General features: G+C 34.7%; 10 protein-coding genes and 1 pseudogene across 15 annotated transcripts in view; 5 read left to right on the top strand and 6 right to left on the bottom strand.

The window, feature by feature from the left end:
* The window catches only part of LOC103871930 (receptor-like protein 48), a 3,023-nt gene extending 5 nt beyond the window's left edge, over positions 1-3,018 (bottom strand). The window contains exons 1-2 of one of the 4 annotated variants that reach the window (XM_009150282.3): positions 2,377-3,018; positions 1-2,241 (exon numbers count right to left, since the gene is read on the bottom strand). The exon at positions 1-2,241 is cut by the window's left edge and continues 5 nt beyond it. In XM_009150282.3, the coding sequence (XP_009148530.2) occupies positions 176-2,241; positions 2,377-2,767 (2,457 nt within the window). In that variant the 5' untranslated portion in view covers positions 2,768-3,018 and the 3' untranslated portion in view covers positions 1-175. The other 3 variants (XM_009150296.3, XM_009150275.3, XM_009150270.3) reach the window with 3 other exon arrangements.
* Positions 3,019-13,025: 10,007 nt separating this feature from the next.
* Positions 13,026-23,591, bottom strand: LOC117126490 (annotated as a pseudogene).
* A 12,751-nt stretch (positions 23,592-36,342) lies between these two features.
* On the bottom strand, positions 36,343-39,198 carry LOC103871974 (receptor-like protein 48). Of its 3 annotated transcripts, none has more exons than XM_033274563.1 (2): positions 36,751-39,198; positions 36,343-36,663 (listed from the first exon to the last, which is right to left on the bottom strand). In XM_033274563.1, exons 1-2 carry the CDS (start codon positions 38,741-38,743, stop codon positions 36,401-36,403), a joined length of 2,256 nt encoding a protein of 751 aa, XP_033130454.1. In that variant the 5' UTR covers positions 38,744-39,198; the 3' UTR covers positions 36,343-36,400. The 3 variants fall into 3 exon arrangements, with proteins under 3 accessions (XP_033130454.1, XP_033130463.1, XP_033130451.1); XM_033274572.1 differs by having other exon boundaries at positions 36,343-38,217; positions 38,374-39,164; XM_033274560.1 differs by having other exon boundaries at positions 36,343-39,159.
* Positions 39,199-39,875: 677 nt separating this feature from the next.
* Positions 39,876-43,199, bottom strand: LOC103872004 (receptor-like protein 48). Its single transcript, XM_009150348.3, has one exon. The coding sequence runs from the start codon at positions 42,590-42,592 to the stop codon at positions 40,013-40,015; it is 2,580 nt and encodes an 859-aa protein (XP_009148596.2). The 5' UTR covers positions 42,593-43,199; the 3' UTR covers positions 39,876-40,012.
* Positions 43,200-46,545: 3,346 nt separating this feature from the next.
* On the top strand, positions 46,546-47,701 carry LOC103872201. The gene is made up of 2 exons (XM_033275448.1): positions 46,546-47,486; positions 47,548-47,701. The coding sequence occupies exons 1-2, from the start codon at positions 46,546-46,548 to the stop codon at positions 47,699-47,701; spliced, it is 1,095 nt and encodes a 364-aa protein (XP_033131339.1).
* A 15,540-nt stretch (positions 47,702-63,241) lies between these two features.
* Positions 63,242-74,016, top strand: LOC108871242 (CBL-interacting serine/threonine-protein kinase 4). Its single transcript, XM_018657500.2, has 2 exons — positions 63,242-68,001; positions 73,373-74,016. Exons 1-2 carry the CDS (start codon positions 67,234-67,236, stop codon positions 73,901-73,903), a joined length of 1,299 nt encoding a protein of 432 aa, XP_018513016.2. The 5' UTR covers positions 63,242-67,233; the 3' UTR covers positions 73,904-74,016.
* A 9,192-nt stretch (positions 74,017-83,208) lies between these two features.
* Positions 83,209-93,304, top strand: LOC108868771 (CBL-interacting serine/threonine-protein kinase 4). Its single transcript, XM_033272428.1, has one exon. The coding sequence runs from the start codon at positions 88,977-88,979 to the stop codon at positions 90,306-90,308; it is 1,332 nt and encodes a 443-aa protein (XP_033128319.1). The 5' UTR covers positions 83,209-88,976; the 3' UTR covers positions 90,309-93,304.
* A 9,106-nt stretch (positions 93,305-102,410) lies between these two features.
* On the bottom strand, positions 102,411-106,841 carry LOC103872033 (acylamino-acid-releasing enzyme). The gene is made up of 18 exons (XM_009150373.3): positions 106,591-106,841; positions 106,265-106,388; positions 105,874-106,180; positions 105,556-105,783; positions 105,274-105,465; positions 105,122-105,196; positions 104,838-104,976; positions 104,530-104,681; positions 104,366-104,448; positions 104,139-104,260; positions 103,993-104,071; positions 103,736-103,916; positions 103,597-103,657; positions 103,389-103,511; positions 103,116-103,307; positions 102,972-103,040; positions 102,806-102,882; positions 102,411-102,688 (listed from the first exon to the last, which is right to left on the bottom strand). Exons 2-18 carry the CDS (start codon positions 106,365-106,367, stop codon positions 102,622-102,624), a joined length of 2,250 nt encoding a protein of 749 aa, XP_009148621.1. The 5' UTR covers positions 106,368-106,388; positions 106,591-106,841; the 3' UTR covers positions 102,411-102,621.
* Positions 106,842-107,121: 280 nt separating this feature from the next.
* On the top strand, positions 107,122-115,007 carry LOC103872044 (purine permease 2). The gene has a single exon (XM_033277556.1). The coding sequence runs from the start codon at positions 113,104-113,106 to the stop codon at positions 114,232-114,234; it is 1,131 nt and encodes a 376-aa protein (XP_033133447.1). The 5' UTR covers positions 107,122-113,103; the 3' UTR covers positions 114,235-115,007.
* A 244-nt stretch (positions 115,008-115,251) lies between these two features.
* Positions 115,252-118,915, top strand: LOC103872052 (CRM-domain containing factor CFM3B, chloroplastic). Its single transcript, XM_009150394.3, has 9 exons — positions 115,252-116,217; positions 116,290-116,764; positions 116,847-116,977; positions 117,058-117,417; positions 117,522-117,678; positions 117,770-118,062; positions 118,148-118,207; positions 118,303-118,401; positions 118,479-118,915. The coding sequence occupies exons 1-9, from the start codon at positions 115,405-115,407 to the stop codon at positions 118,731-118,733; spliced, it is 2,643 nt and encodes an 880-aa protein (XP_009148642.1). The 5' UTR covers positions 115,252-115,404; the 3' UTR covers positions 118,734-118,915.
* Positions 118,879-122,267, bottom strand: LOC103872218. Its single transcript, XM_018654363.2, is given in 7 exon segments — positions 118,879-119,536; positions 119,608-119,689; positions 119,793-119,876; positions 119,972-120,148; positions 120,508-120,667; positions 120,854-120,943; positions 120,945-122,267. Coding segments are annotated over 7 exon segments (1,158 nt in total). The 5' UTR covers positions 121,085-122,267; the 3' UTR covers positions 118,879-119,111.
* Positions 122,268-125,888: the final 3,621 nt, after the last annotated feature.

The raw sequence follows: 125,888 nt of genomic DNA on the forward strand, positions 1-125,888 counted from the left end.
ACGAAAAAGAGGAAACTAAATCCACGAATAACACAGATTCTCAAAATAAGAATGGTAAAACAATACAAGGAAAGAGAAATCTTTACGACCTTACAATAGTAATCTGAAAACGACACGGAGCCGAGTATAACATAGTAGATATCATCATCACACAAGTCACAACTGATGCTTATATTTAAGCAATACATTTAGAGATCTTCTTGAACCAGTCTTGTCTATATGAAATCAGAATGTGGCTGATGACCAATCCACAGAATACACCAGGTACATAAGCTATTGCAGCCACAATCCCGCTCAATACTTGATAATTTTCTTCATCCTCTTGATCCTCCTTTCTTGTTTTTTCTTCCTCTTCTCCACTGCAGGTCTTTTGGAGAGGAGCACCGCATAGCCCGAGATTATGTACGAATGAAGAGCTATTCTGGCTTTGAATCTGAGTGCCTTGTGGTATTGGACCTTCGAGCATGTTGTAAGAGAAGTTCATCCATGCCAGAAACGCGAGTTTCTCGAGTTCCAGTGGGATTTTTCCCGATAATCTGTTTCGGGATAGATCTAGTGATTGGAGATTAGTCATGTTGGACAAAGATGGTGGAATATGGCCTACGAAAGCGTTGTTTGACATGTTGAGCACAATCAGTTCCTTGAGTAAACTGATGGATTTGGGGATGTCTCCTTCAAACCTGTTTTCTGAGACATCGATGGTTTTGTAGATATTAAAACTAATACCAAGCAATTCCATCTTTGAACCTTTGTTAGTCAGAACCACCGACTTACTATAGTTTGAGAAGCTAACTCCTATAAACCTTTGCTGTCTATTATCTGCAGCGTAAACACCCGATGACATTTCATTCCAACCAGCAAAGTAATCTGATGGCAAGGCTCCAGAGAAGAGATTTTTAGAAATGTCAAAGATTCGCAGCTTAGGGAAACTCATAGAACCCTCTGGAGGATATAGTGGCCCATGGAACTTGTTAGAACGAAGGACAAGAAACTGCAAACCAGGCAACACTCTCAACCAGAAAGGAAACATGTCATTGAACATGTTGTCTTCAACGTTTACAAACTGGAGGTAAGTGCAATTAATCAGAGACTTGGGAAGTTCTCCTGATAACTGGTTGTGACTAACATCAAGTGAAACCAAGCCAACACTGATAGATTCCTCTGGAAATTCACCAGAGAGGCTGTTATTCTGAAGATGCAAGACGGTAAGCTTAGTATTGAAATTCTCAAAACACCGAGGTATAGAACCGCTGAAGTTGTTGTTGGATAAAATAAGTTTACCAAGAGAATCCAGTTCGCATATTATCTTCGGAATCTCTCCTGAAAACTGATTATCAGAAGCTGAAAAATATATAATAGATTTTGGTAACAAAGGAAATGGATTCTTGAAAGTGTTTGAACTTATATCCAGCATATATATTTCATTTCTTTGAATAACATCCGCTGGTCCATCAAAACCACTAAATGAATTCCGAGAAAAGTCTACATACCCCAGCCCTGGGAGACTCCATAACCACTCTGGTACTTGCCCTTTGATTTGATTGTTAGAAATATCTAAGTAAAACAAACTGGTTTGTGTTTGTAGAAACTTTGGAAATTCAGAAATATTGCAGGACGCTAGAGCCAGTGATCCAATGGGCGAGGGAAGATTGAGAGTTGAACTGATATTCAAATTATTACCTGAAAGGTGAAGTACGCTAAGTGACATGAGATGTGAGAAGAGACTCAGGTCGACCATACTTCTTGTATTCAGATGGGACAGGTCAAGGAACGTAAGTGACTTGAGATGCAAGAAGATGCTGAAACCCACCACGCCTCTCCGTATATTCCAAAAAGATAGGTCCAAATACAAGAGTCCGGCTAGTTTTGAAATAAATCCCGGGATTGGCCCATTAAGACTGTTTCCTCCAAGGCTTAAAGTTTGAAGTTTAGATGGTGAAGAGATATTCCCAATCTCAAGAGGACCGCTGAAGCCATTCCTTTCCAGGTTAAGATGGATCAACGAAGGAATCATGAAAAGAGACGACGGAATAGATCCAGAAAATGAATTTGAACCAATATTAAAGTACTCCAGTTTGGAGAGGCTACTCATGTTAGATGGGAGCGTACCTTCAAGCTGGTTAAAATGAAGGTTGATTGTAGTGAGCTCGGTCAAATTGAGTAGCACATGAGGAAAGTTCCCACTGAGCTTGCTTGATGCAAGTATCAACTTTGTGAGTTGGTTTAGGTTGCCCATCAAATCTGGTAGTTCACCGGTGAAATCATTACCATCAAGATCAAGATGAGTGAGATAAGAAAGATTCCCAAGCGACGAAGGAAGCTTTCCAAATAAATTGCATTCAAGAAGTTTCAAAACCCTCAAATTTTTGAGATTACCAATAGAATCTGGTAGAATACCGGCGAGATTACTGGAGCTAAGATCAAGGCTCTGAAGATGTTGTAATCTAAACAGACTACTATTTGATCTTAAAGAGCCATTGAGAGAACTGCCCAAGAGATTTAACCCAGCAACATTGCCCGTATTAGGATCACAAGTGATACCATCCCAAGAACAGCAATCAGTGTTGTTCCTCCACCTCTGCGTCTTCTCACTAGCAGCCAGCCCACTGGGATGGAACTCGCTCTTGAACTCCCAAAGAGCATCCCTTTGGTCTGCATGACACATGTGCTTAGCAGGAAAAGAAGCGAAAATAAGTATTGGATGAGAAAGAGAAAATATTAAACACAAGATCCATACTATCATCTTCCTTTCACTACAAGAAGGCATCGTTTTGTTATTTGTGTTTTTTTTTCTGCTTTTGCTGTGAAACGAGAGAAAATCAAATATCGACTTAACAAGTCTCGTGAAGACTTAGAACAAGTCTTCTATGGAGAATTAATTGATGAATGGTCCAAAAAGTCTAATAAGATTAAAATTCAGTACGGATTTAAAAAGTATCTAAAACGACAAACACAGTTTTGTCTAAGCCGTGTGGTGTGGGTAAAGCGCTGAAACGCTTTGCAGCCACAAACATATTTTTCTGCCGTGTGTTGTTGTTCAATCAATTGCCCAAACGACGCTAACCACTACAAGGAAACAAGTCTTTGACAGTGTTAATAAACATTTTTGTAGGTTTTAGTTTCCTTCCTCTCCTAAACCTGTCTTTTACGTGTAGTGTGCAGTAGGATTTAGGAAAACTGTTTTTTAAAGAGGGCAATTTTTGCATGTTGATTATATTTACACCATAGATGACAAAAAAAAAAGAAGATTATATTTACACCATCAAAGTGCTTTTCATCAACTAATGTTTGTAGTTGAAGTTGTACCTACAGATGAGACGAAAACACAACCAGTTTAATATCAGAAATGTACATAAAGCTTCTTAACGCCTTTGATGGTTTTGCTAGAAGAGTGGACACAAATAAACGTCAATAGAATCAGAGATATTGCAAGACAACCAAAGCTCGGTTTTTTTAATTCAAACGAGTTAACTACTTTTTTGAAAGTTCACAGGAGATCAAAACTATGTGAACACTTGTGACTTTAATAACACGTATTTTGTGTATTAGAAATAGCTTAAACAATTTTATACAGACCTGTCTAATCCGAATAACTCAACATCACACATGATTTGAGATAGATCAATTCTTAATCTACCCAAGATACAAGAACTGAGCTGAATTCTCAAGTCACTCACCAATCTTTCAAGCAAACGCAGTGAAGATAAACCCCACACTCGTTTCTTTTTCAATAAAACCATACCCTAAACCTAACCAGAGGCTGAACATATATATATATTAGTTGATTTTTCTCGTGTTCATGCACGGATATAAATATTTTTAAAATTAAATCTTTTGTAAATTGTTAGTACTCTAATTCTAATTTTAATTATTAGTATTTTATATGTATAATTTATTTTAAATAATATTAAATTATTTTAATTAGACAGCTAATTTGGACATATAATATCCAGTCGATTTGGTTATTACTTGGGTCTATTGAATTGTATTTTCTTCTCTAAGTTTAGCCATAATATTTTTGTGCAGAAAAAACTGAATTTTGATTTTTTTTTCTTTTCATTAAACTTTTGATTTTGGGAAAAAAATTTAGATTGTTTAAGTTACTCATTTTGTGGGTTATATTAAGTTACACATATTTTTTCAAGTTGAAGCACACTTACTTTTGATTATTGTTAAACTAAATTTGATCTGTTTTATATATTGCATTAGTTAGTTCTTCATCTAAAAATGTAAATATATTTTGTAAATTCTTATGTATAATTAGATATTTGTAGATTTATAAAAATAGTAGAAAAAAATGAAATGATGATAAGTAGAAGTTTTATAAACGAACATTACTGGTAAAATTTTGAAAACACATGAAAAAATATCAACATTTTACTCTTTTTTTCTAAATTCGATGAAACTTTATAATTTAGATGTATAAAATATAATTAAAATATTGGTTATGTATTTTTATTATAGGTATACTATTTTGTATAAAATTATAAATTTAAAATTAAAATTAAAATATTAAGCATTGAACAAATTTTAATGGTATTTAAGTTTGATTAATGTTTGTATATTTTTGGTTATGTAGTTTGATAAACATATATAGAAATGTAAATCAATTTAAAAATTAAAACAAAATTATGGAAAATGAATAAATATCTCAATAATACAAATTATAAAATATTTTTAGTTCATCAAGGATATTTTAGTACATGCTATTTAAATTAATTTTAATAATATGCAAGAATAGACTGATACAATTTTTTTTTAATATTATGTTTGAAAGAGATGATTATTTTTAACATAAAAACTGTTTTTTTTTTCCTTTTTATGAAATAACATTATATATAAAATATGTTTCTTTCCTTTTTGTTAATATAATTTTTGTTTTTTATTATATCAATATATTCTTCTTATCAGAAATGTTATTTGGAAAAATATGAAAGAGGAAACAAAAAAAAAAAAATAATTGGCATAAATTATTAAATAGTATTTAAAAATGTCAATTAGATATAATATTTTAATTCATTAAAAGTGTCTCTTTAATTAACCATCATAAGAAATGTTATTTGGAAATATAATTTTCGTTAATTACTGAGGCATAAAACTATTTTTTCCTTGGAGATATAAAAACTGTTATAGTGGGAAAGATGATTTGCCTCTGCTTATCATCAACTTTATGAGCCATTTTCATGATTTGGTCATACACCAACTTCCCAAAATTGAACATTTTCTGCTGATGAAGCATCTAGAGGAATTTGAGATGCTCTTAATTCATCGCAGTGTAGCTGATCGTAGGGATCCAATTTGAGCAGACAAGCTTGTAGAGCACTTGATTCGTCAAGGTTAAGAACTTAGAGCTTATCTTCACCCAACTTTTAACGCGATCATCAGTGCGATATGCACACACTCGATCAATTTTCTCAAAGCTCCAATCAACATCGTCCTCGAAGTCAGAGATGCAATACATGGAGTTGATCAGACTCGTAAAGAGCTCCACTAAGGAGCTTAGGAAATACACATCGACCCCATCAGCTCTTTCCTTAGCATCCAAAAGATTCGCAATGAACTCTCTTATCACGGTTGGAGAGAATGATCAGCACTGATCAAAGTATAGATCAATTTAGCTGCACCTGTTACATCCTTAACATCTACAAGCTTCTCATCCGTAAGAGGGAAACAATGCGGAATGAGGAACTTCCGGAATTTCATGGACATGTACCTTTCTGTTAAACTATATAATCTAATCTCTCCTTGATACATTTACATAAGTTAGTTATTTATGTTATTACACAAAGAGTTGTAACTCTTCAAGTTGTGTCCTTTAGTATAAAGAGTTGTGTCTCTTATACTTGTATTGATTCGATCTCTATATAAAGATCAATCATCTGTTGTAAACATACAACCGAATCTCAATAATACAAAAGTATTTTCAGAAAAGTTTATAAGCCTGAAACGTCTATCTTATTCTTTCTCTCGAACTCGTGTGTAACACATTGTGATCGTTGTGTAACACAAGCGGTTGGTAAAAGATTAACATGGTATCAGAGCTTTACGTTTGAGAGGACAAAGGAAAAAGCACTAGTAAGAGAAACACTTGGCGTGGAGAAAAGGAGGCTAGAGGATTTTGTCATACGATTTCGGAATCATTCGAAACGATGAAGAATCAAGTAATCCCCATATTTGATGGAGAGAAGTACGACTTCTGGAGCATCAAGATGACAACCATTCTCAAGACCAGGAAGTTATGGTCTGTGGTTGAAGAAGGCGTAGCAGCCCCACCAGCACAGGTGGATGAAACCCCTGAAACAGCAAGGGCAAGATCGCTTAGAGAAGAAGCGATGATGAACGATACATTGGCTTTGCAAATCTTGCAAACTGCTGTATCGGATCATATATTCTCACGGATTGCAGCAGCATCAACATCCAAAGAGGCGTGGGATGCATTGAAGGAGGAGTATGAAGGCTCCCCTCAAGTTCGTTTGATTAAACTTCAAACATTGCGAAGGGAGTATGAGAATATGAAGATGTATGAGAATGAAGACATTAAGGTCTTCACAGATAAGATAGTTGAATTGGCAAATCAATTAACTTATCATGGTGAACAGAAGTCAGATGTTCAACTCATACAGAAGATACTCATCTCTCTCCCAGCCAAATTCGATAGCATAATCAGTGTGTTGGAGCAAACAAGCGATTTGACTTCAACAAAGATGACAGAGTTGATCGGGATCTTGAAGGCTCATGAAGCAAAGCTGGCTGCAAGAGAAGAAAGCACCAGTGAAGGAGCATTCGATGCTCGTGTTAAACACAAAAATTCTGGTGTTACACAAGACAACTCAAAGCGCCAAGGAGGCAAGAAGTGGTGCGGTTTCTGCAAGAGAAACAACCACAATGAGAGCGAGTGTTGGAGGAAACAGAAGAAGGAAGATCCAAAGAAGGATCACAGAAGTAACAAGGAGTGTTACAATTGTGGCAAGTTAGGCCACTTTGCAAATCAGTGCTACTCAAAGAAGAAAGAGAAGGCACATGTGAGTCTCGAAGAAGATTCAAATGAAGATCACATGTCGTTCAGTGCGAGCGAAGCAGCAACAACAGTGATGGAAGATGTCTGGTTAGTAGACAGTGGAGCAACTAATCATATGACAAAGGAGGAGAGTTATTTCTCAAAGCTTGATAGGAGTATCAAGGTTCCAATAAAGATTGGAAATGGAAGCACAGTCATGACAGCCGGTAAAGGAGACATTACCGTCATGACTAAAGGTGGCAAGAAGACCATCAGAAATGTGTTCTTGGTTCCGGGTTTGGCGAAAAATTTGTTGAGTGTTCCACAAATTGTTTCAAGCGGATACCGGGTGAGTTTCCAAGAGAAGAGATGCATCATAGATGATGCAAAAGGAAGGAGGATAATGGATATCCCAATGACTCACAAAAGCTATCGAATCAGGATGAGTTCGGCTCAGGTAGAAGAGGCCTTGAGCGCTAGTGAGCAAGGAAAGATGGAGACATGGCACAAGAGACTTGGTCATGTAGGCGACAAAAGGTTGCAACAAATGCAAGACAAAGACTTGGTAAAGGGATTACCAAAGTTTAAAGTCAAGAAGGAAGCATGTGAGGCGTGTAGACTTGGAAAGCAATCACGCAAAAGCTTCCCAAAGGAATCTCAAACTAAGACAAGAGAGAAGCTTGAGATTGTACATACGGATGTATGTGGGCCGATGCAGCACCAGTCTGTTGATGGAAGCCGATATTTTTTGCTATTCTTGGATGATCATACTCACATGTGTTGGGTATACTTCATGAAGCAAAAGTCAGAGACATTCTCACTGTTCAAGAAGTTCAAAGCAATGGTGGAGAAGCAGTCGGATTGTACCATCAAGACTAGGGGTGGGCGTTCGGGTACCCGTTCGGGTTCGGGTCGGGTATTTCGGATTTTCGGGTATTTCGGTATAGAGGTGTAGAACCCGTTCGGGTATTTCTGTACTTCGGGTCGGGTTTGGGTATTTTAAGTTCGGTTTCGGTTATTTCGGATCGGGTTCGGATATTTAGATTTTGAAGAAAAAAAAATGAAAATTTTCATTTCTCAAATTTCTTGTATTTAAATATATAACTTTTCACTTAACTATTTTTTATTTTTAATAGATTGCATGGTTAATATATTTGGACATAACATTTTCAAACTAAAAAGATATTAATTTGGTTATTGTTTTTAAATTTTGGATGTAACTTTTTGTTAATTGCTGAAATAAGAAGTTTGACATGCATTTTAAGCGAATAGCAAATCATCTTCTACGTAATTGTATGTATATCATATGAATTTAAAGTATGTGTAGTATCAATATCAATATTTTATATAAAATGAAAGATGTAAACTATAAATATAAGGTTAATTATCATATGTTCGGTTATTTTCGGATATCCATTCGGGTTCGGATATTACCCGTTCGGGTTCGGATATCCAATCTCTCCTAATTCAATACCCGTTCGGATATTTTGCTACTTCGGTTCGGATTTCAGTTCGGGTTTTTCGGATCGGGTTCGGGTGCCACTTCGGATTTCGGGTAAAATGCCCACCCCTAATCAAGACACTGAGATCAGATGGAGGTGGTGAGTTCACTTCACGAGAATTCAACCGGTTCTGTGAAGAAGAAGGAATCAATAAGCAAGTCACCTTGCCTTATTCACCACAACAAAATGGTGCAGCGGAGCGCATGAATAGGACCTTGGTGGAGATGGCTAGATCGATGTTGGCAGAGCAAGACTTACCGCTCAAGTTATGGGCAGAAGCGGTATACACTGCCTCATATCTTCAAAACCGTCTGCCATCAAAGGCAATAGAAGAAGATGTCACTCCTATAGAGAAGTGGTGTGGACACAAGCCAGATGTGTCACACATGAGAATGTTTGGTAGCATATGCTACATACATATCCCAAATCAAAAGAGGAGGAAGCTAGACGTCAAGGCAAAGCGTGGAGTCTTTGTTGGATATAGCAACCAATCCAAAGGCTATAGAGTTCTCATTTTGGAGAATGAGAAGATTGAAGTATCAAGAGATGTCGAGTTTGAAGAAGGAAAGAAGTGGGATTGGAAAAGGCAAGAAGAAGTGAGGAAGACATTGGAGTTGTCTATGGAAGACTCTCACTCGCCTGAGGATCAAACCGAAGGTGCATCCAGTCCTGAGGAACAAACCGAAGGTGCATCCAGTCCTGAGGAACAATTTGGAGGTACTTTCAGTCCTATTTCTTTTCAAAATGATGATCATGATACTAGTAATGGAGATGAAGAAACTTCTGAGGCACCAAGGAAGTTCAAGTCCATGGTTGATATCATGGAAAGGGCACCGAGAGTAGAGCTTGATGAAGCGGCTCAAGCTATAGAAGCTTGTCTTCATGCAAATGAAGAACCATACACTTATGATGAAGCGTGTGGTACCAAGGAATGGAGAGAAGCAATGAATGAGGAGATAGCCATGATTGAGAAGAACAAGACGTGGGAACTAGTGGACAAGCCAAAGAAGAAGAATGTGATAAGTGTGAAGTGGATCTACAAGATCAAGACCGATGCAAACGGCAATCACATCAAGCACAAGGCGCGGCTAGTTGCAAGAGGGTTCTCTCAAGAGTATGGTGTTGACTACCTTGAGACGTTTGCTCCTGTCTCAAGACATGATACAATACGAGCCATACTTGCCTATGCGGCTCAGATGAAGTGGCGATTGTATCAGATGGATGTGAAGTCAGCCTTTCTCAATGGCGACCTCAAGGAAGAAGTGTATGTCACACAACCGCCTGGGTATGTGACACACGGGAAGGAACACAAGGTGTTAAGGCTACACAAAGCTTTATATGGTTTAAAGCAAGCTCCAAGGGCATGGTATGGAAGGATAGATTCATACTTTCTTCAAAACGGTTTTGAGAGGAGTATGAATGATGCGGCCTTATACATCAAGAAGCAAGGAGGAGATGTGTTGATCGTGAGTCTATATGTGGATGATATAATCATCACAGGAAGCAACATTCAGAGCATCAACACATTCAAGGAGAACATGAAGAAAGAATTCGAGATGGTGGATCTTGGATTGTTGAACTACTTTCTTGGAATGGAAGTAATTCAAGACAATGGAGGCATATTTCTTTCACAAGAAAAATATGCAAACAAACTTGTAGACAAGTTTGGGATGCGAGACAGCAAGAGTGTAAGTAACCCACTTACACCACAAGGAAAAGGAGTTGAGGATGACAAGGAGTATGGAGATCCGACTAAGTATAGAAGCATCATTGGAGGGCTTTTGTACTTGTGTGCATCAAGACCTGATGTGATGTATGCAAGCGCCTATCTCTCAAGATACATGTCATCACCTCGCATGAAGCACTACCAAGAAGCCAAGAGGGTGTTAAGATATGTCAAAGGAACATCAAACTTTGGAGTGTACTTCACAAGCGTGAAAGAACCAAGACTTCTAGGCTACACGGACAGCGATTGGGGTGGTTCTAAGGAAGACAAGAAAAGCACTTCAGGTTATGTGTTTACTCTTGGATCAGCCATGTTTTGTTGGCAGTCAAGCAAGCAACAAACAGTGGCGCAATCAACGGCTGAGGCAGAGTACATAGCCGTGTGTGCAGCAGCAAATCAAGCAGTGTGGTTACAAAGACTATTTGAAGACTTTGGTCAGAAGTTTGAAGGAGGCATTCCGATCTTATGTGACAACAAATCAGCAATAGCAATTGGGAAGAATCCGGTGCAACACAGAAGGACGAAGCACATAGAGATCAAGTACCATTTCGTGAGGGAAGCTGAGCAAAAGGGAATCATTGAACTGAAGTATTGCAAAGGGGATGATCAACTCGCAGACATTCTCACAAAGGCATTTGGCGGTTCAAGATTTGAAGATCTAAGGAAGCAGCTTGGAGTCAAGTCGAGATATGATTAAGGAGGAGTGTTAAACTATATAATCTAATCTCTCCTTGATACATTTACATAAGTTAGTTATTTATGTTATTACACAAAGAGTTGTAACTCTTCAAGTTGTGTCCTTTAGTATAAAGAGTTGTGTCTCTTATACTTGTATTGATTCGATCTCTATATAAAGATCAATCATCTGTTGTAAACATACAACCGAATCTCAATAATACAAAAGTATTTTCAGAAAAGTTTATAAGCCTGAAACGTCTATCTTATTCTTTCTCTCGAACTCGTGTGTAACACATTGTGATCGTTGTGTAACACAAGCGGTTGGTAAAAGATTAACACTTTCAACAGCAGCTTTGATAGAGAACCGAGCGCTGAGAGGTTTGACTCTTGGTCGCAACATATCCGGATTCTCACGGAAGAGAGATTGGAAGGTTTGTCGACTTGTCTTGTACTGAGGGCCTTTCTCGAGGAACAGATTGGAATCCTCAGCTTAGTCATCTTCAGATGAAGCAAGAGACTCGACTTCTAGTTCTAGAGATTCCGGTAAAGGAGCAGCTTTTCTCCTTGCAGGGTCGATTGGGCTGATTCTCCGGTCTCCATGGTGGGACTTGACCATATGCTTCAGCAGAGAGTTTGCATGTTGCAATCGGAAGAGAATGAGAGACACATAGAAAGGAGGGGATGTGTAAGCGGGAAGAGTAACAAAGACAGTAGACATTAACATAAGGAAATCGGTCCAATTTGGATGGCCCAAACAATTAGGTTCATTAAACCCACTTCTAGTTGGAGTCCATTCTGCTAAAAACAAGTCGGCATTTCAGGTACCCCAATGTGAAATCACAAAACAATGTATTCGAAGAAAATCACCATTTATTTACAGCTAAAACTTTTAAATCTATACACCACTTTAGTTCTCTTAGAGAAAGTGTTTTGTAACGACCAACTGCGCACGGCTAATGGACCACCTAGGTCGCTACGTAGCGACCGAGCGTCCGTCCCACTCGGTCGCTCGACAGGTGGTGCATTAATTTTTTGGAGGTTTAAATCTTGTTTACTGACTGTGCAATAACCACATGATATTTTCCCGTACTTTGACCTCACTTACACTTAACTTTGCTCATTCTCGTTTTGTCATTTTCGTATTAATGTGATAAACCAAAAAACTTCGGTTCCCTAAAAAATTAAGTAATTAAAATTTTGATTGTGCGAGACTCCAACAAATAGATAAACTGAGAGAGATATAATCGACAGAGATGAAGCCATGTCATGAGGTTTATGTGGATATTTTGATAGATTGATTTACGATAATCAAGACCGGCCTTGAGATTTAAATAAATGTTTTTACAAATAAAGATTTATTAAAGATTTCTATTAAATAATTTTTTTTTAACACTGGATATATTAAGCTATTACAAACTCGGAGAAATATTACAGACGATTCTACCGCCGACAATTCTACATGCCTTATGAAGATACATGTCTGACTGCATCACCTGAGTCGCCCTATCAGATCCACCCTTGACAGTACTCCTTGTGCCATGCTGCAAATCTTTTGTAAGTTGTTTCTCCATTAATTCGCATAATTTTACTTTTTCCGGGAATTGAAGCCCAGACCTGCTGGTGTAGAAGCATTAATGAATCTTTGGTCAAACCACTGGATCAATGGGGCTTCCACAAATAAATGTTTTTATAACAAAAATTTCTTTTACAAATTTGGGGACTTATATTTATGTAGGTTCTTTCAAAAACTTTGGGGCCTGTGGCGAATGTTTCACTTAGCATAGCCAGGGTGTCGATGACTCAGTTTGTAAGATGGATCATCAGTTACATATGTAGGTGTGGAAAGTGAGGGTAGCTCAGTGATTGACGTTCTTGAACACAGAGTTGGGTCGCAACAAGAATGGAGATGCATAGCATTACAATTGGCGTGTTCTATTAGGTGTTCCTGCGACAAGATTTCAGACACAAAAAAATATAAAGGGAAAGAGGAAATTAACTACACCAAAACACACAGATTATCAGAATAAGAGTGGCAAAACAATACAAGAGATGATTAAAAAAAAAAAAAAAAAAACAATACAAGAGAAGAGAACTTTTCACGCCATTACAATGGTAATTTAAAACGACATAGAGATGATTATTATAATATAGTAGACATCTTTAGGAAACGGATGCTTATGTTAAGAAAAATAGTGAAAGATCCTTTTGAACCAGTCATGTCTGTATGAAGTCAGAATATGGCCGACAATGAATCCACAGAATACACCAGGTACATAGGCTATTGCAACTGCAATCCAGCTTAATACTTGTTCTTCTTCTTCATCTTCTTTATCTTGGTTTAATGTGCCTTGTTCTTCTCCACTGCAGATCTTATGAAGAGGAGCACCGCATAGCCCGGGATTCTGTAGGAATGAAGAACTATCCTGGGTTTGAATTTGAGTGCCTTGTGGTATTGGACCTTCGAGGTTGTTGTAAGAGAAGTTCATCCACGCCAGAAACGTTAGTTTCCGGAGCTCTGCTGGGATTTTGCCTGATAATCTGTTTCGGGATAGATCTATTGATTCAAGATTAGTCAAGTTCGACAAAGATGGTGGAATATGGCCTATGAAAGCGTTGTTTGACATGCTGAGCACAATCAGTCCCTTGAGTAAACTGATGGATTTGGGGATTTCTCCTTCGAATCTGTTCCCTGAGATATCGACAGTTTTGTAGATACTGAAACTAATACCAGCCAATATCATCTCTAAACCTTTGCTTGCTATATTAAAGCTTGAAAAGGTATTTCTCTTAAACATGTACTTATTATCTGCAATATATACATCCGATGACATTGCATTCCAACCAGAAAAGTAATCCAATGGCAAGGCTCCAGAGAAGAGATTTTTAGAAATGTCAAATATTCGCAGCCTGGGGAAACTCAAAAATACCCCTGGATAATGTATTGGCCCATGGAACTCATTAGAGCGAAGGATAAGAATTTGCAAACCAGGCAATAATCTCAACCAGAAAGGAAACGTGTCGTTGAACTTGTTGTCTTCAACGTTGAGAAACTCAAGATGAGTGCAATTAATCAGAGACTTGGGAAGCTCTCCTGATAACTGGTTGCGACCAACATCAAGTGAAATCAAGGCAACGCTGACAGATTCCTCCGGAAATTTACCAAAGAGGCTGTTATTCTGAAGATGCAAGACGGTAAGTGTTGTATTGAACTTCTCAAAACACCGAGGTATAGAACCGCTGAAGTTGTTGTTGGATAAAACAAGTGTTTCAAGAGAATCCAGTTGGCAAATTGTTGTCGGAATCTCACCCGAAAACTGATTATCTGAGGCTGAAAGAAACGTTATTGATTTTGGCAACAAAGGAAATGGATTCTTGAAAGCGTTCGAACTTATATCAAGCAAATATATTTCATTTCTTTGAAAAACATCCGCTGGTCCATCAAAACCAGTAAATGAATTCAGAGAAAAGTCTACATACGCTAATCCTGGGAGACTCCATAACCACGCTGGTACATTCCCTTTTATTTGATTCTGAGAAATATCTAAGTTGAACAAGCTGGTTTGCGTTCGTAGAAACTTGGGAAACTCAGAAATATTGCAGGATGCTACAGCCAATGATCCAATGGGTGAGACAAGATGGAGAGTTGAACTAAACTTCACAGTATTTCGTGAAAGACTTAGTATGCTAAGTGACTCGAAATGCGAGAAGAGACTCATGTCGACAATACTTCTTGTATTAAGAGTGGAGATGTCAAGGGACGCAAGTGACTTGAGATGCAAGAAGATGCTGAAATCGACATCCCCCCTCAAAGTGTCCCAAAAGGAGAGGTCGAAAGAGGAGAGCTCGACTAGTTTTGATATAAATCCCGGGATAGGCCCACTGAGCCTGTTTCCTCCAAGGATTAAAGTTTGAAGTTTTGATGGTGAAGAGATATTCCCAATCTCAAGGAGACTGTTGAAGTGATTCCTTTCCAAGTTAAGATAGGTCAACGAAGGGATCATGAAAAGAGACGACGGAACAGATCCAGAAAATGAATTTGAACCAACATTAAAGTACTCCAGTTTGGAGAAGGTACTCATGTTAGATGGGAGCGTACCTTCAAGCTGGTTGAAAACAAGGTTGATCGCAGTGAGCTCGGTTAAATTGAGTAGCGCTTGATGAAAGTTCCCGCTGAGCTTGCTCGATGCAATTAGCAACTTTGTTAGTTGTTTTAAGTTGCGGATCGAAACTGGTAGTTCACCGGTGAAACCATTACCATCAAGTTCAAGAACAGTGAGATCAGAAAGATTTCCGAGCGATGAAGGAAGCTTTCCAAATAAATTGCATCCAGAAAGTCCCAAAACCCTCAGATATTTGAGGTCGCCGATGGAATCTGGTAGAATGCCGGCAAGATTATTGGAGCCAAAGAGCATCCCTCTGGTCTAAACAGACCACTACTAGATCTTAAAGGGCCATTGAGAGAACTGCCCCAGAGATTTAACTCAGCAACATTGCCCGTCTTAGGATCACAAGTGATACCATCCCAAGAACAGCAATCACTGTTGTTTCTCCAGGTCTGTGTCTTCTCGTCAGCAGCCATCCCACTGAGAGGGAACTCACTCTTGAACTCCCAAAGAGCATCCCTCTGGTCTTGACGGCACAAGTGCTTAGGAGGTGAAGAACCGCAAACAAGTATTGAGTGAGAAAGAGAAAATATTAAACACAAGATCCATACTATTATCTTTCTCGCACAACAAGAATGCATCGTGTTTTTTTTTCTTCTTTGGTTTTCTTTTATCTTTTTTTCTTTGTTTTTTGTTTTTTTTTTTTGTTTTGGCGGTGAAAGTGGAGAAAAAGCTAGACTTATATAACAAGTCTCCTGTGAAGACTTTTTGTAGAATCAAGTCTCCTCTGAGGAATTAATTGATGAATGGTCCACCAAGCCTAAGTAAATGAAAGTTCAAGAGTGATTTGTCCTTGCATGGTATACAAAGCGACAAACACTGTATTGTCCACGCCGTATGGGTGGGGGTAACTCGCTGAAACGCTTTGCAGCCACAATTCACAAACATAATTTTCTTTATTCCCACCCTTAGCGGGTCAATGGTAGAGAGTGACAGTTAAATTGACGATGGCCTCTACAAGGAACAAGTCTTTGCCGTTGCTTAAAGAGAGGGAGCTTTATCATTGGACCTCTATTTATGAATTTTCTGAAAATTGAATTAAAAAAAAAGACCATTGTCCTCCCAGGAAATGTAGTCACAAAGATGGAGACACTAAGAGCACAAAAGATACAATAAGGGACTTCGAAGAATGATCTCTTTCAACGGTAATGCGTGTTGACAATTAAGTACCTCAAGGGTCTGAGTTCTTACACTAACTTCAACATCAATTAATTCCACATGTCCATTTCTCAACTTTATTAATATTATTTGACATATTCTTGGGTTCACCTGCTAGAGTGAACCTCTAAATTCAACAACCAATAGAATTGTGTTATTTGATATTCGATATCTTTCAAAAAAAAAAATATATTATTAAATTATATTATGTTTTTAAAATAAAAAAGATAAAAAACAAATAAATAAAAACTAGTAGTAGTTACAAAAAGAAGATTAAAAAAATATTTTTAACATCTTCAGCAAAACACTAGATCCTAAATCCCAAATCCTAATTCTTAAACCATAAATTTTTAACCATTGGGTAAACGTTAAACACTTGGATAAATCACAAACTCTAAATCAAAAACACTAAACACTAAAAGATTCAAGGGTTTAGGGTTTATGATTTAAAATCTAGGGTTTAGTGTTTTAGTGTTTAGTGTTTTTGATTTAGAGTTTAGAATTTATCCAAGAGTTTAGGATTTACCCAAATATTTAGGGTTTAGATTTATGGTTTAGGGTTTAGTGTTTTGTTGACGAGGTTAAAATATTTTTTTTAATTCTTTTTTTTTTGTAACTACTATTATTTTTTGTTTATTTTTATCTTTTTTTTTTGAAAACATAATATAACTCGACAATATTTTGTTTCCTTTTTTAAAAGATATCGAATATGAAATAACGATTAGGGGGTGAATCCAAAAATAACTCATATTATTATACTTCACGTCTTCCACTTAATCCACTTAATCGTTCATCTTACAGAGTATTCAACGTATCAAATCAAATCATAAAACAAAATAGAATATCGAAACATTTTATAAAATAAAAATAAAAGAAAACAAAATTAAATTCAGTAACTATAAAAATCCAACAAAACCGAACAAAACCGAAAAACCCGTGATGATCCAAAAACACCAAACCATTCCATATAACCAACTACTCGTCATCTCACCTGAAAAGAGGAAAAAATGAGGAGTGAATCAATATGAGTCAATGAGTAAAAATATAATATGCTAAATACGCAAACCACTAACTCAACTCAGTTACAGCACTTTGGCCATAGAAGTTCAACCCTAACACGAAGAAACATGACACTCAATATACTAGTAAATAAAATAAACAATGCGCTGATACCCCCTCGTCTCTCTATCCCCACATTCTCATTCCATACGTATATATAAAAAAAATTCTAAACTCACTCAGTTCAATCAACAAATGAATCTTCTAAAACCCTATATATGGTTTAAACAAAGAATATAATAACAAAACAGACAAAGACTCTAATCAGCTTCGATAAACAAATACAGAAAATGTTACGCAATGATATTAGGAGTTTTCAAGGCTCCTAATCAAATGTTGTAGTATAAAAGATTGTCGAACCAATCCTAGGTGATTCTAAAGCAAAGGGAATGCAAGTTCATGCTTAAGCTAAGTGCAATCCAGTTTTAAAGATGATATGAACTAAGAACTAATAAGTTAACGCAATAAAGTAATGATCTTTCTTTCTTAATATGAAGCAAGAGGACTCATGGGGCTAGGCATTTGATCTTGGGTGATGTAGATCCAATCTAAGGGTGGCAAGCTATCAATCAAACATTTTCCTTATGCCTAGACACTAAGCTAAACAAGCTCTATCTCTAGATGAATGTTCTTTTGGTAAAGAAACTCAAGCATCTAATCTCTTAGGTTGAATGTTACTAAAGCAAACATGGAGAACACGTCTAATAGCAATCTTAACTCCTTTAGCAACTAATCTCTTAGGTAAATCAAGCTAAAAGCATTGAATAGTTGGTTAAGGCATTTCATCATACACCTTGTGGGTAGGAAATGCCTAGAGATCTATTTTAGTATGATCAAGACTAAAATAGCATTGAGAACCCTCAACAAGCAAGGAAACAAGTGGATCTAGCACTAAACACCCTAGATCTTCTCTAATCACCCTTAATCACCCTAGCCCATGAATCCAAGATTAGTCTACTCACTAATAGACATGAATAACCCCAAAACCATGGATGATTCAAGGTTAAACATGATTAGAGAGCAAGATAATCAAGCAAAGATAAGAAATTATGATCAAGATTAGATCTTTTACCCAAAAGTGGCTTTTGATTAGATAGAAAACAAGATAACCCCTAAAATTAGGTCTAAAAAGTATTTATAGTGGTCTAAAAACGAGCTGGGTCGACCCAACAAACCTGTGTTGATCCAAGATAATTTGGGTAAAAAGTTGGTAAATACAGAAGTGCAGATTTTTCTAATTGTCGCAGCTGGTTTTCGACGTGTCATTTGGCCGCTGCAACAAGTACATATGGGGCAGGGGCGTGTGCATTTTCCCAGCGGTTTGGCTTGGCTTGGCCGCTGCATTTGGCCGCTGGGACAGTTGGGACCTCGTCTTGTGAACCAAAACTCCATCACCTAATAGAGACAAATGTAATGCAATGCAACCTAATTGAACTTTAAATGGACAAATTGAGAACTAAAAATGATTGCTAAAACTATGTAAATACACAAGATATCACGCAACTAAAATACTCGTCAAGAAATACTAAACTAAGTGCGAGACGGAATAACCTTCAGCCTTTAAAAATGGTTGAAAATAATTAAAAAAAAAAACAGAAGATGTCGTTAATAGCAAAATGATGATTAATGTTTAGATTGAAAGGCTCTCAAAATAAAGTTCTGAAAGCAAAATCATTTTTTTTCTAATGAACCAGTAACTATTGATGAGAAACCCTAAGACTCTGCGCGATAGTTCTCTCGGCCGTTAAAACACTTTTTTTTTTGTTTTCTCAGATCTAAGGCCCTCTCCGGTTTGGCTTTCTACATCAGTGCTGTGAGAGGGTCTCCTCATTCTCCTTGTCTTTTCAAATTTAAGTTGATTTTTTTTTGTGTTTGGTTTTTGTTTCTCCGCTGTTGTTTTGGTGCGATTTCTGGTGAAGGATTCTGCCTTGTATCAAGTGATGTTGGGATTCAGCGTTACTAAGTGTGCCCTCTGTTTTATAGGTGTTGATTTTTGGTAACTATGGTGGTGTGAGGCTTTGTTGTCTTGCGTGGTGTATGGTATCTCGTTTCCTCCCCCGAAGAAAATGAGTTCCTGGAATAGAGACTCAAATCTCAGGATTAAGTAGAGAATCTTGAATCGGTCTCCACCTATGTCCATCTCTTCAGATCTACGTTTCTGAAGCGATATTTTTATGGTTTGTACTTTACAATTCAAATTTGTTCAACAGTAACTTAACAAAAGCTAACTCGGAACAAAATTGATAAAGGCAATTGAAGAAGAAGACTTATCTACACTATGAAATTTCTTGTCTTGATTTTGTTAAAGATATTAGAAGTCTGTCTGCTACTGCTGGAACGGGAACATCTAATTTATCTTATTTTGAAACAAGACCGGTTTGGTATTGCTAATGTGTCATCATTGATGTTTGTCCTTGCTAGTTTCCGAAGCGGAAAGACCATTAGTTTCTCATTTTTTCTCTTGTCTTATTATTCTTTTATGATGTAATGGATTGCAAATCATTATCAATAAAATAAAGTGTTAAAAAAATCAAAAGTTTTTTAAAACTGAAAATTTCCTAAACTAGAATTATGAAGGCGATAGACTTAGTGAAAGATTCATCGGAAACTCACTGGAATCCGTATAACAGTGCCAGAAACTCACCGGAATATTTCTCGGAAACTTGCTGGAAAATTTTATTGGTGGCTTGTCGTCATTTAACAACAACAACAGACCTCATGCAAAGAGTTGTCTTATCCGATATAGAAAATAGAAGGGGTGAAGCTCTATTTAAAATATGGAAGGAGGAGGGGGGAGTTAGTTTTATAAGTTTACGATGTGAGACAAAATAAAAACGAGGTTTGAGATTAAATTTAAATAAAAATAATAGATATTTGGGTCACAGTCATTACAATCTACCTCATTTAATTAGAATTCTCCTCAAATCCAAGCAGAACACGAAAAAAACTTAAACAATATCTAAGGAAAGAATAACATGAAACTAGAGAGAACTATGGGTTAAGAAGAATAGAAAGCAAATAGGAACTTAGACACATAAAGCAACAAGAGTTTCCTGATCAGGGAAACAGATGCTTAATGACTCTGGGATGCTAGAGTTTCCTTTCACGGGGGACATGCTCTCTTGGGTAAGGAAGAAAGCAGGAGGAACAACTGTTCGATGTCGCTTAGACAGAGCAGTAGGAAATGTAGATTGGCATGAGAAGTTTCCCCACTCGACCGTGAAGTATATGAGGTTATGGGGCTTGCAGACATACTCATAAAGCCAATGAGGGGATAAAAAAAGTTCAATTTTGATAAAAGATGGCTGGAGAATGAGGAGCTAAGGCAAGTTATTCTTGAGGGATGAAAATCTCCTGATCTCCCTCCCAATGCGACTATTATGGAACATATTTCCAGCTGCAGAAAAGCCTTGAGCGAATGGAGGAAACAACATAATGTTAGTTCGGAAAAATTAGTGGATGAGCTTAAAGAAAAAGTGGAGGGTTTGTATGCAGATGATAATGCTACAACTGAGAAAATTGCAGCAGCATTGAAAGAACTCTTTGATGCTCTTAAAGTAGAAGAAATGTTCTGGAAACAGAAGAGTCGGGTGTTTTGGCTAAGAGAAGGTGACAAAAATACAAAAAAAAATTCATGCCTTAACAAAGCAAAGAAGAGCAAGGAATAAAATCACACTGCTCCTAGATGCAAATGGAAATATAGTTGAGGATGAAAAATGATTAGTAGCCATTGCCACTAGCTAATGTAGGCAGATCTTTGAATAATCAAATCCAGAGGACATTGAAGAGGCATTAGCTCAAGTTCCTACGACAATCACTAGAGCAATGAATGACAACCTTACAACTCCAGTCTCTGAATGGGAGGTCAAATTAGCGCCCTTTGCTATGCATCCAGAAAATGCTCCAGGACCAGATGGGATGACTGTGCTTTTCTATCAAAAATTTTGGGATATAGTAAAGGAGGATTTAACTATTATGGTTAATAAATTCTTTTTTGAGGGGACGGTGGCGAATAGACTGAATGATACAAATATATGTCTCATCCCAAACACAACAAATCCTAATGAAATGGCTCAGTTTAGACTCATTAGCTTGTGCAACGTCAGCTACAAGATAATCTCTAAGATCTTATGCCAGAGATTAAAGAAAGTGCTGTCAGGCTTGATATCGGAAACCCAGTTAGCTTTTGTTGATGGGAGACAGATTTCAGATAATATTATGATTGCTCAAAAAACGTTCCACGCTCTGAGAACCAAACCAAGTGGACGCAGTAAAAGGATGACCATCAAGACAGACATGAGCAAAGCATATGACATGATGGAATGGTCTTTTATTGAAGCAGTCATACGCAAGATGGGCTTCTCAGAAACATAGATCACCTGGATAATGCGATGCATTACGTCGGTGAAATTTAAGGTCCTCATGAATGGAGAGCCAAGAGGAAATATTGTTCCAGGTAGAGGTCTACGTCAAGGAGATTCTTTGTCTCCTTTCATTTTATTCTATGCACGGAAGCGCTCGCTAACCTTCTCAATCATGTAGAGAACCAAGAGAAGATAATAAAGATGCGCTTCACACGCACGTGTCCGTCGGTATCCCACAGAAAACAAGCATGGCTTTGGTAGTACATAGGTAGTCTCTGCATCCCACATTCTCCTCATAGGAATGTAATTCTAAATATTCATATATTCCTTTGCGTACTAAATTTCGTCTTTGTACCTCCGCAGTCTCCTACTATGCATCATTACTACAAACGTCTTTGTACACTCACAGTCTCCCCCAAGCAATGTTGATAGCACATATGTCTATGCACCCCGCAATCTCCACACAGCATGTGTCTGTGTAATACAAAGTACATTTCTTTTTCCCCCCAATCTCTTATATATATATATATATATATATATATATATACTTATCTCCGGTTTACATAATAAAAACAATAAAATACAGAAGACTCCAACTCGAATACTTGATAAATAAAGAAAGAACATATTTCGATACTAAACTACTCGTAATAGAAAAATACTAAACTAAGTGCGAGATTTTACAAAATAGTTCTCACTTTCACCACTAGTTAAAAATGATCAACGTAACAAAATATGTCGTCAGCTGCGATCTGCAATCTATTTTATTAAAACTGAAGCACAAAACATTGCTTACCTAATTTTAAGAGATTTTTTACTTCTTCTTCCTTCTTTTCTTAAACTAATTATAACCATTTCATTTATTTTCTTTTCCATATGTAAAATAAATTTTACCTACTTTAAGCGTTTTATTACACTTTTTACATTCATTTTTTCATTCTTCGTAACTACTTCATTAATTGTCTTTACCATAATAATTTGAGATCATCTATTTATTCTATTAAAACTGAAGTACAAAATATTACTTACCTAATTTAAGTGATTTTTTACATTTTCTTCACTCCTTTTAAACTAATTATAACCAAATCATTTATTGTCTTTTCCAAATAATTTGACAACATTTATCACAAAATTATAAAATAAAACTTACCTTTTAAATGTTTTATTACACTTTTTACATTATTTTTTTCATTCTTCATAACTAATTCATTAATTGTCTTTACCATAATAATTTGACATCATCTATTCTATTCGAACTAAAGTACAAAACATTTCTTACCTAATTTTAAGTGATTTCTTACATCTTTTTTAGTCCCTTTTAAAGTAGTTATAACCACTTCATTTATTGTATTTTTCAAATAATTCGACAAAATTTATTACAGAAGTTTTTTATTACACTTATTACATTCTTTTTTCCACTCTTCATAAATACTTCAATAATTGTATTTACCATAATAATTTGACATCATTTATTTTACGTGTTAAATATAATAATTTCACAGGTTTGAATGCAATTATTCCATTCGTAACAAAAATTCAAACCGGTTAACAATTTTTTTATTTGTTTACATAATCAGTTAGACATGAGTATGTAGGTATCCGTTTGGGTACGAATCAGTTCTTTCAGGTATCAGTATTTTGGATTTTAAAATTAGGCTATGTTTGAATATTATAAATTTATAGATGGAGTTTGAGTCGGATCCTCCTTGAAATGGAAAAGTTCGGTTATGATAAAATATCCAATAACCTATGTATTTAGAAATGACATTAAACAATTTATTAAAAAAAAAAAAGTAAAACACAATATACGCGCAGATGTACGTATCAACCTCTAGTTAAAATCTAATCTATTAAAAGAGGAGTACAAAATTAGATTATCCCTTAGTTTTCCACTATATTTACAATGGTATGCCACTGAAGTTATTAATTAACCTATCTTTTAGGATTTTTGTCTTTTCTCTTCAATTAATGTATTTTCAAAATCAAATTCTAACTAAAAAATCATGGCAACAATAATTAATAAACCTAACTCTTAATATTTTTTGTCTTTTCCTTTTTTTTTTATTATACATATGTGTGTTTGAAAATAGTTAATTCCATATATACATTTTGTAATTACATACATTATACGATAATTATTTTACTAATTTCACATATACATAATAAATAGTATACAACAATTTTATTATACATAATCATAAAATTTTGATCCATAAAACCAGTTTATACAATAATTTTATTATATATAATCATAAAATTTTGATCCATAAAAAATAAAAATATATTTGTGTGACTTTACATGTCATATTCTAAATAAATGGATGATATAACTAAGGGTTTACATGATAAAATAAAACTACTCAATATAAACTATAAAATTATTGTGTTTAGAAATGTCAAATTAAAAAATAAATTTTAAAATATATATTATCACTTATACAAATAAATATTCATTTATAAACAAAACTAACACCTGCGCGGGTGCGCGGGTCAAGCTCTAGTTGTATATTAAAAGTCTCTGGAAATAAAGTTTTCAAAAATTGAACTTTTCTGAAGATTTTTTAAAAAAAATTTAAAACTTTCCTAAAATAGTATCATGGAGACGTGTAATGTTATACTCGTCGGAAATTCGGAAAAACCCGCCCGGACACCCACTGGAAATTTGTTGAAAACATCGCTAGAAACTTTTCTAAAAACTCGTTGGAAAGATTCACCAAATTTTTGAATAATTCAAGGACAACTGGTCTCGGGCAAAACATTGATTTGTCTTGATGGTGAAAAGAAAAAACGGAGGTACGAAGTCTATGAGTTTCCAATGTGGAATAAAATAAAAGGAGGCTTTAACTTAAATACTACTCCAAATTAAAATCACATGTCTCTGGATAAAGGTCGTCACATAAATGTGAACAGTTGGTTTAGGAGAAATAACATTTCCTGCTGTCCACATTCACCGACTTCTAATTCGTAACATTCTGAGAAATGTGTGCATTGAATCACATTGACTAACATGCTTTTGATCTCATGCTTCAAAAGTTGAATCTACACGGCGATCTAATTTCTTTCACTTCTTTTGAGACCAGCAAATAAAACTACGAGAGAGAACAAAATAGAAATTGACCTCGAGAGTATAAGAAGATAAAAACGTAAGTTTCTGAACATCTCTTACGACACTTTGGAGACGGCTTGGGACCTTTGGTAAAATCGTTCTTAAATTCAAATCGGTTCGTTTATTAAATGAAAGTCGGTTAGAAATAGGAAGTTAATAAGAAAAAACAAAATTGACACATAACAAAAATATTCAGTGATACAAGGCAAAAGGAAAATTGTATTGTATAACACTAGGGCTGTTCAATATGGTAAAACCGAACCGTACCGAACCGAACCGAACCGAAATAGACAATATGGTTTGGTTTTGGTATATACCATATAAACCGAATGGATATAATTTTATAAAAACCGTAGGATTTGGATATGGTTTGGTATATAACCGATTAAACCGAATAAACCGAACAAAACCGATTAAAAGTAGAAACATATAAATATGTATCTATATTATAACAATACATGAAAATCTATTTGTAAAACACTTGAACTATAATTAAGAACCTTATATAATTTGTAAAACACTTGAACTATAATTAAATAACAATACATCGTAATTCAGACATCTTATTTTCTAAGTCTTTTTTTTTTTTTTTTATCTTTTTGCTTTATTTTAGTATTCACTAAATTAATATGAAGATGATAAATTTGATGGAAATTAATTAATGGAAAATTTTCACAACTTTTTTCTTATCTATAAACAAACAAAGTTTCGTGTTCAATCGAAAAAGCATGACTTTAATGAACACTAAATATGGAAGAGTGGAAAACGTTTTCTTTCATGTTTCTGTTTTGTTTCATATTTTTATTTTCAAAATTTCAGGCCTGATTTTAATTATACATTTGATGATTTTATTTGATGGTAAAAGAATTTTTACGTTTTTGTTCATTTATTTGAACATGTAATATATTTTTAATAAATGACGGTGTTGACAATATGACTCTAAAATTCATTTTATATGATCTCAAACTAAATAATTATGTTTTTTGGTATAAAACCGAATAAACCAAAAACCGACGGTATATAAACCGAACCGAACCGAAGTAAATATGGATTTAGAATGGTAGTTATATTTTACTAACCGAAATACCGAAAACCGAGAAAAACCGAACCGAAACCGAACCGATATCCGAATTGAACACCCCTATATAACACACAAAAATATTATAATTATTAGTTCGCTGAGCAATTACTCTAATCATCACCAATACACATTGTATTTTATATAATACTAAATTTTATATTCGCACTACACGCGAGTCAGTTTTAATAAGATTATTTTACACTCAAAGGCAATTTTAACTTATTTATAACACAATAAGGCAGTTTTATGCTACATACATACGTTTTTCTAATTTCATCACATCTTTTTCAAGTTAAAACTAAATTGTATTGTAATTAGTAGGACCCACTTTCATCTCTCTCTCTTATCTCCTTGATCCAATTTCATTTCTTTTTTATCTTTTTTTTCTCTGTAACTTTCGCATCTTCTTCATTTTAAAATCATTGATTTCCAATCTTTTTTTTTCAAAAGATTATCTTTACAAATTCCAAACTGAGCCACAAATTCAGTGCATAGTGACTGATTTACCGTCACAAATGACCATAGATATCATGATTGATCTAAGTTGACAAGTTTTCCACCGCAATTCACAGGTACGACGAGCTCCACTACCATCTCCTTTCTTCTACAAAGTTCTTCTCTTCTGCAGTATCTCAAGTCCGATGGGAAACCTCAACGTCGTGCCCTGAGCCTCTCTTCCATGGTGTCCCAAGAGGTCTTCGTGGTAATTTCAGCCTCTCTTTGTGCCTCCGGTGGACCGTAAAGGAAAGATGCCGCCGCATCCAAGATTGGATCGCCATTGTTGAACCTTGAAATTAAGTTTCCTTCATTTTCACATGTAGTCCTTGTAATTTTAAATATTTTCACTATTGTCTTAAAACTTTCAGATTTGCAAATAAATCTTCTTCAGTTAACCTAAAACTTGTGAATTTTCATTTTAGACCTTGCTGAATGAGATGAAGAAATAAATATACCAAAAACCTCTAAATACTTCTTTTTAGCAATACTTTTTTTGTGTACACTATAACAAATTTTTGTGTGGGTACACTCTAACAATTAGCGAACAACATCGAAGTTTGCTCGTATTGTACACATGTACAAGCTTTTTTATGTGTATAGTATAACAATTTTTTTGGTTTTTGATTATTGATATCTCACTATTTTTATGAGATTTAAAACCTATTTTAATTCATTTCAGTCATATAGATTGTATATAGGTGTATATATTGCATACCCACAATGATGAATGAACTAAAATCAAAATACACATGAGACATCTAAAAACATCCCAAAATAACTGAATGAATAAAAATCAAATGGTAAAATTTAGTTTAATTATTAGATATAAATAATACACAAAGCCATGTGTACACATTCTCATATACTCCATGGCTTTTGTCTGACTTAATCTATTTTTGTTATCTTTTTCACATTTTCATCAGGTGTTATATGTGTATGTGTACAATTTCACCATAATTCTTGATGAATTCGTTACTTATCACAAACAACTACTTTTCTTTTGATTCATTTTTGTTGTACACGTGTACTCGGCACATGGTGTACACATCCTAATTGTACACAAAACAATGATCTTTCTACATATAAGCATGTGTTCATATTGAATAAATCGATTTGACAAGGTTTACGAAAAACTATTTCACATTCTCAAGGATTTATGCAAAGAAAGCTAGGTTTGGAATGTTTGACTTAAATGACAAAAAATCATTGTAAAACCTTGTTTCCATTCTATATACGTCATCTTTAGTTTGACTTGATATATTATGTACACATGTACAAATCATATGGTGTAAACAACCAAACTGCTCACACACACCATTCTTTCTACATGGAAGCATGCTTTCATATTGAAAGAGATTGATGGATTTTTTTTTTATGTGTACATGTTGCCATCCAAAAATCTATGTACACGTGTAAATCTGTACACATACATATTTACATGTATGTAAATCAGAAAAAAATTGGGACAAAACCGAAATAAAAATCAAAATATTCGATTAGTCTAGATTGCACAATTAAAAGTCTCAGGGAAAATTTGTGAAAAAATTATACTTATTAAAAATTTGAGACAAATTAGAGAATAAGTAAAGAGTTGGAGGACCAAATGTGAAAATAACCAAAAAATGACCATTGTTGATGTGCCGAAGTTTTCTCTTCGATCGGAGGCAAAAGCGATAGATGATTCCGGTAGTCACAACTCTGGTTCCGAGCATGACACCTACGGCTAGGAGGAAACAACGCGGATTGCGGTAGATCTATGTCGCAATGGAGCTTGCGGTTTGAGGTCGCTGCCAACGAATCTCTCCAACTACTCCGTCACGTTTTCTTTCTCAATCTATGATGGAGTTCTCCGCCAACTTACAACAACACCATTTCCCTCACCGCCGATTTCGTCTCGTTAAGCTTATTACTGCGATACTAAAAAAAGGAAGATGATATTTAATATGTGGGTCCTACTAATTATATTTTAGTTATGTTCTAGTTAGAAAAAGAAGAACAAGTTAAGAAAAAGTGTGTTAGGAGTAGAAAGTGTCTTTTAGTGTTATAAAAACTCAAAAACTGTTCTAGAATGTAAATAACTCTTTTAATAATTGAAATTATTTTTTTAGTACTTTTCAAAAATAAATATAATTGCTTTATACAATTTTTCATGAGAATGACGAGGGAAGCTAAAATACATGTACTTCCTTTCTGTCACATCTCTATCATAACACAACCTTTTTATTTAAACAGATAAGTTCTCGCCCAACATTTTGTGTGGCTTATATTCATTATATCCTCTATTAAAGTAAGTGTATATACACTTAAGTCATTATCTTACACAAAGTTCATCTTTTCTTTTACCCAAAGTTCATCACTATACTATACTACATATAAAATAATATGGTCATCGTAGATACAGATGAGCTCACGTTAAAGGTGTATATAGTTCTAGTTGCTTGTGTTGTAGAAGAAGGTATAACATATGGAGGCTAGGTGTTGGGCCCGATGCAAGAAGCCACTATGATATAACCGGTGATAGGAGTAGCGAAACTTGTGGAGGCAACTATATATGAATGGCTATTTAATAAACTTTGTATTAAAGTAGCTGAGTAACTAAACAACATGATAAGTTGCAGTGTATAATAACCCAACAGAGTACCTCTCATATTGCATAAGTTTGCACGACCAGTAAGCACAAATAGGGTGGCTCTGTTTGACGGACGTCAACTCCAATTCAATAAAATACGCAGTAGACAATTTTTGAATGTAAAAGATGTGAAATTGAAGGATGTGCTATATTATAGGCTGACACAACGTGCAACGGAAAACTGCCAAATACTACTATACTATATAACATATAGTATAGTCCCATGCAGCAACAAACACCATACAGTACTATAATATACAATATATAGTATAGTATAGTCGAATGGAAACAAATGACCTATTTATTTGTCTATGTGATGTTCAAGAATTAACTATTATGTGGCTTATCAGTTGCGACAATGTCTTAGCTGCCGCTAAAAGAAACAAAGGCTACACCTAGTGAATTTACGGGGGTTCCAAGTGGCGAAATCTAATAAAGAAGAATTGTATACACTAACTGTTGTGTATGCCAGTTGACATTTATACTATATTAAAAATGTTATAGTTATAGAAGTTCTTTATTATTATGTCACAATACAAGCATACTTTTTTGTTGCATAAAATACATAGAAAACCTGAACATTTGTTACATTGTGCGACTAGACAAAGGAAAAGGTGGACAAACATGACTGAAAATATATGCACTCCCATTAGCTTTTCTGAACTGTGATTCCGCCAACTGCTACATCTGAGCATCAGAAATGGGCTGCTTTTATCACCTTTTCTGACTAGTAGGTTCAAACCCTATCTGCTACAAACGCTTGGGAAAGTTTAACTATAATTAGAAAGGAAAAACGTGAGGGCATAACAAATCTATTTCCAAAAAAAGACTATACTGTTTACGCTAATCCTTGGAACATAAAACACATATATATACATTTGTAAATACTATATTATACAATAACTAACGGCAAGACATGGTAAAAAATAACATTTATTTTAGAAGGAATACTATACAATGACATTACCACTCACCAGTATAGTACATCCAATAATTCTTTAAAATATGCAAAGTAATTTATGTTAAACTAAAAGTTTGCATATCGAATTAGGTTAACTAAACTATTTCTTAACATTGTCTAGTATACATCATCAAGTCTCAGAAAGCCACAAGCATAAGTTACAAACTATACTAATAACAGTTTCAACATAGTATAGACAAAACATGTACATCAACCTTCACAATCACACGTTGAAACGGAAAATATAGTGTATGTGCAAATACATAGGTACGACACTAATATTCTGTTCCATATAGTGTATGTGAAAATACATAAAGATATTATACCATTAAAGTGTCTTGTATAATACAGTCCTTTTAGTTACAGTATCACTACAAGAAAACACAAGTTTTACGAGGGCAGTTTTCCTCGTGACTTCGTCGTAAAAGCAGTGTTACGAGGAATTAGCGAGGAAACCCGTTTCGTCGTTATACGTTTGTCGTAACGCATATATCCTCGCTAATTCGTCGTAACATAGCGAGGAAATAATTTCGTCGTAAAAGCAAAGAAAAATATTTCGTCGTAAAGACCACGTAAAGCTTCCACGTAAAGACGTCGCTAAATTTCCTCGTAAATACCACGAAAGACGTTCCTCGTAAAACCCACGTAAATAACTCGAAAGTAAATACTCGTAAAGTAAACGTAAATACCTTGATAGCTTTCCTCGTAAAGACCACGTGAACTTTCCACGTCATTTCCTTGTAAACAATTCCTCGTAAAAACCTCGTTAAACTTCCACGTAAAGAAGTCGCAAAATTAGCTACGAATTTACTTCGTTTCGTTATTTTACAGAAATATAAAAAATTATAATTAAAAAATAATTTAAATAATTTAAATTATTAATAAAATTAAAATTCTAAAAAAATCAAAACCAAAATATTTTATATATAAATAAGTTTTGAATTCATAATACAAGAACCGAAATTAAAAAAACTAAGGGTCGTGAATCGCCCGATAGAATTCATCACTCCTCGCCGTTACATCCGCCTCGGTATGTGTGTCGGATGTTGACTCGCCTGGAATAGGATTTCGTTGTCGCATGGTCATCGGGGGAGGAGGAACCGATGGTCCTCTAGAAGAAGGAGACCCAAAGACTCTCTGAGTGTACTGAGTCTCGGGGACAGTCTCTTGTCCCGAAGAACCGGGAGCTGATGAAGACGACGGGTCTAAACGATTACCCGGCTCACCGAACATCTCTCTGTAATGGGCAGTAAGTCTACCTTTTCGAACCTGAGAAAAAAATTTAATTTTTTAAATTTTCGTCAACAGTATATTTTCCAACATTATCCACCTAATCAACACTAAATAACATAAGATCCGTAAACTTATCTAAATTCCCTATACTAACCACCTAATCTACCTAAACTAACCAAATTAGAGAGGAATTAGAGAGGCTTACCATTGCAACGAAACAGGGAGGAAGTGGAGAGGAAGTAGAGAGGAAAGAAAGAGTGAGCGCTCGGGGTGTATATATAAGATTACATTCCATCGCAAATTCCTCGTAATTTTGCGACGAATTACAGAGGCCCGTGTTTTTTTTTACGACGAAACAGCGAGAGATTACAAAGGCCCGCGTTTTATTATACGAGGAAGTTACGAGGAATTACAAAGGCCCGTGTTTTTTAGGTACGAGGACGTTACGACGATTTTGCTTACGTGGAATTACCGAGGAAAGCTTCCCTATAAATATACCCGTAACTCTCCTTCTCAACCCACACCCAAACTCCCAAATCACACCCTATCTCACATCATACTCTCAAATCCAATCCTATTCAAATTATAAAAATTTGAGAAAAAAGGAAGAGAAGATGATATTGGAATTTATGTTGGTGAGACTTAAGTAATATAATTGCTGAAAGTCTTGCCACATGTAAATCCAGTATATTTCTTCTTTTTCTTTTTTTTTTCTAGTTTTTACAGTACGAGGTGTTTACGACGATTTTGGTTACGTGGTATTTACGACGAATTTGTCCTACGTGGTATTTACGACGAATCTCTCCTACGTGGAATAAACGAGGAATTTGTCCTACGTGGTATTTACGACGAATTTGTCCTACGTGGTATTTACGACGAATCTCTCCTACGTGGAATAAACGAGGAATTCGTCGTAAGTTCGACGTCAACATACGAGGAATTAACGAGTATTCCGTTTAAATCCCTAAAATCCGAAACCCCAAACCCCATATTCCTTATCTTCTACTTCATATATTCCAAACCCTATCTTTATTTTCATTCCAAACCACAATTCCCTATCTTCTAATTCATATATTCCAAAACACAATTCTCACTTTTACTTATTCATAAAACAAACTCCCACATTTTCTTATTCACAAAACAAACTCCCACATTACCTTATTCATAAAACAAACTCTCACATTACCTTATTCATAAAACAAACTACACAAAATCGAGTATATTTCTTCTTTTTCTTTTTTTTTTCTAGTTTTTACAGTACGAGGTGTTTACGACGATTTTGGTTACGTGGTTTTTACGACGATTCCGTCCTACGTGGAATTAAAGTGGGCCGCGTTCATCATTTATTTTACGTGGTATTTACGACGAATCATTCCTACGTGGTATTTACGACGAATTTGTCCTACGTGGTATTTACGACGAATCTCTCCTACGTGGAATAAACGAGGAATTCGTCGTAAGTTCGACGTCAACATACGAGGAATTAACGAGTATTCCGTTTAAATCCCTAAAATCCGAAACCCCAAACCCCATATTCCTTATCTTCTACTTCATATATTTCAAACCCTATCTTTATTTTCATTCCAAACCACAATTCCTTATCTTCTAATTCATATATTCCAAACCACAATTCCCACTTTTACTTATTCATAAAACAAACTCCCACATTTTCTTATTCACAAAACAAACTCCCACATTACCTTATTCATAAAACAAACTCTCACATTACCTTATTCATAAAACAAACTACACAAAATCGAAAATACATCAATCGGATTCATCGACATTCTCGTCATCACTAGAAATGTCTTCATTTTCATTAAACTCGTCTTCAACAGCTTCGTCTGTGGCATCATCGGTAAGATCTTCGTACTCGTGATTATGCGGATCAATGAGAAGGATGTCATCAATTTCTTGTTCAGGTTCCTCGACTTCATTTATCTGTTCTTCTTGCAATGGTGGTTCTTCTCCACTGATGATTCGTCCTCGAGGTGTTACTTTGATCACTACTAACCAATTTATACCCGAATCTCTCATCCGAGAGTATGGAAGGAAGCTAACTTGGTCTGCTTGTGAAGCTAAGATGAAAGGCTCGAATTTGTTGTACCGTCGTCCACCGTTGACATCAACTACACCGAATTTGTTAGACCGAACACCTCTGTTGACGACGGGGTCGAACCATTCACATTTGAATAGGACGCATTTCAGCTTCAGTATCCCTGGAAATTCGACTTCAATAATCTACGTGTGTCACTTACAAAGTTGGTGGATTCAAAATTAATTAGGTGCAAAAAAAAACGTGTGTCACTTACAAAGTTGGTGAATTTAAAATTTCCTCGCTAAATCCAAGTAAATAGTTTCCTCGTAAATAAGACGCGAAGTTTACGTCCACTTTACGAGGAACGTACGTGAAACATGATATCATCGTTATTTCCTCGTAAATGACACGTCACATTACATCGACTTTACGACGAACGGTTTTTGTCGTTAGTTTACGAGGAAATAACGATGATACCGTTATTCACGTAAAATCCTCGTAAAGTTGACGTAAACTTACAAGGGTTTTTTTTCCTCGTTAATATTCCTCGTTAAGCTTGAGTTTTCTTGTAGTGTATACATATGTTCCCCCCTCACACGAACCCAAAAACTAAGATGGGAACAAGCTCATAAACGACTATACTATCATGTTGTTGCAATATGGTGTGATATAGATACATGGTACCATACTATTCAGCACTCACATATAGTATTAGTCTTATCACTAATTAATTCATCTGTTTCACCCCTCCCACGAATCCAAAAAATCAGTTTAGGAAAAAGCTGAAAACACAGATACAGCTTTGAACATATCTCGTATTCAGTATATACATAGAACACGCCTAAGTGAATTTTAAGCACAACCAATCGTGTGAGATTACCTTTTTGCGAGCCGAAAAAAGTGCTCCATCTTGATAGGCAAAAGAAACTGCGTTTCTGAGTTATTGGCCGAAAATACATGTCGTGTTGGTGTCGACACAGATGCTATTGGCCCATATGCCATGCAATCAAACCAGAATTACCTTGAATCTTTGTCGTTTGCTCTTTAATCGCCTCCCCCGGGAAATTTTGAAGGAAAACTGAAACCCTAACGCTGCTACTGAAACTTGTTAGAAGAGGACAAGAAACTGCAAACCAGGCAACACTCTCAACCAGAAAGGAAACGTGTCATTGAACATGTTGTCTTCAACGTTTTGAAACTGGACGTAAGTGCAATTAATCAGAGACTTGGGAAGTTCTCCTGATAACTGGTTGTGGCTAACATCGAGTGAAACCAAGCCAACACTGACAGATTCCATGCTTCCTTTCCGGACAGTCTCTCTTCCAATGAGATTCACTGCCACAGATCCAGCAGCTCTTATCTGTCTTTCCTGTAGGCCTTCCTCTTGATTTTGATCTAGCTTGCCCCTTGTTCTTGTTTAGCCAAGGTTTGTTGTTTCCACCTTCGCTCCTGTTGCTAGATCTACCTCTAGCTTCTGTGTACAGCCCCTCAGCTTGTCTTCCCTTCACTGTGATACCTTTCTGCTTCAACTCCACCTCCTTGGAGTAAGCGGAGGTCATAACCTCGCTTACGGTTAGTGTATCTTTCCCAGTGCCATACTGTAACGTGTGAACAAGTGGTTCGTAGGCTTGAGGTAGTGCTGATAAGAGTTGTATAGCCTGGTCTTCGTCAGGGATTGAGACCTTGATGCTTGCTAAGTCGTCTATCAGCTTGAGAAACAGGTCAAAGTTCTCCTCCATGGACTTGTCTTCCTCCATCTTGTAACATGAGAACTTCTTCTTCAGGTATATCCTGTTTGGAAGGGACTTGGTTTGATAGTCCTTTTCCAGTGCTTTCCATATTCTCAATGCTGTTGACTCGTGCATGATTTTCCTCAAGATCACGTCGCTCAAGCACGTACTGAGCAAGCTTCTGACGCGCAGGTCCTTGTCTGCCTTCTTAGGATCTGTCTTGACGTCAGTCTCATCTTCTTCGCTCTTTGATGTCTCCTTAGAGCTTGTAGGATCATCGTTCAGTACCGATAGTAGTCCTTGAATCTCAAGTTGTGCTAGCATCTTGAATTTCCACAGCCCGAAGTCCCCCTTCCCATCAAACTTCTCGATCTCGAACTTCCCTCGAGTGGGATCCATCTCGTGATCTTGTTACCTGCAGATAACAAACGCGATCACAAGTAACTCCGTACCCCAACTTCAATCACAATCTAACAAACTTCCTCAGTTATCCCTCAGATCAGATCTAGTTGAATTTAGTACTCCCTTTCTAGATCGAGACGATCTGGTGATGATGACTTGGCTTATCTTTCTCGATCCGTTAGTCTTGATTCCCTATCGATCTTCCTCCTGTGCTCAAACCGAGCTCTGATACCAATTGTGAAAGTATCGATCTCCTCTTCTACGTCGTCTCGTTGCTAACTCCTAACTTCCGTACTCAGGTTCGCCACTCCGGTATACGAAAGAATCGAGTAAACACGATAAACGATAGAAAGATGCAAGAACACTCAAGACGTTTTAGAGTTCCCTGTCAAATGACGAGGTACATCTCCTTCAGGACCTGATGGAGCAGAAGCAACGATAAACAGCTCAACCAATGGGTTATGGAACCACGCTTGGGACCTGCCAGCTCAACCAAGGGATTTTGGGGAATCCTCGCTTGGGACCTGCTTCTTGATTGATGAATCTAATCAAATCAATGCAAAGAATAGAGAATACAATTCTCCCAAAAGCCAAAGCTCTTTTATTAATCAAATCAAACTGAATACAACTTTAGGCTTAGATGCCTATTTATAATAAATCCTTAAATCTATGAAAACCCTAATCTTAATTAAAATAGGAAAGCCTCTAAAATATAGAAAATACATATAAAATGTAATTATCACAAACTAATAAATAATCAAGATATTTGGAAGTATTCCAAATATCTAGCTGCATCAGGATCGGTACCTGGTAAATTCACTATCTCTCTTTAGTGTTTACACAGAAGCTTATCATTTTCTCTCTCTAGCTACAACTGAGAAACTCTCTCTGTTTCAGGATGAGGAAGACGCTCTTCGTTACAGTTTGTTATAAGGGAGCTTATCCTCTGCTACGCATCCCACACTACTTACTAGAGAGTTCTGGGCCATCTCAATTTAAGTCATCCCGGCCCATATTCCAATGCTCGGTTTCCTCATGGGCTGAAGCCCAGTAGACTTGAGTCGAGCTCCATTTCTCACAGAATCTGAGTGCCTTGTGGTATTGGACCTTCGAACATGTTGTAAGAGAAGTTCATCCACGCCAGAAACGCGAGTTTCTCGAGCTCCAGTGGGATTTTTCCCGATAATCGGTTTCTGGATAGATCTAGTGATTGAAGATTAGTCATGTTGGACAAAGATGGTGGAATATGGCCTACGAAAGTGTTGTTTGACATGTTGAGCACAATCAGTTCCTTGAGTAAACTGATGGATTCGGAGATTTCTCCTTCGAACCTGTTTTCTGAGACATTGATGGTTTTGTAGATATTAAAACTAATACCAAGCAATTCCATCTTTGAACCTTTGTTAGTCAGAACCACCGACTTACTATAGTTTGAGAAGCTAACTCCTATAAACCTTTGCTGTCTATTATCTGCAGCGTAAACACCCGATGACATTTCATTCCAACCAGCAAAGTAATCTGATGGCAAGGCTCCAGAGAAGAGATTTTTAGAAATGTCAAAGATTCGCAGCTTAGGGAAACTCATAGAACCCTCTGGAGGATATAGTGGCCCATGGAACTTGTTAGAACGAAGGACAAGAAACTGCAAACCAGGCAACACTCTCAACCAGAAAGGAAACGTGCCGTTGAACATGTTGTCTTCAACGTTTACAAACTGGAGGTAAGTGCAATTAATCAGAGACTTGGGAAGTTCTCCTGATAACTGGTTGTGACTAACATCAAGTGAAACCAAGCCAACACTGATAGATTCTTCTGGAAATTCACCAGAGAGGCTGTTATTCTGAAGATGCAAGACTGTAAGCTTAGTATTGAAATTCTCAAAACACCAAGGTATAGAACCGCTGAAGTTGTTGTTGGATAAAATAAGTTTACCAAGAGAATCCAGTTCGCATATTATCTTCGGAATCTCTCCTGAAAACTGATTATCAGAAGCTGAAAAATATATAATAGATTTTGGTAACAAAGGAAATGGATTCTTGAAAGTGTTTGAACTTATATCCAACATATATATTTCATTTCTTTGAATAACATCCGCTGGTCCATCAAAACCACTAAACGAATTCCGAGATAAGTCTACATATCCCAGCCCTGGGAGACTCCATAGCCACTCTGGTACTTGCCCTTTTATTTTATTGTTAGAAATATCTAAATAAAACAAACTGGTTTGCCTTTGTAGAAACTTTGGAAATTCAGAAATATTGCAGGACGCTAGAGCCAGTGATCCAATGGGCGAGGGAAGATTGAGATTTGAACTGATATTCAAATTATTACCTGAAATATGAAGTACGCTAAGTGACATGAGATGTGAGAAGAGACTCATGTCGACCATACTTCTTGTATTCAGATGGGACAGGTCAAGGAATGTTAGTGACTTGAGATGCAAGAAGATCCTGAAATCCACCACGCCTCTCCTTATATTCCAAAAAGATAGGTCCAGATACGAGAGTCCGGCTAGTTTTGATATAAATCTCGGGATTGGTCCATTAAGATTGTTTCCTCCAAGGCTTAAAGTATGAAGTTTAGATGAGGAAGAGATATTCCCAATCTCAGGGAGACCGTTGAAGCCATTTCTTTCCAGTCTAAGATGGATCAACGAAGGGATCATGAAAAGAGACGACGGAATAGATCCAGAAAATGAATTTGACCCAATATCAAAATACTCCAGTTTGAAGAGGCTACTCATGTTAGATGGGAGTGTACCTTCAAGCTGGTTAAAACGAAGGTTGATCGTAGTGAGCTCACTCAAATTGAGCAGCACATGATGAAAGTTTCCACTGAGCTTGCTTGATGCAAGTATCAACTTTGTGAGTTGGTTTAGGTTGCCCATCGAATCTGGTAGTTCACCGGTGAAATCGTTACCATCAAGATCAAGATGAGTGAGATAAGAAAGATTACCAAGCGACGAAGGAAGCTTTCCAAATAAATTGCATTCAAGAAGTTTCAAAACCCTCAAATTTTTGAGATTGCCAATAGAATCTGGTAGAATACCGGCAAGATTACTGGAGCTAAGATCAAGGCTCTGAAGATGTTGTAATCTAAACAGACTACTATTTGATCTTAAAGAGCCATTGAGAGAACTGCCCAAGAGATTTAACTCAGCAACATTGCCCGTCTTAGGATCACAAGTGATACCATCCCAAGTACAGCAATCAGTGTTGTTCCTCCACCTCTGTGTCTTCTCACTAGCAGCCATCCCACTGGGATGGAACTCGCTCTTGAACTCCCAGAGAGCATCCCTTTCATCTGGATGACACATGTGCTTAGCAGGAGAAGAAGCCAAAATGAGTATTGGGTAAGAAAGAGAAGATACTAAACACAAGATCCATACTATCATCTTCCTCTCACTACAAGAATGCATCGTTTTGTTCTTTGTTGTTTTTTTGCTTTTGCTGTGAAATGAGAGAAAATAAAAGCTCGACTTAACAAGTCTCCTGTAAAGACTTAGAGCAATTCTTCTGTGGAGAATTATTGATGAATGGTCCAAAAAGTCTAATAAGATGAAAATTCAGTAGTAATTTAAAAAGTATCCCAAGCGACAAAACACTGTTTTGTCCAAGCCGTGTGCTGTGGGTAAAGCGGTGAAACGCTTTGCAGCCACAAACGTATTTTTCTGCCGTGTGTTGTTGGTCAATCAATTGCCCAAACGTTCTGTAGCCTGTGAAGTGTTCTTTGTTCTCCTTATATTTCTATACTCCCGCTCTTAACGACGATGACCTCTACAAGGAAACAAGTATTTGCCATTGTGAAATTAGCCTCTGATTTTTAGCTTCTCTTTCGTTTACATTTTCTGTAGTAGATTTTTTTTTTAAAAAAAAAGCTAATTTGCATGTTAGATTATAAATTTACACTGGTACTGCGATTTCGGTTTTCTGAAACCAAACCAAACCGGTTTTTGGTTAACTAAAATTTGGAAAAATAATTCTGAAATTAACCGAATTACATTTCGGTTCGGTTAATTTTGGTTTTCACTTTATTTCTGAAAAACAACCAGTTTTTTTTTTTTGGTTTTCAGTTAGAATTCGGTATATTTTTCTTTAAAAATCAGATATTTTTGAGTAAATTCTGTTCACTTTGGTTATTTTCAGTTAGTTCAGTTAATTTGATTCGGTTATTTTAGTTACTTTTTATTTTTAAAAATTTTAAAAATAAAAATAAAACTGAACCTAATCGAAAACCGAACTATTTTTCAAAATCCTACCGAATTAAACCAACTTTACTCATTTTGTCATTTCGTGTTTATGTGATAATCCAGAAACTTCAGTTCCCTAAAAAAATTATGTAATTAAATTTTTTAAAAAAGTCCGAGTTTTGACTCTAACAAATAGGATAACTGAGAGAGACGTATATAACGGACGGAGAATGAAGCCATGACATGAGGTTTATATGGATATTTTGATATATTGATTTACGATGACTCAGTTTATAAGATGGAAAGTGAGGGTAGCTCAGTGGTTGACGTTCTTGAAGACAGAGTTGGGTCGCAACACGAATTGAGATGCATAGCATTACATTAAGCGTGTTTTGTTTAGGTGTTCCTGCGACAAGATTTCAGACACAAAAGTATAAAGGAAAGAGAAATTTTCACGCCATTACAATGGTAATTTAAAACGACATAGAGATGCTGATGTTAAGAAAAACAGTGAAAGATTCTTTTGAACCAGTCATGTCTGTATGAAGCCAGAATATGGCCGACAACGAATCCACAGAATACACCAGGTACATAGGCTATTGCAGCTGCAATCCAGCTCAATACTTGATCTTCTTCTTCATCTTTGTTTATTGTAGCTTCTTCTCCTCCACTGCAGGTTTTCTGAAGAGGAGCACCGCATAGCCCAGAGTTCTGTAGGAATGAAGAACTATCCTGGCTTTGAATTTGAGTGCCTTGTGGTATTGGACCTTCGAGGTTGTTGTAAGAAAAGTTCATCCAAGCCAGAAACGTGAGTTTCCCGAGCTCGGGTGAGATTTTTCCGGATAATCTGTTTCTGGATAGATCCAGTGATTGGAGATTGGTCAAGTTCGACAGAGATGGTGGAATACTGCCTATGAAAGCGTTGTTTGACATGTTGAGCACAATCATCTCCTTGAGTAAACCGATGGATTTGGGGATTTCTCCTTGGAATCTGTTTCCTGAGACATCGATGCTTTTGTAGATATTGAAACTAGTACCAAGCAACTTCATCTCCAAACCTTTGTTAGCCAGGACCACCGACTTAACATAGTTTGAGAATACAATTCCTATAAACCTTTGCTGCTTGTTATCTGGAGTGTATACACCAGATGACATTTCACTCCAACCAGAGAAGTAATCTGATGGCAAGGCTCCAGAGAAGAGATTTTTAGAAATGTCAAAGATTCGCAGCTTGGGGAAACTCATAGAACCCTCTGGAGAATATATTGGCCCATGGAACTCGTTCGAACGAAGGACAAGAAACTGTAAATCAGGTAATAATCTCAACCAAAAAGGAAACGTGTCATTGAACTTGTTTTCTTCAACGTTTAGAAACTCGAGGCCAGTGCAGTTCATCAGAGACTTGGGAAGTTCTCCTGATAACTGGTTGTGACCAACGTCTAATGAAATCAAGCCGACGCTAACAGATTCCTCTGGAAATTCACCAGAGAGGCTGTTATTCTGAAGATGCAAGACGGTAAGCTTAGTATTGAACTTCTCAAAACACCGAGGTATAGAACCACTGAAGTTGTTGTTGGATAAAACAAGTGTTTCAAGAGAATCCAGTTGGCAAATTGTCTTCAGAATCTCACCCGAAAACTGATTATCGGAGGCTGAAAGAAACGTTATTGATTTTGGTAACAAAGGAAATGGATTCTTGAAAGCGTTTGAACTTATATCAAGCAAATATATTTCCTTTTTTTGAAAAACACCCGCTGGTCCATCAAAACCAGTAAATGAATTCCGAGAAAAGTCTACATACTCCAGTCCTGGGAGACTCCATAACCACTCTGGTACTTGCCCTTTTATTTGATTCTGAGAAATATCCAAGTAAAACAAGCTGGTTTGCGTTCGTAGAAACGTTGGAAATTCGGAAATATTGCAGGAGGCTAGAGCCAATGATCCAATGGGTGAGACCATATGGAGAGTTGAACTAAACTTCACAGTATTTCGTGAAAGACTTAGTAAGTAAAGTGACTCGAAATGCGAGAAGAGACTCATGTCGACAATACTTCTTGTATTAAGAGTGGAGATGTCAAGGGACGTGAGTGACTTGAGATGCAAGAAGATGCTGAAATCGACAACTCCCCTCAAAGTGTCCCAAAAGGAGAGGTCGAGAGAGGAGAGCTCGACTAGTTTTGATATAAATCCCGGGATAGGCCCACTGAGCTTGTTTCCACCAAGGCTTAAAATTTGAAGTTTAGATGGTGAAGAGATATTCCCAATCTCAAGGAGACTGTTGAAGTGATTCCTTTCCAAGTTAAGATAGGTCAACGAAGAGATCATGAAAAGAGACGACGGAACAGATCCAGAAAATGAATTTGAACCAACATTAAAGTACTCCAGTTTGGAGAAGGTACTCATGTTAGATGGGAGCGTACCTTCGAGCTGGTTGGAAACAAGGTTGATCGCAGTGAGCTCGGTTAAATTGAGTAGCGTGTGATGAAAGTTCCCGCTGAGCTTGCTCGATGCAATTAGCAACTTTGTTAGTTGTTTTAAGTTGCCGATCGAAACTGGTAGTTCACCGGTGAAACCATTACCATCAAGTTCAAGATGAGTAAGATCAGAAAGATTTCCGAGCGAATTAGGAAGCTGTCCAAATAAATTGCATTCAGAAAGTCTCAAATCCTTCAAGTATTTGAGGTTGCCTATTGAATCTGGTAGAATACCGGCAAGATTATTGGAGCTGAGATTAAGGCTCTGAAGATACTGTAGTTTGAACAGACCACTACTAGATCTTAAAGGGCCATTGAGAGAACTGCTCCAGAGATTTAAGTCAAGGACATTGCCCGTCTTATGATCACAAGTGATACCATCCCAAGAACAGCAATCACTGTTGTTTCTCCACGTCTGTGTCTTCTCGTTAGCAGCCATCCCACTGAGATGGAACTCGCTCTTGAACTCCCAAAGAGCATCCCTCTGGTCTTGACGGCACAAGTGCTTTGGAGGAGAAGAAGCCCAAACAAGTATGGAGTGAGAAAGAGAAAATATTAAACACAAGATCCATACTATTATTTTCCTCGAACCACAAGAATGCATCGTGTGTTTTTTTGTTCTTTGTTTTTTTTTTTTGTTTTTGGCTGTAAGGTGGAGAAAGATTAAAAGCTAGACTTATATAACCAAGTCTCCTGCGAAGACTTTTTGTAGAACCAAGTCTCCTGCGAAGACTTTTTGTAGAACCAAGTCTCCTCTGAAGAATTAATTGATGAATGGTCAACAGAAGTCTAAGAAAATGAATATTCAAGAATGATTTGTCCTGGTGTGTAGGTAAATCGCTGAAACGCTTTTTAACCAGAGACATATTTTTCTTTATCCCGCTTTTAACGTGTTACCGGTAGAGAGTCACAGTGAAATTGACGACGCCTCTACAAGGAACAAGTCTTTGCCATTGCTAAATTAACCTTTAATTAAAGAGAGGGAGCTTTATCATTGGATTTGGACCTTAAAAAATCTGATTCATTGTTGTACTTATGACTTTTCTGAAATTGATGTGTTCTCACTTCTCAGAACCTGTTTTGGTCAATAAGCATTAAACTAAACTAGAATAAGACCCGCGCCTTGCGCGGGATTAAGTTATTATTTTTATTATATTTTGGAGAATGAAACAATAGTTTGGCTTCATTTGGATTACGGGTGTTCAATCCGGATATCGGATTGGTTTCGGTTCGGTTCGATTTTTTCGGTATTTGGTTAGTAAAATATAACTACTATTCTAAATCCATATTTACTTTGATTTTAGTCTTTCACATATTTTTGAAAAATTTCAACTAGACGACTAAATTGATCAGCCAATCTTGTTGCTTTAAATCATTAGTGTTTATATATATATATTATTTAGTTTGAATATTTATTAAATAAAATTTCATATGCGTTATATTTTATGATCATTTGTAACTTATTATAACAAAAAAATAATATATTGATCACAAAATTTTCAGAGTGGGAATATTCAAATTTCTAATAATATATAGACGTTTTGAAAAATTCAAATATAACATATAAGAAAAAATATAAATGTTTTTATTATATATTTAATGTGATTTTTTAATATCTTTCAATAATATAAAATTAAAAAAAAAGAACTAAGATACCAAAATTGTTATCAAATATTTATTATTCATAATAATTAATTTTCATATATACGTTAATCATATTAGGTAATTTCGTAGCTTCTAATTAAGGAAAGTGCAAAAAAAAATTTGATAGATTATTTATCAATTCGATAGTTAGTTTAATAAAAAATATAATGTAAGTCAAGATGGACCAACCTATTTTTCTAAGAATAGTATATTTTATATAGTCATTTATTAAATGAGAATTTATAATCATACAGTTCTATAATCATTCATATCATTTTATAACTGAATATTTAAATCATCGATAACAAAATTTTCAATGTGAAATCTTTAATAAGTTTATAATTTATAAATGTTTTTGAAAATTCATTGAAAGTTTTAATATTAAAATATTTATGTAATCTTATGGTATATAGTATAATCTATATATATATATATAAATATATATGTTTTATTATTAAATGATATTTTTTACTCATATGGTTTTAAAATAATGTGTATCTTCTTATAATATTAAATAAAAGTTCATATTAATACAATTTTATGATCATTTGTAACTTATTATGACAAAAAAAATAATCTATTGATCACAAAATTTTCAGAGTGGGGATTTTAAATTTCTAATAATTTATAGACGTTTTGAAAAATTCAAAATATAACATATAAGAAAAATTATAAATGTTTTTATTATATATTTAATGTGATTTTTAAATATATTTTAATAATATAAAATTAAAAAAAGAACTAAGATACAAAAATTGTTATCAAATATTTATTATTCATTATAATTAATTTTCACATATACGTTAATCATATTAGGTAATTTCGTAGCTTTTATTTAAGGAAAGTGCAAAACATTTTTTGGTACGTTATTTATCAATTCGATAGTTAGTTTAATAAAAAGTGTAATATAAGTTAAGATGGACCAACCTATTTTTCTAGGAATAGTATATTTTGTATAGTTATATATTAAATAAGAATTTATAATCATATGGTTCTATGATCGTTCATATCGTTTTATAACAAAATATTTAAATCATCGATAACAAAATTTTCAATCTGAAATCTTTAATAAGTTTATAATTTATAAATGTTCTCGAAAATTCATTGAAAGTTTTAATATTAAAATATTTATGTAATCTTATGGTATATAGTGTTTAATATATATATATATATATATTTATTTTATTATTAAATGATATTTTTTACTCATATGGTTTTAAAATCATGTGTATCTTCTTATAATAAAAATGTTAAACCATTGATCATTAATTTTTAACATAATAATTTTAATAGTTTTACTCATTTATTGTCGTTTTTAAAAATTCAAAATATAACATATACGAAAAAATCTAAATTTTATTTTTATAGCTAATTTGATTGTTTAATTTATTTTAATAATATAAAATTAAACAAAAAATGATGGAGGAGATATACATTGTTATCAAATCTTTATTATTAAACTCATTAATTGTCATATATATATTAGTCATTTATGGTAATTCCGTAGGTTTTATTTAAGGAAAGAAAATATCATATCATATCATTATATCATATAGTTTGACCAACTTATGTATCTAACAACATATAAAAATCGAATGTGGACCTACTTATTTTTCAATTGAATGTAATTGACTACCTAATTGAGTGCCACCTATGCATTGGGGCCTCTTTTAATTAATACAAAATTGAGGTTATATCTTTTCAAATGTTCCTCAATTAATATATAAGGGATTAGTAATTCTCTGTCTCGTACACAAACTCATACTATGTTTTTGTCGATAAGAATTAAACTTAGTAATTATCTCTCTGCCTCGTACACAAACTTATCTCTTTTAGTTTATAGATATCTTTCTTGTTTTAGGGACTTATAGATATCAAAACAAGCATTTTTCTCTTTTAAAACTTTTTCCTAAAAACATTAAATCTACTGAGTCAATTTCATATACATATGAATCACACACCAGGAAGCGAACACCACAACTCGATAAATCTCATTTGTAGAAATTTACCATATTCACATCAAGTTCAAAATAATCAGGATATTTAGACAACTTTTTCTTTTGAATTAAAAAAAAAGACCATTGTCCTCCCAGGAAATGTAGTCACAAAGATGGAGACACTAAGAGCACAAAAGATGCAATCAGAGCCGGCACTGGGCTAAAGCCCATAAAGCCAGGGCTTTAGGCGCCAATATTTGGATATATTTTAGAGGCGCCAAATATTGAACAAATATGTCTCACTAGCCCAGTGGTTCAAGCTTTGTTCATCATTCCTTCTTGCGTCCATCAACAGTTTGAGCCTTGATTCTTCTTTTTTTTTTTTTTTTTGATAATAACTTAAATCTGACAGATTTTGATTCCTTTATTGATAATCTTAGTTTCTATGTTTATATAATTATATAATAAGATCATATATAGTAGTAATTATAAAATAAAACAAATCAACTAAAAAAAATCTTATTTCCTTTTCTAAACTCATGTTTTTTTCTTCTACTAGTTATCTTCTTTTTTTTTTTTTTTTTTTTTTTTTTTTTTTTTTTTAAGGGTCTCCACCGGAAATTTCCTATTTCCTTTTTTAAATCTTCCCTCGGTTGAGTGGACTCTTTTTTCCGGCAAGTCAGCCACGGTTCCTCTCGTTCCTTTTTAAGGAAGTTTTCTAAATTTTATCTCTCTAAATTTTTGAATTTCCTTTTCCACTCTGTCTCTTTCCTTACGACAAAGATCATCTTTCCTTTTATTCCTACTCGTATTTTTTCTTTCTCAAGTCTTTCCTTTTCTTATGGATTCTCAAAAGAGAGTAGCAGAATTTTGTGTTATTATAGGGAAGTTCGCATCAATCACGCTAGATCTGTTGCCACAAAAGTCTCTGCTCAGCCTCTCCCTCACCGTTGTGAAGCTCCGGAATTCTCAGCAAATGGCAGACTTGTTGCATAAGGCTATTCAATCTATGTCGCTGGAAGAGGAAGCTCCTCTGGTTCTCCCAGACAGTCCTCGTTTCCGTGTTTTTGACGAGAACGCTTGCAGTTTGCTTGGTCGTCTGTTGAACCCTGAGTGTCAATCGATGGCTAGAATGATCGAGTACATGCCAACGGCATGGAGGGTTTATGATAGGGTTCGCGGTATCGCTTTGTCTCGTGACCGTTTTCAGTTTGTGTTTCAACGTGAAGAGGACCTTCAGACTGTGTTAAATGATAGACCATGGTCTTACAACCACTGGGCGATGGTCATCGATCGTTGGACGGCCAATCCTCCTGATGATTTTCTTCAACACATGGAGCTGTGGATCCGTATCCGTCATATTCCAGTGAATCTCTTTACTACCAACACGATGTATGCGCTGGCTAAAGAGGTGGGCAAGGTTAAAGAGATAGCTTACGACCCCAAGGTGTCTCATACCAAAGATTACATCAGAGCCAAAATCCTTTTCAATGTCGATAACCCAGCTAAGGCTTTCAGGAGACTGGAGGTCTCTAAGGATACTATGGTTACCATTGATTTTGAATATGAAAAGATCCATAAGCGGTGTTTCCATTGTCTTCGTCTTACTCATGAGAAACTTCGGTGCCCTTTGTTGCGGAAAGGTGTCCAAAAGGGCAATCCTATGCCACATACTCCACGCATCGTCAATGATTCTCCTGTGGCCACAAAATTTCTCGAAGGTCCTCCGGGATTTCCTCAGTTATTTCCAGAATTATCTAAGGAGGACAGGAAGATGGCTTTGCTCTACATCTCTCATTCAGACGAGACAGAAAGAAAAGCTCGGATCCTGCGTGTGCAGCAAGGCATCGAAGAGAACAGAACAGAGTCCTCTATCCGCTTGACAAAAATAACTAAGGAACTTGACAAAGGGAAGGGGCATGTTTTCTCTTACCAGGACCCTACTCCAGACAAGTTTCATAGTTTGGGGTCTACTCAGATTTCTCATCCGAAGCTTTCCCTACGTGATAAGGAGGAGGATGATACTGAATCTTCGACATCGCATTTCTCTGCCAACTCTGAACCGGCTCTTCCTACGGGTTTTCGGCTTGGCCCTTCTTCGGGAGGGCGAGTCTCTGGGATCCAGGGGATGAGCAAGGCGGCAAGGAGACGTCCTTCTTCATGGAAAAGGAAAGCTTTTTCAAAGTCCAGTGTTCCCGCCATTGTTTCTCCTCCTGCTCTCATCTCCAAAGATGGCAATGCAAAGCGCAAACCCTCTTCTCTGGCTCTTCCAGACAACAAATCCCACAAAGTTTCAGACTCTACGGTGGCTTCCGTATTGAAGCCGCTGCCTCCCCAATGAGCATTTTCTCCTGGAACTGTCAAGGTGCTGGTAGCAAGGAGACAGTTCAGCAAATCCGGGCTTTTCGTAGGAAATTTTTCCCGGATTTTATGTTCTTAATGGAGACTAAGCAAAAGTTTGATTTTATGTTGGGGTTGAAGAAGACTATGGGTTATGATCATTTAATTACAGTAGAGCCGGAGGGATTGAGTGGGGGTTTAGCTTTGTTGTGGAAAGATAGCTATCAAGTGGATGTTATTTCGAGTGATAAAAGAATTATCGATCTGAAAGTCAAGTTGGGTTCGATCTCTTTCTTTTTAACCTGCGTTTACGGTGATCCAGTTCAAGCTAAGCGTCGTGAGGTGTGGGATCGTCTTGTCTCATTGGGGTTAAGTAGAGATGAGGCGTGGATACTAGCTGGAGATTTTAATGAATTGTTATCGAATGATGAAAAAAGTGGTGGAGCCATTCGAAGTGATTCAAGTTTCTGGGATTTCAGAAATATGGTTCATGATTGTAAGCTGCGGGAGATAAGATACACTGGTAATTGTCTCTCATGGGGAGGTAAGCGTGAGGATGTTTGGGTGCAATGTCGATTGGATAGAAGCTTCGGTAATTGTGAATGGTTCTCCTTATTTCCTAAGGTTAACATGGAGTATCTGGAAATGTGGGCCAGTGATCACCGACCGATCAGAATCAGTTTTGCTCTGGAAAATGATCCCTCGAGGAAGGGTCGGTTTTTCTTTGACAAACGTATGCTTTCCAGAGATGGGTTTGAAGATATAGTAAGACGGAGTTGGGAAGGGAAGCCAGGTGACCGTAGTAGCACAATGGAGCGCATTGGTCGGTGTCGGAGGAAAATTATGAGTTGGAAGAAGAATGCTGATCTGAATTCCAGGAACAAGATTGTTCGTCTCAAGGCAGCCCTGGAAACAGAAGTTTCGAAAGTCAATCCGTCTTTTGTTAATATGGGGAAGATTAATCAGGAGCTAGCTGAAGCCCTTAGAGAGGAGGAACTTTTTTGGAGGCAGAAGTGCAGAGAAGAATGGCTACGTGCAGGTGATCGGAACACTAAGTATTTTCATAACTGTGTGAGAGGCAGAAGGATCCAGAACAAGATCTTGATGTTACTAGATGAGGCCGGTCAAGAGCAATTCTCTGAAGGTGAGAAAGGAAACATTGCAGTGGAGTTTTTTAGAGAGCTCTTTATGAGCTCTAACCCAGCTGATCTTGAATCTTTGTTCTTGGGTTTTCAAAGAAGAGTTACTGACTCTATGAACTTGTATCTCACAAGGCAGATCACTTCAGAGGAAATAAGGCTTGCGGCATTCAGCGTCAAAGGAAGCAGTGCCCCTGGAGAGGATGGGCTAACAGGGCTATTTTATCAGCGCTTCTGGCACATTGTCGGTCCAGATCTTACTGCAGAGATTCAGGGTTTCTTCCGTTCTTCAGTGATGCCTTCTGGATGGAATCATACACAAATCAGTTTGCTGCCGAAAATCTTAAATCCTTCCAGGATGCAAGATATGAGGCCAATAAGCTTATGCTCGGTCCAGTACAAAATTATCTCAAAAATTCTCTGCAACAGATTGAAATCGATCCTGCCTGAGATAATTTCGGAAACCCAAGGTGCTTTTGTATCTGGTCGGCAGATCTCCGACAATATTATCATTGCCCACGAGATGGTCCACGGACTCCGTACAGTGGAGAAAGTCGCTGAAGGCTGGATGGCTATAAAGACGGACATGTCGAAAGCATATGATAGAGTCGAGTGGAATTTTGTTGAGACTTTGTTAGAGAAAATGGGGTTCGACCATATATGGATTCGCTGGGTGATGGCTTGTGTTAACTCAGTCTCTTTCTCGGTTTTACTGAACGGTGAATCACATGGCTACATCAAACCGGAACGAGGTCTTCGCCAAGGAGACCCGTTATCTCCTTTTCTGTTTATTCTTTGCGCAGAAGCTTTGGTGAGCTCTCTCAATTCCTCAGAAGAAGCTGGTCGTATTCATGGTGTTCGTCTTACTGAGTCTTGTCCTTCGATACATCACCTTCTGTTTGCGGATGACAGTCTACTGCTTTGTAAAGCGAATTCAGAGGAAGCTGCGGAGATTTTGGCGTGCCTTAAGCTCTATGGTGATGCGTCGGGTCAAGTAGTCAATCATCTTAAATCCTCAGTTATCTTTGGCGCCAAGGTACCTGATGTGACTAAATCTGAGGTGAAAGGAATTCTCGGGATTGATCAGGAAGGTGGAGAAGGATCCTATCTGGGTCTTCCAGAGTGTTTTAGTGGTTCTAAGATCAGACTCTTAAGTTTCATTCGGGAGAAGCTGCAAGGTCGTCTTCGAGGCTGGTTTTCCAAGGCTCTCTCGCAAGGTGGAAAGGAGATTTTGTTGAAATCAGTGTGCTTAGCTCTTCCAGTGTACGCGATGTCCTGTTTCAAGCTTCCTAAGGACGTTTGTACGAAGCTTACCAGTGTAATGATTGAGTTTTGGTGGAGTAGCGGAAATAACAGAAAAAAGATTCCTTGGGTGGCGTGGCAGAAGCTATGTAAAGAGAAAGAGCTGGGAGGGTTGGGTTTCAAAGATATTGAGAAGTTTAATCAGTCCTTACTAGCCAAACAGACATGGAGAGTTTGGTCGGAGCCTAATTCCTTATTGTCTCGGTTGCTCAGACAACGCTACTTTAGTCGTTCATCCTTCCTTGACTGTGGCGTGGGCGTGAGACCTTCTTTTGCTTGGCGTAGTATGCTTCATGGGAGAGATCTGATGAAACAAGGTTTGCTTCAAGAGATTGGCAATGGTGAAGAATCCAGAGTTTGGCTGGACAATTGGTTGCTTTCTTCAGCTCCTCGTCCTCCCCGTTATCATCAGGATGCTATTGTTGATCTCACATTGCGAGTTTCGGATTTGATTGATGATCAGACAGGGACTTGGGATCATAACTTAGTACGTCAACTTATTGATGAAGAAGACGTTAACTTGGTGTTAAATACGAAGATCAATCTCTCTCGTGCTGATAAGCTAATATGGGGTTTTTCTAAGAACGGTAGATATGATGTTAAGAGCGGGTATAAGCTTATTGATTCAATGCTTGAACTTGATAACCAGCAAATCAATGCTCAGCCCCCATTGGAGAGACAACTATGGAGTAACCTCTGGAAAACTAAAGCTCCTCCCAAGTTAAAGCATTTCTTATGGAGAGTGAATTCGGGGGCTCTAGAAGTTAAGGCTCGTCTTCAAACACGTGGTATCCAAGTGAATCCAGTCTGCTCTGTGTGTGGCCAAGGTTCAGAAACGATATGTCATGTTCTCTTCCACTGTAAAACTGCGAAAGAAGTTTGGGACAAGTCAAGGTTTCCTCTGCCTTCTGCTGGCTGGTCTCAGAACTCTGTCTTCCTTAACATGCATTATCTTATTAGGTGCAGCAAAAATACGGCAATTGGACCTTGTTTGCGCCTTTCCTTTCCATGGATCCTTTGGCACCTGTGGAAAGCAAGGAATGGTTTTTGCTATGATCGTGTGACCCCAGACCCTGCAATCATTCTCCGTAGAGCTATGGAGGATACGGCGGTGTGGCTTAATCTGCATGATAATCTCCCTACTGAAGAGTATTCGGCAATGTTCAGGGGTTCTGTTCCAGAGAAATGGCAGAAGCCGCCAGCCTCTTTCTTGAAATGTAACGTGGGCTCCTCATTGGATGAAGGTTCTTCAATAGCGGGAGCTGCTTGGGTGGTGCGAGATGTAAGAGGAATTGTTTTACTTCACAGTAGAAGAGCCTTTGCTAATGTGAGTTCGCTGCAGCAAGCCAACGTTCTGGCTCTACATTGGGCAGCTGAAGCCATGAGTGATCTGAAACTTAAGAAAGTGGTTTTTGAATTCTCAGCTCTTGAGGTTAAAAAAGCAATGGATCATCCACTTCTTTGTTTTGGTCATTTCCAGCCTGTCTCTCATGCCCTATCGGCGATCTATTCCATCAGAGATGCCAAGATCAGCTATGTCACAAGCTCGTGTAACCTCATTGCCAATTTAATTGCAGTAAGTGTGACAAGAGATCAAAGGTATCAATCGTACGTCGCTAGGAATGGTCCTGCATGGTTAGCTACCCAGATTGGCCAGGAAGCATCAGCATGAAGGGCTCTTTACGTAGAGCTTACGCTTTCTCTGGATCTCCTTATCTCTGGTTTTCTTTTCTCCTACTGGAGTGTTGTTTTTTGGTTTTATCTATTTTGATTAGCTACATTGATCCTCCTCCCATTCTTTGATGGTGCTATGTTTTTTCAAAACTCTATAATGACAAAAAAAAAAAAGTTATCTTCTTTTTCACTTAATTATTTTTTGTATCTTTAAAAACTAAGACTAAAGATGATATTTATTTTTGGATTCAGATACTCTCTCATGGAATTTTGACAGTTTGAAAGATTCATTAAGTTTACAAACTAAACCAATTTCAAGATGATGTTTTCTCGGGAACATTCCAAAAAAAAGTTTTTATACTCATAGAGATGGTTGGAAAGACACTCCTTTTTAGAGGAGTGAACCTTCACAAGGAATGGGGTTTCCAGCTGGGGAAAGCAAGAGAGGAGGTTTTATGGGTGGGTGATTTTGGTCTTTTTCAGTAGTGATTTTGAGGGTTTTAAAGGTGTTGGGGTTTGAGGTGGAGAGTTTGAGGGTTTTGTTAGGGTGAGTATGGAGAAGGGAAAAAGGGTTTGGTGAGATGATAGGACGGGAAACATGGGGTCGTTTAAGGGAAGGTTTGTGTTTGAAAGGTGTTTCTCTTCGATTGCAGGGTACAGGAAGAGTAACGATGGCGGAAGTAGTGGAGGACTCCACAGAACAAGCGGTAGAGCTCTGATCAGTGACTCAACATGTCCATTTTCAACTTTGTTAGTATTACCTCACGTCTTACACTTAATCGTTCATCTTGCAGTATTCAGTTCTCGTATCAAATCAAATCATAAAACAAAATAAAATATCAAAAAATTTAATTAAATAAACATGAAAGAAAAACGCATTTAAATACAGTAACCGAGTCGAACAAAACCGAAAAAATCGTGATATCCCAAATACACTAAACCGGTCCATATATTCAACTATTCACCAACTCACATAAAAAAGGGAAGAAATGAGGGATGAGTAAAAAAGAGTCAATCAGCTACATATGAGATGCTAAACACACAAATCACTAACTCACTTATAACACTTTGGCCACAAAAGTCCAATCCTAACATGAAGAAACATGGCACCCAATATACAAAATAAAAATGGTTGAAATAATCAACAAAACAGAAGATTGTCATTAATTGCAACATGATAATTATTTTTTTAGTTTTGAAGTCTCTCGAAACAAAGTTTTTAAAAGCATAAAATTTTATAAAAATAAAAAATTTCTTAACAGAATTATGAAGGAAAAAAACTTGCTAGAAGAGTCGTCGGAAACTTGCTGGAATCCGTTCGGAAACCTGCCAAAAAACTCACCGAAAACTTGCTGGAAAAATTTACTGGTGGCTGGTCGTCGTTTAACAACAAAAACGAGCCTAATGAGGCTCGGGAGTTTTACCCGATACACGTACCCGACCCGAAAAATCTAAACCGAAATCCAAACTGAAGTAGCAAATACCCGAACGGGTATTAAATTAGAAGATATTGGATATCCGAATCTGAACGGATAATATCCGAACCCGAATGGATATTTGAAGATAATCGAACATATGTATACTTAACCCTACATATTTAGTTTACTTCTCTTATTTTACTAAAAATATTTATACTGATATTGCACATGGCTGTTGGACCCAATAATCATTAAAGAAAAAACGAGCCGACGGCCAAAGTCCATTAGCATTCGACTTCAAACAGACTCGATTTGTGGCAAGTTACAGACAATGAAACCCATCAATTTGACCTAAGAAAGGCCCAGTCGAAGTCAGCCTTTTAACGACAGGCTGAGAAGGTCAACACGAGGGGAGAGCAATCCCAAAGATCTAGAGGTCGTTGAAGAGAAATCCGGGGAGGACGCAGCTATAAGAGGAAAGAAGACCGAAGTGGAGAGGCACGTTAAACCCTAGAGATACCTAACCATATTCATCGACTTCGATCTTAAGTTCTAGTATTCTATTTCGTAGTCGATCTCAGTTGTATTTCGATCTCATTTCCATTATTGTATTCAACCATATTTAATCAATAAAATCCATCTTTGTCAACCGGAATCTGATTACATAGCTGTGTTCTAAAGATATCGTTGTCCTCATCCTTTTTCTTCCATAATTTTTACATCTCAAACACTACCAAATACTTAGTGTGAGTTTTAAGATCCACAATGGCTCAAGATCAGATAATCTAATATATAATTACAGACAAAGTGATTTGCTATCCACTTAAAATACATGTCAAGATCTTGCTTCGTACATTAACAAAGTTGCATCCAAATTTTCATAATAACAACCGGATTGGTGCTTTCTATTTTTTTATCTCTAAACCTATTAATCCTTCGATCTATTAAAAATTAGAAAATCAGTTAAACCAATGGTATATCCCAAAGATCTACCCAAAGAGGGGAGATCAACACGAGGGGAGAGCAATCCCAAAGATCTAGAGGTCGTTGAAGAGAAATCCGGGGAGGACGCAGCTATAAGAGGAAAGAAGACCGAAGTGGAGAGGCACGTTAAACCCTAGAGATACCTAACCATATTCATCGACTTCGATCTTAAGTTCTAGTATTCTATTTCGTAGTCGATCTCAGTTGTATTTCGATCTCATTTCCATTATTGTATTCAACCATATTTAATCAATAAAATCCATCTTTGTCAACCGGAATCTGATTACATAGCTGTGTTCTAAAGATATCGTTGTCCTCATCCTTTTTCTTCCATAATTTTTACATCTCAAACACTACCAAATACTTAGTGTGAGTTTTAAGATCCACAATGGCTCAAGATCAGATAATCTAATATATAATTACAGACAAAGTGATTTGCTATCCACTTAAAATACATGTCAAGATCTTGCTTCGTACATTAACAAAGTTGCATCCAAATTTTCATAATAACAACCGGATTGGTGCTTTCTATTTTTTTATCTCTAAACCTATTAATCCTTCGATCTATTAAAAATTAGAAAATCAGTTAAACCAATGGTATATTATAAATACAAGAAATTGAGCAATGAAGAATTTGATTTTTAAAAAAAAAAATCTTAATATTCGAACCCAACCCGAAATAACCAAACCCGAACTAAAAATATCCGAACTCGACCCGAAATGTAGAAATACCAAACAGGTTTTATACCCCCTATATTGAAATACCTAAAAATCCGAAATAGCCGATCTAATCCGAACGCCCATCCCTAGGCCTCATGAGAAGAGTTGTCTTGTCTTGATGAGTAAAAAAGAAGGGGTGAAGCTCTTTTATAAAATGCAAGGATAGTGAGTTTTATAAGTTTCGATGTGGAACAAAATAAAAGGCAGGTTTGGACTTAAATTTTAAATAAAATAATAGGCATTTGGGTCACAGTGGTTACAATCTACCTCACTAAACTAGAATTTTCTCTGAATCCAAGCAGAACCCGGAAAGAAATTCAACAGTCATCTAAGAAACGTAGGAGGAACGTATAAAATGAGACTAGAAACAACAATGGGCTAAGAAGCAATAGAAAGCAATTAGTAACTTAGACACGGAAAGCAACAAGAAAACTATTTTCCGAAAGTCTTCTTGAACTCTCAAGGCTCTCTTACTGTGTATCAAAATTACATCTTCTGCGTCTCTCACTATCCAACTAGCCGCTCGCCAATTATTTTTATTAGACCATAAAGAACTAGTATTGCATTTCAGCCACGGTAAGGTGGATGATTCCAATTGTGGTTTGATTCTCCAAAATGGTCTTGAACATTTGACCAAGGAACCATTCAGTGACCTCTCTTCTTATTTTTTCAACTGTTTCCAAAGATGAGAACTTCTTTCAAAGATGAAACAATTCATGCTATACCATTCCTCCATAAAATATGAGGAAAGCAATATGCAACTCAATATGAAAACTTTTTTCTTCTCAAACAAACGAGATGTTGAAAATTGTAGAGAACCGATCCCTCATCATAACTTATATTAGAATAAGAAAGACTAAAGCAGACCAAACATGTCTAAGAAAAGTGCAAGATAAAAAGACACGGTTAACGATTCACCTTAAGGAAACCACAATTTTTTTCGATATGTTGTCCACAGCTTTATACCTCTTGGAACCAACTTGTCTGCTAACCAGCATAGCTCTAGTTAGCATTTCTCGATATTTTTTTGGATCTATTTGAACTTGCCAAAAGTATTTTTAAAATTGTTGATGAACGGTAAGTTGGTAACCAGGAGGCTTCTTGAATTAATCCCCACTTTGTTGATTTGGAAGGCTTACTAATAACTTGACTTAACACAAATCTCCACTTTCATTGTATCTATGAACATAAATCCTTTTGATCAACTACCGGATGGTAAGCCAAAATGCAGTTTACATCATCCTGAAAGAACAAGTCCTCCAACTTCCTTTTGTTCCAACCTTATTCTCCACACCAGTCAAGTCTTTTAGCACAAGATTAATACAAAAGATATCTCTCAAAGAGAGGTACAGTTTTCTTCAGCTTTAATTGAAGGGTCAATCCACACTTGGACTAACCATTCCATACTCGTTAAATAAAATCCCATAACCAACAACTCATTTCCCTGTAAAATATTTCTCTACACAAAGTATGGCCGGGAACATAGTACCAAGCTTAACATGTCACCATCAGGGAAATACCTACTTTTTATCACTCGAGCTAACAAACACAAAGGGACTTACAGAATTTTCCAAGCTTGTTTAGCTAACAAAGCTTGACTATAAAAATTGCTAACTCTTTTGCCCGACAGAACTTTTCCAGACAAGTCCAATGTATTTTCCTGTCATGTTCAGCACCGATCAGCCAGAAATTTCATTCATCAAGTTAACACAAGTTGTCTTTTGGAATTTGTAAAAAACATTGCATTGACAAAACCGCTTTAATCAAGCAGATCCTCTTTTCTCCTTGATACAAAGTACATGCATATACCAAGACCCGGCTATGAGATTTTGGAGGCCATAAAAATTTAGTAAAAACTTTGATAAAAAAAAATTACAATTTGGAGTTTCTGCCTATTTATATATTAATTTCTAAAAATTTAGAGATCGAAAACATTGTTTCTGCTGTACTCATTTATTGTTTCATTGAGCCTGTACCCATTTAAGTCATGAATATACCAACCTGACAATATGGGCTTCAGATGATCTTTCATGTAACTAGCATTTTTATTTATATGGAATATCTCAAGTAAGTTTCGTTGGTCTCAAAAGTTAAGAATCGTAATTGTACTATAATTGGTTTGATTTATATTAATTGATTCAAGACATGTGAAACAATCATATATGCCATTTACATAAAGGAATGATATATTCAAGACTAACTAATATTCAACTAAGACAAATGATTATATTGCATCTTACCAATTAAATTAAAGCCTAACTTTTAGCGATGATGTCCAGATGTCCATGAACAGCCTCGCCTAACTTGTCTACGAAATTATAGTCTTAAATTATTATAGTAATTTCATTTATTAAACATTATAAGTCCAACATTCCATTTGGTGCCTTACATTTCACCTTCTCCACCTATATGATTTGAGATTGGACAACACACACCAATAAACCAGACAACAACATTGTATTGGTAGGAAACATATATATAAACACGCTCTTAAACTTAATGTAATCATATGATCCACCTAATTCATAATATCAAGTTCATTATACAGATTAATTAAATAAAAATCATCCCAACGAGGTTTATACTGATATTATTTGTCTCATATATAATTTCGACTCAAACTTAAACTTTTATGTGTGTGCTTATAAATTCATTATACGTAATCCTTCATGTCCTTTTCAAATGTTGGCTCCCTTTAGAAATTTAAATATATATTTTTTGTTTCCACTATAAATATAATATAATTTTTGAGATATTTTGACTATATCAAAAGATTCCAAAAATATGAATGAGAAAAAGTTTCTCACGTTAAACCAGCTCTTTAAATATGGACTTATACTGGTGCGGTTTAAGACGAATATGCCAAAGTCGAGTGGGAGAAAACACTCGACAGAACAATTAAAACGTCAATTTGCATGCCTTCTTTATTTGCGTACTGTTTATTTCCCGTTACTTTGATTCTTTAATACAGTAGGGCCCGGTACATTGAGTGGCATGGCTAAATGAAAGCCGTTGATCTGCCTCTCGACAATCCTGACGGTTGCTGGAGACGGTCTCTCTCATGTTGGTTAGTTGGTATTGGAAGCCCGGAGACGGCTCACGAGGGAAGAGAGGGAGCCTCCATCAAATGACGTAAATACAATAAAGGTGTTTTATTGTTTAAATTTTATTAGTTTCTTTTGTGTGTAAAGACAAAATTTATATGGAAGAAGAGTTTTTTTAGATTAATTAACCGTCAGGTGGAATATCTTGACTGCGAACCACTACGAGACTACAAAAAGAGAATATTTGTAAGAGGGTCCCGCTGATGTGGACCGTTTCATTAAAATCCCTTATATATTAATTGAGGAACATTTGAAAAGATGTAACCTCAATTTTGTATTAATTAAAAGAGGCCCCAATGCATAGGTGGCACTCAATTAGGTAGTCAATTACATTCAATTGAAAAATAAGTAGGTCCACATTCGATTTTTATATGTTGTTAGATACATAAGTTGGTCAAACTATATGATATGATATTTTCTTTCCTTAAATAAAACCTACAGAATTACCATAAATGACTAATATATATATGACAATTAATGATTTTAATAATAAAGATTTGATAACAATGTATATCTCCTCCATCACTTTTTGTTTAATTTTATATTATTAAAATAAATTAAACAATCAAATTAGCTATAAAAATAAAATTTAGATTTTTTCGTATATGTTATATTTTGAATTTTTAAAAACGACAATAAATGACTAAAACTATTAAAATTATTATGTTAAAAATTAATGATCAATAGTTTAACATTTTTATTATAAGAAGATACACATGATTTTAAAACCATATGAGCAAAAAATATCATTTAATAATAAAATAAATATATATATATATATATATTAAACACTATATACCATAAGATTACATAAATATTTTAATATTAAAACTTTCAATGAATTTTCAAGAACATTTATAAATTATAAACTTATTAAAGATTTCAGATTGAAAATTTTGTTATCGATGATTTAAATATTTTGTTATAAAACGATATGAACGATCATAGAACCGTATGATTATAAATTCCTATTTAATAAATAACTATACAAAATATACTATTCCTAGAAAAATAGGTTGGTCCATCTTAACTTATATTACACTTTTTATTAAACTAACTATCGAATTGATAAATAACGTACCAAAAAATGTTTTGCACTTTCCTTAAATAAAAGCTACGAAATTACCTAATATGATTAACGTATATGTGAAAATTAATTATAATGAATAATAAATATTTGATAACAATTTTTGTTTCTTAGTTCTTTTTTTAATTTTATATTATTAAAATATATTTAAAAATCACATTAAATATATAATAAAAACATTTAAAATTTTTCTTATATGTTATATTTTGAATTTTTCAAAACGTCTATAAATTATTAGAAATTTGAAGATCCCCACTCTGAAAATTTTGTGATCAATAGATTTTTTTTTTTTGTCATAATAAGTTACAAATGATCATAAAATTGTATTAATATGAACTTTTATTTAATATTATAAGAAGATACACATTATTTTAAAACCATATGAGTAAAAAAATATCATTTAATAATAAAACATATATATATATATAGATTATACTATATACCATAAGATTACATAAATATTTTAATATTAAAACTTTCAATGAATTTTCAAAAACATTTATAATTTATAAACTTATTAAAGATTTCACATTGAAAATTTTGTTATCGATGATTTAAATATTCAGTTATAAAATGATATGAATGATCATAGAACTGTATGATTAAAAATTCTCATATAATAAATGACTATATAAAATATACTATTCTTAGAAAAATAGGTTGGTCCATCTTGACTTACATTATATTTTTTATTAAACTAACTATCGAATTGATAAATAATCTACCAAACTTTTTTTTGCACTTTCCTTAATTAGAAGCTACGAAATTACCTAATATGATTAACGTATATATGAAAATTAATTATTATGAATAATAAATATTTGAGAACAATTTTGGTATCTTAGTTCTTTTTTTTTTAATTTTATATTATTGAAAGTTATTAAAAAATAACATTAAATATATAATAAAAACATTTTTATTTTTTCTTATATGTTATATTTGAATTTTTCAAAACGTCTATATATTATTAGAAATTTGAATATTCCCACTCTGAAAATTTTGTGATCAATAGATTATTTTTTTGTTATAATAAGTTACAAATGATCATAAAATATAACGCATATGAATTTTTATTTAATAAATATTCAAACTAAATAATATATATATATATATATACACTAATGATTTAAAGCAACAAGATTGGCTGATCAATTTAGTCGTCCAGTTGAAATCTTTCAAAAGTATGTGAAAGACTAAAGTCAAAATAAATATGGATTTAGAATAGTAGTTATATTTTACTAACCAAATACCGAAAAAAACCGAACCGAACCGAACCAACCCGATATCCGGATTGAACACCTGCAATCCAAATGAAGCCAAACTATTGTTTCATTCTCAAAAATATAATAAAAATAATAACTTAATCCCGCGCAAGGCGCGGATCTTATCCTAGTAAAACTATTAACTCTTGACTCCAAGTGACCAATAGAATCTTTCGAATTTTTTTTTGGTAAAAATCTTACGAATTTGTTTTCCATATAAATCATGATAATAGTTAAATGGAAATTGGTGGTGTCGAGATATTTTATGAATTTTGAATTATTACACATAGGAATAATAGGTGTTCCACGATGTATTCTTTTCTTTTTGTATACGTGCTACTACAATGTATTCTTAGAAAAGCAGTATTGTTTATAAAGTTAAAGTAGTGATAAGGCCAGTTACTTTTAAAAGGTGAATTTGCGACTAAAAAGAGAAGATATTTTTGTGATTTCCTTGTGAGTTATTCTTTCATTGTCAACTTTTGAGTATTGGCTACTGAGGTTTTACGAAAAATCTTCACGCACTAACATGTTTTCGAAAATAACTGTTGAAGTTCATGTGGTTTGTAAAAGTAAAACTAGATGTCTAGACATTGATAATGGATGGATTTGAATTTTTTTTTGGACACGATCACTAATTTTCTATAACACAAACAAGACCGGTTCTTTCGTGGAACTCCTATTACTTCAGTGACTTAACTAAAAATTCATTAATGCTTATATACCAAGATGTCTAGATTTTGATTCTCAAAAAAAAAAACAGAATTATACAAACTACAGTATGTACGTAAGGAATATCATTATGCCTGGATCTTGTAGAGCAGCTCATCTTCGTAAAAAATGTAAAATTGTTTGGTAATATAATCATTTTAAAGTCTTGAACATCAGTTGCACTTAACAAGATTATGTTTGAACTATTTACCACTAACCTAAAGTGGTATTTGGCAAATTGTGACCGAAATTTATTAATCAATATGGCAAGACTGCTTTGACTTGGTCCAAGGACCGGCTCTGAATACAAACTACATCGTTTTTTGACAGAGAAATATAATTAAACTATATAAAGATCACTAATTTTCTATCATATAACACTATACCGTTTTGACAGGGGAAATGATCGAACTATATACTTCAATAACTATGTACAATACAGTTCTGTGAAAATATTCATTCACGTGGGAATTAGCCAAAAAAGTATTAAAGAACTACTATTATGATACTATATTTCAGTGTCGTCATGACTCATAGCATACAATATACATGAAACAATAATGTGAGCAAAGAAAACCGTTAACAATAATATATTAACAACGTAAGCAAAAAATGTATTTGGTCCTGAATAATTTTTTTTTTAATTGTTTTACATCTTCTAATAATTTTTATATTCCCTTTATTTCATACTAATGTTACTGCCCATGCTTTGCATGGGTCAATATTACTGTCTATAAATTAATCATGTTATACTTTTCAGTAAGGATAATTTTTTCTTTTGTCAAATATTGTATGAATCTAAATAGCAGTGTCTCAAATTTCAAATTTGTAAAGAGGAGGGGAAGTGGGTAAACTAATGATATGCATTATTATCCAAAATATAATTAAATATTTGCTTAAAAATGTTGATCCATTAGTGTATCTAATAGATTTATATACTGTTTTATTATTTGACATTTTAAATTTAGGATTTTGTTGGCACATAACGTTTCATTACCTAACATCTTTTTAAGAAAAACTTGTACTTAAGCAAGATTAAACCACGCTACTTATTTTATAGTTTTTTTATAAATTCAGCTTGTTATTAAAATGAAAACTGTTTTCTTTAATTGTTATTTGAAGGTTTTTTATTTGGGGAGGGGGAGGAGGAATCAGTTGCTTATCTTAAATATTAATTATTTTCTGTTTTGGATAGTTGTTAAAACTACGTAAGAAAAATAGTAAAAAAAATTAAAATTAATTGCAGAAAAATTATTACAAACTAAAATTTATTTTGAGATAATTTCCAAAAAACAAATCTACAACATTAAGATTTAACGCCACAATCTATAGTATTATTTATGAAGTGATTTAGCTTATTTGTCATAATTTCCATGATTTTAGGTAATTTTGCTTATTTATCAAGTTTTAATTAGGTTTAAGCTGAGTCATTAATTTATTTTGCTTATTGGGAAATTGTCACAAATAGCACATTCATAGTACCACTTTTCATATTTACACTAACCACTTTTACCTTCACTTTTAATGAAGGTTAAAAAATAATTATACCCTTAGGATTAACTAATCTAGACTTAGGGTTTAGAGTTGAGGGGTGGGGTAGGGTTTTTGGAATGTGAAATTTAGATTCTAATAAATATATAAATAAATACTTAAAAATATATAAAAACTTTAAAAAATAGTTTCAAAAAAATTCGTTTTTCGTAAAGAATTTTATATATAATTAAAAACGAATTTTGATTTAATAATATTTAAATCTATATGTTATATTCAAATTCTTATTTTCTTATTTGTCATATTTTATTAGGTTTTAAGCTTTATATAGGTCATTGATTTATTATTAGTTTTTAACTGAATATTTATTAATTTTCACAAAACTCGTAATGAATTTTATATATAATAAAACACGAATTTTATTTTAATAATATTAAATTTATATGTTATATTAAATAATTAATTATAAACTAATATAATAAAATTGTGAAAATATTAGTCAAACAAAAATATTTATATAAAGATATTTTGTAAACTATTTCTAATATATGAGTGTTTTAAAACTTTTAACAAAATAATAAGTACATAATTTGATGAACGGTTTTTTGACATATATAAATAATTTGATCTTTGATTTAACTATTTAAAATCATAAATAATAACTTAACTTGTGACTAAATTCAAAACAAATTTTCTTGCTTTTACTTTAAACCAGTTTTATCCGTGAAACACTATAGCTTCAATTGGTGACCACTAGAAGAATGAAAAAATGAACAAAATAAAAAATAAAATTTTATTTGAGGAAATGAGAAAATAAAAAAGAATAAGAATTTTTGTTCAATTTGTTCCTTATCAAAATTGCATAGGGAAATTGTTTCTTATAAATTCATTCCTCCATGAGAAATTTAGAAGAAAAAAGTGGGATTTACCTTTCAATAATTTGACTAAAATTTTAACATAACTGGTATAAATTTTGAAGAACAAAGACTTCACCATAATTTTTTTCCTTCGACATGTTCACCAATTAGAGTTCTATTATGCCGATTTTTGAATTAATAATACATAAAATAATAAGTATTCGTAAGATGATTATGCCTGCATGTGCGGGCAAAACACCTAATTACTTTTATAAATGCTGAAAAGTAAAAAAAAAAGGTATATTGTTTACCTGAAATTCTGATTGGTCAAATGTTTTGCAACTCTATTTAATTCTCTATCAAATCCATTCGTCTTCAACTTCCGCCAACTTAACTCTAGAACATATTTCATCCAAACGTGTCTTTGATTACTTAGATCTTATTCTTTTAGATCTGACTTCTCATACATGTCTGTAGCAAACTGAAATAATTAAAAAAAAACTGAACAATACAAACATTGATGCTTGATTTTCTGTTTACCAAATTTTGCAGAATAGTTTTATATGAACTCGTTATGCAACCACCATGTTTACCTGTTAATTCAGGAAGTTATGGTTTTTATGGCTCGTAAAGCGGTTGAAAGCATCAATTGGATTGTGGCTCGAAAACAACAAAATTGAACACTTCGGAAGAATGGTTTTAGTGAAGCTTGAAAAGAAATTTGTTGATAATGTTTTAACATCCCGAGTTGTGATATATGAAAAAGCTTAAGAGAATTGATTTGGCTATCTATGTCACCAAAGTTGACTTACCTTTTCCGTCACACATCCGTTTAGAATTCCAGAGTTAAGCGTGCTTGAGCTGGAGTAGTGGAAGGATGGGTGACCTATCGGGAAGTGATCCGCGATAGCGTGCGAGTGAGGCCAAAGCATGAAAAAATGTCGGATGGTGATTGCACGGTCAGTAAACAATGATTCTAAGCCTTGGAAAATTAACGAACCGACTGTCAGACGGGATGGGACCCATGGGCCGAGAGAACGGACGTGGGTGGCCAATTAGCCGTGGGCGGGTCGGGCATTATAGATGTTTGTGTGAAACGAAGAGCGCTTTGTAAATATGTGCTGATGAAATTATTTTAAAGTTCACTTGAATTAGGTGTAAGCAGTTTACATGAAAATGTGGCGATCGTGGCTTTGATTGAGGAAAGGTTTAAACAGATACATTTTAACTTTTTTTGTTCTCTTTTTTTTTTTCCAACTAATTCTAAGCACAAACCGTAGACACCAAATTTAAATTACGTCAAAAAAAATTTAAATTATATAAAAGAGAAATTCAGTGAGATCAGACTTTTTCATTTCATTTTATTTTATTTAAAAACAAATTCCATGTGTCGATATTTGACTTAACATTTTTTCTTGTTATAAAAAAATATCACTTTACAATTTCGATACAAATTATAGTTACTTTCAGCTGAAAATTAATTGAAAACTATATTTTTTATAAATAATTTTGTTTATCTCAATACTATTGGTTAGAAATGTATAATTAATAACAACTTACATATATTTCTATCAGTTTCTTAATCTATGTGAAAAATGTCAAAATGACACTTATTTAGAAACATATAGTATATTATATTTTCTTAATAAAAGAAAAAGGAAAAAGTATCTCATTTTAATATATGTTAATACATCATTAGAAGTTGTCATGTACAAATTTGACATACTTTCTGAATGCTATTTATATGCATGGTGTCTATTTATATGCATGGTGTTAACAATCTAACACCTATTAGTTCAAGGATGTTCTCATATTATACTTCCCCTAATATCAGAAGATTTGACGTATTGCACTACAATTACAATACAAGAAACACTGCAAACCTTATACATACCATTTCACAACTAAATTTAGTATGTGCGTAGAACAACGCATATTTATGAACACACCACCTAGTACAAATGTACATTATCTTTTGTTTCCAAATATGATCTTAATCTTCATAAGAATAAGGGTTGTTCGTAGCATTATCAATTGCTATGGTTAAGATCTTTCTATCTTTGGATATTATTGAAGGTGTTTTCCTTTTGTATGAGTAGATCTGGAGTATATTCAATCCATTTCAAAATCATTCAGTGGATTAGGTTTCTTTGGTGACATGTGGATAGATGTTGCTCTTCGTCATTTTCTTCTCGCTTGAAGAAAGTGATTGGGATTGAATGTTTTGAGATATGAAGGTCTTCAAGGTTATTTTGTTGATGGGCTAGTCACCTCCAATCTTTAAGCGGACTCTATCCTCATTGCTCATTTCTGATCCGATTGTGGTTGGCTTTGGATTGAGGTTTCGTCGATCCTCCATCTCTTCTCCTTCAAAGCTCTAGATCCGGTTTGGTAGTTTTCCTCTTTGGAAGATGAGGTAGGGAGTCGCATGTTATGTGGCATCCTGGAGGTCCTTCACCTCAAAGGTTTTTCTCTATTATCTTCTCTAGATCCATCACTTATTTCTTCTGATATTTTGTAACCGGTTCACGCTTGGAGATGTGTGAGTTTTATTTTGATCTCAAGTCCATATAGCTGTGGGATCTACTTTTCATTGATTTGGCTTAAATCTTATCGTTGTTTCTGTTTGAAGCTATCCTAATGGATCAGTATCTATCATATTTGTCTAACATTCCATTTATTCAATATATTCTATCAAACACATTAACACAAAGTTGATAAGATACATCGCATCAAAAAGCCAAAATAAGCTCTTGAAAAACACATTTAAACAATTTTAAAATATGATAGAACATATATGACTTCAAGAAAAATCAGTGATGAAGTTTACACCAAAATTAGGTTGGTTTTTTTCAATACATTGATACAAGAATGATTTTCTCTGTATGTCTCTGAAGTTTCTTCTTATCTACATGTTTAAATATGGTGTCCGGTGTGAATATAAAATTAAACTATAATATATATGAGTATTTAATATAGTAAAATTTTAAAATACTATTTATACTTTAACGATATATTTTATTCTATAGAAATGATATATAATATAATAAAGGATTTTTATTTAAAACATAATATATATATTTGAGAAAGATATGTTTTAAATAGTAATTTATGGTGTATGTGAAAAATCTAAATATATTATTGTGCACGATTATTTGTTTACAACTATTATGGTAAAAGGTTTGAAAAAATAATTGACATGGGATTGAACAAGCTTATTAAACATAATATAAACAAATAAAAAGAGAGAGGAGAGATTCTGATTCCAAAATATACAGAGGCATATTAGTCTAAAATATCATTAATATGTAATATATTATAACATTTTTGTTGATATGTGTATTGAGTGAATTTTAGTTTTCAAAAGATTATTTCAGGCATTTTCCCTTAAAATAGTCAAAAAATTATTATTGTAACAACAAAAACCTCTTCAACAATATGCAGTCAAATGGGAAATTCTGTCTTTCCTTATAAAAGCAGAAAACACAGTCACCATAATCTAACATCCCTCAAACCTCTTCAACAAAAAACAAAAAAAAATCTCACGCTCCCTCCCTCCGCCACCATCACCAGCTATGGGCTTTCCATCTCCATCATCACCAGAAAAATCCCCAGGGACCATTCTGCTCGGTAAATACGAACTTGGTCGCCGATTAGGCAGTGGTAGCTTTGCCAAAGTCCATGTGGCTCGTTCCATCGAAGCCGGCGAACTCGTGGCCGTTAAGATCATCGACAAGAAAAAAACAGCTGATGCCGGTATGGAACCGAGGATTATCCGCGAGATCGAAGCCATGCGCCGCCTCCACAACCACCCCAACGTCCTCAAAATCCACGAAGTCATGGCCACCAAAACCAAAATCTATCTCGTCATGGAACTCGCCGCCGGTGGAGAGCTTTTCACCCGAATCCGCCGTTCCGGCCGCCTTCAAGAATCTGCCGCGCGTCGCTACTTCCAGCAGCTAGCCTCCGCGCTAACCTTCTGCCACCGAGAAGGAATCGCTCACCGCGACGTGAAGCCGCAGAATCTCCTCCTCGATAAGCAAGGAAACCTCAAGGTCTCCGACTTCGGTTTATCGGCTCTCCCGGAGCACCGTAGCAGCACCGGGTTGCTCCAAACATCGTGCGGCACACCGGCTTACACAGCTCCGGAGGTGATCGCTCAGAAGTCGTACGACGGAGCTAAGGCGGATTCGTGGTCGTGCGGTGTCTTCCTCTTTGTACTTCTCGCAGGTTACGTTCCTTTTGAGGACTCAAACGTTGTAACCATGTACCGTAAGATCCAACGGAGAGATTACAAGTTCCCAAACGGGATCTCGAAACAGGCTCGATCCATCATCTACAATGTTGTGGAATCGAATCAACCAGAGATCAAGATCAATGCTAAGCAATCACAGCTATGAAACGATTTCGTGAGATCAATCTAATCGATACGAGAGAATCAAAGACTAGAAATCACGATAAAGACACAGCGAGATGTTATCCAGTTCGAGCGCAAACCGCGACTCTACGTCTGGCCGAGGATCACCTCGGAATCCACTAAGCTCAGTGTATTCAACACCGCCGTATCAACGCCGTAACTCTTACCCGAAAAGCCCCAAGAGAAATCACTCACCCCCGTAGAATCTAACTCCTCTCTATCGCTTTTCTCTCTCCCCGTGTTTCCCAGAAATGATCTACACTCTTTACAACTCGTCACACAAGCTAGATAACAACCGCAGTCAACGGCCTCTAACCGTGGACCCCACTCTGTAACAAACTTTCGACGAAGCAAGACGATGACGTGATACGACGGCGTATTACAATGATATTAAACCGACTCCTAAACCGGAATACAATTAACAATCATTAATCGAACCAAAACCGGTTCTGATTTCTTCGAGTCTTCACAACCAACTTCCTACACACTCCACCTTGGTTGCAAGACTTCACGCTGAGCTTAGATGAACTCCATCCTCGAGTTCCCTTCTGTTCTCAAAGTACAGAAGCGCCCAGTAAGCTCAAAAGATGTTTGAACTTACTTACCGGCAATACTTTTGTGAAGGTATCTGCAAGGTTCTTATCAGTATGCACCTTTGACACCTGCACTTCACCTTTCTCCACCAATTCCCTGACAAAACTTAACTTCCTCGCCATATGTTTCGTCCTTTCATGATGAACATTATTCTTCGCAAGAGCCCTAGCGCTTTGAGAATCACAGAAGATCTCAATGTTTGCTTGTTTATACCCAAACTCTTCACTAAGACCCATTAGCCAAATAGCTTCCTTTGATGCTTCAGTTAGCGAGATGTACTCAGATTCAGTTGTTGATAGAGCTACAACCTTCTGTAAGCTTGATCTCCAACTTATAGCACACCCACCAGACAAGAAAGTATAGCCTGATATGGACCTTCTCCTATCAAGGTCACCTCCAAAATCAGAGTCACAGAACCCCACAATCTTGAACTCCTCTGCCCTTTCAAACTTCAAACTCATGCAACGAGTCCCATTGACATATCTCAATATCCACTTGACTGCATCCCAGTGTTCTCTGACCGGATCACTCATGAACCTACTCACTAGTCCGACAGGGTAAGCTAGATCAGGTCTAGTACCTATCATACCATACATGAGACTTCCAACAGCATTGCAGTATGGAACTGATCTCATGTATTCTTCATCCACTCTTACTCGCTTCGGATCTGCTGATATCAGTTTGAAATGAGCTCCAATAGGAGTGTTAACACTCTTAGCATTCTCCATTGAATACGTTTTTAACACTTTCTCCATGTAACTTTCTTGTGATAAGATCAATGTCCCCTTAGCTCTGTCTCTTATGATTTCAATTCCAAGAATCTTCCTTGCAGCTCCTAAGTCCTTCATCTCGAACCTTGAACTTAGCTGATCTTTAATGTTGTTTATGATTGTCATGTCTTTGCTTGCGAGTAACATGTCGTCAACATATAGTAGCAAGTACACAAACACTCCACCTACCCGCTTGATATAGACACACTGATCATGACAACTCCTTTTGAAATCAATCTCCTTCATGAACTCATCAAATTTCTTATTCCACTGTCTAGGGCTCTGCTTGAGACCATACAGGGACTTTCTCAGTCTACATACCCAATCCTCTTTACCTTTTTCTTCATATCCTTCAGGTTGAGTCATGTATATTTCTTCTTCAAGATCACCATGAAGAAATGCGGTTTTCACATCTAGCTGCTCCAGCTCCATGTCTTCTTGAACCACAATCGACATCAAGTATCTTATAGATACATGTTTAACCACAGGAGAGAAAATCTCGTTGTAATCTACCCCTTCCTTCTGAGCATAGCCCTTTGCTACAAGCCTGCCCTTGAACCTTGGATCCTCTACTCCTAAGATTCCAGGTTTTCTTTTGTAAATCCACTTGCATCCTATTATAGCTCTCCCTTTCGGTTTCTTTACGAGATCCCAAGTGTGATTTCTCTGCAACGAATCCATCTCGTCATCAGATGCAAGAATCCATTTCTTTCTGTGAGGATCTCTCATTGCAGACTTGTAATCACTTGGTTCAACCATATCTCCATCTTCAGCAACCATACATGCTAGATAAACGTAATCATCAAGCTTCTTAGGAGGTTTCGGTTCTCTTCTACTTCTGTCTCGGGCTAACTGATAGCTCCCCGTTACAGCCTCCCCTCCAGAGCCTTCTTGATCTGAAAAATCTTCTTCAGAATCACTACTTTCAACTGCGATCACATCAGTGTTAACCACACTATCTTGATTTGCCTCCTGACTCTCTCCACCTGAACTCATATCCTTCTCTTTGGATATACCGAGTTCTATATCAAGAAAATTTATGTTACTCTCTTTGTGTTCAGATGACTTTCCCTTTAAGTCTTTGTAACACTCATCTTCTTTGAAAGTAACACTCCTGCTTATGATACTTCGTTTATCTTCTAAAGACCAGACCTTGTAACCCTTTACCCCAGTAGGATAACCAATGAATATACCCTTCTTAGCTCTAGGTTGTAGTTTTCCTTCATCAGAATGATGATAGCACACACAGCCGAACTTCTTCAAATGGCCAAACTGCGGAACTGTTTTTGACCAAATTTCTTCAGGTATCTCATTCTGAAGAGCAGCAGATGGGGTTCGGTTTATCAGATACACAGCAGTGTTAGCAGCCTCTGCCCAGAAAACTTTAGGTAAACCAGACTCATCCAACATACTCCTAACTCTTTCCAGAACTGTTCTGTTCATTCTTTCCACAACACCATTCTGTTGTGGTGTATAAGGGATAGTCTTATGCCTTGCTATACCTTGATCTGAACAGAGATCATCAAACCTTTTATTGCAAAACTCAAGTCCATTATCAGTTCTCAGCGTCTTGACCTTGAGACCAGACTGTTTTTCAACAAGAGTTTTCCAATCTGCAAACCTGTCAAACGCTTGGTCTTTTGTCTTTAAGAAATAGATCCAAACCTTCCGTGAGTGATCGTCAATTATACTCAAAAAATAGTGACAGTTTCCGAGTGACTGAGGAACTGTGGGTGAGCCCCAGAGATCAGCGTGAACATACTCAAGACACGCCTTGCTTGTGTGTTGACCGGAGCCAAAGCTTACACGGTGAGCCTTCCCAACTATACAGCTCTCACAGAACTGTAAAGTTGATATCTTCTTCTTATCAAGCAGCCCCTTCCTGACTAGAACGTCTATCCCTTTTTGACTTACATGTCCCAGTCTACTATGCCATAAGCTTGTCTCATCTTCCACAGACACCAGGTTCACTTCATCAACGTGACTACTTCCCTGAAGAAAATACAAGTTACTCTCTCTCTTGGCCTTTAGAACTGTTCTGCATCCTTTTGTCAACTTCAAGTAACCTTGTTCAGATGAAAATGAACATCCTTCACTTTCAAACACTCCAAGTGACAACAGATTTCTTGAAAACTGTGGAATGTACCTCACATTTTTGATGAGTACGAAGCTACCATCAGATGTCTTAATACGAACCGTGCCAATTCCCTTGACAGAAGATGTAGACTCATTAGCCATTCTTACTGATCCTACATCCCGTTCTTCAAAATCTATGAACCAGTCTCTTCTTGGAGTCATATGAAAAGAACAACCAGTATCCATTATCCAAATCTCTCTGTAGTCGTATGATTCAGCAACGTTTACTTCTGACACAGTGAGAGATTCAATGTACTTGATGCCAGTTACTGCAGACGACTCACCAGTCTCCTTTGTCGCTTCCTTTCCTCTGTCATGGCTTCGTTTAGGACAGTTTCTTTTGAAATGGCCCTCAGCACCACAGGTCCAACAGGTAGGTTGATTCCCTTTTCCTCGAGACTTCGATCTACCCTTCCCTTTGAACTTGCTCTGATTTGAGTCTCTTGTACCTGACCTTCCTCGGTTATTAGAGCTTGAGTATAACACTTCACCTTGAGATTTGCTCCCCTTGCCATTCCCATTCACTCCCAACTCTAGTTGTTTTGAATGGATGGAGCTAATAACTTCATCAAGTGTCACAGTAGTCTTACTATATCTCAATGTATCCCTCAGCTGATCAAACTGTTTTGGGAGTGACATCAAGAGTAAGATAGCTTGATCTTCATCAGAGATCTCCACCATGACATTACTCAGATCTGTTATGATTCTCAGGAATTCATCAATGTTATTCTCAATAGTCAGCGACTCATTCATATGAAAACCATATAAGCATTGCTTCAAATGCATCCTGTTCGGGAGCGACGTAGACATGTACTGAGCATCCAGTATCTTTAACATACCAACTGCGGTCTTCTCCTTTATGATCTTCCTCAAGATCTGATCCGTCACATACATGATGATGGTGCTTCGTACTTTTCTCTGCTTCTCAGCCAAAGATACATCGACTTGTTGCTTCGAATCAGATTCATCTGCAACTCCCTTAAGCTTCGTATCTTCCAGCTTATCCTCAGACTTCTTCAGATCTTCTTCTTGACTTATAAGAGCATCCCTAAGTCCAAGAAGATCCAGGTTCGCCAGTAACCTTTCCTTCCACATGTTGTAATCGATCGAGCCATTGAACTTTTCCATCTCAACCTTCGCTTTCGCCATCTTGACGATATACTTTCGTCGATGCCGATCAGCCGCCTTCGATTCCTTCCCTAGATAGCAAAACCTAGGCTCTGATACCACTTGTTGTGGAATCGAATCAACCAGAGATCAAGATCAATGCTAAGCAATCACAGCTATGAAACGATTTCGTGAGATCAATCTAATCGATACGAGAGAATCAAAGACTAGAAATCACGATAAAGACACAGCGAGATGTTATCCAGTTCGAGCGCAAACCGCGACTCTACGTCTGGCCGAGGATCACCTCGGAATCCACTAAGCTCAGTGTATTCAACACCGCCGTATCAACGCCGTAACTCTTACCCGAAAAGCCCCAAGAGAAATCACTCACCCCCGTAGAATCTAACTCCTCTCTATCGCTTTTCTCTCTCCCCGTGTTTCCCAGAAATGATCTACACTCTTTACAACTCGTCACACAAGCTAGATAACAACCGCAGTCAACGGCCTCTAGCCGTGGACCCCACTCTGTAACAAACTTTCGACGAAGCAAGACGATGACGTGATACGACGGCGTATTACAATGATATTAAACCGACTCCTAAACCGGAATACAATTAACAATCATTAATCGAACCAAAACCGGTTCTGATTTCTTCGAGTCTTCACAACCAACTTCCTACATACAAGTTGCTCGATCCGAATCCGGAAACGAGGATGAGTATCGAAGCTGTAACTGAAACCAAATGGTTCAAGAAATCCCTAGAAACCTCCGAGTTTAAACCCAATGTCTTGGAATCGGATGATCGATTGGGTAAACTGAGAAGTGATACGATCACAGCGTTCGATTTGATCTCGTTATCTGCGGGATTGGATCTATCGGGGCTGTTTGAGAGGAGGAAGAGGAAGGAGACGAGGTTTACGGCGACGGTTTCGGCGGAAGGAGTTGTGGAGAAGGCCAAGACGATAGGGGAGAAGTTGGGGTATAGAGTGGAGAAGAAGAAGGAGGCGATGGCTTTGGGGTTGGGAAAAGGAAGAACGACGGTGATGGTTGAGGCGGTGGAGCTGGTGGAAGGTTTGGTTGTGGCGGAGGTGAAGGTGGTGGAAGGTGAAGAGGAGGAGGAGGAATCTTATTGGTCGGAGCTTATTGTAGAGTTTGAGGAGATTGTGCTTTCATGGCACAGTGACGTATCTGTTAAAGTTGAAAGTGACTTAGCTTAACTTTGAAGATTCAATTTTGTAAAAGAAATTTGGGTATGTAAAATATTACAGATTAGTTCATTTTAGAGTTATCAAACCCTCAAATCTCAAATTTTAAGATTTTTAGTTCTCTATTCAAATGAGAATTCAGCCAAAAAAAACTTCAACTTTGCACGAATTGCCAAAAGAAACATGAACTTTTAGACTGACAAAAAAAATACCAAATTTTCATTGACTTTAGAAATAATTAACAATATTTTCGCTGACTTGCCAATTTAGCACGTCGTCAACAAATTTAACAGAAATATTTGACGTCGTTTATTGTTGGCGTCAACAATTTATTTTTCTTTTTAAAAAATTTTATTTTCTATTTTAATTTCAAAATTAATTTTAGAAAAAATTCTTTATTTTTTAATCCAGGGATCTACATATTTTTAATTTCAAATCATGTAAAACGACGTCGTTTCATCTCATTTGAAAACGACGTCGTTTTACTTAACGACAACAATAAACGACGTCAAATATTTCTGTTAAATTTGTTGACGGCGTGCTAAATTGGCAAGTCAGCGAAAACATTGTTAATTAATTCTAAAGTCAATGAAAGTTTTGTATTTTTTTGGTCAGTCCAAAAGTTCATGTTTCTTTTGGTAATTCTTACAAAGTTGAGGTTTTTTTTGGCCGAATTCTCCTATTCAAATTTTCAAATTCGAAGATTTACTAGTCAAAACTTCAAAACACTATTTAATTTTTATTTTAGTCTTAACAATTATGTAACTTACATATAATACTAATATTGATTTTTATCACTTTAATCTCTTTATAGTTATATTTCACTTAAATATTCAAATATATATAAATTATTAGTACATTAATTAAATAATTATGTTAAAACTAAATCAAAATTATTAATATAAAATAACATTTTGTAAGATAAAACAATATGTATATGTAATTGAATTATTCCGTAACTTTTTTCTTTTAGTTGATACACTTTCTCTTAAAATTTAAAGATTTGCTTGTTTGGTAAAACTAAAATATACATATCTGACTAATAAATATTGTGTTTTGAATTGTATGTGTGTAATTATTATTTATTTACAAAAGTTTAGTGCTTATAATTATTATTAGATTAAAATATAATATATAAAAATATTCAAAGATATACTTGAGATGCATTGTTGGAGTAATCAACTTCTAACTTTTTATTTTGAAGATTACTTACCTTGTTGTTGGAAATTTTCTTAGTTTAAAAATAAAATAAAATAAACTGAAGATTTGTAAAATTTGATCTTATTGTTAATGGTATATAAGAAGAGACTAATGGTTAAAGAAACTAGTATCAACTTTTTAAGGGGAAATTACGTGTTTACCACTTTCATGGTATCACTTTTCATTTTTACCACCACTAAAGAGCTTGACTGGTTCAAACGCAGCGGTTGCGGTTGCGATTGCGAGAGTTTGTAGATGCGGGCGGTTGCGGTTTCTAGCGGTTTTAAGAAATTTGTACGACTGGTACTGTGATTAAAAATTGGTGCGTTTGCGGGTGACTTATGACTAGTTAACTACCTAATGTGGTAACAATCAAATAATAAATTAACAATATTTATATTTAATATAATTATAAAAATATAAAAAATCATAAAATTATAATAAATATAAAACTTATATTTATAAAGTTATAATTTTAATTTTTAAAAATTTATTGAAATTGTTTTTATTATAAAATTTTATAATATTAATTAAAATATAATAGATATATTCTAATATTTTCATAATTTCAATTTTAAATTTTTTATTAAATATTTTTACTTTTGTATATATATTGTTTTAAAAAAAGAAAAAAATTTACCCTTCTGCAACCACCCGCAACCGCAACCGCTAGGTGGAGCCAGCTTTTGAATTTATGAGATTCATAGCGGTTTGAAGCGGTTTAGAGCGATTTGAGTGATTGTTGTACACCGCCGACAACCGCTATCAGCCGCAAAAGCTGCGTTTGCGGGTGGTAGCGGGAAAACCAGTCGCCCCCTAAGGAGACATTTTCAAAAATACATTCTTCATTAAGTGACAAAAGATTCTTATGCCCTTGTTATTTATATATATAATAAATTATTATTTAAATAAAAAAAAAGAAATAAAGAAATAAAAAAAAAAAAAAAATAAAAAAAATAAAAAAAATAAAAAAAATAAAAAAAATAAGAAAATTTAAAATTTAAAAAATTTTAAAAAAATTTTAAAAAATGTTTTCGAATTATACTTTTCAAATTCGAACTTTTTTATAACAAAAAAAATTTCAATTTTTTTTTTATTTTTTTTTTCAAATTTGTTTTGAAAAACGAAAATTATGTTTGAAACTATTTTTAAAATTTTTTTAAGTATTTAATTATATATTTATTAGAATCCTAAATTTCACATTCCAAAAACCCTATCCCACCACTCAACTCTAAACCCTAAGTCTATATTAGTTAACCCTAAGGGTATAATTATCTTTTACCCCTTCATTAAAAATGATGATAAAAGTGTTTAGTGCAAACACGAAAATTGGTACTATATGAATGTGCTATTTGTGGTAATTTCCCACTTTTTAATTGATATTATTATTAAATGCTAAAACTTGTAACACTTGTGCGGACTAATATATATACCAAACAAATTTTATTTTTAAAGATAACTTATTTAATTAAAATCTAAGCTATTAAATTAAATAATTATTAAATTGATATAAAAAATTATCAAATTTTAATATCCTTACTAACAATTGTTGAATTAAATTCACTTTTTATTTCATAAAATTTTATATTTATATATGTCTGGTGTAAATGATACATGAAATTCTACATTAACACACAAAATATCTGGCACAACCAGACATTTCCATTACATCTGCTCCAATGAAACAAAGGTTGACGACCATCATCAAGATCGTCCTCACAATGTTGAACTTTCATCATTAAGCAATGACACGCAAGAAAATATCACTTTAGTGGTTTCAACAGAATTATTAATCTTGTAACTTACCCATTTCTCATATAGAAAATATATAACTTTGTATAAACTAAATAGAATTTCAACCCACATTTCTAGCTATAACCAAAAAATATCTAACAAGCACAACATACATCATTCGAGATATTCAATCCATGAATAGATTTTATTGGATCAAAATATTCTTTGCTAATATCCAAACCATCATTAAACAATTTTTATTAGAAATCTTAATTGTGTTGAAGGCATTAGAAACATTCGCAACTCCTAAAACAGCAACAAAATAAAAACAACTAATAAACATTATATATCATCTACAATTTATATCTTAGAAACTATGATACATAAAAATTACAGATTAATAGATATGTATTTTCGCATAAAAACAAACAAAGGAACACATAAAAATATAACTGAATATTAAAAATTCAAATCAGTATCATGTCAAAAAATAACACAATTTAAAATTAAGCGCTCTATAAATCATATTATATGTCATTGAATAGTTAATTCTAAATTAAATATATACTAGGGCTTGATCCGCACACCTGTACAGGTATTTATTTTCAATTTTATATATAAAATTATTATTTAAATGTTTATTAGTTACTATTTTAAATATTTATCATATTTAAATTTTTTTTATAACCACCATTGTGAAATAGTTTACATGTTGGAAACAAATATTAATCCATGCTCCATATCAAATTTTCGATAAAAAATGAATAATTGATATGTTTGAGTAATATCTCTTTTAACATGAAATCATTTTCCAACTATATACTATCTATACTATTATTTATGAAGTGATTTAGCTTATTTGTCATGATTTTCATGGTTTTAGGTAATTTTGCTTATTTGTCAAGTTTTAATTAGATTTAAGTTGAGTCATTAATTTATTAATAGTTTTTAGTTGAATCCATAATTTATTATTTTAATTTAAATAATATAACTTTAAAATATGTAATTTGATATATATATATATATATATATAATTATTTTGATTTTGCTTATTTGTCATATTTTCCATGATTTCAGTCAATTTTGCTTATTTGTCATGTTTTATTAGGTTGTAGCTTAGTCATTGATTTATTAATAATTTTTAGCTGAATAACTAATTTATTAATTTAAAAATATCCGTAATGAATTTTATATATAATTAAAAATGAATTTTGATTTATAATATTTAAATATATATGTTATATTAAAAAAAAATTTTGTTTATCTTATTTTATTAGGTTTTAAGCTTTTATATAGGTCATTGATTTATTATTAGTTTTTAACTGAGTATTTATTAATTTTCACAAAACCCGTAATGAATTTTATATATAATAAAACACACATTTTCTTTTAATAATATTAAATTTATGTTATATTAAATAATTAATTATAAACTAATATAATAAAATTGTGAAAATATATTTAAAAATTAAGAGAATTCTTATATATTTTGTGTTGCTATCTGAAAACAATATTTTTTATTATAAAGTAAAAAAACTAAGATATAAAACAGTTTATAATTAAATATTAGTCAAACAAAAATACTCATATAAAGATATTTTCTAAACTATTTCTAATATATGAGAGTTTTAAAACTTTTAACACAATAATAAGTACATAGTTTGAGACACATTTTTTGACATATATAAATAATTTGATGTTTTATTTAACGATTTAAAATTATAAATAGTAACTTAACTTGTGACTAAGTTCAAAACAAATTTTCTTGCTTTTACTTTAAACCAGTTTAAGTTTAATCCGTGAAACACTGTAGCTTCAGTTGGTGACCACTAGAAGAATGAAAAAAATGAACAAAATAAAAAATAAAACTTCATTTGAGGAATTGAAAAAGTAAAAAAAAAATTATGAATTTTTGTTTATTTTGTTCCTTATCAAAATTGCATAGGGAATTTTTTTTTCTTATAAATTCATTCCTCCATGGAGAATTTAGCAGAAGAAAAGGATCTACCTTTCAATAATTTGACTTAAATTTCAACATAACTGGTATAAATTTTGAGAAACAAAGAATTCACCATAATTCTTTTTCCTTCAGCATGTTCACCAATTAGAGTTTTATAATGTCGATTTTTAGATTAATAAAACATAAAATAGTAAATATTCCTAAGATGATTATTCATGCATGTGCGGACAAAACACCTAGTTTTAAATATGTTGATTACATATGAATAAATATTCCATTATAAACATTAAATATTATTCTACAAGTAATTTTATGAAATTTAAAATTTTATATAGATAAATTTATGGGCAATTGTCCTAGATAGACATTTGTCACAAAAAGGGATTTTAAGGAGGAAAATGACCAAAATGATTATATGTTTTCAAATTCGAAATTCTTTATAATTTTTTTTGAAAATTTAATTTAATTTATTTTTCAAGTTTTCTTTTTGAAATTCGAAAATACTTTTTGAAACTATTTTTTAAACCCTAAACTATATTCCCGATTCTCTATCTCTTAATTCTAAACCCTAAGATCTAGATTAATTAACCCTACGAGTATAAATGTATATTTTAAAGTAGATTTTGATATTGAATATATATTTGTTGTATAAGAATATCATTATATTACAATGGATACCAAATATTTTTTTTCTTTTCTTGTTATATTATTCTATAACTTTCATTTTTCTGTATACAATGTACTTTTTACCGCAGATCAAATGATAAATAATGCAATAGTTAAATAAATATTTAGAGTTTTTTTTTGTTTCTATATTATTCTTCTACACTGATATATTTAATTAAAAACATTATTATGTTATTATATAATATAAATATACTACTTATTTTAGGACACAAGAAAAATTATAAATGTTTCAATATTATAAGAAGATTTTATTTTGATAATATATCTTACGAAAATATATTGAATGTATTTTTGTAGGGAAACTTAATTATTAACACAATAAGAATTAAATTACTTGAAGTTCTAGTTGTTTTTTATGTCCATTCTAATTTATTCATGTACAGCAATATATATATATATATTAAATTCGTTGTTATATATATTATAAATGGAATATTTATTTTTTACAATAATATATGTATATATATATATATATATATATATATGTTTCAATGGAATATATTAAATGGTAAAACGCTTTTTCAAAATAATTTAATGATATATAACGCTTTGATTGAAAAATATTGACAATTAAATGTGTCATTAGAACATGTAATCAGATCAGTTGGGCCCTATTGACAACTTTTATTCGATTAAGCCCAACACTATAGTAACTTTCACAAAATAGAATATTTCAGGGCCTTGGTTTTAGGCAATAAAATCTCTAAATATCTAACTTTGAAATTTTAACAAAAAAAAAAAGAAATTTGATCAATGGCATTCTTTTGTAATTATTGAGTAAAACTCAGGGTTAAATACTATTTGTACTCTTGTTTTAATAGTTTAGATGCTAAAATTGGTTTAATACTAATAAACCATATATAACTAGATAAACCTAACTATGATATGTTCACTTAAATTTTGTTAATATCCATTAATTATCCTGAATAGAATGACAATCCTACTATATAAAAGGGACTAAATTCAAAGCTTTTGGGACTATCCACCTCAGCCAAAATATTCTCATCCAAAAAGAATTAAAAATAAATGTCATTTAGAAGATAATTAACTAACATACAACTTTTGATATTTCTAGAAATTTCAAATTTGTAACTACTAATTTATTAATAGAATCATATATCTATATTGAATTATGTTATATTTTTAATCGTTAGACTTCAAGGGTAAATTAATAATCAAATTTGTAACTACTAATTTATTAATAGAATCATATATCTATATTGAATTATGTTCTATTTTTAATCGTTAGACTTCAAGGGTAAATAAATTATTAATTTATAATATATATAGTTTATAACTTTATATTGTAGTTATAAATAAAGAGAAAATAACCGGAAAAGGTGAAGAAGCTCATGTAAAATTATGTAATTAAAATGGTAAAATGGTGAGTATGATGACGTGAATCTAAGAAAATTTGTTATACAAATTAAGGTGATTTCTTCGTCCACTATAATGATTTAAAATAAAATATATATTCACATAAATAAGTCAATATTTGTTGTTTTTTTTTGTAAGATGTTAAGATTATCATTTTTTGAAAGGTTACACTGTTGTTTTTAAACAACTTATTACAGCAAGGAAACAAAAACAACCAACAACAACTCAAGGTAAAAAAAACCTTAAGGAAGTTTTATACAAGAAAGATAAAAAGAAGTAGAGAAGAGGAGAAAGAAGAACTTGCCGGGTAAGAGAGGAGACGGTCACGCATCATACGGTCGAGAGAGGCAAGGATGACTAATGAAGGTGAGGAGACAGCTGTGAACACACGAGCATTACGCTCTTTCCACAGTAGGTAGATGGCTGACCGAAAGTAGAGCTTGATGACTGGAGTAGCATGCGTATCTGCGTTGACGCGAGGTTGATTGATCCAGGCTATATAAAAGGGACTAAATTCAAGGCTTTTGGGACTATCCACCTCAGCCAAAATATTCTCATCCAAAAAGAATTAGAAATAAATGTCATTTAGAAGATAATTAACTAACATACAACTTTTGTTATTTCTAAAAATTTCAAATTTGTAACTACTAATTTATTAATAGAATCATATATCTATATTGAATTATGTTCTATTTTTAATCATTAGACTTCAAGGGTAAATAAATTATTAATTTATAATATATATAGTTTATAACTTTATACTGCAGTTATAATTAAAGAGAAAATAACCGGGGAGGGTAAAGAAGCTCATGTAAAATTATGTAATTAAAATGGTAAAATGGTGAGTATGATGACGTGAATCTAAGAAAATTTGTTATACAAATTATGGTGTTTTTTTCGTCCACTATAATGATTTAAAATAAAATATATATTCACATAAATAAGTCAATATTTGTTGTTTTTTTGTAAGATGTTAAGATTATCATTTTTTGAAAGGTTACACTGTTGTTTTTAAACAACTTATTACAGCAAAGAAACAAAAACAACCAACAACAACTCAAGGTAAAAAAAATCTTAAGGAAGTTTTATACAAGAAAGATAAAAAGAAGTAGAGAAGAGGAGAAAGAAGAACTTGCCGGGTAAGAGAGGAGACGGTCACGCATCATACGGTCGAGAGAGGCAAGGATGACTGATGGAGGTGAGGAGACAGCTGTGAACACACGAGCATTACGCTCTTTCCACAGCAGGTAGATGGCTGACTGAAAGTAGAGCTTGATGACTGGAGTAGCATGCGTATCTGCGTTGACGCGAGGTTGATTGATCCAGGCTGCAACAGAGTGTAGATCAGCCGGAGGAGAAATCCAAACTTCAACAGCAAAAGGCTCCCATATCAAGCGAGTGAAAGAGCACTCAAAGAAGAGATGATGGTGAGTCTCTATTTCCAGATTACAAAGGACGCATGTTCCTGAGACATTTAACCCCCAACGCCTCAAGCGATCCTTGGTTGGCAGTCTTCTCCGCAAAGCCAGCCATGATATAAACGTATTACGTAGAATATGTTCCTTGAACCAAATAGTCTTGTGCCAATATTTGTTGTTGATAGTGTTTATATTCTTTTCTGACATTAGTATCTATATTTTTTAGTAAACTGATCCAAAGAGATTAATTTGTGGAGCTAACCAAACAAAGATTATAGTGTTTACTTTGGAAAAAGTAATAGGTTGAATGATAGATGGCGTGCGTGTTTTTTCACATGGAAATCTGCACATATATTAAAATCGTAAGATTTGAATCATAGAGAAAATATAGTGCATATGACTGAAGTTGGTTCATTCTGAAACTAAAGATGGCTAAAATTCTTTTTTGTCAAAATGCATAGATGTGAATTTTATTCTCCATTGCTTATAACAGTGTAATAAACTCCATGTGTAAAGGAGAAAAAATGTTATATAAGTGAAAACAAATTTTTTTTTTTTGTGCCTATAGGCTCTTCGCAATTTGAAGAAGAAAGAACATATTGTGTGAAAATCTTTGGCTCGGTCAAATTTTATCCAGTTGTTTATAAAACTGTTGTTATCTGATTCATGTAATTTTTCAGTGTTGATTTAAAAGCCCAAAAAACTCATCTATACTGACTTTTTGATATATTTTTTCTGTGATTTGAATTTAAAAAGAGATAAAACTTTCGATAAATTATGTAAACTCAGAACAAGTATTTAGCTTTAAAAAGCATTTACATGTTTCAAACTTAAAATATATACATATATAATGTTTAAAATTATGCATATAAAACCTGTGTAAAATGTGCCTGAATATGTTTCTCTTCTTTAATGTGTTAATCGTACTATATATAACATTATTTTAAAATTTCAAAAAGTTTATGTCACATACAAAAAACCATCAATAAAAAATATAATTCTCCATCTACAACAAGAAAAATGAAAAATTATAAACATATAAATTTAAATTAAGAAAAACTAACATTGGAAAAACAAGAAGTTAATGTAAAAAAAAACCGACAAATAATATTATAAATAAAATAAATTTATAAGACACAATCCGCGCAAAGCGCGGAGAAAATCTCTAGTATACATAAAGATCTTTAAGTTACTATTACTAAAATAAATATAAGACAAAATTAATTATGATACTACCGTTAGAATTCTTTAATATCCATCAATTATCCTAATAAGTAAAATGGTTTATTAAAACTAATCGAGAACATGACAAATCAGTCATTTCTTAAATAATAGTGGTAGAATTTGTTATATTCATTAATTATACTCAGCCTAAAATCATGGAAAACATGATAATTCAGCTAAATCACTTCTTAAATAATAGTATTAATATATTCGGATAAAAGAAACAAAACATAAATTGGACAAAATAAAAGACGTTTTTAGCCTACATTAGGAGATTATCCCTCTGTGTTATCGCTGACACCTCTGCTGCTTTCACCAAGGCCGTAGCATCATGGCGGTAGCTTCAGCGTCCTCAAAATTATCCGGCCAAGTGTAGCTACTCTGGTCAAAACTAACAAGTGAGCTGTGGGAATGTGACCCATATTGATCCATTGTTAACATTACCAGGGCCGTTTTAGTCATCACGGCAGACAATCTCTTGTAATTGTTTTGGTATGCGGTGAGAACTTTCAAACCAAAGACCCAAATATGTTGGATTTGAAAGTGAGAGAAGAATTTCTTACATAGTTTAGTCTCCTCCATTTGGGGTGCGAATGCTGGTTATTATGTCGGTATATATACCATCTTCACCAACTATGAATATTCTGTAGCGAATCTCACCTCTGAGAACTGTAGGACCGTCATACACTCCATGACCCAAATAAAAGCTTCACATTCTGCATGTAAAGATGTCTACTAGGGAAATTCATTGACCCCATAATCTTGTCATTTGAAACTCTTGTGCACGAAAACCATCCTTGTCATGAAAATTTATCTTGTCAACTCGATGATCCATCTACATAACACCATCACATATCTCCTTCTTGTTATCCCATTTGCGAGCAATATGTATCATCTAGATTTTTTAACATCGTTAATTTGTGGTTTAGTCGGCAATTTTCTCTTTATTTCTGCTAGACACAAGATCTCTTATGGGTTTCCATTTTTTTATAGTTCTTGTCATTTCTATTTTTTCCAAATGTACCATAAAATCCATAGAAAATAATTGAAGTCATGATCCTTAGGAAGTCTCCAAAACAAATAATTCATGTTCACGAATATCAATGATACTGGAAAAACTCATGGATTAGATGAAATTTGTGACATCGCCCATATTTAAATTGCTGGTGGACATTCAAATAGGATGTGATTAATTGATTTGTCATCTGCACCACATGTACTGAATTCCTCTTGACTTTAAAGCCTTAGTAATTGGTAAATATCTTGATAATGCTTGCCAAACAAAATGTTTAAATTTTGGACAGAATTGAAGCTTCCAAGTGTACACCAAAAGTGGTTTAGTGTTTGGACTATAATACTATGTGTTTGTATTCATATCTGGGTATAATTTTCTGTTTTATATCTTGATTTCACTGTATACCTCCCAAATAATATATAATGTCATCCATATGTATCTAGTTTAGAGGTTCGACTCACTGCCATACTTTGAATGATTTTCACATCATCCGGGTGAATATATTGCCTTAAGAAAAATTTACATTCCAAGTATGATCCACCAGATTAATAAGATTATCCATATTAAGTAAAAGTAGGAAATTCATTTTGAAGTTTTGGTAATGCTGACCTCGGACGAGGAGCGGAAATCCAAGAATCATTCCATATTGACATAGATTTCCATGTACACACTGATTTGATTAGCCATTTTTTAACTAGAATTGAGCAAAAATCATACTTCTCCAGCCATATGATGTCGAATATGATTTTATTCGATCCAAAAAATATGAGTTTTGATAATACCTCCCTCTAAAGAAATTTGCAAATAAATATTTTGGCTCTCTATCAGTTTCAAAAATATTTTGCTAATAAAAAAATATTGAAATTTTGTAGGTCACAAAAAACTAATCTCCCATCTTCTTTATCTCTGCACACTTTTTCATATGAATACCATACATACCTTTTACGTTTCCTCTACTTCTCCACCAAAATTTTTCTATTATACTCATTAGTGTTTTCATCACCATTTTTGTCAACCTAAAACATGACATAACATGTGCAGCCATCGCTGATGTTATTTTTTTTCCTCCTTTTGTAAGAAAGCGAAATGTCCAACTGTTCACTTTATTATTAATCTCCCTATTTCCGAAACCAAAATTTTGGGTCTTTGACCCGCTTTAACTCTCTAAGATTTCTAAATAATTACTCATTCTCCCGATGGTTGTTATCCCCATGAGGTTTTGTATTTCCACCCTCGTGTCTTATATGACCTTATGAGGAACTGTAAAGGTAATTTGGAGACAATAATTTGTTGACCAGACACATGCTCATACACTTTAAGGATATTTAAAATAACCTTGCATTCTTCTTTTTTCTTCAAGAAAAAATAAATTATCATCTGCAAATAGATGAGGGATTTCGTACATAAAATAAAAAAGATAGGGTGATAAAAGATCTTCTTGCGTCAATCATCTTTTTGGTATAATATGTGTTTTAGTTGTCCATTTATGACGATTTTGTATTTTACCAATGGGATGCATTTCAACAGCCAGGAAACCCATACCTGTGAAAAATACCATTTTAGGAAGAAGTTGTTGTATAGAAAGCCATTCAAATCAATAATATGCCTAACTCATTTCCGTCTTTAGTGAGGCATTTTTCTTACATAAATTATTTGTTCGTAGCTCATGAAACATCTTCAAGAAATTAATATATTGTCTGAATATAGACGTTCTGACATAAACACAAACTGAATCTCCAAAATCAACATTAGAAGTAATACTTTCAATCAATGACAAAGCACGTTCAAAAATAGTTTTATATCCCACTTACACAAATTAAATGGCCGTAACTCCGTCATATTACTTGACCTAATTTTTTTTGGAATAAGAAAAATGTTAATTATATTTAATCTTTGATCAAATGATCTCGAGTGTAGAAAACTATGTTAACGGTAACAACAAAATCCGCTTTAATGATTGACCACGATTGCTGGAAAAGGCTATAATACCATCCAGCCCAAAATTTCTTGGATACATCATAAATAATGTTGATTTCACTTCCTCCTCAAATGACATAGATGCCAATCTAGTATTTTGATAAACCGTAATCAACTCTCAAACTTCCTTAAAATTCTTCAAAACCAAATTAGGACATCTACTGAAATAAATCCTTAAAACTCTTAATCGTAACTCCTTCCACCTCCGATTCCAAAGTGACCTAGGTGTAAACCAACTATTTTTTTTAGAATTAAATCAATATATTAATAAACATACAAGAATAACACATTTTATATCATAACGAATGTAAATGACAAAAAAAACTAAGTAGACGACTAGAAGTAACTTTAATGAAGAAATAAATAAATGAGACAACTTCCATTATCATGAATGTATCTCTATATATATCGTTAGGATGTTCTTGTGAAGAATAAAGAATAAGTAAGAAAAATTAACAGAATAGATGTCAAGAACAGTAACAACATCATGTGCATATGAAGAAACGTTGTTGTATAAAAAGCCAGTCCAGTCGATAGTATACCGTACTCATATTTGTCTTTATTTTTAGATATTTTTCTTAAATGGGTTATTTATTCGTAACTTGTGAAACATATTTAAGAAATTAATATATTTTCGACGTCACGACACAAACGTAGTCTGAGTGTCCAAAATCGACTTTGGAAGTAATACCTTCAGTCTTTGACAAAGTACCTTTGAAATAATTTTATTTAAACTAAATGGCCATAACTCCGTCATATGATTTGACCTAACCTTTTTTAGAAATCAAATAAATATTAGTTACATTTAATCTTTTATCAAATGATCCCGAGTCTAGAAAAATGTTAACGATAACAACAACATCCACTTCAATGACTGACCACGATTGTTGGAAAAAGACTATCATGCCATCCAGTCCGGAATTTTTTGGATACGCTATCATAAATAATGTTGATTTCATGTTATCCTTAATTTCGATAGAAGCTAATCTAGTATTTTGATTAACCATAATCTACTCTAGAAACCTCCTTAAATTTTCTTCAAAAAACCAGATAGAGACATCGACTGAAATAAATCCTTAAAATACTTAACCGTAACCCCTTCCACCTCCGATTCCGAAGTGATCCAAGTGTAAAAAAAATATTTTAGTTGAATTAAGTAAACATATTTAATATACATACAAGAATAACATATTTAATATCATAACAAAGGTAAACGACAAAAAAAAATCTAAGTGGAAGACTAGAAGTAACTGTAATGAAGAAAGAAATCAATGAGACAACTTTCATTATCATGAATGTATATATATATATATAGTTAGAATGTTCTTGTGAAGAGTAAGGAATAAATAAAAAAGAAAAATTTAAAAATAGATGTCAAGAACAGTAACAACAGCATGTGCATATGAAGAAAAGTTATTGCCTATCTTTAAATTGTAAAATTATGGTTAAGATGCTTTTACAAACTGTAACTAACTGAAATTAGGAGATGTAGGAAACAATAAATAAAATTCAAATTCAAATGTATTTTTTTTTCTTTTCCTAATATTGATGCAATATGCACTAAATAAATTATTAATGAAGTTTTTTTGAATAATTAATGATTATTAAAATCTTTCAAGCTATTGCAGTAAATGTTAAATTATCATTAAACCATTCCTTCCACACAGCTGTCAAAACAGACAATAAAATAACTGTATATAGTAACGTATTACAGAAAACAGTGTCCAATTATGGCTGTTATTTGTTTACTCTAATACTTGTTAACTTCTTGCAACAGACATTTCCCATCAAAATCAATTTCAGATGCAAATAATTTTTGTTTTACTTCAAGCATGATGTATAAACACTAAATTTCAACACACTAAATTTCAAAGTTAATTTATCACACAATTCTTAGATAAAGTTTAAACATTTGCATTTTCCGATTTTATTTTTGCTCCCCAAAAACTCTTAACGTCTTAGAAATATGCTTATATCGAAATAAAATAGCAATTCCTAGAAAAATAACTAAATGGTACAAACTAACATTGAAAAATTTGACATATTTTGACCATATTCTTTTCGGAATTCTTATATCACCTTTTATCTCAATACACCATTTTCTCATATATCTGTTTTTTTGGGTTTATTTGCAAAATAACAAAAAAAAAGAGAAATTAAATTTTTAGTAAGAGTTTAGAGAGAGATAGGAAGAAAAATAAAGAGAAATAGGATGTTTTTGGTAAGATAGTGGATTTGTGTTTTTTTTTTATGGTTACAGGGTGCAAATTCCTTTTTTTTTAACTGTAAGTAGTACAGTGTTTTCTTTTAATTGAAACTTAAGTAGTACAGTGTTACCAGCCTCACACATTTCTTACCACTATATCAACAGAGACCATCACACATTTCTCACCACTATCACACTCATAAAAGCTCTTACTCTTTCCTATAAAGACAGAAACTGAAAACACAGTTACTCACTTAACGTCCCTAAAACCTCCGAAATAAAATTCCATGTTGCCTCCGTCAACATCCCCACGGCAACCATCGTCACATCATATGGACTTACCCACTCCACAATCACCAGATAAATCCCCCGCGACGATTCTCCTCGGCAAATACGAACTCGGTCGCCTTCTCGGCAGCGGTAGCTTTGCCAAAGTCCATGTGGCTCGTTCCATCGAAACCGAACAACTTCTGGCCGTCAAAATCATCGACAAGAAGAGAACCGCAACGGCCGGTATGGAACCGATGATAATCCGGGAGATCGAAGCCATGCGCCGCCTCCAACACCATCCTAACGTTCTCACAATCCACGAGGTCATGGCCACTAAAACAAAGATCTATCTCGTCATGGAGCTCGCTGCCGGCGGAGAGATTTACACCAAGATTCGCGATTCTGGCCGCCTCAAGGAATCTGAGGCGCGTCGCTACTTCCAGCAGCTCGTCTCGGCGCTCACTTTCTGCCACCGAGAGGGAATCGCTCACCGCGACGTGAAGCCCCAGAATCTCCTCCTCGACAACGAGGGCAACCTCAAGGTCTCCGACTTCGGTTTATCCGCTTTGCCGGAGGACCGTAGGAGCACCGGAATGCTCCACACAGCTTGCGGCACGCCTGCTTACACAGCGCCGGAGGTGATTGCTCATAGACATTACGACGGCGCGAAGGCAGACTCGTGGTCGTGTGGCGTCTTCCTCTTTGTTCTTCTCGCAGGTTACGTCCCTTTTAATGATTGCCATATTGTACTAATGTACAGGAAGATCCAAGGGAGAGATTACAAGTTCCCAAACTGGATCTCGAAACCTGCTCGATCCATCATCTACAAGTTGCTCGATCCGAATCCGGAAACGAGGATGAGTATCGAAGCTGTAACTGAAACCAAATGGTTCAAGAAATCCCTAAAAACCTCCGAGTTTAAACCCAATGTCTTGGAATCGGATGAACGGTTGGGGCCACTGAGAAGTGATACGATCACAGCGTTTGATTTGATATCGTTATCGACGGAATGGGATCTATCGGGGCTGTTCGAGAGGAGGAAGATGAAGAGGACGAGGTTTACGGCTAGGGTTTCGGTGGAAGGAGTGGTGGAGAAGGCAAAGGCGATAGGGGAGAAGTTAGGGTTTAGGGTGAAGGAGAAGAGTGAAGCGAGGGTTGTGGCATTGAGTAAAGGAAGAACGACGGTGGTGGTCGAGGCGGTTGAGCTGGTGGAAGGTTTGGTTGTGGCGGAGATGAAGGTGGTGGAAGGTGTGGAGGAGGAGGAGGATGAGTCTCACTGGTCGGAGATAACTGTAGGGCTTGAGGAGATTGTGCTTGCATGGCACCATGACGTATCTAAAAAATGTTGAAATATGATTTGGCTTAATTATCAATGTTTCAGTTTTGTGAAATCTCTTCTTGTTTTCTTTTCGTTTTAGGATTTTTTCCTTGAATGTTATCAATGTTAAAAAAATTGAAAGGTGATAAAAGGATGTCTGAGAATCAGCTTATCCCAAAACTCAAGATAATATCCAAAACTCAAACCAAAGAAAGAATCTTTTCCTATGCAAAATTATCAAAGGATTTTAAAATTCAAAAGTTTGATAACAAAAGGATTTTCTCTAGTAAATTCAAAAGAAAATTATTAATTATTTTAAAAACTTTGGTAGATGCCAATCTAAAGTTGAAGAAGCGTTTTATCCAAAAATCAAAATATAAAAATTACTTTTTTCTCATAAAATCATTAAGATATTATTAACATTTGAAAACTATTTGGCAATGAATTTTCCCGCTTAAAATTATTAAAACTACTAATAATATACAAAATCTTAGTAGGTATTACTCAAAATGTTGAGAAGATTTTCATCCCAAATCTTATAAATAATTAATTTTTAGTTGTTGTCATAGAAATAGCATTTAAAAATCAAAAAGAATATTTTAGCATAAAATTGCCAAAATATTGTTTTTTGTAACTAATTGCCAAGATATTGTTAATAGTAATACTCAACAGTAATATTAAAATTTAATGATAGGTACGCTCAAGACGCACTATCAATTTTTTTTCAAAACTACAAATTATAATAAGTTTTTCCATATAAAGTTGTCAAAATATTAATAATGTTCAAAATTTGGTAAGTATTACTCAAAGATTTATGCAACATTTAATCGAGTGATTTTACTTTTGGTATCATTACGAGTTATTAAATTTGATGGCCACAATGTTTAATCAATGCAACATTATAAAATGAGAAAAAAAATTCTAAGGGTTACAGACCTCTTTGTCTAAGTAATGTTAATTAAATGGTTTTAAGAAAAAAAATGAAATTATAAAAAATTATTTTAACAAAGTTTAGAATTTCAGAAATGAAAATGGAGATGCATGTAAGTAAAAGATATCCAAATTAGTTAGCACCACTTACCAAATTTGTTATATTTCATTCCTTAATTTTCCATAAAATATCATCAAATTCATTACATTCAATTGAATATTCCTTATTTGTCACTTTGACAAATTTTCTGGTTTTGACTAAACAATCCATAAGATTTTTAGTTGGTATATGAAATAGTGAAGATTTAACAATTCATATATTCATATAACAATGAAACACAAATAAAATCAATCAAATATCATAAACAAAATACATGACATATTTAGCGCCAAAGTAGTACACTAACTTCATTGGTTGTAATTACATAATTAGTTACTAGCCTTTCGACACTAATTAATAGTTTATTAATCTTCAACTGAGTTAAAAAAGTTCATCAAATTACATATATAGTATATACTTTATTGTATATAAAAATGTCTAATGTTATTAGTAGTTTATTTTGGTAAGAAGATAGTGATTATTTTTGTTTAATTGGTTTGTTTGATTAATAATCAAATCATATCTATATCCAACATTTTGGTAAAACAAATCAGTTCAATTCAGTTTGATTTTATAATTTGAAACATATATATTGAAAATAGTTGACTAATTTATTCGGAATTGCAATATTACTTTTTGTATTTGGCTCTTAATTGATTGATTACCTAAATATAGAAGCTTATCATTTCTTTTCAGGTGGATACTGTTGCATACTATCTCTCTGTCCTGAAACCGCTATTTCCAAATGGGATCAACGTGCTCTTCATGTTCACGGGCATTAGTGGTGGAGAAGTGGCGCTTCACCATCTCCAAATTCCAATGAAAACGGTTGTCTCTGTGGAGATCTCAGTGTGAATAGAAACATACCAGAAGTGGTCTTGAAGGTGAGCAGTCTTGCTTGTTCTTCGATTATTATAGGATTTTGGAGGTGGTTCGTGAGACAACAAAGGAGATGAGAAGATCCTTTTACTTAATTTAATAAAATACATTTGACTTTATAATAATTATTTTTTCTTGATAAAATTATTATTTGTGTTTCATTTTCCTCCCACATTTATTAACTATATATTTTTATGATACACAAGTTTGTGAGATATACTATGCACATATACAAAATTAGTTTGAATTACTTTATTATATTTTATTTTAAACTACTGATCAATTAAGTGATTTATGAAAACAAACATAAAATATTGACAATGTTAGATACTCAAAAGAATAACAAAAAAATCGTAGAGGTGTTTTAATTATCTACCAAAATAACATTTTGAATAAATTAGCAATCTTGACCTTATTATTACTGGAAGAAAGCTTCTTATATATGAAGATTTTTATTACAACATATATCTTACCTTTATGAAATATAAGCTTGATCGAATGTTAATAGCAGACGACTATTTTCCAAATCATTGTAACCTACCTATTAATGTTTCTCTGGCTAATAGGTAACTATTGTTCCAATTGCTTATGTTTGGGTCGAATTAATAGATATTTATAATTTAAAAAATAGCAGACGACTAATGCAAAGATATAATGTTAATTTGAGTATATTACAAATTGTAAAGAGTGTAATCCAATTTGTTAGGTTTATCAAGATGTAATTGTCAAGACAAAATGACAATTTTAGAAGACGCAACTGTTGGAAAACTTAATTGAATAAAACAATTAGACATTTAATATCATAACGAATGTAAATGACAAAAAAATCTAAGTAGACGACTAGAAGTAACTTTAATGAAGAAAAAAATAAATGAGACAACTTCCATTATCATGAATGTATCTCTATATATAGCAGACGACTAATGCAAAGATATAATGTTAAATTGTGTATATTACAAATTGTAAAGAGTTTAATACAATTTGTTAGGTTTATCAAGATGTAATTGTCAAGACAAAATGACAATTTTAGAAGACGCAACTGTTGGAAAAATTAATATAATAAAATAATTAACATGAATAATTGGTAACCGAGATAGGAAACAATAAAAGTTGTGGTTCAGAAATAATTATAAAGCGGTTTGAAAATTAAAAATAACGCACAAGTGCAATGTTTAATCATATTGCAATGGTTGATTACCAACTTTTGCAAACATTAATAATCAACGGAGACATTGGTTATTAAAGAATGCAATGGTTCACTTGAACAGTTGCAAATATTCATTTACATATTACAGTCATACATTCAAATGGTTTCTCTGATTCACTTAAAATCTCCAAGGATATATTTATTCTGTAAATTAAACTACAAATTTTATATTTTCTGATATGTTGATTTTTGTTCTACATGTATTTTGCTTGAATTGAACATAAGATAGAAATGTATAAAAAAATATGATAGAAGATTTGAAAAGTATGATCTCTGAATGAGATGTTTTACTAATTGAAATAAACAAACCTGTATAACAAATGATTTAAGATATGATTTTCTTATAAAAAGTGGTTATAAGCACAAATATAAAATGTATAATAAAATACAAATCTTAATAACATCAAGAAAGGAATTTTAAAGGAAATATCCTTGTAAAAATGTTTTATTTATATGGTTGTGAAAAATGTTATAATCATAATGAAGTTGCTAAAATCATTTATTATTTATCGTTGAACCATGACTTTATTGTATCAATATTTTCCCATCCGTGTCATCTATTATTTCCCAGCTCGGACTTAGTGGAAAATAATAAGTTGTTAGTAACACAATTTTATAATTGGTATGATACAAATTAGATACAGTCAAGATCTTTTTCTAGTCATTAATTGAAACTTGATACAATAGTCATTGGAATTAAACTGTCATGAAACTGCATCTGCAAATATCTGCAAAATTTTCTATGACCAGTAAAATGAAAGCGATTGAGATTTTTAAAAGTGTGATTAAGGACCATCAGGTTCTTGTCAAACGAAATCTTCTTCTGTTTCAATATTCTTGATGAGATTCTTGCAAAAAAAATTGTGTTTACCAACACACATCTTTAGACTCGCCATTCAAGATTTTTTATGAACATATTTCTTCAAGATTTTTCTTCAATATTTTTGTGAACTTACTCTTACATATCAATTAAATAATTCACATGAAGGTAGGCGTTGTCTTTAGATGCATCTTCATATAAGAAATCATCAAAATTAAATGAAATGAGTTCACAGATGGAGTTGTAGAGAATAGTTTGAAGATCTTGGATTGTAAGATTATCAGACCACTATTTTCATATGTTGATAGGCCGTGAGTAGTATCAAATGTGGTAACTATTTGATTCATTTTGGAAGGGAGAGTGAATCTTATAAATAGAGAAACAAACCTTAGTTATAAAATCAGTTATATAATAAACTGAAAAAGATCTGAAACTTAAGGACAGTGAGTAGTTAAAATTCTTCATTACTAATTGTTTTCGACATAATGATAAACAAACAGGTGTATATAATTGAGAAAATTATTCTAACTTTGCTACTTTATGTTTTATTAAGAAGGATTTTTAATGTTAAAATCCCCCACTAAGTTTATTTTGGATAAAAACCTCCAAACTAAGTATTTAACAGAAAAAACACAAACTAACTTTATTTAATTAATTAAACCCTTTGTCTACAGTGTCGGTCAAAAATATCACCACTTACGCTAAATCTTTAGTTTGGAGATTTTTTATATTTACTAGATTTTTTAACCGCGCTACGCGCGGATAAGATATTATATATATTTCTCAATTCTAAAAAATAATGTATAATATTATATTATATTATTTAAAAAATAGAAAATAAGACTACATAACATAAATATATTTTTTATATTTTCTTTGTAGAAATCATTATGTTGTTTGATTGTTGTACTTAATTCACATATTTGCATAGATATTTGTGATAGATGAATAACTATATTTTTATTATCAGTAAATAATATATATTTATTATATAATATAAGAAAAATGAAATTATTTACTTTTTAACAAACTTGTCTCATGTTGGGGACTCGGTTATAGACATATCATATTCGAATGAAACATTTTTACACTTATCAATCTTCTTAACAATAAGAAACAAATCTGAATATCAAAACAATATCTCATACGATCTCTTTGTGGAATAACTGCTCTGAAGAAATTGAATTTATGCATCAAAAAGGACTGGAAATGGATGTGCATATGTGTTATCTAAGTCAGCTTTACAAAAAACTATTTATAGTTCATATATCATTTATGTCCATCCTATTTTTTTGTCCATCATTTCTTAAACATCTTGAAATAAGTAATGCTAATTAATAATAAACTTTTTGCTCACAAAATAAAAATCAAATTTGTCTAATTATCGCTTAATTTGTCTAACTGATATATGTATTTCTCAATTCTAAAAAATAATGTATAATATTGTATTACATTATTTAAAAAATATAAAATATGACTACATAACATAAATATATTTTTTAAATTTTCTTTGTGGAAATCATTATGTTGTTTGATTGTTGTACTTGATTCACATATTTGCATAGATATTTGTGATAGATGAATAACTATATTTTTATTATCAGTAAATAATATATATTGATTATATAATATAAGAAAAATAAAATTATTTACTTTTTAAACAGACTTGTCTCATGTTGGAGACTCGGTTATAGACATATCATATACGAAGGAGACATTTTTACAGTTATCAATCTTCTTAACATTGAAAAAACAAATCTACATATCAAAACAATATCTCATACGATCTATTTGTGGAATAACTACTCTGAAGAAATTGAATTTAAGCATCAAAAAGGACTGAAAATGGATGTGCAGATATGTTATCTAAGTCTGCTTCACAAAGTACTATTCATAGTTCATATATCACTAATGTCCATCCTATTATTTTGTCCACCATTTCTTAAACATCTTGAAATAACTGATGCTAATTAATAATAAACTTTTTGCTGGAAAAAAATCAAATTTGTCTAATTATCGCCTAAATATTTTATTAATATGGTCTAAGAAGCTTTTAAGTGATATCATAGTTTAATTTATTAGTTTTTTTGTTAATTTTTAGAGGTTTTTGTATTTAAGATTTTTTTCCATATTAAGCTTCTATTTCTTTCACAGAATTGATATATATATATATATATATATATCATAAAAATTACCATCAAATCAGTTTTACTTATTTATTATTTTGTTTTAACGAAAATACACTTTTTAAATAATTTAATTTAAAATAAAATTATATACTAATTTGCTGTATTTTAACAATTTCATTGATTTAATTAATTTGCTTTGGTGGATAACTTAAAAAGTTTTCATATGAATCGGGGAAAGCAAGCTTATATTGTTATATTATATTTATTTTGTGTATATAGAATCTATATATAATGCTAGTGTAATAAATAAAGAACATTATTTTTTGTAAATTCAAAAAGATACATTATTACAATTTAAAATGAATCAAAATTGAATAAAATGGTAATTAAATATTTGTAAATCTAATTGTTTAGTTGGATTCTCATGAAAAAAAAATCGATTGGTTAAACAAATGTTTCAAAATTTGTTGTGGTATTGTTTTGTCTATAAATTATAAAATTTATTGAATTAATATATTTAATTATTGCATTCTTAAATAATATTTTATTAAGACATTAGAAAAATATGTTTTGAGTTGTTTTGTCAAATTGTACAAAAATCTATGTTTTTTCATATTTGTAACTTCAAAAAGATACATTATGATAATTTGAAATTAATCAAAATTGAATAAAATGGTAATTAAATATTTGTAAATCTAATTATTTTTTTATCTTGTTTAGTTGGATTCTCATGAAAAAAAATCGATAGGTTAAACAAATGTTTCAAAATTTGTTGTGTTATTGTTTTGTCTATAAATTACAAAATTTATTGAATTAATATATTTAATTATTGCACCCTTAAATAATATTTTATTAAGACATTAGAGAAGTATGTTATGAGTTGTTTTGTCAAAATTTTACAAAAATCTATGTTTTTTCATATTTGTCACAAAAATTTATATGTTAAACTTACTTTTACAAAATTCTTAACTTTGTCACGAAAACAAAAATCTATGCTTTTTCATATTTGTCAACGTTCTCACACTTTCTAAGAATATATTAGCTTAGTCACTTACTTATATTTTTTAAAAAACAAAGTATCGGAGTCTTGAAAGTTGAATTCATATTATTGTAAATGTACATAAGAGTTTGTGATTATATACTTAGTGGTTCTTGTATATGTGTCCAAGAAAGTTTCAATGGCTTAGTGGTAACTGTCCTATATATATATCATACTAACCCGGGTTCGATTCTCACATTCGCATTGTTTTTTTATTTTTTACGAAAAATAAATGAGATGACATGGCAATTTCGGATTCTCTGATTGGTTGATTTTTCTATCCTATGTGGACACCCTCTCCATGGCTTATATGCCCCTTTTAGTATAGTATAGATTAAACATAATTGAGAGGTTTTACCATTAAATATTGTTTTAAAATCAACACTATATTTTTGTAAATTGAAATGTAAAAATCATAAATATAATAAAAATTATGTATTTACCATTAATGATCTAAAAATCGAAAATATAAAAATATGTAAAAATATAAAAATATGTAAAAATATAAAAATATTATAACTTAGCTAAAATTAGTAACTTAAATTTTCCAAATTAGCATTTTAAAATTTTACTCAAATATATGAGTATGATTTTTTTTTCAAATCAACACTATATGTGTATAAATTTAAAATTTGAAAAACCAGAAATATAATAAAAATTATGTATTTACCATTAAAGACCTAAAAATCCATAAATAAAAAATATGTAAGAATAGAAAAACATAATAACATTATTTAAAGATCAATAACTTAAATTTTCAAAATTTTCAATCATGCAAAGGATTGTATATCCGATTACTGAATATTGGGAAAATACCACGAAACTGTTTCGCTACTTTTGGGATAAAGGCGAAGCCTATATGGTTGGCACTGCTCCTTCAGTTAGGATTAGCTTCAATTCCGTCCTTTGGGATTAAAGTTTTTTTTTGCTGTAGTCCTCTGTTCTGATAAATTTTATTACATTTTTTTGGTTTTTACATTTATAATTTATAGAAATATAATTATGATTTAAAAAAAAATCATACTCATATATTTACAGAAATTTTTAAATTTTAAATTTTTAAAAATTAATTTTATTATAGTTTGTATTTCTTTTTGGATTTTTCAATAGTGGTAAAACTCCTCAACTATGTTTAGTTAGTGTAAAATCTCATACTATAGATGTACCGGTAGTATTGATAATTTTGACCAACACTATCGACAGAAGGTTTAATCCATTAAATAAAATTAGTTTGAGAATTTTTCCGCTAAATACTTAGTTTGGGGGTTTCTCCACAAAACAACTTAGTTGAGAGGTTTTAACGTTAAAAATCTTATTAAAAAACGGACAAGATAGTGAGATAAGTTTGTAAAGAAAAGATTTATTGCATACCTATATTACCACACGATCTAGAATAGAAAATATTATTTTTCTCTGAAGTTGAAGATGGAGGAACAATTAAGATCAACATGTAGGAGTAAAGAAGATGTTGTCACTGTAGTTAATGTTACTGTATATATATACTGAGTTAGGGCCTGACTGGTTCAAACGCAGCGGTTGCGGTTGCGGTTGCGGCTGCGGGTGTTTGTGAATCCGGGCGGTTGTGGTTTCTAGCGGTTTTAAGAGATTTGTACGACTGGTACTGCGGTTAAAAATTAGTGCGTTTGCGGGTGACTTATGACTGGTTAACTACCAAATGCGGTAACAGTCAAATAATAAATTAACAATATTTATATTTGATATAATTATAAAAATATCAAAAATCATAAAATTATAATAAATATAAAATTTATATTTAGAAAGTTATAATTTTAATTTTTGAAAATTTATTGAAATTGTTTTTATTATAAGATTTTATAATATTAATTAAAATATAATAGATATATTTTAATATTTTCATAATTTCAATTTTAAATTTTTTATTAAATATTTTTTCTTTTGTATATATATTGTTTTTAAAAAAAAAAAATTTACCCTCCCGCAATCGCCCGCAACCGCAAACGCTATCTGAAGCCAGCTTTTGAATTTATGAGATTCGGAACGGTTTGAAGCGATTTAGAGCGATTTGAGTGATTGTTGCAAACCGCTGACAACCGCTACTAACCGCAAAAGCTGCGTTTGCGGGTGGTAGCGGAAAAACCAGTCGTCCCCTTAAAAAATTTTTATGTTAAAGGGTGCTAATTTAGGGTTCCAATTTTTTTAAAAAGCGGTTACGAAATTAACATCTCTTTTGAAGAACTTAACTTTTTTAATTTTATTTTTCGGTTTTCAGTTCTGTAAACAATAGTCTAGTAATTAACATTTGGGTTTCACAAAATTGCAACAGCAGGAGGGAATAAATGTTCCTAACATTATTATTTTTTAAATAGTAACAGTCTGTTACTACCATGTTATTATAGGCAATGTTTTATAAATTGTGAAAAAGTATGAGTTTCTACTTTAAATATGTTCAATATATAAGATTCTGAAAAATTATGCTCTTTGTTATTCTAGAAAATACGTGTCGTTTGAGAAGTAGACTTTTCAAATGATAATTTTGGTGTCCCTTATATCATAAAATTGACAAATCTGACTGTTAATTTTTTTTTTTGAAAACTTGATATACTGATAAAAACACACATACTATAATTTGTTTCACTGTTAGTGTCAGCGAACCTAACGTTGTTGGTTGTTCATAGAGCAAATGCTCGTGTGAAAAATCGTATGGTGAAAGCATAACTGAAAGTTTTACAGAAGATTCAGATCAGAGAAGCTGTTGGCATTTATATATTGTTTGTTTTTTCTTCTCGACAGTATCATCTCTACTTTTGGGGTTATAACATTTGGAGAGAAGTACAAATACACCTCGTAGCTTTTGGTATTGCATTGATAATCTGGCAATCTGGCAATCTTACCATGCATGAATCGTTATTGTTATGATTGTCTTAAAATTTTTTAATCTTTTCTCCCTATTGAACTTGTTTGCTGCAATGAGTTTCATGCTTAATTTTGTTGAAATTAACTAAATCTGTTAATACGATTATCATGATGGTTTGAATAAAGATCATATTTTTTTTTAACTTTTGACAATAATGCACTTTTATTTGTTTATGTTCTATACGATTTTGATTACAGAAGCATATTAGCATGACTATTTACTGCTCATCAAGTTATTAGTAATCTCTATAAACATTGTTTTTATATGACGCCCAAAAATTATGTATTTACCTTATGAAGCTTGTAAATATAGTTACGGATTCCGTAGTCAGTCAAAAAGGGATATGATTCTTTAAAGTCCAGAGTGTTGAAATATTCAAAGACCAAGCTAGGTGTTCTTGACTGTTCATCTCTGACAATATCAAGGAGCTTAACAATGTTTGGTTCACTACAAAGGTTCTGTAGTATCTTGATCTCTCTATCTCTATCTAAACTAATACACACATTGTTGTTGTTTTACTAAACTTATCACCTTCTTCATTTTAATGGGTTTGAGGGTCTTGAAAATGCAGCGCTGGTTCGTGTTGATGTTCTTGCCTTAGAACACTTCGCTGTATTTTCCTCGACCAACTTTCCTCACAACCTCATAATCATCTTGATGACTTTGAAAGCATAGAAAGAGCGACACTCTTGAATTAAGTATATGTAAATACCATGTAGGAGCTTTACTGATAGCTCCTCTGTCTTTGCTTAGCTCCCAACCTATCGTATCAAAAAAGAAATATGTTTCCTCTGCACAACATTAGAACTCCCTAGAGAAGGAGGGGTGTTCTAAAAATTGTTTCCGTCTTATTGTAACAGTTTCTGCAGAGGCTTATCGCAAGGCTGAAGACATAGCTCGGTCTCTATAAGCCTCCATCATCCCAAGATAGTACCGTAGACTTAGATGTGTATGACTTAAAAAGGAGAGGGAAGAGGAAAACGACAAACTTTTCATCAAGAAACAGCATGTCACGAAGTGGGATGAGCGAAGTCATGGTCCCTATTTATAGGATTAAATTTGTGGGAGTGGAAAGGAGGGGGCAAGTGAAAATTAAATGTCACGAAGTGGGATGAGTGGCTTGAAGGACATAACGGCGAGGTTTAGTTACCTGGTTTGAATGGTTAAGATAAGCGTTACAGAGGAAGTTTCGTAACAATGGAGAGCTAGGGCATGCGAGAGGACAAAGATGCTGATAGTTAGGCCATCTCCAACCCAACTGCAAAACACTATTTTAGTGTGATTTTTACACCAAATTTTCTCCAATAAAACTGCAAAAATCACACCATTTTAGTGCTACACTACAATTTGATACCAAATTTGGTGTGACACTATTCACCACACTAAAATACTATTCATCCCTCACTAAAACATTATTTACTTATTTTATTACTAAAACATACAATTAAATAAATGATAAATAAAAAACTTAATACATATAATATTATAAAATAGTTTTAGTGTGAAGTTTAGTGTTATGGTTGGAGAAGACCTTGGTTTTCGTGTTGAAATTACATTAAAATAGTGTGTTTGGACACTAAAATAGTATTAGTGGTTGTAGATGCCTCTAGAAAGAATCCTTGATGGGCTAAATAGTTTAGTTACCAGTTAAAGCTTAATTTGATAACCCAAAGTATTAAAGGTCCAGTTTCAGATGCGTATGATTGTGAATAAAATCAGAGACCCTTTTTAAAGTGATTACGTTGCAGTATTTACCTTCTGCTCAATGCTGAGGTGGCTCAAAGAAAAAGGATAGAAGTCTTTTTTAATAATTATAGATTATTATAAATATAGATTATAGAAGAAAAATGAGTTTGAGTTGGAAATGGTATTAGGACTTCAAAGAAGCTGTCGTAGTGGATAAATTGTTACCGGGCTTTTTCCTTAGCTCGCGGCAACCAAGATTGCCTCAGCATCAGCGGCTACCAAGATTGCCTCAGCATCGCTACTCTTGTGAACGGTTCATCGTTATCGATGTTTGGAGATTAGAATTTGTAGTGAAGTCATTTATCTTTCTTGTCTTTGGCAACGTTTTGCATCTATTTTGACTTTTTTATTTTTCTGCTACTAAATTCTCTCTATGTAAACTCTAAAAAAAGAAACGAATATTCGCTAATAAATCTTCAGATGTCTGCCAAAAAAACTACAAAAAGCGATATAGTCTGAAGTAGTTCCTCTATGGATAAATGTGGAAGAAAAAAAAGAGATTATGCAAGCCAGGCTACATAAACTCAGAGGATCAGACCTTTTATTGAAAAATTACTTTTATTTTAAATTTACTTAATACGAAAACAAACTCATGTGTTCACAGCTTGCAGTACTTGTTGAACCAGACAGCAGTGTTGAGAAAGCTTTCATAATCCGTCTGCGGTCTGCATAACAAACAATCACAAGATGCAAATCATGCTTTCAAAACTCAAAACTTTCTCTCAGAGATGCCTTCTTTATTTACGATGAACAATTAGAAAAATGGCAGCTTTTTTTTTTACCTGTCTAGGGGATGATTGTCATTGGGAAAGACAAGAACTTTAACCTCAACTCCTTTCTCTTTTAACGCCCTCATGTACTAATACAAATCAAAGAATATTTGAATTAAACAATATTACCAATGAGTTTGGATTGCAAACTTAAAAACGTTGCAAAGAGTGATCTTACTTGAAGTCCATTTGAAATGGGAACACGAAGATCCATAGCTCCCAAGATAAACAAAGTTGGTGTTTTCACCTACAGAAAGTGAAAAATACAAAAGAAGAATCATTAAATGTCTTCAAACTCATAGGAAGTGGGTGTGTTTCTGACCTTTGAGATGTGTGAAATAGGAGACACTTGATGAAACCGAGACATATCTTCAGGTGAGGGGGCTTCTGTATAGTGTTTCTTGTCACCATAGGCATGAAAGAAACCCCAGTCAGGTGTATCTGTAATCCCAACCAATGACGCAATGTTACATACAGGATTCCTCGCAGCTGCTGCCACAAATTTATCTGGCGCCTATAGCAAAACTTTTGGTATAAGTTTGATGACGATTTATATTCCAGTGCCATCACTTCAGAGGTGAGTGAGATGCATTACCTGGCCAATCAAGTGTGTGGCCAGAAACCCACCATGAGAGCCACCTAGCACGGTTATTCTAGACGGGTCTGCAAGTCCCATTTCAATGGCATGGTCTACAGCAGAGAGCACATCGTTCACATCCTGTATCAGGTAAGCTAACAGATTGAGAAGAAGATTGCAAGTCAGGAGAAGGAATGACACTAGAGACGCGTATATAATAAAACACCTGTGATCCAACGTTTCCAGATAGAGACTGCAAAGCTTCTTTCCCAAATCCCAACGAGCCCCTTTAGTTCAAATAGCTTGAGTTAAAAACTCCATAAAGGTTCTTGATGAAGCAGTGGAAAATGGAGCTTTATGTGAACCTGTAATTAACATTCAGGAGGCTGTATCCGATTGAGGAGAGATAGGCCAAAGTCTTGGAGAAGCTGCATGTTGCAACTGAATGAGGGCCTCCATGGATAACAACAACTAATGGATCACATTTCCCATTCTCCTTAGGCTTTGAAGACGATACATATATAGCTTCAATAGGCTTTTTGGCGCCTGCCAGGTGGAGATCATTGGGAAACAAAATCAGAATTGATCATCTTTTTGTAAAGCAAGATAAGTGTTGAAGTACCTTCGGTAAGACATTCAGAGACATTACTGACTGGAACTTTTAGAATTTTAAATTGAAGAGATGAAAGTCCTAACATGACCTGCCGCAGTAGATAATGAATACAGGAAAGTTTAAGATCATTTGTATTAAGATGATTTGGCAAATACCTTGTCAGAGCATTTAAATATTGGTTTTTGGATATTTGACCACTGCCATGAAGGCTTCCCAGCTGGATCAAGAACTTTCTTTCCATACTTAATTTCAGGAACACTCACTGGACTGCTAGACACTACTCAGAAAAAAAGAATGGTTCTTCAAGCCTGGTGTGTGTTTAAGTTCAATGTGTTATGGTCACAGTTAGCAACTGAGATAAGAGCTTGCTCAAAGATTTTACCGGCAACTATATCGTCACCATTTAGCGCAAGAATGCTCCACGAATAATCTAAATCATTAGGGCTGACTCTGGACAGTTCACCACTATAATTCCCCAAGATTAAATATTTAATCATCAGTACAGCGCAGCAGAAGAAGATGAATAGTATTGTATTCATCAGTTACCTAAGTAAATTTAGGTTGAGTATTACTCTAAAACTGCGCCAGTAGGAAGACAACATAATAGTATGTCCATCCGACAGCCACGGATCACTCAGAAGGTCGGTGCCATAGAGCCCAGGGAAAGAACCATCGTCAGGACAGTTCACAACTTGAACCTGCAATTAAAAGATATATTATTAGTATGAGATTTTTAGTTTGATTACCATTCTGACGACATGTACTTTTTTTTGTGTAGAGAGATGTGTAAGTTTCTAAGAAACAAAAAGAAGAAAGTTTGAAGGAAGCGAGACACAAAGTCCTTATACTCTTACCACATCAACAATATCTATTGACTCAGTAAGTTTCCCATCACTTGGCCATTTAATCTTGTGAAGTGACTCGGCTACCCAATGGGCCCCGATATCAGCAGCTGTCTTTGCGGATAAAAACACAAGAAACTTTCCATCTTTGCTGTAAAGAGAAGAAAAAAAAAGGAACATTGCATATCAACACTGAGATGGCTCGGTTATAAACAGAGTAAGAAGGAGGAGAACACATGCTTTTAGTAAACACATAGTTTCAAAAGACGAGGAAAGAGTTTCATAAAGATGTAAACCTGAACCGTGGGGAATAACCGCTGCTTATGCTCTTAGTCAAATTATGAAGAGGGAATGCTTCGTTAGCATCATCTCTGGAACACAAGTAAAAGACAAACTGTTATGAATAATGAAGTTGTCTTCTTGTGAGTTATAGAAGCAAAACACTCACTTTGGTTCTTTGAGTCTAACTGCGTATATGGCACATGGTCTGTTGGAGCAGTACTTAATACCAAGCTTTCTTTTACCTCCTAACCATCCGACAAAAACTAAATACTGAGCTGAATCTTTACTGTTTGGACTCCAAACAACCTGTCCAACACTTATCGATCTTGGAACTCCTTTGATATGCTCAACCTCTCCACTGTTAACAGAAAAAAGATAGATAATAATAAAAGAAATGTAAAGAACAATCAGTAAAAGAGTTCTTTTCTTGTGGAGAGATTGATGAAACCTTTCAACATTGATAACAAATAGGGCAGGCTGCTTTTTTCCGGCATATGCTTCTCCCCATTCCTCTTCCCAATCTCCTTGACCTTCCCAGCTACCAATATCCATTCTGTCCAAAGAATTATTTTTCTTGTAACAACCTAGATGGTCAAATGTAGGCTTGGTACGAGATGGTTCCTCAGCGACATAAGCAACCAGAGTCTCATCTGAGTTCCAAGATATCCCTTCAAACCTGCATCAATTCACACACACACAAGCCCTGCTGAATTGTCCTACATCTCTCCAAGAACAACATGTCTTTTAAAACAAAGTGTGGTAGTACCATCCGTCAACGTATACAGAGCCATGAACTTTCTGTGGAATATGAAACTCCTTCTCTAGCTGAGACGAACTCCATATCTCAAACTTTGTAGGAGATTCCTTCTCTGGAGGATTACGGATCACAAGGAGCTTCAGACCAGACGGAGACGGGACAAAAGCTGATGCGCCAGTCATGTCGGTGGGAAACGGCGCCCAGTGAAAGTTTACAGGTTGGTTGCTTTCTTTTGAGATATGACCAGATAACATAAACTTCCTCCTTTTATTAGCCAAAAGGTTTGCTTGACTCATGGCAACCATTGCTTGGGGACCTGCATTATAAAAACATTTTGCAGATCTTTAGATAAAAGACTTTTTATTACAAGTCCAAAGCTCCCAAAGTTGTAATTAATTACCAGAACAAGAGTTGAAAATCCAAGCTTTGTCAATGCTGGGAATACTCATGAAGTCTTTAAGTAACTTTGACTGTGTGGCATACTCTTCCTCAGAAGAATCCATCTGTGGCTCCAAGCTTTGAAACTGCAACAAGTCAAACCCATATAATCTCTAATGGTTGCAAAAGAAAGACATTCCAGTAATAACACCATTTGCTTCAAATCCGTTTTGGATCCAAGTATGAAACTGAAAACAATCAAATAGAATAAACCCAACACAGCAACACAAACGCAAAAAGACAGGACTGAGGGAGAAATAGAAAAAAGAAAGAAGAGGAAGAGCGTACCAAGATGGCGGAAGCGGAAGTCAAATCCCAAATTGGCGGAGCAAGTAATTGGGTGAGACGTGAGAGTAAATAAACAACAAACAAATTACAAATCTTTCGAGTCGTCACGTCGATTCAATTTTCCCAGACTTTCCTAATCTAGAGATATCAGAGCTCCCCCACATAGCCATACAATTTATATAATAGTATTATAACGAATCATAATAATACATTTGCCAGTAAAGTGTCTGATGGATTTGTCAGAATATATTTTTTGAGATACTGCTTGTCTTTCTCATTTATTTTAATTTTTAAATATTCTAGCGACGGGAATGATTTTTATATATTTTCAACCTGCCGGAGTTTATCGGTTATGGTGCAGTGGCAACAATCATTACTCCCAGGCGCTAGCTTCAGCTAAGACATTTTTTTTGGTTTTCTATAGATTTTAACTAAAAAAAAAAGTTTTTGCACAAAAAAAAAAACTAAAAGAATTTTTTTTTCTTTTTTTTTTTTGAAAAATGCTAAGAAAAAATTAAGAACGGTTTCTTAAATAAAAGACATAAGAACTGTCTTTTAGCTAAAAATTATAAAAAAAAATAAAAAAATCTCAAATTATGAGTTAAAAACTCTGACTAAAAAACCATAATTAATAATGCCCTAAATCTCTCACAAATATTACAATAATTTTGTTTATATAATTTAGAGAATTTGCTGCATATATACAAGAATTGTAGCTAAATTTTCAACATAGGGTTCCATATGCATATTCTACATTTTTCAATGATACCGTAATAGCCCTATAATTGAACTCAACGCCTAACTTATAGCCTACTAGTCACGATCCTAAGTATAGCATATCTATGTGTTGATACGTTACGGACCCAAGGAATCACCATATATGTGTTTATGGCTTCAAATGGTGACCATTGTCCCGTTCTGCCTCATAGTTAACAGTAACAAAATTTTTTATATATACTATGGATCCGAATGTTTGACCGCCCCGCACCGCACTTAACAGTAACAAAAATCTATGCATATATCATATATTTATATGTGTTTATAACTGTTAAAACCGCACCGCAGTTATACCGTTTGTCCCGCAACGCTCAATCCGCTGTTACCATTCGGAGCCTATATATCTATACATTTTTATAACTGTTAAAACCGCACCGCAGTTGAACCGCTTGTCCCGCACCGCTCAAACCGCAGTCACCATTCAGAGCCTATATATATTGTCTCTCTCTTATCTACCTAGAAACTCATCTCTTTTTTGTTGGAACTATTTTTTTATAAACTTAATGGGCTGAGTAAAAAATTGAATAAGTATAAATATAATTTTTATAAGACTAAAGAGCTGTGTAAAAAAACTTTTATTGTAAAGAAATATGTGTATTTTTTAAAAAATAGTGTTAAATTTATTCAAAAAAAATATTTGTACAATATATGTAATTTTAACCAAATGTTATGCAGAAAATAGATTTGAGACCTGACACAACTCCTATATTATCGAAATGAAAACCATGTTTTCATGGCGTTTTCGTATCAACTTATTTCGAACTATTTTATCAATGCCTTTGATCAGTATTGCAGGAGGGTGTGAGTCTTCTCCATGCTTTCTCCCATTTCTCTCTTTCCATATAGTAGACAGTGTTGCTTGAAACACATACCGGAGCAGGAAAAGTTGAGTCGTATCCTTTGTATGGTCTGTTAGTAGTCGGATTACATCTTCCCATTTGTTGGTGTATGTGAAGACAGTAACTTCAGAGTGAGGTTTTTCCAGACTTCTTCCGAGTATGGACATTTGTAGAAGAGGTGGTCTCGGGTTGCAAGTGGCTCGGAACAGAGTGAGCACATGGTTGACGCAGCCGTGTTCCAATGTGAGATTCTGTCCCATGTGCATAGCCTGTTCTGAGTATCTTGGCGTATTGAACGGGAACCAGACCCCTGCAAACCAATCGACTTTGGCACTGATTGGTCTAGTTAAATTCCAAATCATATTTGAATTAAAATATGGGTATTTGATGAAAAGGATAAATCTTACAGAATTTATGCTCAAATAATTATGGAAGGTTTCTTATATTATTTTAGAGAAATGTAAAGATTGCGTCCAAATAGTTGTAGCATATTTCCTATAATATTTTTGGATAAATGTAAAGTTGCGTCCAAATAATAATAGAATACTTCTCAACTAATTATGTAATATTTCTCTTGGTGATCAAGTAACTCATACTCATATAAATAGACACATAATCTCTTCATTCTAGACACACAGAAAAAGCATACGCTAAATACCAGTTGGAAACTAGTTCCAGAGAAAACCCTAGTCGTCTTAAATAAGTCTTGAGAGTACAACGTAGTAGTTAGTTCGCAGATTTTGTTTTGGGTGCAGCTAAACAGTCTCATTGTGGTTGTATCATGGGATCATCCAAACCGTCTCACATCACGGGAGATTTATTGAGCTAAAGAAATAGATTAAATCTCGACTCCACGAATTCGTCTATTTCTTTAATGGTTTCTTAAACGTTTTCCTACATCTATATTATCGTTTATTCGATTTTTGTTTCGGAATTTTCAATCAGGATTTTCGCGGTCCTAACATTCTTAACTCAATAAATATGTTTTTTGCTTATCGCTTAACTCAGATTGAAATATTGCGAAAAAGAAATTTCTAAGAAAAACGATTTTATAAACGTTTTTGAAAGCGATCTGAAACGATTTGCGAACACTCTTTAACTATTTTACAAAAAAAAGGCTTTGATCTATAAGATGAATCATATAAGAAAATGATTTACGCGACAGTCTGTGGCAGGTTCACGATCTCGTTTTTCTAATTATAAAAACAATGTAATCAATTGAAAGTTTAAGAACACCTTTAAGGCGGATTCTGGGATAGACTATTAAATGTTTAAGAACGCTTTACGCGATTCTGGGAACGTATAGCAACTTAAGAGTTTCAAATTTAATCGCTTGATTAATGATGTCACTGACCTTAAGTAAATAACTGAGCTACAAAATTTAAGCTCGTAAGATAAATTTTGTAAAATATGAATAAATCATAGAAGATTGAGTTCACAAGATTTTTGGATAAATTGATATCTAAAAATTGTGTCCACATAGATAAATCCCTAATTGGGAATGGTCATCCATTTGGTTCATCTTCATGTGAAGATTTGTCTATATGTAATAAAACTAGTATACAAGTCTATAGTCAGTTGAATACTTTCATGGAACATAAAGTTTCCTTATAGACAAATCAAGGTTCAGAACACACGCTCAAAGAATTTTGCAGTGACACAATTTCTTTTGATGAATTATATGTTCATCATATAATAGTCAAAGAGTTGTGATTCTACATGCGTGAGAGAACAACTGCTTGTACATCAACTAATTTGATATACTAGGTTTATAGGTAAATTGGAAATTTTCCAATAAAATCGATCTTTCACAAGCAAAGGTTATGAGTCATATGAATTGACTTTCAAGTAAGTCAAATATGCAAATTACAAAGCATATGAAATTCAAAACTGTGAACTTATTGTGAAAGTGATTGAGCAAAAGAACTATGAAAGCCTAATGTTCATATGAAATTATAAATTAGCTTTAGAAAGCAACATGCTTAAAAGAAGTTCAATGGACAACTTCAAAAGTTGACACACATCGTAGCAAGGTTGGCGAATGTTGTAGCAATATTGCTTTACGTAGAGACAATATAAAATCTCAAACCAATTTGGTAAAAAACTAACACATGAAGTGTAGTTTTGAGTCAACATTTCATAACATAATGGAATAAACGGGCTAGTCCCCAAAAATGCCCGTCAAGCAAGGGCAGTTGGCGGGGAAGCAAGAAGAAATATCAGGTTGGCTCTCAAAACTGAGAAATTGGATCTCACGTCGGTAGCTATCCATAGATCACTGGCGATCTTAATCTTTCTCAGCATATTCGACCACTGATCGGAAAATAGGCACTGTATGTGGTAACATAAACGAGATTAAATGTGTTAAAATTAATATTATTCCTCGTAATATTTGATCCTTGTTCAGTTGAATCCAGTGTAGTGGAGGAACAAGAGTTATAAACTCTAATACGGATGAACGCAAGCATACATGATTTTGAGTTATCTCAGGACATGTGGGAGAGGGGCGTCGCGTACCACATATAATAAATGCAAAAGGATACACTTAGATAACATACAAGCATACAAAATACCGAAAAGTGAGGGAATGCTTATGATTTTTTTTTAAAAATAGCTCCCAAAAAGGTCAAAATTAGACCTAAAAAGTGTAATCTCAAAAGTTTCAGCTGGCGACCTTATGGATATGTACCAAAGGTTCAATATGAGATTAAATTTTAAAATCATCGAAGGGAATGAGTTTATTGCCTATTACTAAGAAGATGTTTGATGGAAACTCCACCAACGCGATTGGAGATCCCAAAAGGTTGGTTCAAAAGGACAACTAAATCAAACATAATCTGATAAAAGTATTGAAACTTACCCATATCCCAGATGATAATCAGTGCTCCTGTAAATTTAAGGTTAAGCATTGGATTTTAAAGAGATAGGACCATGGCCTTCATATATATGTATATAAAGTATTACAGGGTAAACCGGGCGCTTGTGGTCTGGTGGTAAAGGGTTCACGACTGTGAGTTCCGCCACCTAGGTTTGATTTCTGGCCACCATCGAATAAAAATGGGGTAAAAGGCGGCTCCCCTGGATGCCTTCGGCGGGCTCCCTGGATCAGATCCGGTAGACGCCATTAGGCGCTAGTCAGGTCTCTTTCGAGGACATCCGGATATTAGGGTCATAAAAAAAGTATTACATGGTAATTTATTGTATATATGATAGGTGCACATGGCAATCACCTACTGAGTGTGAAATGAGGCCATTTTTAGGAGGATGAAGTTTAGGCTATATTCTCCAAATTCACTAATGACTACCAGGCAAGTTCATGGCCAAAATGAACACAACACGAAACTTAACTCTACGAGAAAACTCAGCTGTGTTGTATCTGTTGACTCGGTTTACACAAAACTTCGGGTGGTTCAAGATATCATGTACACCTGCTGAAATGTAGATCCAACAGGTATTAACAATGAGTGGTTCAAGGCTTGAATATGCTACTACCTCATATACAATTAGTTAGTGTGTGGTATGAGCAGGATGTCACTTCTTAGAGATTTTCTGGATTGCCTTGGAATGGACCATAAGAAAATCTGGTAGGAAATGCCCCTTTGCTAAGTATAGGAGAGACTATGATCTTTCAAGTCGTTTTGGCACATAGCCGAGTGTGATCTTGTGATGTTGGTGGATTTGCGATCTCGGATTCGCATTAAAATTATAGTATGACATCTGTCTTATGGGTCAAGGCCTTAGCGGCGCATGGCCTTATGGGCGTGTAGCCGCATAATTATTTGATCTAGAGGGCGTGCTGATAGATTTGTCGATATGCTGTCATGAACACACTCTCTTCATGTTTATGAGCAGGAGGCCTTGGCTTGAGCTAGTACATAATTTGTGGTATGCTATTGTGGGCATAGAGTTTTATCTTATTGGTGATGATCATGTAGATCTGTCCGAGTTAGTAGGAGAACCTTGTCTTCCTATCAAGTGAGAAGGAATACCTAATCCGGAGGCAGGGGAAAGACTTGTAAAATGGAATGCCCCTAGCAGATATATTCCAGCCTTCATTTAATATCATATGCCTTTTTGAAGATTTTTCTTTATTCTTTATAGGGTGTTACCATTTTTCGATGGATCCTGATTTCTGCGTAAGAGGAAATTTAAATTAACTCTCGATATATGATGTTTGAAATAGGCCTATACCACATCCCAACAATCAACTCGCACCACCACCGCCAGGAAACTCTTCCTCTGAACGTCTGCTCATCGTCCTCGAAGCTGCAAGGAAAAAAGGATCCCATCGACATTCTGTAACAGAACATACTTCATCCCTATGTCTGTTTTCCTTGCTGGAAAAGCACTTTCTCCACATCGTTTGGACTGAGATACCTCTACTGATGTGAATCTACAGACTTACCACAGTAAGACATGAGGACATGAGCCCAAATTCATCCTGGTATGTGGAGCCATACACCCCATAAGAACCGCAAAACCACTGCTACACTACTGTTGCCACGAAATCTGACACTAAGAAGCACAAGAAACCAGATGAACACACCACATAAAATGGGGCTCATGCAGAGAAAAAAAAAATTTAATAAAGAAGATGAGCTCTCTCACAGCATCGCGGGAGAGTCGATGCCTGAAAGACAGCAGAAAAAGACAGTGCTTCTTGTACAAGAGAGAAGAAAGAGTTTTTGAAATTAAAAGAGTAATGTACATAAAAGGATACCCTTCCAAATATTAAATCACATCGATCAGTGGGATATTATTTCAAAATTTAACTTTGGGTTGCACTTATACTGAGTAACAAACTTTCAACGGTATGAAATTATTATTAAATGATTAGTCTGATAATTTGTCTCACGCAACCACATGTGTATATACTCCTGATCCTAAGGGCCAGTCAATGGTGGGAGGCTCAAAGCGACTTAGACGTCTATTAAACCAAAGACTACATGAAGAACCATCTAAAACGCAAACACATGTTATGAGAAAGAAGATGAAGACTGGTCTTGTAATCATAAACTGTATAATCCTGGCCATTGGAAACTGCGGAGGCCCTCTAATCACGCGTCTCTACTTCAGAAACGGTGGCAAACGGATCTGGTTCTCAAGCTTCCTCCAAACCGCAGGCTGTCCCATCATCCTCTTCCCTCTTCTCTTCTCCTTCCGCCTCCGCCGTAAAGAAGCAACAACGACTCCATTTTTTCTCATAAAACCTCCTCTGTTCTTGGCTTCTATTGTGATTGGTCTGCTCACTGGCGTTGACAATTACCTCTACGCTTACGGGTTAGCTTACCTCCCAGTTTCCACTTCTTCTCTGGTCATCTCCTCTCAACTAGCCTTCACTGCTTTCTTCGCCTTTTTCATGGTGAAGCAAAAGTTCACGCCCTTTATTATAAACGCCGTCGTTTTGCTTACTCTGGGTGCCGGAATCCTAGCCCTTCACACCGACGGTGACAAGCTTGCCAAAGAGACACACAAGGAGTATATCGTTGGGTTCCTCATGACCCTTGCTGCGGCTATTCTCTACGCGTTTGTATTGCCGCTTGTGGAGCTCACTTACAAGAAAGCTCGTAAACGAATCAGCTACACGCTTGTGCTCGAGATGCAGATGGTCTTGTGCTTTGTGGCCACTTGCTTCTGCCTCGTTGGGATGCTGGCTGATGGCGATTTCAAGGAGTTAGCAAGAGAAGCAAGAGATTTTAAGCTTGGAAGGTCTACGTATTACTATGTGGTGGTTGTGTTCACGGCCATCATCTGGCAAGGCTTTTTCTTGGGATCTATTGGGATGATCTTCTGTGCATCGTCTCTGGTCTCTGGAATTCTTATCTGTGCTCTGCTTCCGTTGACAGAGGTCTTGGCCGTCTTTTTCTTCCGGGAGAAGTTTCAGGCGGAGAAAGGTCTCTCTTTGTTTCTCTCCCTTTGGGGATTCGTCTCTTATTTCTACGGACAGATTAAATCCGAGAACAAGACTGAGACTCAGGATCAGGAGGCACAACTCTCTCAGCTTCCGGGCATTGATTCTGTAGCTTAAAAGCACCTAACTTGTTACACTTTTTAAGTTTTTTACTTTTATTAATGATGTGTTCTCATTTGTCTAATGTTTCTGTGTAAAACACATACCTGTAACATCTATGGTTTGGGGAATTCATTTTCAAGTTTTGGTCACAAAAATAGACTATAAGGAATAAAATAATCAAAATGTTTCATTTAATAGATAAATGACACAAATACCCTAGATATAAAAAAAAATTTATAGTTTTAGATCATATGTTTTTAAATTCGAATTTTTTTTAAAAAAAATTTAAATTTTTTTTTTTCGAAATCGTTTTTTTATTTTTTTTCAAATTTTCTTTTTGTAATTCAAAAATACTTTTTGAAACTATTTTTAAAATTTTATTTTCAAATTTTTAATATTTATTTTCTATTTTATAAAATTTTAAATCTCAACTTCAAATTCTCACTCCTTAACTTTAACCCTAAGGTTTGGATTAGTTAATCCTAAGGGTATAAATGTATATTTACATTTTTAATAAAACATTTTGGTCATTTTGATTCTTAGAGTCTATATTTGTGATATAAATTTTTTTAGTGCTATTCTAGAGTATTTCTCTAAATGAAAACAATACTACAATTAGAAAAAGGATATTTGAGCTTTTCATTTTAGATACAGGGGCTTTCAAGATGATTTTTCACTGGGCAGTTCTTTCAAATAGTTTTTTAAGTTTTTTTTATCAAAGTAGCCTTAAAAAAAACTAAAATTGCTCATTTTATTTTTATTTTATTTTTTATATTTATGCTTTACTTTTAAAAATTTGAAATTATACTCTCAAACTATGCTCATTAACTATAAACTCTAAATCTGGGTGTAAACTTATATTTAACATTTAATAAAACAGTTTTTTAGTTATTAAAGTTATTTTTGTGAAAATAAATAAAAATGGCTATCATAAAAAAAATTATTTAAATGGGCCATGTTTGTTAAAAGTGTTGTGCTTGGGCCTGGTTACGAAAGACCACGTATCCAAACAAGCCTCTAGATATCTATAACCATCTTTCTTTCCCCGCCATGGATAACATTGAGTTCGAGCTTCGTCTCGTAGCCGAACGAATCCACGCTGAAAGCTTTTGATCAAAGTTGAAGCTTTTCTGATGTATTCTGTATTTCTGTGAGTACCCAATTGGAGAGTAACTTGTGTCAGAAATGGCGATGAATTCAATTCGCCATCTTTATCCAGCAGCCACTACTGCGGTCGATTCGTTGGGAAGCTCCTTCTGTAAGCTCCACGGAGCCACTTCCCTCCGATTCTTAAGGTACAGTCCATCAATTTCACTCGGTGATGTCAGGAGATTCGGTTTCTGTTCTACAAGGAAGGTTAAACTATGTAGAGGTAGCGGTAGGGATGAGAATTGGAACAGGACCCAGAAGCAGAATCAGTTAAAACCTGTGCTGAATCATCGGAAAGGAGAGACATTTTCTGATTTAGGGGTAACGAGTGGTGAGAATGGTGATGGTGGAAGTAGTACAATGGAGAGGATTGTGGAGAAATTGAAAAAGTTTGGATTTGTTGACGATGATCAGTTTCAAGATGAAGAGATTGAACACGAGAGGAGGTTTGTGGAGGAGGAAGAAGGGAATGTGAGGAATAGGAGAGGTGGATTCTCGGAGGAGTCACCGTTTGGTGCTTATGGAGGTGATGGAGAAGTTAAGTTTCCTTGGGAAAAAGTAAGTTCTAAGGAGAAGGAGAAGGAGAAGGAGGAGCTAGTAAACGGAGTGTGGACAGCTAAGAAGGAGAGTAGATACTCTCTTGCGGAGATGACTCTTCCGCAAGCAGAGCTGAATCGGTTGAGGAATCTGATGTTTAGAACCAAGAGCAAGATGAGAGTTAAGGGTGCTGGTGTCACTCAGGCTGTGGTTGATGCCATTCAGGAGAAGTGGAAGAGCTCAGAGATTGTAAGGCTCAAGATCGAAGGTACAAATGCGCTCAACATGAGACGGATGCATGAACTTTTGGAGGTATTTAGTCTGCATTCTACTCTTTAGATGTGTTTGCAAAGTCTTGATGTCTTTTCTTCTTCACTGTGGCAGAGAAAAACTGGTGGTTTGGTGATTTGGAGGTCAGGGACTTCCATCGCCTTGTACAAATACAAAAACGACACTTACAGGGATGCATCAGTGCCAATGAACAAGCAAATATACCGAAGAGCAGGGACGTCGCCCTCTTCCTTACCTACGAGTAGAGTGGATCATAGTGTTGAACAAGTGCATCATCCTCAGATAGAGAAGGAGGCAACAAATGTGGGAAATGAAGACAGGACATCTCATCAAGAAGTAGAATACGAAGATGAAATAAACGAATTGTTAGAGGGTCTTGGTCAGCGGTACACGGACTGGCAGGGAGGTTATCCATTACCTGTTGATGCTGATATGCTTCCAGGGATCGTACCTGGTTACGAACCTCCTTTCAGGGTTCTTCCTTATGGAGTGAGATCAACTCTGGGGCAAAAGGAGGCAACCTCTTTAAGGAGACTTGGCAAAGTTCTTCCTCCACACTTTGCTTTAGGTATTTGATTTTCCTTTTTAACTCTTTTTTTTGTAGTTCATGATAAGGTCTTTGAAGAGTGAGATTTTCTTTGGATCTATAGGTCGAAGTAGACAGCTGCAAGGGCTGGCAACAGCCATGGTTAAGTTATGGGAGAAGAGTTTGATTGCTAAGGTTGCCCTTAAACGTGGTGTACAATTGACTACCAGTGAGAGAATGGCTGAGGACATCAAGGTAATAAGGTTTCACAGCTGAGTAACATGCATCTATAGAAAATGCAGAATGTTTGATATCGTGATTCGTGGTGACTGCAGAGATTGACGGGAGGTATGCTGCTCTCTAGGAACAAAGACTTTCTTGTTTTTTACAGAGGGAAGAGTTTTTTGTCACCAGAAGTAGCAGAAGCATTGGTGGAGAAGGAGAGACTTGCAAGGACTTTCCAAGACGAAGAGGAACAGGCACGTCTAAGAGCGTCATCGGGTCTGGTTGTCCCACGTGTTAAGGCTAATCAAAACCACCTTGTTTCTACCGGTACTCTTGGAGAAACTCTTGATGCAGCTAGTAAGTGGGGAAGGAATCTGGACGACGATGATCACGTGGAAGAAGTGAAACAAGAGGCTGAGAAACTGAGGTCTGCAAATCTTGTCAGGAAGTTGGAAAGAAAACTTGCTTTTGTGAGTTCCTGCTGCCTTGAGCCTTTACTTCCTTCCTGTCAAGTTATAATTCGCATTTTGTCTTAAAAGATTGCTTCTTGAACTAGTTTGTTAACCTCTTATAGGCTGAGAAAAGGTTGATGAAAGCTGAACGGGCATTAGCTAAGGTAGAGGAATCTCTGAAGCCATCAGAACACAGAACAGACACTGAGGGCATAACTGAGGAAGAGAGATTTATGTTCCAGAAGCTCGGATTAAGGATGAAAGCTTTCTTACTTCTTGGTAAAATTTATTGTACCAATCTGTAGGCTGATGACTTATGTCTTCTCTGGGATGTGGCCTCGTCTGAGAAACTTGAATTTGATTGCTTCAGGTCGAAGAGGCGTGTTTGATGGTACTGTGGAGAACATGCACTTGCACTGGAAATACAGGGAGCTAGTAAAAATTCTTGTGAAGGCTAAAACTTTTGAGGGTGCGCAGAAAGTGGCATTGGCCCTTGAAGCCGAGAGTGGAGGAATCCTGGTTTCTGTTGACAAGGTTTCCAAAGGCTATGCCATTATCGTGTATAGAGGAAAAGACTATAAGCGTCCTTCCGAGTTAAGGCCTAAGAACCTCTTGACAAAGAGGAAAGCTTTGGCTCGTTCTGTTGAGCTCCAAAGACGCCAGGTTCCTGATATAAAACATTTGCCATTAATTTTCTTATCAAGCGATTAATGGGTAACACTTAGTTTGGTTTCTTATCATCCAACAGGCCATTATAAAACATATTGCGGTAGTACAGGCGAGAACAGAGGAGTTGAGAGCTGAAATCGTATGGATCTACATTTGCTGACTCAATGAAAACGTTTTTTTTTTCTTTTTGGTTCTGCAATGAACTAACATGAGACTCTGAATCTATTCTGGCAGGAACAAGTGGAACTTGTAAAAGACAAGGGATCTCAAGTGTTATACAATAAGCTTGACATGGCTTATTCTTCTAGCGACGAGGAGACCGAAGAGACAGATGTACGATGTGCTTACCTTATACTTGTCTTGAATTTCACCACTATGACACATTCTGTGGTGCTCTTCGATTGTTGTAGGGAGAAGGAGATGACATCTATTTAGATACATACGATGAGGATGGTGAAGAAGGTGGGGTTCAGGCCAAGGGTTCACTATCTGATGTTGAATTTGATTCAGAAGATGAAGACTGGGATTCAGATGAATCAGAAACTGAGTTTGATGATGATTCTGCATCCTCCGCTACACCATTTGATGCTGAGCCGACATCCTCCACAACACCAGAAGCAACCTTTGTAGATCAACAGAAAGAGGAACGTCATCTGCAATCATAAGAACCACGAGCTAGTATGCACTGTGTTGTGAGTTGATGCAGGAGATAAGTTTTGACATTATCTATCTTCTGTGTACTCTCTGTTGATCAATGCAGTGAGAGGTATACTAAAAGTGTATCACATGCAAAGATTGTAAGCTTTTAGGAGCTTTGTAGATTTATATTATTTGGAAGATACATGCATATCTAACTCTCCATTGTAGTAAGATAGGTCTCAAACAATTTAGAATCCGCAGCTTAATGCTACTACTATACATGGTTCACCATCAAAACCACATTCTCTTTCTCATCGGAAAGAAAAATACATCTGCCTTGGTTATATGTAAACGTTTCTCTTTTTTCTGTCAAGGGAAGATAATAAGAATACGACCGAGGTTTTTCACCTACGAGCAAGTCTCTGCCCAGCGCCGGCCAGTAAAGCCTTACCAATGACCCCAGTGTGCAGGCCACAAGCCAAGGCGACACCTCCTACAACTACCCATTTCCAGTCCATTCTCAAATTGTCCCGCTGTCTCCTTGCATAGCCCATTGCTCTGCTTCTGTCTTCATCTTCTGTGGATGATTCTGTAGAATCCATGTTCAGTACTGTGGTGATCCTTGCCATTTGAGCGATCCGAGATAGACTAGAGTCTGATTTTCTGGCGGTTTGGTAGGCTCGTAAACCGGAGTTTAGCTTCTTGACTGCTCCCCACATGCCATGACGGACGCCTAACTTTGCTACGTCTTTTGGGATTCCCATGTCTTCGTAATGGACTAGAGATACTTCACAAGCCGATGATTGTCCATCTCCTTTTCTGGATTCAACTGCATTTTTTTTTTGTATTTGTTTTAACATTCAAATTACATGCCAGCTTAAAAATAATCAAAAGGCTTACCTGCTCTGATAACCCAACTTGAGAAATAAAGCTCAACGCGCCTCGGCTTATCACGCTTGGGTAGAGCTGGATAAGGAACTCCCTACAATATCAACAAAAGTGTGATTTGTCTTTCTTTGAACAAAGTTTGACAACACTGAAAATCTAATAAGAGATAAATGGGTTAATGAGGCATGAAATTATACCTTTGTCACACAATAATACTTATTTCCAGACTCCCATATTCTACGACCAATGATATACTCTCGGTCACTACAGAAAAAGGGAAACTGCATGCAAACTAATAAATGAATAAAGACAAGAAACAAATGGGCTTGGAATTGGATTATGAAAGAAGAGTAAAGAATCATTAAGCTGCAGAGACCTTTTTTCGCCAGTGAACAATCATAGTTCCTGTGCGAGTGTCGTCGTCCAAAGTTTTGAAGTTGGCAAGCATGAAATCCCATTTAGGTCGAAACTCATCATCCCAGAAGAAATCCCTAACAATATCTGGACTTGCATCCTCAAAAATGGTTCGACTCCGATAAACAACAGGACCTGTCTAACAAACAACAACACAACCTTTCAGGCTAACAACACGGTCTGATAAAATATTTTTCTCAAGCCAAAAGCCCAAAAAAAACACAGTTTCTAGTAAAATGTCGTAAAAATGCCACGAAGCAGCAAATGAACCACAATGATAATCTTTCAATGAAAAACATCTTCCCTCAGCAAATCCGTAATTTATAACAAAAAAAACTATCTTGAAAGCAGGTAGGTCTGTTAGTTAGGTGTCATTCAAAATTTTCCCGTAAAGATTTCATTTTTCGACAAAAGTTTCTAGAGCCTACTACTCAATTATAAGGCTTGTCACCGTAAGAAAATGGATAGAAAGAAAGCAAGAGTCAGAATTAGGGTTACCTCAGGCTCATGACGCCAAGCCTGGTAGGTCATATTAGGAGTAGTCTTGTCCATCATGGATTGCCATTCCCTGGTCGCATTTCCAACTTCGAGCAGCTGTAGCAAATGCTCTTGATCATTCTCTGTCACAATCTCCTGCTCTCTCACCGTCTCGCTAGCTCTGCAAATCAATGACCCATTTCTCTCAGATCCTAACATCAAAAAAAGATCGAGATACCTCTTTCCTGCTAATATTTGGAAGTAGACGTTACGTTTTTGAACACATAACTCTTAACTCTTTATCAATTCAACTTATTTAATCAAAAAACAGAACAGAGAAACAACACATGTTGTGTAATAAACTGACCTGGAAACTTCATCACTTTGAAGACTCTCCTCTACAGGTGTCTGCTGCGATGAAGCTGAACCACTCGTAGATTTGTTGGCTTTAGTGTCAAGCCGAGAGGGCTGTGAAAGCGAGCCAAAGCCGCCGCGCGCCGAACCCAGGCGGCGCAGTCCAGAGTATGATGTCGACGAATGTCTCTGCAAGAGAGGGCTTCTTCAGGAAATACATTAGATCGGATAACATCTCATCCATGGCGTTTCTTGATTGGAGAATCTTCCTGAGACAAATGATAGTTTCCCCAAGGAAAACCAATATTATTCGAATTTCATGAGAATCGAAGACGACGAAGAAGAAGCAATTTTCTTTTGAGTAATTTATTAAGTTTGGTGATTTTTTATTTGATTAAAATGAAGAAAATTTTGATTGTTTTGGTGTGTCGACAAGACGTTGGCGGGTGACAGAACGATAAGAAACAGCAGTGTGAGAGATGACAAATACACTTCCCACGCGTCAACAATTCTTGTTCGTTACCCGAGAAAGAAATAATATCCTCAGTCAAATCTCAATTATTGACATTGTGAAACACGTTTTGTCAACACGCTGGGCCGGTGCTTAACCCATCTCCTACCCAGCTCCAAAACATTATTTTAGTGTAATCTCTCCAACCCAACACTAAAAATTACATTATTTTAGTGCAACACTATAATCCTACACCAAATTTAGTGTGAAATTATAGTGTTGTGTAACTTTTAGTGTTAGGTTGGAGATGTTTAGTGTAAAAATCACACTAAAATAGTGTTTTGGAGTTGGGTTGGAGATGAAAAAAGTTTTAGTGTTGAAATCACACTAAAATGGTGTAATCTTGACACTATAATATTGTTTTGGGTTGGAGATGCTCTTAGTCAGTAGAAAGCTCGTGTTAAAAAAAAAAATACAAAAAGTCAGTAGAAAGCTCATCAGGTTTTTTTTTTCACGTGAAGAGTACCATTTTATTTCAAAGAAACACACACAATCCGATACAAAAACCGGCAAATGAAAGAGCAATCCCCAGACACAAAAGCCCACATAAAGAAGGCAACTAGAATCCACTCCAGGATAATTTACGGCAACAAACAAACATGCCAACTTAAAACATAACGATTTATCAAGTTAAATAAGCAAATTTAAATCCAAATAGTGACCAATGATCGGGAATTTTCGCTGCTGCCTATAGCCCGCCACGCGACAATATCCACCTCCTACACCCAGTGCACTACGACTTATCGCTGCTGCTTACGCCCGCCAACGATAACGTCCACAGAACCAAAATCCCGCGACTTCATAACCCGACAGGAGGGAACTCTACTCGGTCCACACACCCTTCGGATACGGATGCGACACATTCAGCGCCCACTTACTCCTAGATAGAAGCCCACACAAACTCTCAACCAACACGAAGCCTATCAGGTTTAAAGACCGGTAGGTTTTTTAATAATTTTGGGTCATTAAAACATCTGCAACAATGAATCTCGCATTTTGAGAGTGGATAATCCTCATAATAAAAATTTGAGCGTGGAAAACAAAAATTATCAAATATATATTTAAAATCCTTTTATATATTACATTTTAATCTTAAATCTTCGTAATAATTAATTATAAAAACTAAAATTTTATAAATAGATAATAAATACATATTAAAATACAAAACATAATTTCTAATTCATATATATACTTTAGTTTAACAAAATAACAAATTCTTTAGTTTTATTTAAAAAGTGCGTTAGTTTTTTTTTTTTTTGAACAACGTTTCATTGATAATTATAATGTATATGGCCAATACAAGAAGTTTATTAACCAAGAAAGAAAAACTTAAAAACTTAAAAAATCAGCTCGTCAAAAATATGACGTGATAAAGCATCAGCAGGTAGTCGAGTCATCCAATGTCGAAGATCATGAAGGACGTTACCCAGTTGAGCATGATTCAGAACCACTTGATTCACCACCCGGTCAAGTTCAATACAATCACCTTCAAACCAAATCTTTCTCATACCCCGAATCCACACATGTTGCATCGCAATAATAGGCCCAAAGCTTCTCCTTGCAACGCATTGGATACATTATTTACCCGAGCCATTCCAGCAAGAATGAACGATCCGTGACCATCTCTAATGATCCAACCTAATCCAGCAGTGCCATTCTCATTTCTGAAGCTACAATCAAAATTACATTTTAGCCAACCTGGGGTAGGAGGCAACCATGAGGATGGTTTAGTAGAGGTTTCCATTGTAGATTTCTTTCTAACATACACTGAATTCCATTCAGCATTCGCTTCTGATGCTCGATAAATATCCTCCATAGAGTGAACATTTCTTTGAGCAAAGAGGAACTCATTTCTAGATTTCCAAATATACTACAATACCTAAAACGAAAACTTTGCAATCCTACTTCGAGTGTCAGCATCGTTCATAATATCAAACAAGGCAGAGATATTAAGTTCAAGGTTTTGAGATTGAATATTCAGTACCGGCAAACATGAACATCTCCATGTTGCTTGTGTATGAGGACAGGAAAACAGAACATGACTGATTGTCTCTTCCTCCATACATCATCTCTGCAAACTGGATCAGTATTAATTCCACGAGAGCAAAGCTGAATATAAGTAGGAAGAGCTCCCGAAATAGCTTTCCAAAGAAACTGCTGAATCTTGGAGAGAATTTCTAATTTCCATTTCTGAGCCTTTAGAACCAGAGATCCCTCAGGCGGGATGATAGGATTCTCATCCATAAAATCATGGGTAACTGTCCAGTAACCTGATTTTGCCGTATATTCCAAGTTTGTTGTATTTGGCCAAACATATTGATCTGATAAATTAAACCTCAAATCAACATCTTCATGCTGAAATAATGCATTCAACTTATCCACATTCCATGTTGCTACAGAATGATTTATAATTTCCGAAACTCTCATGTTAGGATGAGAACTAGGATGAGAACAAGGAGATATCAATCTGCGTGGAAGAACACCTAGAAGCCAGAAATCTTCCCAAACCCGTATGTTTCTCCCATCCCCTACTTGCAAGACCAAACCTTTCTTTATAAGGTTTTTGTTTGTACAGGATTCGGTCGATTAGAATGATGAACTTAGAAAATGGGGTGACTAAAGACGTTTTTATTAGGATTAACACAGTGGGTTACAAGACTGATGAAAGGTAAGGAGACAAGATCAGAGGTTTAAACGACAAGATCAAAGAGATGATTAGGAAACCCTAAATCTAGCCGCTTAGTATGTGATTTGTCCAAAAGTCCTTCTTTCGTTGCCTCCTCCTTCTCTCTTATAGTGCCCTTGTGCGTGGTGCCCTAATCGCGCCTATCCTTTGGGCCTTGTCGCCCAAAGGCCGAGTATGTGGGCCTTGGTACTGTTTCATCCAAGCCGAGTACAGCTGATCGACTTAGCTGGTGGGCTTAAAGTACTCTGGGGTCGAGCCGACGTCTCTAGCCGCTAAGCCGACTAAGCTTGATCGACCTTGTCGGGCTAGGGCCTGTTATGTGATGGGCCTTGTGGAGGGATGTAATCCATCTCCTACAATAAGTCCCCCCCCAGTTCACTTGTGAGCGGCTTGTCGGTCTCAGTGAATTTGTGGGTCAGGTTCGTTCATATAACAGGACCTAATGCCGATGACAGCTCGTTTTACCGGTGTACGGTTTTAGTCGCGCGCCGCGTCTAGTCGCTCCGCGTTACGTCTTCTCACGATGCGTTGTGTTTTACTCGGGAGGTAAACTTCTCGAATTAGGAATCCAGGCGGTCTTTGGATGGTTAACTCTGTCGAGTTGGTTCGGGCTAGAACCGGAGATTAATTTCGGTCCGGTTTCTTAATTGAAAACCGGTTTTGGCGAGAAACCGAACCGTCGCGAGTAGGTTTTTGGGCATTTAGGCGGCCTTTGAAGCCCATTTAGGCCTTTGTAGACCTAATGATGATGCTTCGAAGGATGCGCCTCGTTTTTGCTATAAATAGGCGTCTCTCCTTTGCTTTCGTCATTCTTCTCTGCAAGCTCAGGTATTCCACTTTCTCTCCCTTCTCTCTGCTTTTATTTTCTCTCTCTAGATAAGCCTTCTGTAGCATAGGGTTTTTTGCTAGCGATTTAGCTAGTTTAGTCGTCCCTCCGAGTAGAAGAGATATCGCTTCAGGGAATCGGCTATCGCGCGAGGAAAAAAGGAAAGATATAGCTACCTCGCCAAGCCCGGCTAGGGATGCGGACGGGGGTCCGCTGGAGGATTTCGACATAATCCATCGTGATGCTCTGCGGGATACGGAGAACATGAGCCTTTCCCAGCGCCTTCTGGTCGCTGATGCCCATAGACAGTTTCGCGAAGAAATCGAAGAAAACGCTGAGGGCGAGGGTAGAGAGGCGAGTGGTTCTGAAGCGCCTAGCCTTGTCGTAAGACCTAGGAGACGGGCTCGTCGGAGGGGTGGTATCGACCAGTCAGACCGTCTCCCCGCTCCGAGAAGTGTTCCGTTCTACGAAGTAGACTGCCGTCCTGTGATATTTCACCCTGGTGGGATTTTCGAAGAACTACCTTCGCTGCCTCCCGAAGCGTTACGCGACCCGCGAGTTCAATCGTGGGGAAACGTTTTCAGTTCCTGTTCTTCCGACGAGACTGTGAAGAGATTGCTAAGGGAGAGTGGTGGCGCTGGAGTCACCTTCCTCATTCCGTCAACCGATCAGCGGCCGTGGTCGCCACCGGTTGGCTACCAGTGCGTGTATGAATCTTATTTCAAGGATCAGACGAAGCTCTGGTTCCCAATCCCCAGACTGATCACGTCTTACGCGTTTCGTCGGGATATCGCCATTTCTCAGCTGCTGAACGGGTCGCTGCGCATAGCCGTCATGTTGATGGTTATGGCAGCGGAGATGGATGTTTCGATGAGCGTGAGGGTGTTTGAGGAGCTAACTTTCACGAAGGCGGAGCCTAACGGGATCTTCTCGGTAAAGATGAGAGCGAGTTACAACGTTTTGACTGGTCATCCCAACAAGACGCAGGATTGGCAACGCGCATACTTCTTCATTAAGTCCGACGA

The sequence above is a fragment of the Brassica rapa genome, chromosome A01 (assembly GCF_000309985.2).
Source record: "Brassica rapa cultivar Chiifu-401-42 chromosome A01, CAAS_Brap_v3.01, whole genome shotgun sequence".
NCBI classification, from domain to species: domain Eukaryota; kingdom Viridiplantae; phylum Streptophyta; class Magnoliopsida; order Brassicales; family Brassicaceae; genus Brassica; species Brassica rapa.

What these genes read in the sequence shown, in the direction of transcription:
- LOC103871974 (XM_033274560.1), bottom strand. Translation starts at nt 38,743, where the DNA reads ATGCATTCTTGTAGTGAGAGGAAGATGATAGTATGGATCTTGTGTTTA.
- LOC103872004 (XM_009150348.3), bottom strand. Translation starts at nt 42,592, where the DNA reads ATGCATTCTTGTGGTTCGAGGAAAATAATAGTATGGATCTTGTGTTTA.
- LOC103872201 (XM_033275448.1), top strand. Translation starts at nt 46,546, where the DNA reads ATGGCAGACTTGTTGCATAAGGCTATTCAATCTATGTCGCTGGAAGAG. An exon ending in GAACTTGACAAAGGGAAGGG is followed by an intron (nt 47,487 to 47,547) that starts GCATGTTTTCTC and finishes GGGTCTACTCAG; the next exon opens with ATTTCTCATCCGAAGCTTTC.
- LOC108871242 (XM_018657500.2), top strand. Translation starts at nt 67,234, where the DNA reads ATGGGCTTTCCATCTCCATCATCACCAGAAAAATCCCCAGGGACCATT. An exon ending in CTCGATCCATCATCTACAAT is followed by an intron (nt 68,002 to 73,372) that starts GTTGTGGAATCG and finishes CCTACATACAAG; the next exon opens with TTGCTCGATCCGAATCCGGA.
- LOC108868771 (XM_033272428.1), top strand. Translation starts at nt 88,977, where the DNA reads ATGTTGCCTCCGTCAACATCCCCACGGCAACCATCGTCACATCATATG.
- LOC103872033 (XM_009150373.3), bottom strand. Translation starts at nt 106,367, where the DNA reads ATGGATTCTTCTGAGGAAGAGTATGCCACACAGTCAAAGTTACTTAAA. An exon ending in CTGGAAACGTTGGATCACAG is followed by an intron (nt 103,512 to 103,596) that starts GTGTTTTATTAT and finishes TACCTGATACAG; the next exon opens with GATGTGAACGATGTGCTCTC. An exon ending in CCATTTCAAATGGACTTCAA is followed by an intron (nt 102,883 to 102,971) that starts GTAAGATCACTC and finishes GATTTGTATTAG; the next exon opens with TACATGAGGGCGTTAAAAGA.
- LOC103872044 (XM_033277556.1), top strand. Translation starts at nt 113,104, where the DNA reads ATGGTGGGAGGCTCAAAGCGACTTAGACGTCTATTAAACCAAAGACTA.
- LOC103872052 (XM_009150394.3), top strand. Translation starts at nt 115,405, where the DNA reads ATGGCGATGAATTCAATTCGCCATCTTTATCCAGCAGCCACTACTGCG. An exon ending in TCCTCCACACTTTGCTTTAG is followed by an intron (nt 116,765 to 116,846) that starts GTATTTGATTTT and finishes TTGGATCTATAG; the next exon opens with GTCGAAGTAGACAGCTGCAA. An exon ending in TGGAAAGAAAACTTGCTTTT is followed by an intron (nt 117,418 to 117,521) that starts GTGAGTTCCTGC and finishes AACCTCTTATAG; the next exon opens with GCTGAGAAAAGGTTGATGAA.